Here is a 125,006-nt window from a genome sequence, read left to right as displayed (position 1 = left end):
CTGTAAAGACAAACTACTGACACCTTGAGTTAAGCTTCAGTCAAAGTTAGAATACCTTTGAATATCATGTAGAATATTAGCTATAATAAAATAGTTAATAGCAAGAGATCAAGCATCTGCACAATGAAAGGGATGGGTGATACTTGTCCATTTGGGATTTAAACCTGGGAATAAGGAAAGACAGTTTTATAAAGCAACTTTGTCAGAAATGGAGGAGTGAAAAACAGTGAAATGCTGTTTCATTTTTCAGGAGGTTATAACTAGTCGGTATGATTTCTTATTATCGGGAAAAGTATTTATATGCACAGGTCTGTGGGTATTCAGTCAAATATATTCAATGCTGCGATCATAGATGGTGATCAGGTGTCCAAATGAGCTTGGTCCAGGATTGGCCAGGTTCTTATGGATAAAGTAACAGCATCAAGGGAATGTATGAGTTATTATAGTTACTAATTGTACCTGTAGGTCCATCATCAAGGATCCCCACCATCCAGGCCATGCTCTCTCTTCACTACCACTATCTGGAAGGAAGTTCAGGAACAGTTATTACCCTGAACTTCACTCACAACTGCTGAGCTAGTTCCACAACCTATGGACTCACTTTCAAGGACTCTACAACTAATGTTTTCAGTATTGTTTATTGATTTACTATTTATTATTATTTATTTTTGTATTTGCACAGATTGACTTTTATACATTAGTTAATAGCCTTTATGTGTAGTTTGTATGTCTTTGTTCTACTGTGAATGCCTGCAAGAAGATGAATCTCAAGGTAGTATATGGTGACTTGTATGTAGTGTACTTTGATGATAAAATTAATTTGAATTGATCTTTAACTATTTAATCCATATGGCAAGGAAAAGATTAGTCGGGCATCAAGAGACAACTATCTATGATTGAATTCTGCCTAGTTTCTGGATAGACCTGAATGTTTTGTTACCATAGTACTGCAAAATGAAATGATATGTCTTCCAAAGAAATGGGCCTTTCTGGCCATAAATTTCCCCTTAAACCCTTCTTCCCCCTTTGGAGTTGAAGTGTTGTGCTACACTTTTGGCATACAGTATTTCTGAATTAAGTCTGACCACTAGGGGCCATAGTAGTGCCATAAAATTACGTGTACTTATTCTCTATAATGTAAATCTGGAAGATGTGAAAGGAAAAAAGGACCCACTGCTATAATGTGTTTTGTATCTCAAAATGCTCAACACACTTTACAGCCACTACACGTTTTTAAGTGCTGTCTATTTATACACAGCAATCTCCCAATTTAAGATTAGATGCATGAAGAGATGATTTCTGATTTCATATGTAGGACATTTCAACAAACTTATGATTCAGTATTTTTGTGTGAATACAAGACTTGTTTTCTGTTGCAGAATGAGTTGAGATATAATCTTGTTAATAACAAAACTGACCACTTCTGAGTTATGTAGTCACTCTCTGCCCTAGTAATAATAGTGCCACTGGAGGAATATGGGGATGTAATGGGGTCTTGCAGCTGTAAATGTGGGAGGGGATTCTGCTGGAGACCAGCACTGAGTGTAAGTTTGCCTTGCTCCACATGGAAGAGGTGATGATGCAGGCTCTTAAGATTGGTAATGATCGGTGGTGGTTAGAGTACTAGTCTGTACTGGATATATGAATCTGGAAATTTTGTGACCCAGTCCAATCCATTTACAAAAGCCTGAAAGTAGGGACCACCAGTCTCAAGGACAGCTTCTACTGTCTCAAGGATGGATTGCACTTCAACCTGATATGGACTAATATCACTGCTAGCAGGTTTGCTAGAGCTGCTGGGAAGGGTTTAAACTCATTTGGCAGGGGGATGGGACCCAGGAGTGATGGGGCAGTTGATATACAAATAGATGCAGTGTGCAGTGCAACTGTGAGGAGGGATAGGCAAATGAGAGGGAAAATTGTAGTGGGATGAGTTAGTGCAACGGGGCCAAAATTGAAAAGGGTGATGAATGCAGGACAGAAGGTGTAATAGTTGAATGCATGGTAGTGGGCAGGTGTGACTTTGTGAGCATCGCTGAGTCATAGCTGAAAGCTGACCATAGTTGAGAGCTAAACATCCAAGGATACACATCGTATCAAAAGAGGAAGGGGTGTGGTGGCTCAATTGGTTAAAAAAAATGAAATCAAATCCTTAGGAGGTGATATAGGATTGGAAGATGTAGAATCTTTGTGGGTAGAGTTAAGAAACAGCAAGGGTAAAAAGACTCGGTTTATACAGGCCTCTGAACAGTAACCAGGCTGTAGACGAGAAATTACAACAGGTGATAATAGAAAAGGTACGTCAGAAGGTCAACATTGTGATTGTCGTGGGGGATTTCAATATGCAGGTAGATTGGGAAATCAGGTTGGTACTGGAGCCCAAGAGAGGGAATTTGTAGAATGCCTGTGAGATAGATTTTGGCGCAATTTATTAAGCCCATTATGAGAATGGCATTTCTGGATTTTGTGCCACGTAAGGACTCAGATTTAACTAGGGAGTTTAAGAAAAAGGAACCCTTGGGAGGCACTGATCATAATACTGTTAGAATTCACCCTGCAGTTTGAGGAGAAGTTAAAATTGGATGTTTCGGTATTACAGTGGAGTAAAGGAAATTATAGAGGCACGAGGGAGGTGGTGGATGAAGTTGATTGGAAGGGAACACTAGCAGGAATGGTAGAAGAACAGCAATAGCTGGAATTTCTGGGAGAAATTCGAAAGGCATGGGGATCCCAAAGATGAACTATTCTAAAGAGGGAATAAAGCAACCAAGGCTGACAAGAATTGTCAAAAATGGCATAAAAGCAAGAGAAGGAATATAATAAAGCAAAAATTGGTGGGAAGATCAAGAATTGAGAAATTTTTTTAAAGAAAAAACAACAGAAGGCATCTGAAAAGCCATAAAGAGAAAAGATGAAATATGAAGGCAAGCTAGCCAAAAATGTAAAAGAGGATGCAAGATGTTTTTTTTCCCGGTTATATAAAGAGTAAAAGAGAAATGAGAGTGGATATCAGACCACTGGAATAATAGTAAAGGGGGACAACGAAATGCTTGAAGAACTTAATATATATTTTGCATCAGACTTCACTGGGTAAGACACTAGCAGAATGCCAGAAATGTGAGAGCAACAAGTTTTTCCACTGTATCTGTTCAAGTGACAATAATAAACTAAAAACAATACCCATAAGTTGAAAAGTCAAACCTTATTAATATTTATTTTCCTGAGCAAATATAGTGGCTCAGTAATAGCAACAATCTCAGTAATAAAAACCAAAATTTGGGGTAGGATTAATCAGCTCCACAGATTCTGATACAGGACAAATCCATCCAATTAGTTCCAATAGCAAAAATGATGGAATGGGTCATGAAATGATGATCTGACTGCTATAGTTTAATAGGACCAATCAACTCTAGCCCTCATTGGAGGTGAGGTGAGATGAGGATCACAGTCTTTAACATAAAAGCAACATTTTACCAATGTAGCAGTAAGAAGTCCTGCAAAAACTGAAAATAATGGACTTGAGGGGCAAACCCTCCCAGTAGTTAGAATCACATCTTGCACAAAACAAGGTGGTGTGGCTGATAGATTTTCCTTAGGGCAGCATCTCAGGTACAATCATTTTTGTCAATGTTTGTCCTTCCTTCTTTTTATCATATGATCTGAAGTGGAGAAGTTCATTAAAGATAACACTTCATTCAAATCCAATGAAGTAGATTTTGGGAAATGAAGTTGTCTGTGGTTGCGTGCAGCAAAATCTAGACAACATTCAGCAGGGTTTGGAAAGTGCTAAATAAAATCTGTGCCACAAAGATGGCCAGAATAACCATCCCCAATAGGGGAGAATTTCATCACCTACTTTTGATAGTCAATAGCATTACTGCCATTTGACAATTTGCCAGAAATCATAATTGACTAAAAGCTCTACTGGACCAGTCAAACACATTGTTCTTGCAAGGATGAGTAAGTTCATCATCCTGTGATCAGTGGCTGACTTTATGCCACAAGTTTCTACCGTCTACAAGGCACAAAACAGGAGGATGATCTATTTGCAGTTTACCTGGATGAATACAGCATCAATAATTTCTTTACAGTTTAATACCATCCAGATCAAACAGAGCTCAATTGGCATCCATCAGTCACACTGAATGTTCATTTTACTCCATCACTGGCAAACGGTGGCTGTAGAGCTCGCCATCTACGAAATGCACTGCAATTGCTCCAACTCTTCCTCCCTAACCCAAGTTCTCTGTCGTTAAAGGAAAAGAATGACAGGTAATATGGGAAAAACACCACCATTGCCTACAAATTCCCACCAACATCATCCTGCTTTGGAAGTACTCCTTCATCATTGCAGGGTCTAAACTCTGGGAATCTGCCCAGCAGCACAAGGTGTAACTTCACCAAAAGCATTGCAGCATTTCCAGAAAGCGGCTCACTGTGAACTCCTGAAAAGCAGTTAGGGACTTCAATAAATGCTGGCCTTATTAACAATGTCAGATCCTGAAAAATGAATATGTTTCTCTCCCTATATTGTTAACCTGTGTATGAATTTAATAATATTCTGGCATTTATTTAAAAAGCTCGAAGTCCTCAGCGTTAGAATGTTTTGGTTTTTCAAGGATGTTCCTGAAACTTCTGTTTGTTTCACAAAAACATTTGAGTGAGGAGTAGTACACCTGGGCTCATAAACCTGTCATTCAATGGCTGATCTATCTCCGGTCTTAATAAGTTCACTGTGCTATATCCCAAAATCTTTCATTCCTCTTTTTTTCAAATATGGATTTACATCCACTTAAATACTTGTAATGAGCTAGCCTCTGCAATTCTCTGTGTTAGAGAGTTCTATTGATTCACTGCCCTCATGAGAAGAAGTTTCTGTGTAGTTCATTTTTAGGTGACTAAACCCCTTACCTTGAAACCATGTCCCTCAGTTGAAACTCTGTTTTGTTTAAATAGTGGTCAAAGGAAAAAATATGTAAAGCCTGATTCTGCTTTTTCTACAGTTATTTAATTTGTCTCTGAAAGCAATAGTTAAAATTACAAGGCATCCTTCGGTATGTCTGTCCATTCTCCCAGGGACTACTTGAAGAGTAGAGATTCTGCAATTGAAATTTTGGTCTATTTTGATAAGTAAGGGGAAAACAGAGCATGAGGGTAATCTAACAGAGAAACGTAAAAATAGACTAATGACTTTTATGGTTATGGAAAAAAAAGAAAAACATTCACAATAATTTATGTGGCTACCTTCCAAAATGCCATTGAATACTTCTCATAGACTGGAAGGTAGCCAATGTAACCCCACAATTTAAGAGAGGCCATAAAGAGGATACAGGGAACTGTAGACTAGCCTAACATATGCTATAAAGAAAATACTGGAATTTGTATTAAGGAAGTAGTAACAAATTATAAAGAATATAACAAAATTTGGCGGGGTTAATATAGATTAAAACATTTTAGCTTATAGGAAATGTAAGGAGAGTAATATTCATGTGGATTGAAGACTAGTTAAGAGACAGAAAACAGTCGAGGAAGAATTAGATTATTTTTGGATTAAGTGACGAATGGGGTGGCATAGCAACTGATACTCGTAACTAGTTTTACAGCAATATATGACCAACTAATTCAGATGAGAGGATCCAGGTTTGGTGATGAGACAAACCTAGGTGGCAGTGTAGGCTAGAAAGAAATGTGGAGGGGCTGGGGAGGGATTTGCACAGGTTAAGTGAGTGGGCGAGGACATGGCAGATGGAATATAATGTGGAAAATTGTAATCTGATTTACATTGGTAAAATAGAACGTAAAATATTTTAAAAAGCCAAGTTTGGAAGTTTGGATCCCTTTGTATATGTTCATAGAGAAATGAATTGGGAAGGCAAACAGTGTATGCTGTTCTTAATTGTAAGAAGATTTGAATACAAGAATAGAGACAGTTTACTTCAATTACAGTATACAGATCCTAGCAGGACCACATCTGGAATAGTGCATACAGGTTGGTCTCCCTACCTAAGAAAGAACTAATGTGAGTGAGAGGGGTACAGTGTATTTGTCATACGAGAATCAATTAAGGGGATGGAACTTATACTAATAGAGCATAAAACGATGGAGCAGAATTAGGTTATCAGGTCTTCTTCGCCATTCCATTGTGGCTGATTTATTTCTACTTTCAACTACAACCTCCTGTCTTCTCTCCATCATCTTTGATGCCCTTAATAATAAAGTACCTATCAACTTCCACTTTAAATATATCCAGTGACTTGGTCTCAGCAGCTGTCTGTTGTTCAGCATCCTCTGACTAAAGAAATTCTTTCTCATCTTTGTTCTAAGGCTCTGTTCCAAGACTCTCCCACTACTGGAAACATTCTCTGCACATCTACTCTATCTAGGCCTTTCAATATTTGATAGATTTCAATAAAATTCCCCTCCCTCCACCCCTCCCCCTTCTAAACTCCAGTGAGTACAGCCCCAGAGCCATCAAAAGCTCCTTATTGGTTAAAACTTTAATTCTTGTGATCATCTTGTGAAATTCCTCTGGATCCTCTCTAATGCCAGTACATTATTTCGCAGATTAGGGGCCCATAACTCCTCACAATACTCAAAATGTGGCCTGGCCAATACAGTACCTTATAAAACATCACTATTGTATCCTTGCTTTTACATTCTAGTTCTCATGAAATGAATTCTAACATTGCATTTGCCTTCCTTAGTATCAACTCAACCTGCATGTCAACCTTCAGTGAATTCTGCTCTAGGACTCCCAAGTTACTCTAGCATATCCAATTTCTGAATTCTTCCCCATTTAGAAAATAATCTATGCCTTTATTCCATCTACTAAAGTCCATGACCATACACTTCCCTATACAGTATTCTATCTGCCACTTCCTTTGCCTATTCTCCCAATCTGTCCAAGTTCTTCTGCAGAGTTCTTACTTCAACACTACCTGTCCCTCTATCTATCTTTGTATCATCTGCAAACTTGGCCACAAAACAATTAATTCCGTCATCCAAATTATTAAAGTGAAAAGAAGTGATCCCAACACCAACCCCCGCAGAACACTTCTGGTCACCAGCAATCAGAAAAGGCCCCCTTTATTTCCACTCTTTGCCCTCTGCCAATATCCATCGACTCTCCTTTGACTATTCAATCTATCATTTCTTCATAGAATTCTAGCAGATTAGGGAGGAAACCATGTTGAATTTCACCTACTTTATCATGTGCCTCCAGGTATCCTGAAATCTCATCCTTAAAAATGGATTCTAACATATTGCCAACCACTGGTTGGGTAAACTGACCTACAATTTCATGTCTTTTTCCTCTCTCCCTTCTTAAAGAGTGGAGTGATATTTGTGATTTTCCAGTCCTCTGAAAAACTTGTCTAGTGAGGCTTTAGAATAAGGGTAATGATACAATTGTAATGGGGGACTTCAAAATGCAAGGATATTGGGAAAATCACATTGGTGTCAGATCGCAAGAGAAGGAATTTATTAAATGCCTACAAGATGGATTTTTAGAGCAGCTTGTTCTTGAGCCTACTCAGGAAAAGGTTATCTTAGACTGGGAATTGTGTAATAACCTAGTTCTTATTAGGGAGCTTAATGTAAAAGAACCCTTAGGAGACAATGATCATAAAATGGTTGAATTCATACTGCAATTTGAGTGGGAGAAGCATGTCACATGTATCAGTATCGCAATGGAATAAAGGGAATTGCAGAGGCATGAGAGAGGAGCTTGCCCAGGTGGATTGGAGGAGAATACTGGCGGGAATATTGGCAGAGCAGAGAAGGCTGAAGTTTCTGGGAATAGTTCACAAGGTGCAGGATAGATAGATACGTCCCACAGAAGAAGTTCTTCTCAAAGGCAGAGGTAGGCACAGTGGCTGACAAGGGAAGTTAAGGACTGGAGAAAAGCCAAGGCGAGGTAGCAAAAGTGAGTGGAAAGTTGGATGATTGCGAAGTTTTAAAAATCCAACAAAACGCAACTAAAAAAGCAATAAGAAGGGAACAGATGAAATATGAGGGCAAATTAACCAATAATATTAAGCAGGATACTAAAATTTTTTTCAGTTAGATAAAGAATTAAAGGGAGGTGAGAGTTGATGCTGAGCAGCGACTTTTAAAAACAGAGCAAGCATATGGGGTTGAGTGGGATCCAGAATCAGCCATGATGGAATGGCACAGCAGTCTCAATGGGCTGAATGGCCTAATTCTGCTCTTATGCCTTATGGTTTTATGGGTGGAAGTGAGGAATAAGAAAGGTATGACCATGTTAATGGGGCTGTGTTACAGATAACTTGACAGTCTGCAGGACTTAAGTTGAACAATCAGTTGGACATATCTGATAAATAGTTAGATTTACATAATATCAGTTGCATTGTGTAAGCAACATAAAAAATGGAATAGAAATGAATTATTAATAAAATAGTCTTTTTATTAGATTAGCAGATGTCAAACTATTGTTTCTATGGCACTGTATAAATTAGTTTAATAATGTGCCTTTTACTTAAAAGAAAATAAACCAAGCACTTCATATATGGGAGTAGAATAGAAAATCCCAAATTAGGAAAGGAAAAATAGCTGACTTTTTAATTTACAGAAAGATTTCTTCTAAATATGGAAGCTGTTGTGTCAATCTGTGGTCCAGAGGTTTATCTCATTTTATTTGGTGTAGCGTTGGCCATTGCCCATTACTCGTGTACAATATTGAGAAAAAATAAGCGGCAGCTCCTCATTCTATTTTATCTTTTGAAGCCATTGACAGGGTGTGCTTTTGTGGATATGGGGAAGAAAGAATGCATCTTAATATGCACTGAAAGACAGTTATTAATTCTATGGAACCTAAACCAGGGGACAATTTCGAGAACTAGACTAGGTAGAGCAGTGGATGTAGTGTATAGGGGAGGGGAGGAGAAGTTAGTGGCGCGACGCATCGCACGCGGCCGCTCCAAATTGATATTGTACTTGTTAAATAGGGGACGGGCACAATCCTGATTTGATGGAGACCGATGTGAGAAGCACGGAGGAACATCTGGAGAAGCTTCTGAAATGCCTCCTTCGCTGCTGCTGCTACTGTGCGATCGAGAATCTCCGGAGGGGAAGACCCCAAATCCTCAGCTTTGCCTATTGCCTGTTGCAGGGGTCGGGGTCAAAGCACTCGGCAGAGATGGTGCTCGGTGTCGGAGGGCCGGTTGGAGGCTCGAAGTTTTCGGATGGAGTCAGAGTAGGACTGTGGTCGGGTGCTTCCAGGGTGCTGCATCGGCAAGTTTGTGGCGCTGGAAGCTCATGGCAGGAAGAGCGTTTCTCTTCCTTCAACCGTCTGTGTGAGATGATGGGACTTTCGAGAGACCTTGAGACTTTTTTTTACCGTGCCCATGGTCTGTTCTTCATCAAATTACGGTATTGCTTTGCACTGTTGTAACTATATGTAATAATTGTGTGGTTTTTGTCGGTTTTTTTTTTAGTCTTGGTTTGTCTTGTGTTTCTGTGATATCATTCTGGAGGAACAAATTGTAACATTTCTTAACGCATGTATTACTAAATGACAATAAAATAGGACTGCGTGTCCTCATAATCTAATCTAATCTATATGGATTCCAGCAAGGCATTTGATAAGGTTCCCCATGCCAGGCTCATTCAGAAAGTAAGGAGGCATGGGATCCAAGGAGACCTTGCTTTGTGGATCCAGAACTGGCTTGCCCACAGAAGACAAAGGATGGTTGTAGATGGTTCATATTCTGCATGGAGGATGGTGACCAGCGGTGTTCCGAAAGAATCTGTTCTGGGACCCCTCCTCTTTGTGATTTTTTATAAATGACCTGATGAAGAAATAGAAGGATGAGTTAGTAAGTTTTCTGATGATACAAAGATTGGGGGTGTTGTGGATAGTCTGGAGGGGTGTCAGAGGTTACAGCGGGACATCGATAGGATGCAGAACTGGGCTGAGAAGTGGCAAATGGGTTTCAACCCAGATAAGTGTGAAGTGGTTCATTTTGGAAGGTCAAATTTGAAGGCAGAATATAATATTAATAGCAGAATATAAGACTCTTGGCAGTGTGGAGGATTAGAGAGATCTTGGGGTCCCTGTCCATAGGACACTCAAAGCTGCTGCGCGTGTTGACAGTGTTGTTAAGAAGGTGAATGGTGTATTGGCATTCATCAACCTTGGGATTGGGTTCAAGAGCTATGAAATAATGTTACAGTTTTGTAAGACCTTGGTTAGACCCCACAGGTACTGTGTTCAGTTCTAGTCTGGTCACCTCACTACAGGAAGGATGTGGATTCTATAGAAAGAGTGCAGAGGTGATTTACAAGAATGTTGCCTGGATTGGAGAGTGTGCTTTATGAAAATAGGTTGAGTGAACTTGGTCTTTTCTCCTTGGAGTGACAGAAGATGAGGGATAACTTGATAGAGGTGTATAAGATGATGAGAGGCATTGATTATGTGGATAACCGGAAGTTTTTTCCCCAAGGCTGAAATGGCTAACATGAGGGGACATAGCTTTCAGATGCTTGTAAGCAGGTACAGAGGGGATGTCAGAGGTAAGTTTTCTCACACAGAGTGCTGGGTGTGTGGAATGCACTGCTGGCAACAGTGGTGGAGGTGGATACAACTGGGTCTTTTAAGAGACTCTTAGATAGGCACATAGAGCTTAGAAAAACAGAGGGCTATGCGGTAGGGAAATTCGAGGCAGTTTCTAAAGTTGGTTACATGGCCGACCTGTAATGCACTCTAGATGTTTATGTTCTATATTTACTCCACTGTAATACTGATACATCTGATTTTTAGCTTCTCTATCTCAAACTGTAGGGTAAATTCTATCATTTATGATCACTGACTCCTGAGGTTCCTTTACCTTAAGCTCCCTAATTAAATCTAATTCATTACACAACACCAAATGCAGAATTGCCTTTTCTTTAGCGGGCTCAACCACAACTTGCTCTAAAATGCGATCTTTTAGCCACTCTACAAATACCTTCTCTTGAGATCCAGCACCAGCCTGATTTCCCCAATCTACCTGCATATTGAAATCCCCCATTACATTGCCCTTTTTACATGCTTTTTCTATCTCTCCTAATTTGTACTCAGAGGCAGAACGTTGTTTTGGAAGAGCAGAATTGAAACTAAGGGTATATTACTGCCATTGGAGCAGACAGTTACTCAAGTTATATGTATTGTTGAGTATCTGCCACAATGTTATAGAAGATGCCAGAGTGATAACCCAAACACTTCTGAGAGACAACCATGAGAAATGAGTTTAATTTTACATGTAAATAACCAGAAAGTGATATTTTTAGTTACATTTATCAAAGCACAAATGTAATAGCATGCTAAAAAATTTAATTTATTAGCAAGTAGTAAAAATTCACAGTTTCATAAAGTGAATTGAATTTTAATTATTAAAACAACTGATTTATCAGAGGAGGCTTTTGTGGGATTAATGTGATGTGTTGTGCTGCTTCCGGGAGTCCCTTTTGGGAATGTCAGGTTTTATTTTTGATGTTGCCAGTGACACTACTGCTTCCAAGGTTATTATATTTGACTGAATGCATATAAGGATTTGTTGAGGATTAGACAAGAGGTTGCATACTCACAAATGAGTATGCTGCCAAAACAAAAACTTCAAGCCAGCAGATTTTGTTCTGGTTTGTCATGAGGTGAGTCAGAGTTTTGCAGGGACGTAACATCAGGCCAAGTGTTTGGTTCCATTTCTCCTGGATTCATTGACAATGGGGACAATGAATAATTTTGGTCTCTACAAGAGCTTGACAGTCAGAATGGGGTTTAAATCAACACTGAGATCAAAACATTTTCTGGCAGACAGGGAGGTGAAAAAAATCCCTTACAGCATTCTATTACTTCTTTCCCCACTATTAATTTCCTGGGCGTTAAGGTTTATAACTAGACCAGCCACATATCTACCATACCTACAGGAACAGGTACAGTGGCTGGTTATCCTGCTGTAAGTGACTCACCTCCTGACACCCCAAAGACTTCTCACCATGCAAAAGGCACAAATCAAGAACACAATTTAATATTCTCCACTTGTCTGGATGAGTGCAGTACCAACATCTCTCAAAGCTCAGTACTATCCAGGTCCAAGCAACTTGCTTGATAGGCACTATCAAACATATTGAATATTAATTCCATCCAGCATTGACACACAATAGTTGTAGCATGCATGATCCATTTGCTTGCTTACATTATTCTGACAACAGTGCAAGAGGTGCAGCAGCCTTAAGTCCCACACCACTGGATTTGGGAAAGTTATTATCCTACAACCACCTGAACCAGTGGATAACTTGACTGAACTCAGCTGAGTGACGGAACACCTTATATTCCGTATGGGTAGCCTCCAACCTGATGGCATGAACATTGACTTCTCAAACTTCCGCTAATGCCCCACCTCCCCCTCGTACCTCATCTGTTACTTATTTTTATACACACATTCTTTTTCCCTCTCTCCTTTTTCTCCCTCTGTCCCCCTCACTATACCCCTTGCCCATCCTCTGGGTTTCCCCCCCCCCGCCGTCTTTCTCCCCGGGCCTCCTGTCCCATGATCCTCTCATATCCCTTTTGCCTATCACCTGTCCAGCTCTTGGCTCCATCCCTTCCCCTCCTATCATTTCCGATCTCCCCCTCCCCCTCCCACTTTCAAATCTCTTACTAACTCTTCCTTCAGTTAGTCCTGACGAAGGGTCTCGGCCCAAAACATCGACTGCACCTCTTCCTAGAGATGCTGCCTGGCCTGCTGTGTTCACCAGCAACTTTGATGTGTGTTGCCATAACCTATAGACTCATTTGCACATTGGTTTTTTAATAAGTTTTTATTTGTAGTTTTTAATAAATTCTATTTTATTTCTTTATTTTCCTGTAAATATCTGCATGAAAATGATCTCAAGGCTGTATATGGTGATGTACAGTATATGTACTTCAATAATAAATGTATTTTGAATTGACTTTTGACAAATTCTACCCTGCCGGTGAAGCCCAGATCCTGAAAGAGGAATGAACGATCAAAATCGTGCATATTTTCGGCAATGATTCTCCGCCTAGAACAAGGTCATTCATAAAATGCTGAAATATTTTGAAACTAGCATATATTGCAGGTGAGCTATCAAAATGCTTAATTAATGTTACGCTACTTAGCAATAGAGATTTTGCAGAAGCTTTTTGTTAATAAAATGTAAAATATTGTTCCCTGTTGAAGCAATGATCTTCAAATTTGATTCCCATGGCTGTTCAGACTGTGAAAATTACAATTTATCGGCTGAAAGATAAGTAAAAAGAACTTCACAGTCCTGATGTAAGCTCTCGGCCAGAAAGTTGACTGTTTATTTCCCTCCGTAGATGCTGCCTGAACTGCGGAGTTCCTCCAGCATCTTAGGTGTTGTTCTCGATTTCCAGCACCTGCTGAATCTCGTGTTCACATACTCCTCCTTGGCTACAGATGAACTGACCTACTAAATGCTTAGTCAGAGCTCAAATATCTTTACTTTCATATGGTACAACAGATACATTTTAAAGTCTGCAAAGGACTTATGGTACTGGCTTTGTATCCTAGACCATCAGCAGACATGGATTTGTCTATCAAATTCCCAAATAAACAGAACATTTCCGAGTGGAATGGAATATATTGGTTGGTCTTTTGATAGATTGGTCATCTTCAATTTTGACGTCATCGGTATGTCCTCCCTGTGGAATACATGGTTTTTTTCCCCAGGTCCTCCCACAGTACAAATACAACTGGTTAGTAGGTTAATTGGTCATTGTAAATTGTCCTATGATTAGGCTTGGGTTAAGTCATGGGTTGCTGGGCAGTGCAGATTGAAGGGTCAGAAGGGACTATTGCACACTGCATCTCTAAATAAAAATAAATAAAACAGGGAAACATAATGGAATATTAGTTCATTTCAAGCACTATCTGGGCAATCATTTAGAAGCACTGTACCTTAACCAACAGAAAGGTCTGCAAAGCAAGATCGTGGATTTTCCATGTGACGAGTATCAGTTAACTTAATAAAATTATATGGCCTTAACAATGTCAATTTCAAATGTGTTTAGAGGAAATTGATACTGAGTGGGGTGATGTAATTTATCATGCAGAAGTGAAATGGTTCATTAGAAGCAAACACTTGAAGACGGTGTAGCACTGGCGCCAAAGATCAAAGCTTTCTGATAGTTGAAGCCTGTGACCTACCTGGAGAATGATAGTTGGTTTTGATTCTCCCTCAAGTCTGTTGCCCTTGTCCTTTTTGGAGGTAGAAGTTGTGGATCTTACTGTATTGTAGGTGAGTAATTGCAGTGCATTTGCACACTGTAGCCACATTGGTGTTTGTGAATAAGGTACTAATCAAACCGTAGCTTCACTGCGGAAGACTCTTGAATTTCCTTAAGTTATATTCATTAGGCAAGTGGAGAGCATTTTATCACACTCCTGCCTTGTGCCGTGGAAAGACTTTGGGGTGTTAGGATATCAGGATCTTCGATTTATATTATTGGTCCTTTGCTTTCTCCTTCCATTCCATTCTCACTACTTGCTGGTCACTGTTCTTTTCTATCTGGCCAATAACTTCCGTCTATTCTTTACCCTTTTGAGCATAGATCCTTGGTCTGAAATGCTCCTTATTCCTCTCCATAGATACTGCCTAACCTGCTGAGTTCTTCCAGCATTTTGTGTGTTACACTGGATTTCCAAAATTTGCAGAATCTTTTGTGTTTCTGCTGCCTAACCTGCTGAGTTTCATTAGTTATATGAAAAAGTCTTCAGATGCTGGAAATCCAAAGCAACACACATAAAATGCTGGAGGAACTCAGCAGGCCAGGCAGCATCTATTGAAAAGAGTAAACAGTCGATGTTTTAGGCTGAGACCCTTCATCAGGACTGGAGAGAGATGGGAAGTAAGAGTAGGAACATGGGGGGAGGGGAGGAAGAAGTACAAGCTGGTAGGTGATAAGTTAAACTGGGAGGGGGGAAAGGGTGAAGTAAAGAGCTGGGAAGTTGATTGGTAAAAGGGATAAAGGGCTGGAGGAGGGTGAATCTGATAAGAGAGGACAGAAGACCATGGAAGGAAGGGAAGGGGGAGAAGAACCAGAGGGAGGTGATGGGCAGGTGAGGAGATGAGTTGAGAGAGTGAATCAGTAATGGGAATGGTGAAGGGGAAGGGGAATTTACCAGAAGTTCAAGAAATTGAAGTTCATGCTATCAGGTTGGAGGCTACCCAGGCGAAAAATCCTCCAACCTGAGTGTTGCCTTGTCACGGCAGTACAGGAGACCATGGACTGACATTTTGGAATGGGAATGGGAAGTGGAATTGAAATGGGTGGCCACCAGGAGATTCCACTTTTTCTGGTGGATGGAGCATAGGTGCTCAGAGAAGTGGCCTCCTAATCTACTTCGGGTCTCACCAATATACAGGAGGCCACACCGGGGACACTGGATACAGTAGATGACCCCAACAGATTCACAGGTGACCTGCTGCCTCACTTAGAAGGACTGTTTGGTGCCTTGAATGGTAGTAAGGGAGAAGGTGTAGGGTCAGCTGTGGCTTGCAAGGTTAAGTACCAGGAGGGAGATCAGTGGGGAGGAACGAGTGGACAAGGGAGTCACGTAGGGAGAAATCCCTGGAAAAAGCGGGAAGTGCGGGGGAAGTGAAAGATACCCTTGATGGTGGGATCCCATTGGAGATGGCAGAAGGTGTGGAGAATTATGTGTTGGACACAGTGAGATGGTAGGTGAGGACAAGAAAATTGCTGTCCCTGGTGTGGCGGCTGAGGATGGGGTGAGGGCAGATGTGCGCAAAATGGAAGAGATATAGGTGAGGGATTATGGTGGAGGAAGGAAAGCCCCTCTTGGAAGAAGGATTACATCTAATTAGTTTTGGAATGATAAGTCTCATCCTGAGAGCAGATGCAGCGGCGACAATAAACTGGACTGGTCAAAGAACACCGAGGCTGTCTACAAGAAGGGTCAGCGCTGTCTCTATTTCCTGAGGAGAATGAGGTCCTTTAACATCTGCTGGACGATGCTGAGGATGTTCTACGAGTCTGTGGTGGCCAGTGCTATCATGTTTGCTGTTGTGTGCTGGGGCAGCAGGCTGAGGGTAGCAGACACCAACAGAATCAACAAACTCATCCGTAAGGCCAGTGATGTTGTGGGGATGGAACTGGACTCTCTGACAGTGGTGTCTAAAAAGAGGGTGCTGTTTAAGTTGCATGCCATCTTGGCCAATGTTTCCCATCCACTACATAATGTACTGGGTGGGCACAGGAATACATTCAGCCAGAGACTCATTCCACCGAGATGCAGCACAGAGCATCATAGGAAGTCATTCCTGCCTGTGGCCATCAAACTTTACAACTCTTCCCTTGGAGGGTCAGACACCCTGAGCCAATAAGCTGGTCCTGGACTTATTTCATAATTTACTGGCATAATTTACATATTACTATTTAACTATTTATGGTTCTATTACTATTTATTATTTATTATTTATGGTGCAACTGTAACGAAAACCAATTTCCTCCGGGATCAATAAAGTATGATTATGACTATGACAGAAGAATTGAGAGAAAGGGATGGCACTTTTACAAGTGACAGGGTGTGAAGAGGCATAGTCCAGGTAGCTGAAAGAATCAGTGAGTTTATAAAAGCTACCAGCAGATTGACTGTCTCCAGAAATAGAGAGAGAAGAAATCAAGAAAGGGAGGGAAATGTTAGAAATGGACCAAGTAAATTTGAAGGTAGAGTGGAAGTTGGAGGCAAAGTTGATGAAGTCCACGAGCTCAGCACGGGTACAGGATGCAGCCCCAATGCAGTTGTCGATGTAGCGTTGGAAGATTTGGGGAACAATAACGGTGTAGGCTTGGAACATAGACTGTTCCATATAGCCAACAAAAAGGCAGCCATAGCTGGTGCACCTCTGGTTTGAAGGAAGTGGGAGGAGATGAAGGAGAAGTTATTGAGAGCGAGGACTTGTTCTGCCAGATGGAGGAGAGTGGTGGTGCAGGGGAACTTGTTGGGTCTGTAGTTCAGAAAGAAGTGGAGAGGTTTAAGGCTCTCCTGATGGGGGTTGGAGGTGTACAAGGACAGGACATCCATCGTAAAAAATAAGATGATCAAGACCAGGGAACTTAAAGTAATTGAAAGGATCAAGAGTGTGTGAAATGTCACGGATGTAGGTAGGAAGGGACTGAACCATGAGGGATAAAACAGAGTCGAGGTATGCAGATCCAAGTTTGGTGGGGCAAGAACAAGCAGAAGCAATGGGTCTACCCAGACAGGCAGGTTTGAGAATCTTGGGTAGAAGGTAGAAGCAGTAGGTGCGGGGTCAGGGAACTATGAAGTTGGTGGCAGTGGATGGGAGATCCCCAGAGTTAATAAAATGAATGATGATGATGGAGACAATGGCCTGATTCTCCTTTGTGGGGTCCTGTTCAAGAGGCAAGTAAGAGGTGTCTGAGAGTTGTGACCTGGCCTCAGCAAGGTAGTGGTCAGTTCACCAGACTACTACAGCACTCCCTCCCTCTTATCTGCGGGTTTGATGGTGAAGAGGTTGGGATTAGTGCGGAGAGAGTGGAGAGCAGTCCATTGGGAAGGAGTGAGGTTAGAATTGGAGAGAGGAGTGGTAAAGTCCAGATGGTTGATATCTCATTGGCAGTTAGCAATAAAAATATCCAGAGCAGGTAGAAGATCAGAGTGGGTTGTCCAGGAAGAGGAGGAGGTTTGAAGGTGGGAGAAGGGGTCATCAGCATGGGGAATGGGATCTTTGTCAAAGAAATGGGCTTGGAGATGGAGACGACAGAAGAAGGGCTTGACGTTGAACTCACAGAGGTGTGGGCAAAGAGGGACAAAAGTGAAGTCCTGACGACAGTGTTCTGCCTCAGAGAAGGGAAGGTTAGAGGGATTTATGAAGATCTGGCACGGATGAGAGTTGAATCAGAGGGGGAAGAGAGTTGGTAATGTCTGAGGACAGGGGAGGATTGGGGTGTTTAGGGAAGGTGGAAGATAGAGTTGCTGAGGGCCTGAGAGCTGACAGTAGGATCTGAGAGATACAGGAAAGACAGTATCACAAGTTCTCTTCTTTTGTTTCAGGCTTACAGGATCTGCAGTACTTGTATCAGAAGAAAGGTTAGTGGTGCAGTAAATAGGGTAAGGATGCAGGATGTGGTTCAAGGTCTGGTATATTATGCACTGCAGTTTGAAGTCTTTGTCATACCCCTACAGTATGTCATATCAGCTGATGCATGCTTCTTACCCATCTAGTCAGAGGAGAATTCCACTGGTTCTTGGGCTTGACCATGCAGTCTTCTCTCAGGATGTCAGCATCTTTCCTGCAAATCGTGCTTCACAGGCACTGCCTTGCCACAAACCTCTCAGATTGCTGTCTGAGAAAGCGGGCAATAATTCTGAAATCACCAGTTACCCCACCTCAGGCTAGATCTGTAGTCCATCCAACTGAAAGGGATCAGCCATGGTGGGGGGGGGGTGCGGGGGGTGGGGGGTGCAGGGAGAGGGTATTGAAAAGTGGTCAATCCTGCAAAGTCAGTTGGAAGATTATTAAATGGGAAGTATAAGGTGGTTAATTCAAACTATTCTTTTGCATTATACTCATTGAACATTTATATTAATACTCACTGAACATTTTTTTAAAAAAAACTTTCATAACTAATTTAATGCACTGATTGACACTTATCATCCTGAATTTGGAAAGATTATAAAGACAGTGGTGAGCATTTGTTTGTAAGTCTTCATTTCCTGCTCTTAGTGAGGTCAATGGCTTCCCCGTAAAGCACTAAAATTTTATCACCATGAATGATGTAGCAACACTGAATCGCACAAAGTGTCACTCCGCTAGTTTCCTATTTATGTGGTTTCCTTCAGCTTACGACTACACATAGATAGCAGAATTAGGCCATTTGGCCCATCGAGTCTGCTCCACTATTTCACCATGGCTGATCCACTTTTCCTCTCATCCCCATTCTTCTACCTCCCCCCACATACCTTCATGCCCTGACAAATCAAGAATCCGTCAACCTCTGCCTTAAACATACATAAAGACTTGGCCTCCACAGCTGCCTGTGGCAAAGAATTCCAGAGATTCACCACTCTCTGGCTATAAAAAAAATTCCTCTCACCTCTGTTCTAAAAGGACACCCCGCTATTCTGAGGCTGTATGGTCTAGTCTTATACTCTCATACTATACGAAAAACCCTCTCTACATCCACTCTGTCAAGGCCTTTCACTATTCGATAGGTTTCACTTAGGTCTTCGCTCATTCTTCTGAATTTTAGCAAATACAGGCCCAGAGCCAAATGTTTTTCATATGGCAAGCCATTCAATCCTGGAATCATTTTCAAGAGTCTCCTTTGAACCCTCTCCAATTTCAGCACATCCTTTCTAAGAGGCCCAAAATTGCTCACAATAATCCAAGTGAGGCCTCACCAGTGCTTTATAAATTCACAACATTACATCCTTTTTTTAAATTCTAGTCCTTTGAAATGAATGCTAACATCACATTTGCCTTCTGCACCACAGATTCAATCTCCAAATTAACCTTTTAGGGAATCCCAAATCCCTTTGTGCCTTATGTTTTTGTATTTTCTCTTCATTTAGAAAATAGTAACCCCTTTCATTTCTTCTACCAAAGTGCATGACCATACACTTCCCAACACTGCATTCCATCTGCCACTTCTTTGTCCATTCTCCTAATCTAAATCCTTCTGTAGTCTCTCTACTTCCTTAGAACTACCTGCCCTTCAACCCATCTTTAATTCATCTGAAAACCGTGCAACAAAGCCATCAATTCCATCATCCAAATCATTGACATATAACGTAAAAAGAATCTGTCCCAACACCAACCTCTGCGGAATGCCATTGGTCACTGGCAGGTCAACCAGAAAAGTCTCCCTTTACTTCCACACTCTTTGCCTCCTGCCAATCAGCCACTGGTTTATCTATGCTAGAATTTTTCCTGTAATACCATGGGCTCATAGCTTGTTAAGCAGCCTCATGTATGGCATCTTGTCAAAGGCCTTCTACAAATCCAAGTACATATCAACCAATTCTCCTTCATCTATCCTGCTTGTTATTTCTTCAAAGAATTCCAACGGATTTGTCAGGCAAGATTTTCCCTTGAGGAAATCATGCTAAGGCCCATTTTAATCATGTGCCACCGCCTTAACAATTGACTACTGAGATTATCATCAGGATGTCTCTTTCACCCTTCAGAAACATTTATCAGGAGCGCTGTGTACATAGAACCCTTAGTACTGTCGAGGATCCCTTCCATTTGTCTAACAATGTCTTTGACCCCTTACCATCAGGCAGCAGGTACCACAACATTAAGGCAAGAACTATTAGGATGGGAAACAGCTTCTTCCCCCAGGCCACAAGATTACTGAACTCCCTGCCATCACCCAGGTCTCATCACATGTAAAACTGCAGTAGTGTTATACTGTTTACTTTTTAAACTTGTATCATAAATGAATGTTAATTTAAAAATAATTTGTGGTAATATTACTTTGTGTTAAGTGTGAGTTATATGTACTGTGTTGTGCACTTTAATCCAGAGGAACATTGTTTTATTTGGTGCTATACGTGTATGCAGTTGAAAGACAATAAATTTGAACTTTCCACATTTGACCAATACTGAGACTGGCAATTGTGTGGATGGCATTTCTCCTGTGGTGTAGAGGAATTAGTCACTGCACTTCTCTGCAGGGAAACTGATTTGACTGAGCTGAGTAATTTCTCCATTATATCCTGATGCCCTCTTATGGAAACGTGCTTAAGTTAAAACTATTGTACAGAAGGTTTTAGCTCAATCTTCAGAAATAACTGGAATTTTCAGCTGAGGTTATCATTAGTTCTCTGTAGCTTTGTCACTAGCCCCTTTGCTTACTGGAAATGGAGGCTGAGGAGCAGTCAAAACCTCCGGACAATCAAATTGACCTCGACAGTCCAAGAGGGATCCTTTCACTGCCACCTGCTCAGACCTCCTCCACTGCCTATTCCACTTCCAGGTCTTGCTGGGATGAGGAAAGAAACCACAAAAACACCCGTCCCCTGGTCCTGTGGCTGTGTGTACGCAGCATTTGACAAGTCATCTGAAAAGCATTACACAATTCCTTTAGCATGGCAGGCAATTGGCTGTCTAAAAGTCATGTAAACTTTCAGACAAAATGTAATAACTGACAGTATTTCATTAAATGGTTGACTGCAAGTTGTATATTCATCTGATGGTCTGTAATTCAACTAAATCACAAGACTCAACAGCTGCATTGCCCTGCTATTAGACTTACAACCAGCATTCACTTCGAATGTCAGATTCCAAAGGGCAACGAAAACACAAGTGCACATGATCACTGGTCTGTTCTGGTGAAGGGTCACAGATGGAAACATACACATTTCCTCTGCCTGACTTTCTTTTTGGTGCTATCTGATCCTTTGAATTTTTCAACATTTTATGTATTTTTGATTTCTAGCATCTAAAGTTTATTGATTTTCAGTTCTGCAGGCCAGTAAGTTTGTTCAGTATTAAATTGCCCTGAATCTAAACAGGGAATGCAGCTGAGGTATGGGCTGCTTGGTTGTACTTCCAGCCTGAACCCCTTGTCTTAACAACATAATAGCTTCTAGTTACATTGCTGAGAACAAGACACAGATAGGAAGCTTTTGCCTGGAGGACAGGGTCTATAAATTTCTTCTTACTTCTCTTCTTATAAACTACTTCTGAAAGAGTTTTCTTACCCATGGGAACTCGTGCTAATCTTGGACATTGATGCTGCAACACACCCTACGCAGGTGCCGAAGCAGCAAAGGTAAAGCACAGGGCTAGGCTGGTCCGCAGCCCAGGGGCCCGAGCTGCAGAGGGGCCCAAAATAGGTAGCTATCATCATGGCGGACAAAAAAAAATACCAGTGGAGCACAGAAAAGAAAAAAGAAACAAGAAAGAGGACCGTGAGAAAGAAGCATTAAAAAAAAACATTGAAATTGACAGAATTTTTAAAAACCTGTTCGCGATGATGCAGCAGTACCATCGCTCGTCACAGACCGGTGGACAAATGGAGACTTATTCAACAGCTAGCGCTAGCACAAGACCACCGTCCTTGCCACAGTCAGCAGCTAATGTTGAAGAGGCAGCGAGCATGACTTTGGGATTCCCAACCACAGAGGCCTCCAAACAACCAAGTCAGGTCGCCATTAATGTTAACATTACCGCTACTGGGGATCCTTATGGCACTGATCCTGCTCGCTGGGGAAAGGAAACGTTAGATGATTCAGTCCGAGTGTACTGGGCTAAGAAAGGACCAGAATCCTGCCAGAATAAGGATGTGGATATCAAAGCTTCGGAACGTGTATACAAACAGCAGAGACGTTTTTTCTCCAAATTTCACTTCAAACGCAAGCTCGTAAATGGTGAGTACAATATCAAGGCAATGGCTCTTATATTCCCCTTCCACCGGCTGTGTGTTTTGTTTTGCATGCCGCAAATTCAGTGATGGTAACTGTCAGTCCATCTTCGAAACTGGCTTTGGCGACTGGAAATATGCTACTGAGCGCATAGGAGAGCATGAAAATAACGAACACCACAGGGAAACGATACTGACCTATATTACACTAGCATCTGACAGCGGAAGAATAGATACAGAACTGCAAAAACAGTTCGAGTCAGAGTGTGTCTACTGGACCAACGTATTGAAAAGAGTGTTGGTGGTTGTGAAGTTTTTGGTTGAGAGGGGACTGGCTATCCGAGGCTCCAGTGACATATTTGGCAGGCCTGATAATGGCAACTACATAGGCTCAGATCCACAATGGGACAGGACAGGCTGAGTCATCTTACTCTGATGCCACTTGAAAGTGATCTTGTTCGGAAACTGGATTTTAGTGATCTGATCAAGGACTTTGCTGCGAAGAAATCCAGAACTAGGTTTTAATTTTGAAAAACAAGCATCTGACTTTGTAAATATCTAGGCTTGTGTGTCAGTGCTGTTCCTGTTTTTGTGGCAGTAGGCTAATAGTCGACAGTTTACAAACTTAGTAAGTAAGAAGTGGTCTTTACTCTGCAAGCCACACAGTACAGCAATAGGTTAGTATGTGCTAGATCTCATTTTTCAAAAAGATTGCTGGAGTATTGTCAAGTTTCCTAGTTTGCCATAGTGCCATCTCTCTTGGCCTTTTTGTCTCTCATTTCCATTTTACTTTCTCAGAACACACGGTTGAGAAAAATACTGAGATAAAAATGCTTTGGCATTGTTTGAGAAATAAGGCCTATGGTAGGTGCAGCAATAGCTAAATGAAGACTTAAGATTGGGTACATCATACTTAGTCTCCCTCATAACTTTACTAAGCCAAGGTCAATTTTTGAATGCTTTAGATGCTGTCCTTCAAACTAAGAATCTGCATTACATTCTGTCCTCCCTCTTAAGGCCTGTAAGCTTATAGCCTATGTATCGTACTAAACCAATGTCTCAGTCCACAGCTTTGATATTTAGACCAGTATGACCTTTGCTCTTGTTTTTGCTTTTTTTTTGCTTGGTACAGCAGCATTTCACGGTGTTGGCAGGGGCCCCGGCCCCACTAAATCCAGCCCTGGTAAAGCAAATGAAGCAGCAGCATTTTACCCAAGGTTAGTGTGCCCTTATGGACACTTCGAACCACAAAGTCGCCATTGTGACCTTCAGCAGTCTGCAGAAGTGGTTTAGTATCCCATGAAATACTCAGTTGGATTAACTGAAGCACCATATAAATCCGCCTCTCAAAAAACCAGGTTTAAGTAAAAGGGCATAATTCAATTTCAGCTGCACAGTCGATGACACCGCATGCAAATTGCTGACATACACTGCCATGCATTACTGGAAGAGCACAAATTTATGTACCACACAATTCTTGCAGATTAAAAGTGTTTTTGTGATTTATTCCCAAAAATATTGAAATTGAAATCACAGTCCAGTACTTAAAAAAAATCGGTGCTACACAATCCAATATCTAGCCAACTTTGTTTTTATACCTATAAGCACAGTTATTGTCTTGTTTTAAGTTTACACTGTTTCTACATGCATTCTTCTTGCCTCTCACTGCAACTGTCCTCCAACTCCATGCCCAGAAATGGGGATGCAGTAGAACCATTTTGAGAAGAAATACACACAGACAATAGGAGACTGCAGTCTTTTGGATACAGCAACTCCACTGAAGCAGCATTTCAATACTGCAATGAAATGGCAACTCAGATAGTATAGTCAAATCTTTGGATTAGGGCCTGATTTCACAGCATGTAGACTCAAGAGGTGAGCCAAGTGAGCTATTGTCAATTTAATAAAACATAATGCACTTATTTCAGATCACAATCTATAGATAAGGAAAACTATTGAACAAACAAAGCTGGCATTATATTATCAGTTTTTTTTTTAAGTTGAGCATTCAGCAATATGATCTAAACACCAATATTCAGTGTGTTGGCAGCATCGTATTAGGCCTGCAATTATTCCAACAAACAAATCAAATAACGTCATTTTATGTATATTGTGAAGTACTTCAGAAGACAGTACATGAACAAATTAATCTTTTCAACTTATGGAATTTACAGAGCAAAAGTAACTTGTGGAATATATTCACTGTATATAGTATGGAAACTACATAAGAAACATTTTAGTTTCTCAATACAAAGTTGTCAATCACCCTACAATTCTACCATGAAACAGTCACAACATTTATTTAATTTATTGATGCAAAATAAGTGAAAGATAATGAGCACAAAGGTCGAAGGCTAAAAGAACTGCAACCAAATGAACCAGCCACTTGGTGTCAGCAGCTGAAATTCACAATAGGTCGATGTTGTATTACATACTGTAATATCATTACACGCAGAAAACTTTTGGCAAAAATGAGGTCAATCAGAACTTTAGTACATTACTTTCCCCACTGCTCAAAACAGACCAACTGAAGCTATTTCTAACATTTCAAAAATTTACTTTAAGTAAATTTATCGTTAAATTAATTCAAGAGTTAAGATTTGGGATATACAGTAACTGTGTAGCAATAATAACTTTCATGATAAAGCAGCATGACTAGAAAGATGCATATAGCAAGAGCAGTAAACTGCTCCAAATTACCTGTGTATGTGTAGGCCCATAAAGACATAAGCCACTTTTCATGGATTAGTTTCTAAGCCCTTCTAAGTATACAAGTTTTCTAAAATCTATATTACGACCATCTCTACTTTGGTTACCACAAAGGTATATAGCCAACACCTGTACAAAAATAATTAAATATTTTATTTCAAATTAAAACCCAATAGTGGTCATTCTTTTCAGAACAAAAGAGTCACTGTTGGCAGTTATCTATATTAAAAGTGTTTAAAACCAATCTATAGGCACCACACGGGGATCAGTTTGCTATAGCAAGCATACTTTTTCAACAAAAGGTTGTGCTTCAAACATAATGACGATTGTTTAAACACACATGGCCAATTATCCCAAGATAGCCTTTCTTTTAATACAGTAAACAAGAATTAAGACAAATACATTGTGTGTTGTTTTAAATCTAGCTAATAATGCACAGGATGTTCTGGTTAATTCCTAGAATTAGTTTCTAAGAGGTTTTAGGCAACAGCAGAATGGTGCCAGAAGCACCATCTGCGTTTTGAGTGATGCTTATGAAGGGCAACCTCATCTCTCTCCCGTTCCTTTTTCACTCGCTGGTAATGGTCTTCTTCTTTAAGGTACCACACAGGCGGCCAACGGTGCTTCTCAAAATACTCTTGGTTCTCTAGCAATGAAAATGATAAAATTACAAACCTAGTTACTTTGCAAATTAAGAACACATTCTGCAGATGCTGGAAATTCAGAGCAAAGCACGCAAAATGCTGGAGGAAATCAGCAGGTCAGGCAGTATCTCAGGAGGGGAATAAACAGATGGCATTTGGGCCGAGACCTTTCATTAGGACTCATGAAGAGTCTCAGCCCAAAATGGTGACTGTTATTCCTCTCCACAAATGCTGCCTGACCTGCTGAGTTCCTCCAGCATTGTGTGTGTGTTGCTCTGTAAATTAATAGTTTCCTTTGTTCTAGAATATTCCAACCAATTTAAAAGGAAATATAACCTCATTTCCAGAAGTTGCGATGTGAAAGCAAACTATAATTAACTACAAAATTGAAGTTTCAGTAATTCTGGACACGGTAATTATTGAAAGTTAAAGCAGCTTGTTAGTCAAAATGTCTGATTTTACTCCACTGGTGAAAGAGCTTGTTGACTTCTGCAATGAAGTTTACACAAAACAATTAAATTTTGTTAATATGACAAAACTGTAGTGTACATTGGATTGTTGATATAAATGCACGTGGACCAACAAGAGAGATCATTTCCAGGGCAACCAGTAAAAGATGCACAAAATAATCCTTTGCAGGTGTTCAACTTCCATGTAATTAAAACTTTCAGTCAAATAAACGAGTTCCGTAGAGAAAGCTACTGCTGCCAGCTTTCCACAAGTAACTTACTGTTTAACAGAAGAAAGTGTAAACAGTAAAAGTGACTCATGCTCTTGTACCACCAGGTTCAAAGATCATTAAACAAATGTTACACCAAGGTAGTAACTGTGCAATGGACTTAGTACATTTATCAGCTATTTGTTTTTAGTAATTTTGTACAACGTTGGAAATACATAGAATATAAATACCCTTATTTAAACAGAAATCTATCAAGCTGTATTTATGTAAACTATCCTTTGGCTGAGTCAGTATTTGGTGGACTAGCTTTAATCCTCCAAAAGTTACTATTAAACCAATAGATAATATAAGGTGCAAGGAAGAGTTCTATAATAACAATTATCATAGCACATGTACATAATTAAAGGACCAGGGGCTGCAGGAAAGGTGTTGAATATCATGAGAGGAAACAAGTCCAATGACGATGGCAATCAGGAGTTTGGAAGGCGGACATAGTGAATACTGTGGAGTATTATGTTGTTCTATGATATCCTGTCACTATACGGCCAATGCGATGTACATTGTACAGATGAGTTTATCTGATTTGCGAAGCTCTGATGCCCACAGTTTATTCATATTGGGGAATAGAAAGTTGATCCAAATTCTGGGGCTCCAAATCAGCACTTTATTTTTTTTTTAAGTAAGGTATAGCAAATACCAGATGCAGAGTAAAGCTCCCCTTGGCTTTGGGCTAACATTGTGCTAATCCAGCCTCAGAAGTTCCACAAGTGTAAATTATTGTCCTTGAATAGTAAGCAGACACCATCTTGGCTCTCATGGTAAGAATTTTGTGTTATAGGTTTTTTCAATTTAATTAATTTTCCAACCATTTTCATGTAAGACTTTTTTGACCATTTAAAACAAAATCCATTAATCTGGGTTGAATTCAAAACCAGGTTTCAGAGGCAGAAGGAAGGAATGCATCATTGTGTCTTTGAAATTTAATATGATACAAGAGTAAACCAGAGCAAATATTTAGTTTCTTACCAGGAGATATTGCCTTTATCTCTTTCCTGAACTTGCAGCAAACACTGTTGTAACTCGTACAGATGTGATGCAAACACCAAGCTGCCAGTTGATGTGCATTATGAAACTACAAGTATAGGGGGTGGAGAAAAAGAGTTTTTAAGATCTGCTATGTGTGTAATATATAGGATAGATACCTATATATAATAGTGTTTCATTAGGTTTGTTAAAAATTAGAAATGTGAAAGGCCTGTAAACTGTTACATACACGAGTTTCCCACGTAAAATGACTACCCTTATTCTGGAAATGTGGAATTAGAATGGTGAGTAGCACCAGCAAGCCCAGCAATTGCGAATGTTAGCAAGCCCGCTTGAAATTTAAAGCAACTCTCATCTCATTTTTCAAAAGGGAAATACAAGTACAATATTCAGGGACCATCTTAAATCTTTACATGCCAACTAATTTATATTTCACATTACTAATTATAGCATTCAATAACTTCATGATCAAGTCTACTTTTAATTGAAGCAACTGGAAGGGCTGTTGCATGATTAGGAAATACCCTAACCCCACACATGGTGTTAAGGTGGGAGGTTTACATGGACAGGTCATGGTGTTAAGAGCGAGAGGTTTACAGCAACACTTCTAGATCATGCCTATGACTAAAATGGAAGTTAAGATTGTGAAGTTGTATGTCTTACATTCTTAGAGGAAAATATTTAACGATGTACACTTAAGGGAACTGCTGTATCTTACTTCCACCGAGCTTTGTGAATTACTTCAACACTACAAAGATTTTGCAATTTAAATAAGAAATTTTGAGCTTATAGTCAAACATATTTCTAATGTTTATGTACATGTGATGCAATAGCCAAATACACTGCTCAAGAACTTGCAATGACATCTTCTACAAAATGTGGACAAACTTTCTAATGAAGCAGAAAATTGGGACTTCTATAAGTTCAATTTAACTCCAAAATAACATAATAGCTGCAAAGAAAACATGAATAATGTCTTCTTAGAGTTAGCACATACAGAATCTGTTCTACACATTTTAGGCATAGTTGTACTACAGACAGAATAAAAACAGGAGTACACCAATGCCAATGCTGTATAATATATAGGCCTTCTGCATGTGTAGAAAACCGCTACCTGCTCTTCTACTTGCTGACTGCTTTTAAAGATCATATACCCAAGAACTCTCATCAGTTACCTCATCATCTGAAGCAATGCAAGGCAAAATTTCACCCTGCACCATTATGGAGTCTCAAATCCAAAAAGTCAAAGTGTGTCCTGGAAAATTAGATAACCCTGACCTGTTAGCAGACAGGCCTTGATTTTCTTCAAAGCTTCCAGTGTGCTATTTTACATTACTCAAGGTAATCAATTGCTCCATAATAAACTGACTTTAGAAAAAACATTGCAGCCCTGCTCATACCTCATACACAGCAGGTCAAATGAATGGAAGTTTGGACGAACTGACAGGATTGTTGTTGACTGTATTTCAATAACACTTAGACTAAGGAAATGGGGAGTGGTGCTACAGTGAAGATTTGGAAAATCTTTCCCTCCACACATACAAGTTCTGCAACACCACAATTTTACAATTTAAATATAAGAAATTTGGATCTCATAGTCAATCATGATTCATGTGTTTATGTATACCTGTGATGTCATGTTTACAACAGTGTCCAAGTATTTTACAGGGGTTTCCCTTGCAAGAGACTGCAGAACTCCTTAAGGATTTCCAAGGCTGATGTCAAAGAAACATGCAATTATTAAAAGGTATTTCATTTATATAGTCTTCACCAACTTTCAGTATCAGAGAATTTTTAACCATTGAAATGTCTTTAAAGATTTGTCACAGTTCTATTATAGGCAACATAGCAGCTAATGTTATGTTCAATATATTCATTACCAAATCATCATCAGAGACATGGGTTGATGAATAAATATTGACTAGTTACCCATATGCCTCCAAATAGATCCAAGGCTCTTTTAACCTGAGGGGCTTTGTTAGAACATCTTACCCAAAAGTCAGAACCTCTAACACTAGAGTACTGTTAGTACTGTACTGCTCTCAATTTCAAATTAAGTTTTGTTTTACTTACATAGATATTTTTGTGTTATCAAATAGGCCTGGAGAGTATTGTTAGACATTTATCTTAAATATTTTCACAGGTTTACATATCACATTCATGAGACATTTTATGACAGCTGTCAGTATAAAGCTTATTAATGTACATCAATATGGAAATGACTTACCTGGGCAAGTTCCAGGTACATTAACACTTCTCCATCAATATCAACAGCTTCCTTTTCAGCTTTTAGCAAATCCTCCACAGCATATTGTTCTGCAAAGGAGGAAATGTGAAACTGTAACAGCAATGGATAATAAAGCACAAGATTGTTCCTAGTAAGACTAGAATGTAATACATTAAATTCATTGTATCAAATTATTCCGAAATGCTCCCATCCAGCACATGGCATTAAGAAAGTCATTTTGTTTTTAAATCTTTTGGGACAAACAGTGGAGGAGTAAAAACAAAATAGAAGCTACCTATAAAGTATGGAATTAAAAAAAAAATCACTGAAACCAGATTACAGCTTTGAATTCTTTCTTCTTCAAGACTGGTGGAAACATTTTAATGCAGCATTTTGAAGTGAAATATGTATTACATGTGTGGAACTAATAATTTTAGCTTGTTGAAAATGTGAAAATGGAAGATTGCCATTGTTTTTAAAAATTCATTACCAGAATTATTTCAATTACATACCAATTTCTTAATGATTCAAAAAGGATGAAACACTTATGAAAAGTCAGGTTTTGAGGCAAAAAATCTGCCTCTACCGACCATTAGACAAAACAGCACTCCAATTACCTACGTCAGTTAAGTAAACAACCCGTGCACACCAGGCAGAGAATTGAGGTATACAGACCATATACAGTCAGGTGTGCAGTTTAAATCAGCATCATGGGCCAAAGGGCCTGTTCTTGCATTGTTCTATTAAGTTGTCTGTTTATGTAAAATTTGGGAAAATAATTTAAACAGGATCGAGGCATCAAGGATTTCAAAGAACAGGCTCACAAATCATCAACTTCTACAGTGGCATGCAAAAGTTTGGGCACCCCAGTCAAAATTTCCGTTACTGTGAATAGCTAAGCGAGTAAAAGATGAACTGATTTCCAAAGGCATAAAGTTAAAGATGACACATTTCTTTAATATTTTTAGCAAGATTACTTTTTTATTTCCATCTTTTACAGTTTCAAAATAACAAAAAAGGAAAAAGGGCCCAAAGCAAAATTTTGGGTACCCTGCATGTACTTAGTAACACCCACTTTGGCAAGTATCACAGCTTGTAAACACTTTCTGTAGCCAGCTAAGAGTCTTTTCAATTCTTGTTTGGGGGATTTTCATCCATTCTTCCTTGCAAAAGGCTTCTAGTTCTGTGAGATTCTTGGGCCGACTTGCATGCACTTCTCTTTTGAGATCTATCCACAGATTTTCGATCGGGGGGACTGTGAGGGCCATAGCAAAACCTTCAGCTTGCTCCTCTTGAGGTAGTTCATTGTGGATTTTGAGGTGTGTTTAGGATCGTTATCCTGTTGTAGAAGCCATCCTCTTTTCATCTTCAGCTTTTTTATAGACGGTATGATGTTTGCTTCCAGACTTTGCTGGTATTTAACTGAATTCATTCTTCCCTCTACCAGTGAAATGTTCCCCATGCCACTGGCTGCAAGCCCAAAGCATGATCGATCCACCCCCGTGCTTAACAGTTGGAAAGGGGTTCTTTTCATGAAATTCTGCACCCTTTTTTTCTCCAAACATACCTTTGCTCATTGCGGCCAAAAAATTCTATTTTAACTTCCTCAGTCCACAGGACTTGTTTCCAAAATGCATCAGGCTTGTTTAGATGTTCCTTTGCAAACTTCTGACGCTGAAATTTGTGGTGAGGACGCAGGAAAAGTTTTCTTCTGATGACTCTTCCATGAAGATCATATTTGTGCAGGTGTCGCTGCACAGTAGAACAGTGCACCACCACTCCAGAGTCTGCTAAATCTTCTTGAAGGTCTTTTGCAGTCAAATGGGGGTTTTGATTTGCCTTTCTAGCAATCCTACGAGCAGCTCTCTCAGAAAGTTTTTTTGGTCTTCCAGACCTCAACTTGACCTCCACCGTTCCTGTTAACTGCCATTTCTTAATTACATTATGAACTGAGGAAACGGCTACCTGAAAACGCTTTGCTATCTTCTTATAGTCTTCTCCTGCTTTGTGGGCATCATTTATTTTAATTTCCAGAGTGCTTGGCAGCTGCTTAGAGGAGTCCATGGTTGCTGATTGTTGAGACAAGGTTTGAGCAGTCAGGGTATTTATAAAGCTTTGAAATTTGCATCACCTGGCCTTTCCTAACGATGACTGTGAACAAGTCATAGCCCTAACAAGCTAATTAAGGTCTGAGACCTTGGTAAAAGTTACCTGAGAGTTCAAATCTCTTGGGGTGCCCAAACTTTTGCTCCTTTCCTTTTTTCCACTCTAAAATTGTACAGAACAAAAATAATACACTAATCTTGCTTAAAATGTTGAAAAGAATGTTTCATCTTTAACTTTATGACTTTTGGAGATCAGTTCATCTTCTACTCACTGAACTATTCATAGTAACAGAAATTTTGACCAGGGGTGCGCAAACTTTTGCATGCCACTGTATTCACATACCTTTAATGTAGTAAATGCACACTGAGAAACTTGACAGGGGCAATATTAAATTAGTCTAAAAGTAACAAAATCATTGGAAAATTATGACCCAAACAAAATAATTCAATATAACAGAAGTTATATTTAACATATTGGATCTTGCTTGTATCATACTGCTACGCTCTGCATACTTGTCTTTACTATAAAGAATCAGGCACTGAAAAACAGAACCATAATAAAAATGTTTGCAAGCTATCAGGAAAGACAAAACAAGCTGAGGATCTTTTTTTTCCCCTTGAAAAAGGCCAAAGTGTCCTGATAAAAATCCTTGAAATAATAAAGGGGTTCAGGTAAGGTAGGTGTAAAGAACATGGTATATTCATGGATAATTTAATAGAGACCATAAATGTGAAAGTCACACAATTCCATGAAGAAACTTACGAGGATTATCTTCAGTGGAAGCACTTCAGATTTTGTTACTTGTGGCCATGGAGTTGTTAAGCAGAAAGTTAATCTTTTAGACAGGATAGAACAAGCATGGAAATGATATTATACTTCTTGTATCCATCGACTAATAGGCATCCGTTAGTCTCGTGAGACCATGGATTTGCACCTTGGAGGGTTTCCAGGGCGCAGGCCTGGGCAAGGTTGTATGGAAGACCGGCAGTTGCCCATGCTACAAGGCTCCCCTCTCCACACCACTGATGATGTCCAAGGGAAGGGCACTAGGGCCAATACAGCTTGGCACCGGTGTCGTCGCAGAGCAATGTGTGGTTAAGTGCCTTGCTCAAGGACACAACACGCTGCCTCAGCCGAAGCTCGAACTAGCGACCTTCAGATCACTAGACCAACGCCTTAACCATTTGGCCACGCGGCAACATCCACCAAGATCATTAATCTTTCAATTGATGGGTTAAATACAAAGTCCACAAGTGAACTTAGCAAGATTCCCAATAGTGCATGGCTGTTCTCAAGCAATGAGCAGACTATAGGTTGATTGTTTGCCTCTTGTTGTAATTCACATCTCAGGTGTTGGTTGCATAGCTATGTTTCAACCATATAGTCTGCTCAATCAACTTGAGTAATATAAATGTTTACAGCCTTTCTGGCACTATTCCTCTCCTGCCCCAGCACGATTTTGCTTATTACCCTAATGTTTGTGTTGACACCAGTGAATAGGTCTGTCCTTAACTTGTGCACGTTACAACTCCTTGTGGGTAATTGTAGCCATAGGTATTGTCATGACAAAATTTCTCTGCAGTAGTATGATCATGCATATTTCACGATACATTAAATGAAAAAGTTGGAGGAGACTAATATGAAGCACAGTTAACATGCCTGTACTACAAATTATGTAATTTGGAAGTATCTACTGACCAATTAGATTTGGCGAATTAGATGTACAGCTGTTGAAAATGGAGATGCAATTTAGAAGCAGTGGCAACACAACATACAAAATTTCAGACCACATAAATGCATCTGGAAAAACACAGTAGTAAGATGTTCTATCCTCCAGTGAACCACTTGCAAATGGAATAAGCTGAATTTAGATCTCTATTTGTTGCATCACTCACTATCAGGACCTGAGCATTTTTGTTGCAGCATTTTACTAAACAAGATAAATTGCTACTTACTTCCCTTTGGGAAAAATTATGTAAAATATGTGTTTTTCTGGTTTAGCGTCCCTTCTTTAATACTGACCTGTCAGAGCCACAAAACGTGGAAGGCACAGCCTGTTTGCCAGGGCAATTAACTCAATTGGATCAAGCTGTGAATTGAATGAGAATTGGCTGGTGTACAGGTACTCCAGAATTGCTTGCATACAAGCCTTGCTTGTACTGGGGAAGTAGACCTGCAAGTGAAGGCAATGTATTATCTTACAAGAACTTGTTCTCAAATGCTAAATGATCTATGTGATTAATAAGTATTATTAAATATTGATATAAATTTGCAGTGTCCAAAATTTGAATTTTATATCACTCCAAATCTGGATGGCTGTGACAGGATACTGTTGTAAATTCATTTTGATCATGAACATTTAGTACTTCATTACATTCACTAACTTTGTTTAATTTGATACAATTACAAAAAACCTGTAGTTGATATGTTTCATTCATGTGTGATAGATTTTGAATGCAGGTAATAAGTGACATTTTTCAGTTAATACAGCATGGAATACTTTGCACTGAGTAGCTCATGCTTGCTAAACACTCCAGAATAACCAAGACTTCTGTTGCAATCTCAGCAAGAAACCACAAAGATACCATTACTCCAACAAATAACCACAGTGGTTCCGAGGGTTAGCCAAACACTTCAAGCTTCCAAAACTTTGTGTGCATTCAGTCTGTAATAACGTTAGAGTAGAGTGTTCTAAACTTTTTGTTTTAACCTTAGTTCATTTAAAATTTATGGATGCTTATACAATTTCATGTTGATGTGATTGTGTCAGTGCACTGCAATTATTAGTATCATTTTGCTGTATTTTTGTTCTAGAGAGTGTCAAAATTTAAATTTAACATTTTTTAATAACATTATGGAATTAAAGATTCAATCTCCACCACCCCTGCCTTTTAAGTGGATTAAAAGCATTTGCAGATTGTTTTGACACTCTGGGAAATTTGACCACATAGTTTCAGGTGGAAGTCACTGATAATTTCCACATAAATTCATAGAATAATATATTACTTATATAATACTTCATCTGGCTTGTAACAGAGAAAAGCAGATCAAATGTATCTTTGGAACGCCTATTGCTGCTAAATCCCAAGATGTTAATGGCACATTGAGCCGAATCCTCCCACTCCTCTGTTGCTAGTCCTCTCCAGCAGATACCATGCTCCATGCCTTTCCACACAATAAACCCTCAGCTTTACTATCACAACTAGGCCTCAGCCATTTAGCCACTGGTCTTCCCAAATTACAACTCAATCCAACAGACCAGGTCTATCACTGGTTAGACCATAATCATTACCCATTCCTAATTGTGGCAAGTACATTTTGAATTACTACTGTTCTTTGGTCACAATTAAGGATGGGTAACAATGTTGGATAGGGAATTCCAGGATTTGGAACCAATGACAATTTAGGATGACAATTATGGCCAAGTCAGGAAACTTAGAGGGGAAAACATAGTTACCTTGAACCTTGTGTTTTTCTTGCTAATAAGCGTTATGGATTTGGTGGTGTTGTCCAGGTAAGAAATGTAACATTATGTAGATGATACACACTGAAGACATGGTGAGCCACTTGTGGAGTGAATGAACATTTTTGATGGTTGATGAGCATTGATTAACTGGGCTGCTTTGTTCTGAATGGTATCCAACTTCCTGAGTGCTGTTACTGTCGAATTTGTCCAGGCAAGCAGACAGCACTGCATTATTGTGATTTGTGAATGGTGGAAAGCTTTGGGGATACGCAGAATCAAGTCACTCACAGCAGAACATCTGCTCTACAGGTATGGTATTCATATGGTTGATCTAGTGAATGGTGAACCCCAAGATGTTAACAGTGTGAGATTCAGTGCCTATGAATACCAGAGAAGATATTTAATGTTTGCTTGTTGGAGATGCTCATGGCCTGGACATTACTTGCCATGTTTTATATTATGCAACACACACAAAATGCTGGAGGAACTCAGCAGGTCAGACAGCATCTATGGAAATGAATAAACTACCGACGTTTTAGGTGAAGACGCTTTAATTTCTGAAGAAGAATCTCAGCCTAGAATGTCAACTGTTTATTTCCATAGATGATGTCTGACCTGCTGAATTCCTCCAACATTTTTTTTTGAGAGTTGCTCTAGATTATCAGCATTGCAGGATCATGTGTATACATCTTATCTCATGCCCAAATGTCGATCTTGCTGGATGCAAGCATGAATTTATAGATTAGCTGAGGAGTTTTAAATAGACTTAAATACTGCCCAATCAAACTTCCCGACATTTAACCTTAAAAACTAAAATAAAATTAGAAAATGCTAGAAGTACTCAGCAGGGTAGGCAAATCTGTGGAAAGAGAATGATTTAATGTTTCATGTCAAAGGCACTTTGTCATGATTTTTTTTCTCCCACAGCCTGACCTGCAGTGAACTTACAGCATCTCTTTTTTTCCCCCCACTGCAGTAGCTGACAGTCCATGGGGCTAGGAGACTGGTGTTAGGAATTCAGGCTGTGAAGTCTAGGGGATTGACCTCCAACAAATTCTATCATTTTCATTTGATAGGGGAATGATTCCAACCATCTGAGTGTCTGCCTACTGGTGCGCATTGACTTCAATTTTACCAGGGTTCTCTGGTGCTACATGCTTTCAATTGTATTCACTCTTACCTCACTTCTGGAGTTCCATGTTTGGACCGTGGCTGCAATGAGATCTGGAGCTAACTTCTCTTGGCAAAACCTCATTAGTCCCCATGTGTGCCTATCTAATTATGACTAAGGTGCCAGATAATTCCACCTTCATTCTAATTCAGAAATATGAAGTCTTTCTACCTTGAGATTTTGAATAATATCCAGCAAGCTGCAGTGACTATGGCTGGGCTATCTGCAGGATCGCACAAGATTAATGAGACTTCAAAAGCCTTTGGCAAACTTTCTTGTAATTGATGTAGCTCCAGTCACTAATGAACCACTTTAACAAACAACTTTGAGGAATTAAGGACTGAAATATAATATTGTGATTAGCACACTGAGCCTATGCACAATCAGAAGCCGATTTGGATCTCTATTGAATGAAAAGCTTTACATATTTATGAAAGAAAATAGGTTGTTGCACTTAAATACTAGTGGAATATGTTACTTTAGATGCTTCTTACACTTAAAAATACTTCTCAAAACTGCCAAAATTGACTTTTTAAAGAATATAATTTATCAGTTTCCATGCGTGGTACTACTTGACAATGAGTATACCTATCTTCTTAACACAATGGTATTATTAGTTGCCCAAGTGTGCCTACAACAATTCAATGGCAAAGCAAAAATCAAAGCAATGGTTACTCTTCCTATAACTCCCAGAAATGGTTGCAATTATTTAAACAACTTATAATGGTCCAGAGGTGAAACTATCTAAAATAAGTCTTTCAGAGCTGCAAACCCCAAGTATAGCAATGGGCTAAAAGGATTTTAAAAGCTTCATTGGTCTTAGTGTAAGTACCTCTATTGTCATGTTCCTTTCCCCATTATCTCCTGAAACAGACAGATTCCAATTGAAGAATCTATTTCCCAAGGTCAGGAAATTACTTTCTCATGTACTTACAACTTGAGAAGAAAGAAGTACTACAGCAAGAATCAACAACTCACCAAGCTACAGGCTTCACTGAGGAAATAGAAAATGGCATTCATCTTACACACCCAGCTATGTCAGTGGTGGTAACAGTGGAAAGCAGCATGAGGCAATACCTAGCTGACAGCCTTGTGGGCATTATAACTGGACTTTATTCAGAAGTTTGATACAATTAGTTTAGGAAAATCAAGTAATGATCAGAAATACAGCCCTATCTCAGTTACTCTAGCACCTCAACACTTACCATACGTGATTTTGATGCAAGATTCATAGCTGACTGGACACAATAACCAAGTCTACATTTTATATCTGCAGCTTTGCTTAGAAAGAAGGGAACACCATAACAATCTGTTAAGAGATTATTAGTTTCTCTCCAGAAACACAGATTAATTGTAGACACATTCAGCACAGCGCAAACCACCCAACTCAGATAAGACCAAGACTTTCTTAAACTATATGGGTCAGATGCTCACAGTATTATTCAGGAAAGTGTTGAAACAATAGATTGTTTATTAAACTTTCTCAAAGAATAAGGTTATTGTATCAACCAACCTCTTTGGTGGAACTCTCCAGGAAAGATCCTCCAAACATAGCTGCCATCCATTCACAACTGGAAATTAGCAGAGACTTATGGCCATTTATACTCCCATCATCTAATTTAAGAGTTACATCTGCCATTGAAAGTCGAAAAGTGTTAATATTGCAACTGCAAAAATCTATTTGTAAAGCAGCATAATAATCAGACAATGGCTTTCTTCTTAGCAGCAATGACAAGAGATAATAGTGTTTTGTATTAGTGCATGCTATAAATGTTTCAGGTTGTCAGCAGTCAGACAACATGGCACCAAGAATAAACTTACTTAAACAAGTTACCCTCTCAGCATTCCATCATTATCATGACTGTCACCTGATTCCTCGATTAACAAGGAAGAAGTGGCATTTTTTTTAAATATACACAAGGGTGTTTTCTAAAACCTGAAGGGTTTATTTTTCTAAGGGATAATTGTACTGGCAGTTTGTTCAAGTTCACCAATGAACACAAAGTCATAAAATGCTCATTTTCAAGTAGACTCCGTGCCCAAAAGGCAAACATGCCAAAACATTTTTTTGAAAACCCCCAAGGCTATTTCCACTTTAGCTTCATGCATTAAGATTGGAGTCAAGACCCATTTTGCTTCAGAACACAGGAGGAAGGGCTCCTGCTCCATTTCACTATGGAGTCCACTCAAAGCTCCTATGCAGCAATACTAAGCTTGCAGTGTGAATGAATTATCTACAAGCAGAACCTTTATGGGAAATTCAGATGAAAAGTTTTCCAAAGAATAGTTATCAAAAAATATTGTGGAATGTACAGCAAACAAATGAAAGCTTTGTGTATTGTTTGTTGATCAGAGAACTATGAAGTTGGCAATAGGCTGTTTAAAAGGTTCCAACGTTAATCATAGTACTTTGTACCCCACTGCATAGAAACAGTTTACTCAAAAGGTTAAGAACTAGGATACACAAAAGCAACTGGTGTTGCTTAAAATTAAAATGGTCAGATTTTCCCCCAGAATTTTTGTTTGAAATTAAATAGATCATGTTTCTGCTGATTGTTTACCTGAGAAGATTAGATTCATATTACTGTAGCTATATTCAAAACTCTTGAAAAAGCTGCTAAAATGATTTTAAATTAACAGGAATAAAGAGTATAAATTAAAAATTTAAATTGAGAAAATTACCAGAAAAAGTTCCCTTCGCTAAGCATTCTTTTATTCGGTTTGCTTTCCTGACATGAAATGCTTTTGTGATCTCCTGATTCATAAAGGCTTCTTTATTTTGAATATTTTCAACCATCATACGCAAATCAAAAACTTCCAAAATCTCTGCTATTTGTGCAATTCTCATCAGGTCTTTCTCATTTTCATCCAACTCTCCTGTGTAAAGGAATCGTAATACAGCTTCATAGGGTCCTGGCTGGATTGATTGGTCCATCCTAACCACAGTAATAAGACCTGTCCTTTTTGTTACAGGGTTCTCCAAGACTTCCTCATGAATGTAAGTAAAGGCCTTGCTCCATGAAGATAACTGTTTTCCTGTCTGCATTTCCTTCACTGCAGTGGATTCATCTTCAGGCATGCTCACTTTCAAAATCCCATCACTCTTTGATGCTCTTAGAGTGCAATGCATTGAGCTAACACCAACTTCACCACCATCGTCATCTGTGTCAAGACTCAAAGTTCTCATCAAATGGTCCTGACCTGATTTCACTGGTTTCTCATCATTTGTTTGAGAGTCAACGGATAGGTCCAACAAAAAGAGATCATAAAATTTTGATGATGAGGTAGCCAGGTATACCTTGTGAGCATAGATTTTAATCTGGTTCTGAAGTACAAATATAACATCAGCACACAGTGGATTGTTGAGCAGATGACTTGGTCTAAAAGCACTCACAGGACTGTCTGGAATTTTCATAACTGGAGGTGGTGGTTTAGGTGGCAGGAATGGAGCCTGGAGTAAAGGCTTCTGCACCTTCTTCAGGTGAGATTTCCAGAACTGAAGGTGCCGCCTAGAAATCAGTGCACCTCTGACAGCATTATCGAATACATCCTTGATGCCAAATTGATCAAACACGCTGGTCTCGTAATATGGGATCCCAAGTTCTTTGGCTACCTCTCGGCCCTTCTCAGGAGGTAAAATGTCATTGGGTCTTATTGGTCTAGGAATAAATACAATGAAGTAAATGAATTGGCAAAACAATATCAATTCCACTTAAATTGAGACATTTCTAATCTGACAAGAATATAAAAAAGCAAACTTTTCTTTACTTACAGTGACTCAAACTTAACTGTAAAGGCAGCTACCTACTGCATCAATGAAAGTAATTTTCATAGCATGTTTGAGATATGAAGTTTTGGAATGTGAGCAGATCATTTCACTTCTGGCAAACTGATTGTGCTATATAGTACACAAACATTAAGTACTGACAACAACATTTGGATCTATTATAAGCAGAAATAATTTTACGTGCCTCAATCAAAGAATACCCATTATGAAACCTGACAGTTTCAGTGCCAAGCTCACTCTTATACAACCACCTTTTAGGATTTGTTTTCATCTGGAATTGCTTGGATGCACAATATTAGAATGTTGCCACAAGAACTCAATTAAAATTGCTGTGGAACTTAAAAAAAAATATCAGATTTTAATTACAGGCTCATGTTTTTAAATGTTTCTACAGCTTTAAAGTGCAAATTGGGCAATGAATTTGGTTTTACCTGACAATTTATCATTGTTACATTGTATTTAGAAAATTTCTTATTATTATGGAATTTATCAATTAAGCCAATTATTGGAGATTGGTTTAATTTTACTAAGAATCAGCTCGATGAGTACTATGCAGGAATTTTTAACCAAAGTATAATACATGTATAAAAATGACATAAAAAGCAAAGCAAAATTATATAGAAATTACCAGTCTAATCAGTCTATTGGTGTTCAGGCTCCAAGAAAAATGTAGTTTTAATCACACGTTCATCCTCTTCGAACTCCAAACCTTAAAACTACCTCAGCTTTAGACACTAACCAGTCAAACACACCCTAAAAGGAATTGTGTTTATCTTCTCTGGATAAGAACAACGAGTATGCAGTTTATTGCATTAACTGTTCAGATTAATTTCTTTATTGCACCTACAGCTAAATGATGCAGTTCATTGTATGTTTTGATGTACACATGATAAATTAATCACAGTTTAAATAGGTGGTGCAATAAACTATATTTTTAGCATGTTAAAGCAGCAAGTCTGTACTCCTAATATGAAGTATACATTGCATAAGAATTTGAACCTGACAGCAATGTGAGCATACAATACAATGGAAGGGGCATAGTTTATAAACTAAAAATGTATATTTGTTGTCCAAAATACAAATATAATACATTTTATATTAACATACAGGTAAAAGAAAAAATTCAAGACAAAAATCTTGCCAAGAGAAATTATTCGAGAATGTTGGCAGCATTTGGACAGTAATGCACAATCAGAAATAGGAAAAGAAAACAGCATCATGGGAAAAAAAATTAAATATAGACCAATGAAGCATTTAAGTAACATTACCCAGGGGATAAGCCTTAAGTTCAAATAAACCAATATTAACAGTAAAAACCAATGATCTCATAAACACATCTATTTATGAATGTGCAATATCATTCTATTGTAGTTGAAAAATACACCTACAGAAACGACTTAAAAGCCGAGTTGGAAACACTGAGATGAGTTAGAATGACAAAAATGCATAGCTAAAATACACATATTCCACAAAGTTTTAGGAAGATTTCTCAATGTTGATGCTCTCAGGTTATTATTAATACAAACCCATATATAATATCATCATTTTTATTAGTTAGTTTCAACTGTCATAAGGCATCTAAAGCAGTGGTCCCCAACTACCAGGCCGCAAAGCATGTGCTACCGGGCCACGAGGAAACAATACGAGTCAACTGCACTTTTCCTCATTCCCTGTCACTCCCACTGTTGAACTTGAACACACGCGAGGTCACTACCCACGTGAGGACATCAGTCAGTCATTAACCTACAACTACTCGATGAGTAAAAAACAAATGCCGCTTGAGAGTTTCTTTGGAAGAGATGGTACGGGACATAAAAGGCCTAACGATGATGATAATGCAGAGACAGCTGAGGCCGAGACCGCAAAAAAAAGGCTTCCTTCAACAGAAAATACAACGAGTCGTACATAAAATATGGCTTTAATGCGACCGGTGACTCGCACACTCTAAGCCCCATGTGTGTGATATGTGGAGACAAGCTGTAAGTCCAAGCACTCTGCACTTAAAGACAAACCCGTTGAGTTTTTTGAGCAGAAAAAACGTGTGCAAGTGGGACAGAAGCAAGTGCTGAGAGGAACCACCCCCACAAATACTGCTGCTCTGAGAGTGTTGTACTTAGTGGCTAGCCATATTGCTAAGGCTAAGAAACCTTTCACTGTTGGTGAAGAATTGATTCTGCCTGCTGCCAAGGACATGTGCCGTGAACTGTTGGGAGAAGCTGCAGCTAACAAAATGGCACAGGTTTCTCTTTCAGTTACCACAGTTTCAAGGAGAATCGATGACATAGCGGAGGACATCGAAGCACAGCTGTTGGAACGGTAACGAGTCTGGTTTCACTATCCGAGTCAAAGAAGTTGCTCCTGAATGCCAGTCTACACACTGTGTCACACACAGGGAAATGCTGGCTAGCCGAAAAATGTCACCTGATCTTAACAGCGTATTGAGTGACGTTGTTGAAGTTATCAATCACATCAAAGCAAAAGCCCTTAACTCACGTCTGTTTGAGCAGCTTTGCGAGGAAATGGATGCAGAGCACAAAAGCCTTCTTACACACTGAAGTCAGGTGGCTATCAAGGGGGAGAGCCCTGGCCAGGGTTTTTGAGTTAGGAGAGTAGCTACAGAGATTTCTTTCAGGAAATAAGTCACCACTGGCAGCACACTTCAGTGACGAGGAGTGGATAGCAAAACTCGTTTATCTGTGTGACATCTTCAACCTGCTCAATGAACTCAGTTTGTCACTTCAGGGGAGAATGACAACTGTCTTCAAGTTGGCAGATAAAGTGTCAGCTTTCACAGCCAAACTGGAACTTTGGGGACGGCGAGTGGACAGGGGCATATCTGACATGTTCCCAACATTAGCTGGGAATCTGGGAGAGACTGAGGCTCACAGCTGATGTGCGAACACCTATCTTCGCTGTCGACAGAATTCGAGCGTTACTTCCCAACCGCAAATGACCCAAGACGTGCAAAGGAATGGGTCCGTAACCCATTTGTGAATGTCCCCAGTGAATCATCCATGTCAGCGCTGGATGAAGATCAACTCCTCGAGCTTGCAAATGACGGTGGGCTGAAAAGTATGTTTGACATAACATCTCTGCCGGCATTCTGGATCAAGGTCAAGGCTGAATATCCTGAGATAGCCACGAAAGCACTGAAAACATTGCTTCCATTGCCAACATCATATCTCTGCAAAGCAGAGTTTTCTGCAATGAATGCAACAAAAACTAAATTGCGAATAGACTGGAAATAAGGAACCCCCTTATGACTTATAATTGACTTATCACTACATTCATGCAAGGAAAATATGCGCTGTGTGTTTAATATTAAATTAATTAGATAAACCCTTTTAGAAAAAAAATTGAGTGTATTAGCCACTGATAAGTGACTTATCACCTATAGTCCGGTCGTGATTAACACCCCCACCTTCCCGGTCGGCCGGTCCACAAGAATATTGTCAATATTAAACCAGTCTGCGGTGCAAAAAAGGTTGGGGACCCCTGATCTAAAATATATACTAAAATGTAGGAGTGAATTCTCACTCAAGACCTCATCACTAGAAAAACAGAACAGATTCTCCAAAGTAGAAATAAGAGGTAGAATTATACAACCATAATTGAGTTCCCTATCTGGTCTTGAAAAAGTTAACAATTGTGTTAAAATGTTCATCACTTCAGATTATCCATCCCATTAGAAAATTTGTGCCAATTATTCGAAAAGGCTCCATTCTATTTCCTCAGCAACATCGTGGCTTGTGCCTTCCAGCTCTTACAACAGAAATGAGAGTTAATATGATTCTCTTCAGGATCAATAAAATCTATCACAAACCTGATTCTTTGTACAGCCTTCAATGAACCCCTCAAGTTGCACCAATGATGTCATCACTCACTCTAAATGACTGCACAGAACTTGTGCAGCAAATAAAAATTATATTGTGTTCTTGATGTGTCCCAAGGCCAACTATCCATTGCAACTGCCTTAGTTCTATCATAAAATCAAAAGCAGATACAGGTCCTCCCCAGCAGGGAAACTGGCAGAATGGATTTGCCAGCTGCTAAAGGGCTGCAGGCAGTTTCTGCTATAGGGGGACTCAGTTTGTGGCCACGTTTCTGACTTGTGCTGTTCAGCTTAGGAACAGTTCACATGAACTAAATCCTGTGGAGACCTACATAGTTACTGATGATTGCACTCCATTTAATTCCACTCACACGGGTTCCCAACCTAGGGTCCACAGACCCCCTGCTTAATGGTATTGGTCAATGGCATAAAAAAGGTTGAGAACTCCTGTACAGCTTGAACAATCTACCATTCTGTATAGCAGGTATTCAGGTTTTGACTGATATGCGACGAGTAGTATTTATGCCAGAAAAGTCAGGCAATGAATATCTCCATAAAAGAATTTAACCACTACCTTTAATGCGCTACAGGATTAATTCAGTCAGAAGCATATACAGGAGTTATCCAGGGTCTGTATTGCTTTTTGTTGTATATTTAATGACTAAGCTTTACACGATTTAATTTCTAAATTTTCAGATCATAAAACATGAAAGAACAGAGGGGACCACAATAATGGTCTTCAATAAGATATAGATGGGATAGTGTAATAGGTAGCAGATGAAATTTAAGGCTGGGTAACAAGAATGATAAGTCATTACAAACAAGAGGGCATAATACTAAAAAGGTACAAAAACACATTTAAGGATGTGAGTATTCGTCATCAAAAGTACCAGGGCAGAGACTAAAAAGTGATTGAGAAGACATTGCATTTTTTATTAAAGGATTGGGTTGGCTATGACATGGGCATTGTGTCCATTTCCGAGTGTCACACTTTAGGAATGATGGTGACGCTTGAGAGTAGAGGTTTGAGGGAAGTGCAAGACATATATTCCAAATAAGAAGAAATTTTCAAAGGGAAAAAGGACACTACCGTGACTGACAACTGAAGCCAGAGCCAAAGTAAAAGCAAAAGAGAGGGCATACAAGGCAGGCAGAGCTAGTGGGAAGATAGAGGATAAGGAAGCTTTTAAAAACTTGCAGAAGTAAACTAAGAAGGTCATTTGGAAGGAAAAGATGAATTATGAGAGGAAGCTGGCGACTAATATCAAAGATGATACTAAAAGCTTTTATAAGTAAAGGGTAAAAGAGAGTCGAAGGTAGATATAGGACCACAAAAGGACGCTGGAAATATTGTAATGCGAGATGCAGAGATGGCAAAGGAACTGAATGCGTATTTTGCATCCGTTTTCCCTGTGGAAGATGTCTACAGTATACTGGACATTCAAGAGTGTCAGAGAAGTGAAGTTTGTGCAGTGAAAATTACCATTGAGAAGATACTTATTGGTCTGAGGGTGGATAAATCTCCTAGACATGATGGAATGCACCCTTGGGTTCAGAAGGAAGTAGCTGGGGAGATTATGGAGGTATTAGCGATGATCTTTCAAGAATTGATAGATTCTGGCATTGTACCAGATGACTGGAAAATTGCAAATGTTACTCCGTTATTTAAGAAGGGTGGAAGGCAGCAGAAAGAAAAATATAGATCTGTTAGCCTGACATTAGTGGTTGGGAAGTTGTTGGAATAGACTGTTAGGGATGAGATTACAGAGTACCTGGAGGCACATGACAAGATAGGCCAAAGCCAGCATGGTTTCCTGAAAAGAAAATCTTGCCTGACAAACCTACTGCAATTCTTTGAGGAAATTACAAGCAGGGTAGACAAAGGAGATGCAGTAGACATGGTGTACTTTCATTTTCAGAAGGTTTTTGACAAGGTGCCACATATGAGGCTGCTTAGCAAGATAAGAGCCCATGGAATTACAGGGAAGTTACTAACATGGGCGGAGCATTGGCTGGTCAGCAGAAAACAGAGAGTGGGAATAATCGTATCCTATTCTGGCTGGCTGCCGGTTACCAGTGGAGTTCCACAGGGGTCGGTGTTGGTACTGCTGCTTTTTACAATGTATGTCAATGATTTGGACTACAGTATTAGTGGAATTGTGGCTAAATTTGCTGATGATACAAAGGTAGGTGGAGGAGCAGGTCGTGTTGAGGAAACTGACAGCCTGCAGAGAAACTTAAGATAGTTTAAAGGGGAATAGGCAAAGAAGTGGTAAATGAAATACAATGTTGGAAAGTGTATGGTCATGCACTTTGGTGGAAGAAATAAACGGGCAGACTATTATTTAGATGGGGAGAGAATTCAAAATGTGGAGATGCAAAGAGACTTAGGAATCCTTGTGCAAGATACCCTAAAGTTTAACCTCCAGGATGAGTTGATTGTGAAGAAGGTGAATGCAATGTTGGCATTCATTTCTAGGGGTATAGAATATAAGATCAGGGATGTGATGTTGAGGCTCTATAAAGCACTCGTGAGACCTTACTTGGAGTATTGTGTGCAGTTTTGGGCTCCTTATTTTAGAAAAGATATACTAACATTGGAGAGGGTTTAGAGAAGATTCACAAGAATGATTCCAGGAATGAAAGGGTTATCATATGAGGAACATCTGGCAGCTTTTGGACTGTATTCCCTAGAGTTCAGGAGAATTGGGGGGCGCGGGGTAGTCTCATGGAAACATTCTGAATGTTAAAAGGCCTGAACAGATTAAATATGGCAAAGTTATTTCCCATGGTAGGAGAGTTTAGGACAAGAGGGCACGAATTCAGGACAGCCTTTAAGAACTGAGATGTGGAGAAATTACTTTAGTCAGAGGGTGGTAAATCTGGAATTTGTTGCCATGAGCGGCTGTGCAGGCCAAGTCGTTGGGTGTATTTAAGGCAGAGATAGATAGGTTCTTGATTAGCCAGAGCATCAAAGGGTATGCGGTGAAGGCAGGGGAGTGGGGATGACTGAAAGAATTGGATCAGCCTATGATTGAATAGCGGAGCAGACATGATTGGCCAAATGGCCTACTTCTGCTCCTATATCTTATGGTCTTATGGTTTACTAAAATGATTCTGGGATGGGAAACTTTAATTAGGTAGATAGAGTGGAGAAGTTGGAGGAATGGGTGCATGAGAATCTGAATCTGTATTAAAAATATGTAGGGAACAGAGTGGATTGAGAAATTGTATCCTTTAGCAGAAGAACCAAAAACGAGGGTACAACAAAAGAACCAAAATTTGACAGGAGGATTTAGTTCTTAAACAGTAAATGGTTAGAGTCTCGAATGCACTGCAGGGGTTATATTCAAAAGGGAACTGGATCAATATCCAAAAAGAAAGAAAGGAGTGAATGATGAAGTAGAACTAACATGATTGCTCCTGCATACAGCTAGTACAGATCTGACATTTCAAATGACCTCCTTTCGTCATGCCACTATTTCAAGATTCCAAACTCCCTACCATTATTGAGTCAGATTGTGTTTGATCTTGGCCCTTTATTATTCCTATGGCTGTGTTTACTTTTTTTTGTGTGGTGGAGCTGTCTTTTTAAAATGGTGCAATCTGTGAACAGCAACTCAAAATAAAGAATCAGCAACTCAGGATACAGCTGAGGAAATATTTCTTCAACAGAAAAAAGTGCATCTTTATATGTCCTTACTTAAGAGTGCTGTGGGGCTTCAGATGCTGAAAAAAAAGTGAAGACTACCTCAATACTTTTTTAAAAAATTTCTGTTTTTGCATTAATATATACATTTACTGCAATTGTTTTTTTCTTTACATTTATCAGAGGATAGTGGTCAAGCTCTATTAAACACCATTAAAAAAAAGTTCACCCTTACTTACAAACGATTTCCTAGTTTTGTCACTTCTGATCAAATTTCATTTCTAAAACCCTTTGTGTTCTGTGTTCCTCCAATTCTTGTCTTAAACAGTTTCATTATTCATCGCTACAATATCAGCAGCCTAGCCTTCTGAAATCCTCTCCATTTCCTTTACTATGCTTCTTCCTAAAATTTACCAGTTTAGCTCTTCAAGCTGATGGTTATGTAAGTTAATGTAGTATTTCTTTAATATAGTGGTTCTGTGAAGCACTTTTGGTTGTTTTGGAGTTCAGTGAATACAATCTCATTGTTATGGGACAGAAAACCAGTGAGAGAAGAGACAATAACCACCACTGCTATTTTGTAATCTTTTAGAAATGTTTGAGATTTAGCCAAATTCTAGTCACTCACCAAAAAGAGGAAATATTAGCTACGATGCTTTCAGGTTGTAAAAATCATTTTCAGAAACACTAATTTTATTTTTTCTTATTTGCAATGGTGACTACAAGTTTTAAAAAAAGAGTCCTGCTGCAGAATGCAATTATTTTGGACAGAAGAGCATAGATACTGTACATGACAGTGTGTAGACTGTAAATTGAAAAGGTTCATAGAAACACAGAAAACCTACAGCACAATACAGGCCCTTCGGTCCACAATGCTGTACTGAACATGTACTTACTTTAGAAATTACTTAGATTTTCTAAGCTCCATGTACCTATCCAGGAGTCTCTTAAAAGACCCCACCGTATCCGCCTCCACCACCGTTACCGGCAGCCCATTCTACGCACTCACCACTCTCTGCGTAAAAAAACTTACCCCTGACATCCTCTGTACCTACTTCCAAGTACCTTTAAAACTGTGCCCACTCATGTTATCCATTTCAGTCCTGGGAAAAAACCTCCGACTATCCACACGATAAATGCCTCTCATCATCTTAGGTTCCTAAATATTAGAAGGATGATCGCCAATTTTTAGCTTTTGTCTTCAAAGACAAATGCTGAATTTGTCACATATAGAAATGCAGTTGACTGTGATGCCAATAGTAATCTCAGATAAACGGCCATATCGCCTTGTTTGAGGGCTAAGAATAATTTCAAAACTCATGGGAGCAGATGAGAAGAAATCTTGGATTTTCAGAAATTGCCATGAGAAAAATTAATACAAATAGTTTATTTGAGTATTTTATAACTAGATTTTACTAAGACAATGTGCAAAGCAGTCAAGCAATCTTTTGGCTATTTGATACATGCACATGCATGTTCCTGTTGCCAGCACAGACAAAAAGACACCATTTTGCACATGTATCTTGCAAGCTAAAAAAAAAATCACACATGCTACAAACAGAAGTTACTTACCAGTTTTAAAATCTATTATGGATGGCAAATTTAGTGGACATTTTGGCTATTTCTGATCTTTCAAATTCCAGAGTATGCACATTGCGTATTTACCCAATAAATGCCAAACAGAAGATGGACAAAAAAGTGAGCAAGAAATACATGTCCATCTGAACTGATGAGCTATTCACCAATATAAATATAGCTACCAAGATCATAATACCAGTAACACAACTTATCTTGCTTTGTCTTTCCCCACCACTCACTGAAAAATCATGCAACAGGCAAATTCTTAAAAAAAAAATGTACTGGTATCTGATGCCAGATTGATGGGAAGCCTCTTAGTTATTTATTTTAAAAATAGACTCCAAGACATTCCTAGGATTTCAATACAGTCTTGTGGAGTATGAGGAGGAGGATCAGATGAACCAACAGTACTTGCCAGCTACTGTGAACTACAGTAGAAAACCTTTGTTGCTCCAGCTCTTATGAAGAACTCCATACCGCCTGCTAGTTCAGGGGTGGCGAACCTACAGCATGCATGCCCAATATGGGCCATGCAACATGCAGTGCTGCCCCTTAATTCTTTAAACCTCAACACGATAACATATTGATTATCTTTACTGCCAAATGAAACAGCGATTTTTTTTTAAACAACCTGAGAACAGCGAGATATTTTCACAGGAAACGTTCCACACTGGACGAATGCAAGAACACCTGATGTTGGATGGTACATTTAAAAATCATCACAGACCAGTATCTGGACAGTAAGCAGTTACAATAACAATATATTTGGAAATCATATTTTTTCATAAAAGGATATTAATAATGTTTGAATAGATTTTCCAAAAATACTTCATTTATTTCAAAGTTGCTGGTGAACGCAGCAGGCCAAGCAGCATCTATAGGAAGAGGCGCAGTCGACGTTTCAGGCCGAGACCCTTCGTCAGTCCTGAAGCTGCTTGGCCTGCTGCGTTCACCAGCAACTTTGATGTATGTTGCTTGAATTTCCAGCATCTGCAGAATTCCTGTTGTTTTCATTTATTTCAAACTGTCTTTGGTATACTTTTATTTATTAATATTAAAACAATGAATACATGCAAATAAGCAACAGGGCTCATCTATTATCCTTATTTAAAAGTCCATAATCATTCTTACTAATTCATTAATCAATGATAATCTCCACTCAAAATTACTGTGGCATTCAAGAGATTTTTTTCTTAAAAAGATTATTGCCAATTTGGGCACATGCTCTCAAAAAGGTTCACCACCTTCACGTTAGCTATTGAGTGACCAAAATTGCTCACCTTCCCTTTAATTCCCAAGCTCAGATCTACATAAAATCTGCTACGTCAGAGAAACGTTAAAGCCCGCTGTTGGAAATATTTGTTGTTGCTTGAAAGGACCCACTGTTTTAATGGGAGAAACTCCCATGGATTACAAACATGCTTCTTGGTTATAACTAAAATGATGGTACAATTGAATGCATCGAAGAATGGTAAAGGTATGTAATAAGAAAACAATGCTGCACATTAATCTGTGTGCAGAGAATTTAAGTAAAGGGCCATGCACATCCACCTCAGGAATTAATCTCTCTTCTTATTTCAATTCATATCCCACTTCAAATAAATAGCTTTTTCAAACTGATCCCCATTCTGTATATACAGCTAAAACAATATATCACATATTCAATGATAATCCAAATAAATTAGCAAGATCATTCAAAATTGATGGCCTTGTCGTATCTTGCATCAAATCTATAACCACCTGCATGCTTGCTGGTTAGTACTGAGAGTTGAATATTGAACTGGGGTTGAGGAGGAGAAAAAAAAGGATCAGCCATGATTGAATGGTGGAGCAGACTCGATGGGCCTGATAGCCTAATTCTGCTCCTATGTCTTATGGTCTTATAATGAAAAGAAAGACCCTTGCCAATAACAATGGAGGGGGGGGGTTGGAGGGTAGAGTTGAGGAGGAGAAAAATAGAAAACAGTAGGAGTGAAGTTAACCCGTGCAATTAGGTTACACAAAGAACCACACAATCTTAGACATTAATTTGAAAAAGGTAACATTTACACTCATTTGCCAAAACATGTCCTTGCTAGTCCCCTTCATCAATTCAGACAAGAAATGTTAGAGCAGTTGCTCCAACACATTCCAGAAGAAAGGGATGTCAATTCCAAACATTAGATTCAAAACAGACCTAAAACATGTCTGAAATAATTTCAATAGTTTATTTTGCACTGCTAACACTCAATTGAAAATCTCTCTTCTACAAATTTACCAGATTGTGATTAAACAGAACAGGATTTAGGTACTGTTATTGATTACAGAGTGATCAAATCAAGGAGGCCATTCGGCCTGCTGAGTTGTATTTGCTCCATACAAGAACGTTAGTTAATTGCACTCCTCTGCCTTTTACTCATTGCCCTACACCTATTCTTTCAGGTATTTATTCAGTTCCTCTTTAAATAGTACAAATTATTTTTTTTTCCCCCCCACTACCACCTCTAAGTTTGTAACCACTCTAAATAGAACAATTTTCCTCCTCAGCTTTAGAACTTGTACCTTCATTTTATAACCATTGGTTTTGGCCTTAGCCACCACCAATGGAATTTTTTTCTCTTTCTACTTGTCAATACACTTATTGATTTTGATCAGACTATACTAAATACCTCAAACAGATACCCTTACAACCTCCTCTATTCTCAAGAACAAATCCAGCTTCTTTAGTTTTTTTTCTTATAATTAAAAGTCTCTTAGCACAGAATCATTTTAGTCAACATCTTCTGCAAGCTTTAAAGCTTTGACTAAACAGTGGTATCCAGAAATGACACAATAAGCCTGAGGCTGCCAAATTAGTGTTTTGATAAACAAATAAATTGACTTTATTGGAGCTCATGTCCTTATTTAGATGACCCAAGATTCTCCAAACCATTTCAAACACCTTCTCCATCTGCTCTAACACTTTTGACAAAACTGCATATTTCAACATATCTTCCTGAGCTTGTACTATTTAGAAGAATGCCCTATAATTTAATTGCTTTTCATTCTTTCTGCCAAAATAAACATTTCACATTCTTCAGTATTAGATTTCATCTTTCACCTTTTCTGTAAATCAGCCTGTCTATGTATCCCTGAAGTCTATTACTATACTCCTCACCAGCATGCATCATCTGCAAATTTAGAAACTGCATTCGTACACCTGTCACTATTATGTACTTAAAAAAGCAATGGTTGTAGTACTGACCCCAGAAGAACTACAAGTACAATTCCTTCTGGTCTGTAAAAACAAATCTTTCACATTCTCCTGCTGGCCAATTTCTATCTATACTGCCACAAGCCCCTTTTATTCTACGGCTTTCAATCTTACTGATAAACCAATCTTGTGGCATTTTAATCAAACATCTTTGGAAATACATACATCAGCCCTCTCAAAATTCTTTACAAGTTAGGCATCGGCTTTAACAAATTCATTCTGGTTTTCTCTTATCAATCTATACTTATCCTGATTATTCTGTCCTCAATTAGCATTTCCAGACCTTGCCCTCGCCACTAAGGTTAAATTTGCCTGCACCATTCTTGTTTCGAACAGAGCCTCTGCAATGTTCTAACTTACTTGCCTTAATAACCCTGCTTGTAACTGTATCAGGTGATTGATCCAGGCAATTAAGTGCAGTTCACTTTTCTAGTAACTTAACTATCAATCTTCAGCTCACATAAAACCTCAAATATATCTTCCTTTGCTGACCCTTCAGCATCATCTTCCTTGATGAAGACTGATGTTTAGTCATTCTAACAATGCCCTCTTATCTACAAGAACAGTTTTGTGTCTTGGTCTCTGATCTACCCCAGCTCTCCTCCTACAAGCTATGATCTGGGTTCAGTCCTGAACCCCGATGCAGTTCTGTATGAAGCTTGCATGTTCTCTGTGTGGGTTTCCTTTGGATGCTCTGGTTCCCTCCCATGAACCAAAGATGTGAAGATTGGTAGGTAAACTGGTCACAGTAAACTCCCCCTACACGTAAGTGGAAGACAGAATATAGTGGAGGAATAGATGACAATGTGAAGAAAATGAAATAAGATAAATGTATGATTAATGCAAATTAGCAACTGGTGGTCATTGCAGAACTGGTTCACTAAAGGTTCTGTTTCTATTTTGTATCTTTCTTACCCTTATCTTGTTAACATGCCCACACAACCAGGCTGAGTACAGAAAATTCAGGCAGGAAATAGGAAATGATAGGCAAATACAGTGCCTGAAGGCGGCTGCCAAAAAAAGGAATGTAGTACTTGGGAGTGTATGGATGGTTGTAGTTTTGTACATACAGAAAGGTGGAGGGGGTTGTATGTGTGGAAAAAAGTGCATGATAATTGTGAGTTCCTTATCCAAATAAAAATAAAATTTAAAAAGAATATTCTTGCTCATAAATAACTAGGCATTCTATGGAATGCTGTGTTTCCTCCTTTTTTTCCCCCTACCCATTTGGTCATCTTTGGAAATCCCTGTCCTCCTCTCTCACAAGAATGCACTTAGACCCTAGGCAAAATATCTCCATGTTGTAGTTGAATAAGATCTTTAATTTTACCTTTTTAGTTCTGATTCCAATTTAGCAGGGCAGATCTAGTCTCATCCATTGAAAACAACTCTTCAATTATTTCCCAGGTGCTTTCCCACTAGTACTTGGTCTGGCTTATTTCTCAGAACCAAGTCCAATAATGTCATCTTCCTCAATGCACTAGTACAGTGATCAAAAAAGGAAGTTAGTTCTCTTGCGCATACTTCAGGAACACCTTGCCCTATGTTGTTGCAATACCCAACTATATTTGGATAGCTGAAATCTCACTTGAGCCTACTGTATAGCTTTTGTATTTGCACTGTTTCTCAACTCCAAACAGTGAAATTTTGTTCATTACAGTAATCCTCCATTTCAGTGCAATATTTTCCTTAATCAGTACAGTTATTATTTCTCCTAACTTTCCTGATGACTTCACATCCAAAATCCTTCAGGACTTTTTCCAAGCCAGTCTCTTTTCACCATGAAATTATAATCTCATATGGTTAAATGAACTTTGCTAGCCTTGTTTAATAGACCTCATGCTGTGGCATATGTGCATTTTCAACCAATGTTGAACTTACTTGTATTCTTAGTCTGGCTCTATTAAAAATCTCCACCAGCTGTCTACAGTGCCAGTTATTTTTCCCAAAAATTCCAACCCTCCCCCCCATATCTTTCCTCCTTTATAATGTTGGCTGCTTGTGTGCTTAGAGCTCCAGCCTTCCACAAAACTGGTATAATATTGCTGGATCTAAAATATTCCTGCACCATCACGAACAATGCGTTTATCTGAAATATCTTCCTTTTTTATACTTACTGGTTTCTGGCTTTGGGAATACGCTAGAAATTATGTTTGAAATTCTGTTTCTTGATCTTTTTCCTAATTCAGGTGTCCCCCGCTTTTCGAACGTTCGCTTTACGAAACCTCACTGTTATGAAAGACCTACATTAGTTACCAGTTTTCGCTAACAGAAGGTGTTTTCACTGTAACGAAAAAAAAAACAGCACGCGAAAAAAAGCAGCACGCGCCCCGAGCAGCCGCTCTCCCCCGGATTCGGAACTGTTTTCTAGCCGGCATTGCTTAAACACGTGCCTGTGAGCAGCTGTTAGCAAGGCTAGTTCTAAGGACTGGAAAAGCCTAAAAGAGCTCGTAAGGGTGTTACACTTAGTGTAAAGCTAGACATAATTAAGCGTTTCGATCGTGGTGAATGAAGTAAGGACAAAGTGAGTTTGGCTTGTGGCAGCTGATGAAGATGATGTTGAAGAGGTTTTGGCATCCCATGACCAAGAACTGATAGATGAAGAGCTGACACAATTGGAAGAAGAAAGGATAACAATCGAAACCGAATGCAGTAGCGAACGGACTGAAAGTGAAATCGTCCAGGAACTGAACATGAAGCAACTGCGTGAGATTTTCGCTGCAATGATAAAGTATGACTTTAATTTTGAAAGGGTACGTTGGATTAGGGCATATTTGCAGGATGGTTTGAGTGCTTACAAAGAACTGTATGATAGAAAAATGCACGAGGCTAGCAGTCAAGCATACTGTCGTTTCTCAAGCCTTCCACATCAGCCACAGCAGACGACCAACCTCGACCTTCGACATCGAGGCAGGCAGACATAGAAGAAGATGAGCTGCCTGCCCTCACGGAAACAGACGACGATGGAAACGACAGACACCTCAGTGTCCCACCACCCCAACCCCCCGGCCACAGACAGATACCGATTCGTGGAGAATGCAGCGGTAGCCGGGAGTCACCTAATTAATTAGCTTGTTTATTTCAGCTTTTTTCTTAAAGACGTGCTGGGTGCGTCCCGGCCACCACTGCACCCCTGCATGCTTCACCTCAGACGACTCAGCTTAACACACCTTCACCAGTATGCTCGGCGCTGTCTCCCTGATTCCAGCAAGTGATTCTACGCTGTACATACATTATTTCTACTTATATAGGCTGTGTATTTTTATGCATTATTTGGTATGATTTGGCAGCTTCTTAGCTTAAAGGTTACTGGAGAGAGTGTTTTTGCTGAGAGCGCTTGCGCCGTGTTTCTGCCAAGAGCGCTTGCATGAGATTTTCGCTACGGAGAACAGAGCGGCAATGATTGTAGAGAAGTATTTCTACTTTATATAGGCTGTGTATTCATCATATCATTCCTGCTTTTACTATATGTTATTGTTATTTTAGGTTTTATGTGTTATTTGGCATGATTTGGTAGGTTATTTTTGGGTCTGCGAACACTCACAGATTTTTCCCACATAAATAAATGGGTAATTGCTTCTTCGCTTTACGACATTCCAGCTTACGAACCGTTTCATAGGAAAGCTCCACCTTCAGATGGCGGGGGAAACCTGTTTCTTAAAATTAGTTGCAGTACTTCATCCCTTTCCTATCCTAGGACACTGGTACCAAGATAGACCACAACTTCTACCTGTTTACCCTCTGCTTCCCGAATGTTTGGCAGTAACTTGGAGACAAACTTAATCCTGGCACAAGGGCAGCAACATGCCATCCTGGAGTCATTCTCATCAACACTGAAACAGTGGCCTGACTTAACTTTATAATTCTCTACTACTATTATTGTCTTGCACTCTCTTCATTCCATGTACAGCTGAGGAACCCTTGACGCTATGGTCTTGGCTCTGGTTACACTACCTTTTTTCCAACCAGTACAGAACTGAATACTGGTTAGAGAATCAGATTCCCTCAGGCGTCTCCTGAATCTGTCTGCCTCCTTCACTTGGCAGTCCCCAGTCTTTCTCTGCCTGCATTTGAGCTCTGGAGTAACTTGCTGTTAAAATGTACAAAACAGAAAACACTCATCTCGGGATAGTCTTTGCTGATATCGTCTGCTGTTCAAGGTCAACAATGTGAGTTCTGCAGATCTGAGGCAGCTTGCTGAGCACTCTTAGCTTTCTTGTTTTTCTACTTAACTAGAAAAAAAATGTTAAACTCCCCTGCTTTGTTTAAACTCAGAAACCTTCTGCTTCCCATACCTTTTAAACTTACTACCAAGTCGGTGATAAAATTTCTATCTTCCCCACTAATTTTTCCATTGATGGTCTCTATACTCACCCAATACATTTGGCATTATTCGTGGGAATGAGACGCATAAGGTATCATTATATGCAGATGACCTGTTACTATATATCTCTAATCCAGAGAAATCCATCCCTGCAGTAATATTACTACTTGCTCAGTTTAGTAGTTTTTCTGGTTATAAATTGAATCTTAATAATAGTGAGCTTTTTCCATTAAATATGCAAGTTCCAATCTATAGACAACCACCATTTAGACTGGTTACTGATTATTTATTTCGGTGTTAAAATTGCTAAGAAGCATAAGGATCTATTTAAAGTTAACTTTTTACCCTTAATTGATCATGTTAAACAACTGCTTACTAAATGGTCCCCATTGTCCCTATCATTGATTGGTCGAATCAATGTCATTAAGGTGATTATTTTACCTAAATTTCTGTATCTGTTTCAGGCAGTACCAATCTTCATCTCTAAATCCTTTTTTGATATTATTCATTCTAAAATTTCTTCATATATATGGCAGAATAAAAATCCTACATTAAGTAAGAAATATTTACAGAATCCAAAAAAGGATGGTGGTTTGGCATTGCCGAACTTTAGATTCTATTATTGTGCAATTAATATTCGATACCTAACGTTCTGGACACAAGATTTGGATGAAATTCAATGTCCACGATGGGTGAACCTCGAGTGTGAGTCTGTTTAGGGGTTCTCATTGGCTTCTATTTTAGGGGCTTTGCTTCCCTTTGCATTTACTAAACTGAATAAACAAACGATTAATCCAATAATTAAACATACAATATGAATATGGTTTCAATTTTGTAAATATTTTGGATTGAATAAATCTATCCTATCAAGTCCTATTATATCCAATTTTTTCTTCCAACCATCCAGGACTGATCAAGCTTTTATTTTTTTTTTCCTTTTTTTATTTTTATTGAAGGAATGACACAATACAGAATATATAATGGATTACATTTTCCTCCATTTTGCTTTTATATCGTACCCCCAAACAAACCTCCCCCCACCCGCCCTCCCCGAACATATCATGGCAGCTAATATATTTACAACACAACAATTCACAAATACAAGTACGGACATTTCACAACCATACCCCCACACTACTTCAAGATGACGGCTCACACACATCTGCAACATGTCAGGTGATCCAAACTACACTCATATTTACAATTCATCAACCACCATGAGGTAAATTATAAACGTGTTAAATGGGAGGCAACTTCCCAAGTACAATCAAATGCCCTCAACTAGTAGGTAATTCCTTAAGACTCCCAAAATATGATAAGAAAGGTCCCCATTTCGAATAGAACTTTTTCACAGACCCCTTCAAAGTGAATTTAATCTTTTCTAATTTCAGAAAAAACATTACATCTTCTAACCAAGCAGCAGCAGTTGGGGGAGCGGCAGATTTCCAAACCGGCAAAATTCTCCTACGGGCCAATAGCGATGTAAATGCAATGATATCCAACTGGCTTGCATTTAAACCCAAATCATCATCTGCCACACCAAATACAGCTATAAGTGGGCAAGGTCTCAGTGTCACCCCCAAAACCTCACTGATAATTTTAAAAACCAGTGCCCAATAGTCATCAAGCCCAGGGCATGACCAAAATGCATGTACTAAACCAGCCGGAGAGAAGGAACACCTGTCACAGCCAGCGCCTGTCCCAGGGTATATGTCTGCAGGTCTGGCTTTACTTAAATGTACCCTGTGTAAAACTTTAAATTGTATGAGCCCCAGTCTAGCACATGATGATGAGAAATGAACCCTATTCAATACTTTTGCCCAATATTCCTCAGCCAGATCCATACTGAGGTCATCCTCCCACCTACTCTTAGTTTTGTTCAGATCTTGAACTCCCAAAGACATCAGCTGAGAGTATAGTTCAGAGATCAGCCCTTTATTGTTAAAGCTAAGAGTGAGTTTTTCCCCATAACATAGCAGGTGGTAGATCAGGAAAAGAGGGAAATTTTTCCTTGACAAAGTGGCAAATCTGCAGGTATTTAAAAAAATGATTATGCGGAAGGCCATACTTACCGCGCAGGTTATCAAAACTATCAAATATGTTATCAGTATACAAATCCTTAATGCGCATAACACCGTTCAAACCCCATTGTCTGAAAGCTGAATCGAATGTGGAGGGAGGAAATAAATGTTTTTTTTATGAATGGGACCCAAAACTGAAGCTGATATGAACTTATAGTGGCAGCAAAATTGATTAAAAATTTTGAGGGTGGAGAGCACGACCGGGTTAGATGTGAATTGAGAGGATTTCAATGGTAAGGAAGAATACACCAAAACTGGGAGAGACGAGGAGTGGCAAGACCATGACTCAAGCAGGCACCAGATTATATCTGGCTGGTGGAGCCAAAATAATACATTTTGAATGTTCGATACCCAGTAATAATGAATAAAGCTGGGAAGACCCATTCAACCTATGTCACGACCTCTTTGGAGAGTGTGCTTATTAACCCTTGGGACCTTATTTTCCCAAATAGAGGAGGTTATAGCTTGGTCGACTGATTTAAAAAATAACTTAGATAAGAAAACTGGCAAACACTGAAACAAATAAAGAAATCTAGGAAGTATAGTCATTTTCACTGATTGAATTCTCCCAGCTATAGTAAGGGGTAAACTGCACCATCTCTCGCAATCAGTCTTCATTTGGCTAACCTGAGGCCTGTAGTTAGCTTCAAACAGAGATGTAAAAGAGCGAGTAATATGTATTCCTAGGTATACAAAACCATCTTGAGATAAAGGAAAAGGCAAAGATTCCTGTCAGATCTGTAGGGCCAAGTTATTAATGGGAAAGCATTTGCTTTTTTGAAAGTTCAGTTTATAGCCAGAGAAGGCTCCAAATTGACCTAATAATGACACAATTGCAGGACTACTACCTACAGGGTCGCTAACATAAAGTAAGAGATCATCAGCATATAGGGATACATGGTGTTCCATGTCCCCTCTTCTAACACTTTGAAATAATGTAGTTGACTTAAGTGCAATAGAAAGAGGCTCAATTGCAAAAAGAAGAGGGGACAATGGGCAGCCTTGGCGAGTGCCACGTGTTAATGGGAAATAGTCAGATCAAAAATAACTTGTCTGTATACATGCTAAAGGCGAGTGGTACAATAGCTTAACCCAAGCTACAAATATTCTGCCAAGTCCAAACTTCTCCAAAACACTAAACAAGTATCAACAACTCTATCAAATGCCTTCTCCGCGTCCAAGGAGATAACAACCTCCGGACTTGGAGAATCACTGGGTGAATAAACCACATCAGCCAGTCGACGGATATTAAAAAAAGAATGGCAATTTTTAATAAAACCTGTTTGATCGTCTGAAATTATCTTGGGAAGGAGACGTTCTAAACGGCATGCAAGCACTTTAGCCAAAATTTTCACATCTACATTCAAAAGTGAGATGGGGGCGATATGATCCACATTGAGTCGGGTCCTTGTCGTTTTTAAGAAGTAGTGAAATAGCTGCCTGTGAAAGAGAAGGGGGTAAGGAGCCGTTCTCCAAAGATTCCTGAAACACTTCTAGAAGGACCGGTATGAGCTTATCCTTAAATTTCTTATAAAATTCTATTGGATAACCATCAGGATCTGGGGACTTGCCACTCTGCATAGCCATAATGACGTTATTAATCTCTTCCTGCCCAAGAGCCCGATCTAGGTTCTCCACCTCCTCTGGTTCAAGAGTTGGTATTTCCAAATTATCTAAAAAACGTTCCATATTTGTTTTATCTTAGGGGAACTCTGAGGCATACAGAGAGGAATAAAAAGTTGCAAAGATGTTATTAATCTCTTTTGGATTGCTTGTCAAGTTTTGGTGCGTGTCTCTTATCTGAGGAATAAGTCGTGATGCAGCTTGACGTTTCAACTGACGAGCCATAAGCCAGCTCACCTTGTCACCATATTCATAATAGAGGCCACGTGTCTTAAGAATTAATTGTTCTGATAGGTTTGTAGATAGAAGATTAAACTTCACTTACAAATCAACCCGGCTTTTATATAATTCCGCAGTGGGTGCCTCAGAGTATTTTCTATCCAGGTCCAAAATAGATTGCAATAACACTTGCATTTCCTTCCTATGCTCTTTATTGGCATGTGAAGTATAAGATATTATTTGACCCCTCAAGTAAGCTTTTAAAGTTTCTCAAAGAGTACGATACCGACTCAGTTTTGTTAGTCTCGAAGAATGAGTCAATGTTAGCTGATATATAACTACAAAATTTCTCAATAGAAAGCAAAAGGGGGTTAAGTCTCCACAGAGGCCGTTCTCTAGCGTTTAAAGGAAAACATAGGTCCAGTTTCACGGGCGAGTGATCAGATATAACTATAGCAGTGTATTCAATCAGTCTAATCATTAGTATCAAGGAGTTATCTATAAAGAATAGTCTAGCCTGGAATAGGAGTGGTGAACATGAGAAAAGAAAGAGAATTGCCTAACTGAAGGATTCAAAAATCTCCAAGGATCCATATAACCATTTTGTTGCATAAACATTGAGAAGGCCTTTGCCATACCAGAAAATGTTCCCCTAGGGCAAGACCTATCAAGCAGTGGGTCAATAGCACAGTTCAAATCTCCGTAAAAGATTAGCTTATGTGTATTCAGGTTAGGTATTAATGACAAAACCTTATTTGCAAATTGGACATCGTCCCAATTAGGGGCATAAACATTTACCAAAATAACAGGTATCTGAAAGAGAGAGCCAGAGACTATAATAAAGGGACCATTAGGGTCACTGATTACATCAGATGGTGTGAACTGCATTCTTGTGGTGATTAATATTGCCACCCCCCTGGACATACTATTAAATCTGGAATGAAAAAACTGACTATTCCATGCTTTACGAAGTCTATTATGGTCCTCTACTCTTAAATGTGTCTCTTGTAGAAATAGTATATCTGCTTTTAATTGTTTCAGATGAGAGAATACTTTAGCTCTTTTAACTGGACCACTGAGCCCCTTTACATTCCAAGAAATAAACCTCACAGGGTGGCCTCCATCAGCAGCACTCATGTTAATCATATCAAAAGACACACAGCGCCTACAATCCAAAACAGTGCAAGGGCATAAGTTGCACATAATAACGCACAATGAAAAGAAAGTCTGATCAATCCGTAAGACACAAAGGAATAAACTGCCATGATAATCCCCCAAAACACTCCCCCACCCCTTTACACAAACAACAAAAAAACCCAATTAACCCCCGAAACCTAGATCTACCTCCCCAATTGAGGATGATCGCAGGCAGTACCCAACAAAAAACTTCCAAGGCGTTCCCTATACAGCCCAATTTTCAATCTAATCTAGAGTGGCTCCTCTCCTTAAAATTTATCCCATCACTTATACTACCTTTAATATAACATATAAGCTAAAGATGACACAGGTCAAGCTAAGCATTAAAAACAAAAAAAAACACTAGGCAACTTAAACGCCCGAGATACAAATCCCAAATATTTACATTTTGCTGATTGAAAGTTTTTGTTAATCAGTTTCGGCAGCATAGCAGTTCTTCTTCTCCCCAGCGCGAATGGTAAAACTCTTTGGCCGTCTCTGGTGTATGGAAATAATGCTTTTTACCTTCATGCATGACCCGGAGCTGGGCAGGTTACAAGAGGCCAAACCTGACCCCTTTCCCGTAGAGCAGGGACTTCACCTCCTTGAAAGCTGCTTGTTTTTTTACCCAGCTCCGCACTAAAATCTTCATAAAAAAACACGCGGTGTCCACGGAAATACAGCTCCTGCTTCCGTCTATTGATGATGCGTTGCTCATCTTGAAAGGAGTGAAAGCAAACCAGGAACGTTCTTGGTCTCGTTTGCTTGGCTCCAGAGACACCGGATGGTTTACGTCCAACTCGGTGAGCACGCGAAAGCACGAGAGACCTTGGGAAAAAATTTGTCCCCAGCACATCGTCAAAAAACTCGGTCATAAATTTAACAGGGTCCGAACCTTCCAAATTTTCAGGAATGCCGGCCACTCTCAAATTGGATCTCCGCGACCAATTTTCGAGGTGATCTAGCTTTCCCTTCAGAAATGCGTTTTCGCTCTGCAGCGCTGCAGTGGTGGCTTCGGCGCTCACCAGTCAGTCACTGTAATCATTCAGGCCATCTTCAACCTCACGAATGCGTGCGTCGTGCGACTCGTAAGAAGACATAATTTGTTCCATGGTAGTATTCACTGGTGATAAAGCATCTTCAAGTTCTCTTTTTAGGGCAGAATGCACCGCTTGCGTAATGTCAGTAATAAGTACTAAACGAAGCCTCTCCAAGTCATCGGGTAGCGCAGGTCCGGATCCAGGTCCAGCAGCGTGCAATGGCGCCATTACTGTAACATCAGCCTTCTTGCTTCAGGCTTCACTATCTTTTTCCCCAGTTTTACTTCGGAGGTACATTCTACTTGCCATTTCAATGTCCAGCTATGTCCCGCGTTGTTCACAATGGCAAATATTCAGTTATCCCGAGCATACGGCAAAGATAAACAGGTAGATTTTCAATAAAAATCAGGAGCCACACTCACACGCACCGACTCACGCCATACTCAACCCCGGAAGTCAAGCTTTTATTTTATGGAAAACGAAGGGAATAATATGTTTTCATGATTTATTCATGGATATAATTGTCTCATGTCCTTTGAACAGTTGTCTAATAAATATAATTTGCCTAGGTCACATTTTTTCCAGATATTTACAGATTAGAAACTTTTTGAAAGCTATTTTACCTACTTTTCCGATATCACATTAAACTGAAATTACAGAAATTTTTTTAGGTTTAAACCCTTTCAGAAGAGTTTAATAGCAATTGTTTATGATTTAATTATGAAAATATGGTTAGGTATGTCTGATAAAATTAAGAATGAATGGGAAAGAGAACTTCAAGTATCTTTACCCATAGAGAAATGGGAGAAAATTCTCCAGCTAGTTAACACTTCTTCAATGTGTGCTAGACATGCTTTGATACAATTTAAGGTGGTTCATAGGGCCCATAGGTCTAAGGATGTTAGCTCGTTTTTATGGTCATATAAATCCTGTCTGTGACAGATGTAATTCTGAGGTAGCTTCCTTGACACATATGTTCTGGTCCTGCCCCCTTTTGGAAAAACATTGGAAAGACATTTTTGATATTATTTCAGTAATTTTGCGTATTGATTTACAACCTCATCCTATTACTGCAATTTTTGGATTACCAATGATAGACTTTAGTCATTTATCCTCTTCAGCTTGTCGTTTGATTGCATTTGTTACATTAATAGCCAGAAGATCCATTTTATTTAAATGGAAAGATTCTAATCCCCCTACTACATTTCAATGGTTTTCCCAAACTATAACATGTTTAAGTTTGGAAAAAATTAGGAGTGGTACCACTGATCCTTCGGTTAAATTTGAAGAAACTTGGAGGCCATTTATTCAACATTTTCATATGATGTAAATTGACCTTTTCCAAATCCTTTTTAATAACTTTTTGTTTGTGTATAGAGGAGTGGAGTTAATGACAAATAATGATCTTAACCGATGAAATATGGCAGCCCAGTCTTTGTTTTGTTTTGTTTTGTTTTAGTGTAGGGGGAAAAAACTTTCAAATCTTTTTCATGTTCAGTTATTAAGAGATTGGGAGGTTTAAATTAAATATGTTACTCGGAGTCTGTGTCTGTATATGTTAACCGTTATTAATGTAATCCCGATCTCTTTGTATCATTATCATTGTTATGTTTATCAATTTGAAACTCAATAAAAAAGATTGAAAAAGAAAGATGGTCTCTGGTGTTGTTGCCATAACAAGGATGACTATTCCTGCAAGAACAGAATATGTGCCTTTGTTACATTCACACCTTTGCCTTCTTACTTCTACTTCCCAATTCTCCCATCTTCACTTATTTCCATCTTGGAGGTCTTTTTTATTGCCTTATTTTACCAATCTCAATCTTTTCTTTTTTATTCCACTACTCAATCTTTGTATTACCAGCTTTTCTATTCTTTCTAGCTTTTCGTTAATGAAAAATTGCCTGTAGGCTATTATTAGATGCCAACCTGATAGTCTCCATTTATCATCATTTTATTGAGTTTTATAAAAGGTTCTCACTTCTTTTCTAGTTTTTAAAAATTGCGATGGTCTGTACCTGAAATTGAATCTAATTATTTTCTTACGCCGTTGGAACTTATATTGTCAGCAAATTTTGTTATTTTTTCCCATAAGACTTTGTATATTTCAGACTTAGTCAAATGTCCTGACCTGAATAATGGGTACCTAGAAAATGAATCTAGGGAATGGCAGTGGATTCTTAACAAAGAATCTTCTGACCTAGAACCAGCAACCTTACATGACAGGTTTATTAATCTCAGAACACCTTAGAAAATTCATGCTCAGAATGTGACCTCATTCAGATATACCAGTTAATGCCACATACATATATAGACATTCCTAACCAGGAATAATAGATTACAGTGAAAACAAACTGGTGAAAATATACACTGCTTTGGAGTCTTGCACTGAGTTCTGACATTGGCACAACGGAAAAATCTATGCCCTAGAGGAATGCAGAAACTTACCACTGGGGAGATGGCTGATATCTGTTGACAGTTAAGAAAGTCTCCAAAAGCTTGGAACTTTATCTTGCACCAAAAGGAGCCATAAATGAAAGTCATTTTATGGAGGTGTACCAAAAGTAGAAAAGGCAAAGTAAATCCAGAGAAATATTTCAGTTAATCTGTGACTACCAAATAGGAACATAGACTAACACTGGAGTGTGGTGGTTAGTGTGGATTCAAACAACTGATAGTCCTGACAAAGGGTCTCGGCCTGAAACGTCGACTGCACCTCTTCCTAGAGATGCTGCCTGGCCTGCTGCGTTCACCAGCGACTTTTATGTGTGTGGCCTGTTTCCATGCTGTATTTCTGATTAAAGATAAAGTTATAAACATTACCTTTATTTGTCACACGTACATTGAAACATACAGTGAATTGCGTTGTTTGTGTCAACAACTTACACAGCCTGAAGATGTGCTGGGGGCAGCCTGCAATGTCGCCATGCTTCCAGTGCCAACAAAGCATGGCCATAATGTTGTGCCAAAACAATTAAATTAGTAATCAAATGACAAATGGCCAACTAATCTTTTACCGAAACTATGTCCATACCTTTCCATTTTCCTCACATTCATGTGTACCTAAATTTCTCTTAAAAGTCCCTAATGTACTGTATCTGTCTCATCTACCACCCCAGGCAACACAATCAAAGCACCCATCACTCTAAAAACAAACTTGCCCCTCTCATCTCCTTTGAATTAACTCCTCTTATCTTAAATGTATGTCCTCTTGTATTACACATTTCAACCCTAGGCAAAGTGTTTACTCTTTCTATGCCTTTCATAATCAGAACTCCCCTCAGCTTCAAACATCCCAGAAAAAAACAACCCAAGTTTGTCCAACCTCTCATTTTCACACATGCACTCTAATCCAGGCAGCATACTGGTAAACTTCTCCTGCATCCTCTCCAAAGCCTCAACATCCTTCCTCTAATGGGGCGAACAAAACTGTATGCAATATTCCAAATGTGGCTTAACAGTTTTATGAAGCTGCGACATAACATCCTGACTTTTGAACTCAATGCCTCAACTAATAAAGGCAAACATGCCAAATGCCTTCTTAACCATCCTATCAACCTGTGTAGCCACTTTCAGTGAGCTATGAACTTGGAACCCAAGATCCCTCTGCTCATCAACATTATTAAGGGTCTTGCCCTTAACAGTACACTGTCTCTTTACTTTTGACCTACCAAGGTGCAACAGCTCACATTTGGCCAGGTTAAACTCCATCTGCCATTTCTCCACCCATATTTGCAACTGATCTATAGTCGATTTTATTGTCTGTCAATCTTCATACCATCTACAAACTTACTAACATACCCATCTACATTTTTATCCAAGTCATTTATATACATCACAAACAGCAGAGGTCCTAGTACAGTTTCCTGTGGAACACCATAAATCAGAAGTCCAGCTAGAAGTCTCTTGGACCACTAACCTCTGTCTAGGATGCCACAGTAGCGTAGTGGCTAGTGTGAAGCGTTCCGGAGTTTGGAGTTAGGTTAGGTCATGGCAAATTGTCCTGTGAATAGGTTAGGGTTAATTGGGATTGTGGGACAGCAATTGAAGGGCTGTAAGGACCTACCCCAAGCTATAACCACTAAATAAACAAATCTTCTCTGGGCAAGCTAATTCTGAATCCAAACAGTCACTTCACCACGGATCTCATGCATCTTAATCTTGTCAAATGCCTTATGACAATCCATATAAACAATGTCCACTGCTTTACCTGCAATCACCCTCAACACCTCATCAAAAAACTCAGGTCAAGGTGGTAAGACACGACTTGCCCTGCATGAAGTCATGCTGGCTCCCCCTAATTAGGCTGTGGTTTTCCAAATACTCAGAAATCCTATCCCTAAAAATTCTTTCCAGTAACTTCCCTACAACTGCCGAGACTCACTGGCCTTGCGAATAATGGAACAACAGCTGCATGCTAGTCCTCTAGAACTTCGCCTATGGCTAGAGAAAACACAAAGACACTGGTCAAGGCCTCAAGTATCTTTCTCTATAACTTGGGGTATATCCCATCAGGCCCTGGGGACTTATCCAACTTAATGCTCTTTAAGAGATGCAACAGTACCTACTTCTTTACCTTGAAATGCCCTGGCATATCAATATGCTCAGTACTGATTTCCCTAACTTCAATGTCTTTCATATTGGTAAATACTGATGTAAAGTATTGATTAAGGACTTCACCCACATCCTTTGCATTTAAGCAAATGTTACCCACCTGGACAGCCCCAACTCTTACGTCAGAATGCTGTTCATTGACTTTAGTTCGGCATTCAATACTATGATCCCCTCCAAGCTGATCGCCAAACTTCGCCAGCTTGGTATCAGCTCATCCCTCTGCAATTGGACCTTGGACTTTCTGACTAACAGACCCCAGTCAGTTAAGTTCCACAACCTCTCCTCCTCCACTCTCACCCTGAACACCAGCGTGCCTCAAGGCTGTGTGTTGAGCCCTCTTCTATACTCCCTTTTCACCTATGACTGCATTCCTGTACATGGTTCTAACTCCATAATCAAGTTCGCAGATGACACCACGGTGGTTGGTTGGCCTGATCAGAGGGGATGAGGTTCAGCACCTGGCCGCGTGGTCTGCCGACAACAACCTGGCCCTTAACACCCAGAAGACCAAGGAGATCATTGTGGACTTCAGGCATGCTAGGAGCCACACTCACGTCCCCATCTGCATCAACAGAGCTATAGTGGAGCGTGTATCAAGCTTCAAATTCCTTGGTGTCCACATTTCCGAGGATCTCACCTGGTCCCTGAACTCCTCCATCCTGGTCAAAAAGGCGCAACAGCACCTTTATTTCCTGTGGAGCATGAAGAAAGCTCACCTCTGTCCCAGGATACTGATGGACTTTTACCACTGTACCATTGAGAGTATACTCACCAACTGCATCTCAGTGTGGTATGGCAATTGTCCCATATCGGACCACAAAGCACTCCAGCGTGTGCTGAAAACTGCCCAGCGGATTATCGACACCCAATTGCCCATCATTGAGAACATCTACCACAAACTCTGCCTGGGCAGGGCGAAAGGCATTATCAAGGATGAATCTCACCCTAACCATGGACTTTTTACTCTCCTCCCATCCGGTAGGCGCTACAGGAGCCTCCGCTCCCGCACAAGCAGGCACAGGAAGAGCTTCTTCCCTGAGACTGTGACCCTGCTGAACCTCACATCACAGCGCTAAGCAGTATTGCACCCATATTGTACTGTCTCAGTACTTTTATATTTGTGTGCTGTAGCACTTACTTTTTATTCGTAGTTATTTTGCATTTCTGGTTGGATGCTAACTGCATTTCATTGCCTTTGTATCTGTACTTGGCACAATGACAACAAAGTTGAATCTAATCTAATCTAATGTTGCACCCTTTATTCTTGAGTGGTCCTACCCTCTCCCTAATTATCCTCTTGCTCTTGATATATGTATAAAATGCCTTGGGATTTTTTTAAATTCTACTTGCCAAGGACTTATAAGAACATAAGAAATAAGAGCAAGAGTAGGCCATCTGGCCTGTTGAGCTTGTCCACCATTCAATAAGATCATGGCTGCCCTGACATGGACTCATCTCTACCTACCTGCTTTTTCCCTTAATTCTCCTTCTATGCAAAAATTTATCCAACCTTGTCTTAAATATATTTGGTGAGGTAGTGTCCACTGCTTCATTGGGCGGAGAATTCCACCGATTCACCACTCTTTGTGAAAAGCAGTTCCTCCTCATCTCTGTCCTAAATTTATTCCCCCGAATCTTGAGGCCATGTCCCCTAGTTCTAGTCTCATCTACCAGTGCAAATGACTTTCCTGCCTCTATCTTATCTATCCCTTTCATGATTTTATATGTTTCTATAAGATCTCCTCTCATTTTTCTGAATTCCAGCGAATATAGTACCAGGCCCAATCTCTCCTCGTAGTCTAACCCCCTCATCTCTGGAATCAACCTGGTGAACCTCCTCTGCAACATCTCCAAAGCCAGTATATCCTTCCTTAAGTAAGGAGACCAGAATTGCATGCAGTACTCCAGGTGTATCCTTCACCAGTACCGTGTACAGTTGCAGCATAACCTCCCTGTTCTCAATTTCAATCCCTCCAGCAATGAAGGTCAATATTCCATTTGCCTTCTTGACAGCTGCTCTTGGCTTTCCTAATTCCCCCGAGTTCTCTTCTGGCTTCTTTATAATCCTCAAGGGCTGTATTTGATTTGAACTTCCAAAGGCTGTACAATATTCCTAAAATTAAAAAACACTTCGAACTATCCACCTTACTGAATTTATTACTTTACTCCACCTGTTTTTACTGGCCCTGATGTCTACCTTCCTCTTCATTCCTCCACTTTTTGCTCTGGTGCTCTGGTTCCCACCCCCCTGGCAAATGAGTTTAAACATTCCAGAGTAGCACTAGTGAACCTGCCACCCAGGATATTGGTTCTCCACCAGTTTAGCTGCAATCCTTCTCTGGTGTACAGGTCACCCTGCCGTAGAAGAAATTACAATGATCCAAGAACCTGAAACTCTGCCCCATGCACCACTTCCTCAGCTTGTACTATCAGCCTGGTATTATTCCAGTCTCATAAATTTCATTGATTAAATCAGTAAGCTTTTCAATTCCATAATCTTCAAGGGCGATAATTTGTTCTATTACTAATTCATCAGGACCTGCTGTCTTTCCTTTCTTCATCTTATTTATTGTATTACGAACTTCAGATTTTAAAATACTTGGACCTTCAATGTTCTTCTTAATTTCTGGTTTTTCACCTCCATCGTCTTCAAACAATTCCTGAATATACTCAGTCCATCTGTTCATAATCTCATCTTTTTCCATGAAAATGGTACCATCCTTTGCTTTCAAATATCCACCTGAAGAACAGAGGAGCTTTTCACCAGTGATATTCTTGATTTGTTGATGCAACCTTTTTGGATCAGTAATAGGGATTCTTTCCAGTTGCTCACATTCCTGGTTGAACCATTCTTCTTTGGCTTTTTGACATAAGCTTTTAACTTTTTTTATCCAAGGATTTATATTCTATAGGACTTGCTTTTTTCCTTCTCCTTTCTTCCATTAGGTTTTTGATTTCATCTGTCATCCTTGAAGATTATGGAATCGAAAAGCTTACTGATTTAATCAATGACATTTATGAGACTGGAATAATACCAGAAGAGATGAAAAAAATCAGTATTTATCACTCTTTCTAAGAAACCTGGAGCAATAGAATGTGAATTACATTCGACCATAAGTTTAATGAGTCATATCACCAAGATACTTCTAAGAATTTTGATGACAAGAGCTAAAAGTAAGATACAAGCTGAAATAAGTAAAGAACAATGTGGTTTTGTGAAAGACAAAGGTACAAGAAACGCAATACTGATGTTAAGGATACCATCAAAACAGGCTACTCAAGTGCAAAAAGATTTGTTTGTTTGTTTTATCAACTACACAAAAACATTTGATAAAGTGAAGCACAATAAGTTATTTGAAATATTACAGGAAACTCTAGATCTAGATTCAAAAGACCTCCGCCTAATCAGAAATCTGTACTGGGAACAAACTGCCGCTGTAAGAATAGATGGAGAAGTGAGTCAGTTTACGAAAATCAAGGGAGGCGTTAGACAAGGGTGTGTTTTCTCCCCGATTTGTTTAATGTATATGGTGAAACAATATTACAAAAATAAGAGAACATTTTGGGAATCAAAGTTGGCAGTGAAAACATCAATAATTTCAGAGATACGGATGACACTGTGTTAATTGCAAGTATGGAGGAACTACAAAACTTAATTAATATCATTGTTGAAGAAAGTGCAAAAATGGGTCTATCAATTGCAAAAAGACAGAATGTATGGTGATATCCAAAAAGGAGAATCCTATCTGCAGGCTGAGAATAAACGGGGAAGACGTAAAACAAGTACAGAACTTTTGCTACTTAGGAAGCTGGGTGACATCAGATGGCAGGTGCGACATGGACATCAAGAGAAGAATAGGGATGGCAAAAGACACCTTTACGAGAATGAAGAATATACTGACCAACACTAAACTAGACATGACAACCCACCTCAGAGTATTGAAATGTTACATTTATCCAGTTATGTTATATGGTTCAGAATGCTGGACAATATCTAGTAACATGAGGAAACAAATTGAAGCAGCAGAGATGTGATTTTTGAGGAGGACTCAAAGAATATCATGGACGAAATGACTATCTCATGAACAAACACAAAAAGAGAAATAATGTATGAGATCATGAAAAGGCAACGTGACTTCATTGGACATGTGATTAGGAAAGAGGAGTTAGAATGCATGATAATTATGGGAAAGATTGAAGGGAAGAAAGCAAGAGGAAGGCAAAGACAAATGATGATGGAGATAGCAGCCAGAGAACTGGAAATGAACACCAATGAATTGATCCACTTGACTCGAAACAGGAGTGTGTGGGCCATGGCAGTCAAAGTTCAAACTGGGCATGGCATCTGATGATGATGACTGTCAGCCCATTCTTGCCCTGACTAGCATGTGGTACTGAGAGTAATCCAGAGATTACTACCTTAGAGGCCCTGACTCCCTATACTCATTGTGCAAGACCTCTTCCCCCTTTCTACCCATGTCATTGGTGCCAATGTGCGTCATGACCTCTGGCTGCTAACCTTCCCTCTTGAGAATATTCTACAGCCGATCTGAGATATCCTGGACCCTAGTGCCTGAAAGGCATCACATGATCCTGGCATCTCTTTCATGGCCACAAAATCACCTCTCCATCTCCTATCATACAGTCTCCTATCACCACCACTCTGCCTAACTTTACTTTTCCCTATTGAGCGTCAGAACCAGCCATAGTCCCACTGGCCTGGCTGCTGCTGTTGTGCCCTGATACATCACCCTCCACAACCCCCCTCTCCTTTAAGCAGTATCTGAAGGGGTATACTTGTTGCTGGGGAGAATGGCCACAGGGGAATCCTGCATTAACTAACTCCCCTTTACTTTTCCTTGTGGTCACCAGTCTACCATCAGAAGCCTGCACTCTGGGTACGACCACCTCAGTAAAAGTTTCATCCATGAGTTTTTCAGCCTCCTAGATGGTCCCGAGTACATCCAGCTCCAGCTCCCTGACCTTGTCAGTCAGGAGTTGAAGTTGGGTGCACTTCCTGCAGATATAGTCCTCAGGTAGACTGTTAGGTACCCTGAAATCCTGTATCTTACAGGAGGAGAATTCCATTATTTTAACCACCATCCTGCCTACACTGAATTAAGGACTAAGGAGTTTCTTGCCCGTGCCTTCTCTCAGAAACCTTTGAGTTTTGCCCTCACCTAGGTCATTTACTCAGCCTCTTCTCGCCAAGTTTGTTATATCTTTGGCTCTATCTTCAAGGGCAAGTTCTACAAGTAAGTGAATGATTCCAAGCAACTCAACACCCTTTGCCTCTACTTGTTTTCACTGAACCCCATTGAGTCAAAGCTATCCACTCTAACCCTTGCCCACTCCAACAATGGTCGCTCCCATAACAGTCACTTCACTTCAACCCACCTTATTTTTTTTTATTGGCCCTTGCTAAATTACTAATAATCCAAGCAATCTCTCGCTCTGCGGACAAGTCCCGCTTGCTGTTCAAAACTGCCACGTTAAGTCCATGAGGAATTTTCTCCATTATTCTCCACAATTCCCCGCTCTGCTGACAAGTCCCGACAGTACCTGTTTCCTTACTAACCCTAACATATACATCTCCGGGTGGAGGAAACTGAGGCATCTGGAGGAAAACCACACAGCAATGGGAGGAACATATAAACTCCTTGCAGACAGTGGAGTGAATTGAACCCTGATCTTCCAGTATTGTAAAGTGTTAAGCTAACCTCTGCACCACCGTGCTGCTCCTGGACTATAGCAAAAGGAAAATCCAGAGCTTAAGTACTACGATGCAAGGATAATGAAATGACCTAATAGGTCTTCCCAAAGACAAAATACAGAACATTAAAGATACGGTTAAATACTTCTGGGACTGTATTGGGTCAATACAATCTGACAATGTAACTGTCTGGAGGTTGAACCACATGAGTTTCAGTACTTTTGGTTAACTTTGTGCAACAGTCTAAAGGGTAAACATATTATAAACAAGATATTTCAAGCTTTTATGGCAAAGGTAGTAACTGAGAAGAGGTACAGAAATTTTTCGTAAATCTTCTGTTTTGAATCCTCCCTTGGTTGCACAAGTGTTCTTGATCAAAATAATTGATATGCAGAAATATGAAAACAACATTTTTATTTGAAAATTACATGAAAATGAGAATTGTCTGTAACTAAATAACTAACAGTACCTAGTATCAGACATTATTCGGATGCATCTTATCCAATGGCTAATATAAAAATATGAGTTTCAATTCTATTAAATTGACACAAAATAATCTTATCAGAATGACAGGATGGATGCAATTGTTGGGAAACTTCATTTTAGGCCCCTTTAATAAAAATACCAAGTTGGATCTCTCAGCATCTGCTATGAAACCAATTTGGTCTACTGGCTGGCTACCTGCTGCATATACTTACCAAAATTTTGTGGGGATGAACTAACTATGGCTTTTTTTGGAGCTGTGTAATCAAGACTTTTAAATAAGTTTTATTAGTTTATCAATTGGAAGAAAACTGAGAAACCACTTATTGTCGAGGATAAATGTTTTCATTGAAACAGAATATCTACAAGTTAGTTAAGCCAATATTTTCCAATCTCCTTGGCAGCTTACATATGGATAGAAAAAAATCTTGTACACACCTAGATAGCTGTACAATAACCTTGCATAGTAGTTGCAAGAGATAAATTCCAAATTCACTAGCCAAAAAAAGCTTCTTCTCTTCAATATTTTCCAACAGCAATTTGGAAGATTAAAATTCAGAAATATAAACAATTAAAACAGGAGCTATAAAATATATGGTTGATGATGTAGATACACATTTACTTACTTGTGCTAGAATATTATATTTGGATTATAATTACATTGTGAGCACCTGTGCTGAGATACAATTTTTTTTTTTATTAAGCTTTGTACTGAATTGATGGCATAAAGTACCTTGCTAAAGGGCGTCGTGCACGATTTACAGCTTCAAGATCAGCATAACGCAAATCCAACTGACAGCCAACTAAGACAACTGGTGTTCGTGGACAAAAGTGCTTGATTTCAGGAAGCCACATTGTTCTTACATGGTTAAGGGAATTGGGGTTAGCAATTGAGAAGCATAGGACCACCACATCGGACCTGAAAAATTAAGATTGCAAGCAGTTATTTTAGATGATTGTGCACGGTTCTTCATTTCATTCTTTAGATCATCCACATTTTTCTTTGAGCAATGCACAACATTTCCTTCCATGCAAAATTGGTGGCATATCGCACATGAGCAGAAAATAATACTGAAACACAGTCATGCACTTCCTCCTGGCAGTACCAGAACTAACTTTGCTACATTACCTCATGTGCTATGTCCACAATGCTGGTATGAGTTAGTTTTCCGGAGGCAGTATTTACTTTGGGTCTCATTCTCTGTACAAACGTTAATAAAAACAAATGTTTTGATTATATTTTTTGGTTTGAAAGATGAATAGTTAATGTTCCATTATTTTTAGTTTGAAAAAATACTTTCTACATTAAGGTTATTTTGATATCTCTGGCTCCATTTGTGCCTCAATCTTCGACTAGCTTGAAAAGTTTTAGTTCAGTACTTTTCAGTGAAATAAAATAATAATTATGCTATAAGCCAATCAATCCTAATCAAATGTTATAAAATCGGATATAATGCCCAAAAGAAAATCTTTTAACTTTTAAAGGAATCTCTATCATTTCAATGCCTTAAAGAGATATTCAAGAACAGTTTGAACATTTGCTTTTTAAATCTGTACTTTCCATGTCAATTATCTTGAACATAAAGGCAAAAATGTATCGAACAACAACTTAATAGATTAACTATGACCAATGCTCAACACTTGCCTACACAGGTGCTGTAGGAACATTCCTGAAATTTGATGCTTAATTAAGGTGCAATTCATTTTCCAGTGATCAGGAAACCTCATAAAAAGACATTTTTCAACATAAAATTGTCAAACTTACTTAGAAAATTCACAGCACTGGAGAGTGAAGGAGATGGGAAAAAAAATTAGCGTTCAATAGCAAATGCTCACCTAAGGATCTGGCAAAGGATATATTTTGATAAGTATTGAACTAGGATGCTCTACAATACTGACTGCTGTGTGCTTGCTATTGTTACTGAAGGCTACTAAAGTGTACTGTTTTTACTCTGATTAATTGTGCTGAAAATTTCAGGTGTAAATAATCAAGTACTTCCCAATCCAACCAAGAATACAATCTCTTTAATATTGTTTTGAATGTTTCTTTTCCAAAACTCTAGAAAAGGCAAAGGCACGATGATTCATTAAATCTATGATTGCCATTAATATATGCCCATGAATTAGAAGAAACTATGACCAAAACTAAGGACAAAATGCTTGAAGATTGTTGACAAAATGACAGCCAGATAGCTTATAGTTTAGAATAAATTCATGCAATGTGTTAATTCTAAAAGATTTAATGGAGCTGGGAGGGTAATATTTAGAAACACCAATCTGAAAAATAATTCTAAGGAAAAACAAAGGAAAGAAAATATGTATACATCTTCTGCTGAATGTTGCCTGTGAAGTGAACAGTAAAGAGACCATAATCCAAAGTGAGCCTTCTAATTTCAGTGGTTAACCTATAATATGAAGCAACCCATTACCATGGAACTGCAGGCAACTGATAGAAATCTGTCAAAATTTTCCTCAGTAACCAGCGAATGTGATGGAGCAATGTGCACCGATGCCATTTTTGGTTATGACCATTCTGCTTCCCAATGCAGAACACTTGTTCAACATCACAACAGAGCTAGACCAGATCATTAAAGTCAGAGGTATGTAATACTTTTATTTTGTTAAACTGAACCATTTTCTGTGAATTTATCACAAAAGGAGTTACATTCAGAAGGTTCTAATTAAAATAAGAAACAGCACAATTTTAGAGAAACAGATTTTGCTTAGACATTGTCTGGATTATTGCAAGTTCCAAAGTATATTTCACATTGCTTACTTTGGGCTTGCTTAGATTCATGTTTTTTTTTAATCTCATTAATAAGTTGAGTGGACCCTTAATGCTGAAAAGTCCACGAGAAAATAAACAAACAGTAAAAACTTATCTTAAGCATCCAGTGAAAAATCAGTATCCTACATTTCCTGCTAAAAGTGGAATGGTCAACTGTAATTATCAACATTGAACATGAAAAACTTTCGAACTTTAAAGTCTGTATAAGAATGGAATCTCTACTAATTTCACTTTTCATTGACTGGAACTGACTTTTTAAAACATAACAATGACCTTCAGTACAGAGTTACATTTTTCTCTCCTTTATCATAACTTTTATCATCACACCTGAACAATGCACTTTCTTCACAATTGTAACCTCCTGGCAATAAGCTTTGAAGTTTTATATGAGTAATTAGTTCAGTCATTGGACAAGAAAAATGCTTATTTCTAGAAAATAAGAGAAAATGGGTATCATATGACATTGACTCATCTGAAACTTTAGTGTCCCCTGCAAGGTATGTTTACATTAACCTGAAATGGGTGATCAGAAAAATGAAATGTTGGTAGAGGCCGACTTTACACTATGTACTATAAATCTGTGCACTACTGTTTCTACAATACTACAATATTCAGACTCAATTGTTAGTAATATTAAAACACATAAAGAGGTTATGCTTATTATGTATATAGCTCAAGAAAATATCAGTCACCCATTACTAAATGCTCATGACAGAGCAATGATGAGCTGGTTTTAGCTTAGATAAATTTGATGCATTAAACAATCACTGGCAACTTTTAACCTCAGTTGCTTTCATCATTGACAATCTAAATGTATCTCAGTTTTTGCTTTAGGTTCATTTCCTGAGGATGTCAGTCACACACTTGGTTATCTGCAGCCAGGAAACAAATTCACTGTTGATATTTTTATCAACGATTTTGGGCTAGCATCCAAACTCCTTAAATCAGAGGCATATGACTGAATCCTCTTATTTCCATTTTGTGGACTGCAGATTGTATCCCAGCTTATTTATAGTAAGCAATTCAATTAAAAGCTTGCAGGCCAGTAGAAGTCAAGTGATATTCAAGGAAGCTGCACAAAAGGCTTCACAGCACCTTTTTGTATATGTAGCAATCAACTTGAAGGGAGGATTTGTGCCTGGCTTCACTCTGGCAGAAGAGAAGGCCAGAGGGCCATGGACAGATACATTGGTGTGAGGAATGAGAAAGGAAGCCGAATGGCATGCAACCTTAAGCTCAAGATGGTCACTGTAGACAAAACTGAGGTGCTCTGTAAACCAACTGCCTACCTTACCCTTGTTTTCACCAAAAAATCTGAGGTCATATTAGGAGCAGTGAATGCAGTAGCTTCAGTGGATGATGGAGGAAGTTCACATGAATCTTTGCCTCACCTGGAAGAACTGGTTATGCCCCTGGATGGTGACGAGGGAGGTGGTGTAGGAAAGAGTGTTGCACCTCCTTCAGTTGAGGGGAAAGTGCTAGGGATCAAAAAAGGGTTGAGAGGCATGAGCAGATCAGGAAGTCATGGAGTGAATGGCCCCCTATATGAGTTAGAAAGGTGTGGGGAGGAGAAGACTCGGCTGGTGATGGGATCCTGTTACAGATGGCAGTAATGAAGGATGATGATGTACCATCCCGAGCAACGCTTCAAATTCCACCTAGGTAGTCTACATAATTGAATTTTCCAGTTTCAGGAAACTTTTACCTACTGTAGTGCTCCCTTTCCTTCTGGTCCTCCCATGTTTTCTTCCTTTCCTATGCTCCCTAAATGACCATCACCCATCTGCATCACCATCTCCCACCCTGTCAGTCACATCCACCTACCAGCCACATACTTCAACCCACAGGATCTCCTCCCCCAGGTGGTTCCATCATCAACATAGCAGTTGGTGCATCGCTTTATAGCCCCAACTATGTAAGATTAGTATTTGTTTCCCACCGCTCTCTGCATCAAGTTCGTACATTCTCCCCATGACCACATGGGTTTCCTTCATGTGTTCTGGTTTCCACCCACATTCCAGAGACACATGGTTAGGGTTAGTGAGTTGTGTGGATACTACATTGGCGTTGGAAGCATGGCAACATATGCAGGCTGCCCAGCACAATCCTTGCTGATTTCATTTGTCACAAAACGATGTATTTCATTGTATGTTTTGATGTAAATGTGACAAATAAAGCTTTATCCCTCCATAAAAGTTCCCATTATCAAGTTCTTTACTTATCAGATTCCAGCACTGGTAGACTTTTGCAACCAACCTCTAGTCTCTGTCTCCACATTCACCCTTCCCCTCTTGGCTTCATTGATCTTATTTCCTCATTTTCTTTGTCTACTTGCTCATTTCACCCATCTGCCTCTGTAAGTCTCTGTCTCCCAAGTCACTCCTCCCCCATTGATGCTCCTTCTGCCCATTTTCATCAGTCCATTATTGGCCCAAAACTCACTCATCACACTCTCCTCTTTACACCAGTTATCTACCCTCTTCCACGCTCATTGATGCAAATTGTCGACAATTCCTTTCCCTAAAAGATCCTGTTTGGCCTGCTTACGTCATCCAGCAGTTTGTGGTTTCCTGAAAACAATTTAACTGCTTAGCTTAATACTATTCTAGGACTATGGCATGTCTCTTGATTCACTCTTTGCGATTGTGATTTAACTTCAGAAGCACTGCATTGGCTGCTAAGTGGGATCTAATGACACCCTGAAAGGGAAATTAAAATTGCACATTATTCCTCTTTCTTTGATGGTCATATTTGAGGTTTACATAATGGCCATAATATCCTTCTAAAATGGCTTAAAAGAGCTTTGTTATGTTTTACTAAACAAAAAAATAAGCCTCTCAGTGTACTATCCTTTCAGTACTGAACACAGGAACTCCCTTAGGTTGTAATTCGAGTCTAGTAGGTGTATCTTGACGCACCATGTTCTATTTAAATAAATATTCTACTACTAAACTGAGATCTACTGAATTTGGACCCATGTCAATCCACCACGTTTATCCCATATTATTGACAAGTATATTCACAACCTGTTCCATGCTGAAATTTGGTTTATGTTGATTAGGTTGAAAAAAACTACAATCTGTATCAGAAAGGAGTCAATGTCATAAGGAGAAGGAACTTTTAAAAAAAGGCAAAAATATGTTTTGTAACTTTATCTACTAAATGCCAATATGCTAAAAAGAGTGCAGTGGGGGGAGGGTGTAGAATTAGAACCCACGTACAGAGAGGGAAGAATTTTGCTGGTAACTTGGAGAGACGAGGACAGTTCCTTACATTTAGTGTTATTTGTCCAAATGAACTCATGGCATAGTCCATAAACAGTGGCAACAGTTTTAAGGAATGAATTGTTAAGAGATATGGCTCATAGTCTGGATCTCACATGGAACTCATTATCCAGTCTCCTGCATTCCCATGATTTTGAGAAATGGCATTCTGTAATAACCTATTCAGATAGGAATCTATATAAATTCTCGCTTACTTTAGTCACAGCACACAGAGTTGCAGTCTGCATACTTTTTTAAAAAAAACAAATTAATTCCAAATGGTTGACTGATCTTATTAAATTTAACCTCTCAACTATAAGTAAAAGTCACATTTTATTGAGATGTTAGAAAGCAAGTATAATGCAAGCAAAAGCCATCATGAAAACCCAGCTCTGAGAAACACAGCCCCTATCGGCTAGCAGCTGTTCCCAGCAGCTCTGCAGAAGTCACAGCCCAGATGGTTCCATCTTTAGTTTACAGGGGGAACTACATGGAAGCAGACTGACAACAGATGGACAGAAACAACTAACTAATAATATACACTTGTAGCCCCAGTTTAAAAAAAAACATTCAAGAGAAGAGAGGCCTCCATTTTTGATACTAATACATTTAATTAAATAATCATAAGCAACTTAAGAATTATTTCAGTTTTACAGATTGGCATCTAAATTAATTTATATGAACCACCACTGATCTGAAATACTAACTGCGTTCCTTCTGCAGCTTCTACTAGCTGTGTATTTCCAGCATTTGTTTTTAATAGCTATATAATTTTTTAAAATTTCATTCGTCATTCCCCTCCAACATCTCCAATCTTTTGAACCTCTCAGTGCTCTGTGCAGTGTTAACCTGGCAGAAGACTGTAGAGGTAATTTCCTGCAGCTCAAAAGGACTATTTCCATTTCATTAAATCACAGGTAGTCCTTACTTTTGCATTCTCCTGGTTTGATAAATTGAACTTTGGAACTTCAAATTTTAAGCCATTCTCAGATAGTTAGTATTTCACAAAGGTCCTTCCTATGTCAGTTCGTTTTCACTGCATAAGCAGATAACCCTAGCACACCAGCAAGCTTAACAATATTTATCTTGTAATCAGCAAATCTACCCTCGAATATTTCCTTAGTAAAGGCCTCGCCTACTTTAATCTGATGAAGGGATTCTAACCTAAACATTAAGCTTTTTACTCTTTTTCAGCTGTTGACTATTAAATATCTGCAAAAATGCAAACTAGGTCAATGTTTGGAGAACCGACAACATGTACTAAAATTCCAGCTGTACAAAATTCAGATTTAAAATATTGAATTATGTAACTGGTATTTCTTTTGCATTTGGTTCTGATTACACTTATAATACCTTTCTATTTTAACTGTAAAACATCCCCAATGAACTCATTTCAAAACATGATTATGTAATTAAGGGACACAAATAAAAGGAAATTATTGCTTTGCATTCCATGCACTAGCACTATTTACAAACTTACCTGACAAAAATGCTTACAACTATTATTGGATAATGCTGCCAGCAAAATAGGGTCTATAATGAAGAAACAAAGGATTCTGTCTGCCCCAATAAACAGCTACTGCATATAATGGTTGCATATACTATTACCAACCCTAAAATTTGTTAATAATTTTGTCCTGGTCTTGAAAAGGCCTTTTAGCTTTGGTATCAATAAACTATTCTACACTAATCACAAACTTTTTATGTTCAATCTGCAGCATCTAACTTAAGCCAACTTAAATATTGTTTCCAAAAAAACAACTATAAATCTGATTTCAGATTATGTAACATTGTTTATATCTCACTACCAAGCTTACCAAACTTGAATTCAGTGTAGGAATGTTGGTATTAGTATATCATGCTTAATTGTACAACACCCATCTTACTCATGTAGCAAAATCACTCCTAAAATGCAACACAATCTTTTTGATAAACCAACTGTGATTGAAGAATTTATTTCACGTATACAAGTACATGTTTTGTTTGTGGCTTTCTTCCCATTTTGTTCTTACCTGCCATATGCAAAACGCCTGTCCTTATGGTGGTCACCAAACGTGTCCCACAGTCTAAGTGATATACTAACTTCATCTACAACATCACGGGAACGTTCAAGGACCTAAACGATCAACATTTAGTATAATTGGACATTTAATTTTTCACTCTATTATGAGATTTGTCATCAAACTTAAGTATATTACATTTATGTCACTGGGACTAGCTAAAAATCATCTTACATTTCCATATAGACATGAAACACACTACACAAGCAAATAACATACTAATAATGTTAAAATATATTTCTCAGTTTGTATAATTTTAACAAAACAGTGCAACTTATTAATAAGAATGAGCAATGTTTAAAATGAAAATCTCAAGGTAGCTGGAAAGTTTTGGTTAAATCTCTTAAGTATTTTCAAATAATACATAAGAATTAAATTATCAAATCATTTTGCTGGAAGTTGCACTTTAAACAAGTTTTAAAATATTCATTAATGAAAATACAAAATGCTAGATCCAGTAGTCAGAAACAGAGCAAAACATTTCATTGCCTCTTCTAAACTTTCACCTGATAATTTCCAATTTCCATCATCTGCAATTTTTAACCTTTGCCCATAAAATAAACTCTTTAAACTACGTAATTTAAAAAACCCTTTATTTCAGGATTTCCAAAGGGTTCCTAAGGAGTCTAAATTTCATGTGGTTTTCCTAATTTGAATCCAAAGTTGAATTTATTTCACACAAAATTATTTGTGTGCTATTACAGAATACATTAGTTTTCATTAAAATTGTGTTGAGAAGAGCATTACTTTTAGAAACAAGTAAAGATATTTCCATGCTATTCTGTCCACCCTATTGTTCATATATTTTGCAGGAAAAAAAAGTCTTGTGGATTCTCTGGATTTGTAAAACTAATTGAAAGTAAATATTTATCATAGAGTATTTTTTTTTATTAAGAATACTTTTGATAAAACATTCTTACCTCCTGACAAACACGATACTGATCAATAGCCCATACAGTGGGGACATGTGTTGATAGTAGTTGGTACTGGGTTAAGGTGGTATTACATGCTCTTGCACAGATAAGTCGTGTCTTTCCTACAGCATTGTCTCCAACAACGACACATTTGATGGTTTCAACATTTGGCCGTTCATAATCCATAGCGGCATCCATTTACAGTAAGCTGTGATTAGAAAAAAAATGTTAAGTTCTTTTGCAATTACAGTTGAACAAAAGCCGCTTCATTCAGTGACATGACCCAAACAGTTCAAAATGCAACCCAATTCAAAAATGAGTAAAATCTCACTCCATTTATACTGTGGTCTGTATTAATCCATGCAATTGCCCCAAAATTTTCAGTACATACAAGACAAATCTTGTCAGATTTAACTAATATTTCTTAAAACAAGATTGCCATGCATAAACAAAAGTAGATATTAAACTTGGTTGGATTAGGTGGTGCTCTGGAAGTAGAAACAACCAGAACGGTACTGACAGAAACCTGTTTAAAATCAGTCTATACATGTTATAATTTTGTTTGGAGAATGGAAACAACAATTCTGAAGAGAAAACCTTGCCAGGCTGGTCTAACACTCAAGAGCTTACACATAAAAAGCCCACAATGTAGTAATCAAAATATTCACTTTAACTGTGACATAATAGGCTATAAGGTTAATTCTGTACATTACCCATTTCTGATAAGCTGAAGAAAAACTATTGAACCTGGAATAGTGGGAGCTCCTCTGCCTCACATGATGCAACTTCCATGCAAACGTCCAAAGAACCTCAGCAATGCTTCATTACACTTCAGGGTCACTTATGGTATCCCCGAAGAACTTTCCAGGTATAGCTGAGATTACTATACAAGTACCTGGAGCTCAGAAAGTGATGCAACAAACTTCAATAAAACACTGAAGACCACAAATAACAGGCCAAAATGTTTATTTCCCTCTAAGTGAAATACAGGAATACTACTGTGCTGTGGGTACATTTGCCAAAAAACACCCAGCCCACTGATAACTTAGACGGGACCTTGCCACTGAGTTTTCCCACCCCTTGTAGCCAAGGCTATCCTGCAACTAGCAAGCAGTAACCAGTTCCAGATATCACATCAGTGGGATGATAACATTGATAACACTGTTGAAACCCAATGTTGTACATGCCCAGTTCCACTCTAGGTATGAAGGATTGAACGGCGCCCATTCAGAACAGATGCGAAGAAATTTTTTTAGCCAGAGGGTTGTGAATCTGTGGAATTTGATGCCACAGGCAAGACTGGAGGTCAAGTTATTGGGTGTATTTAAGGCAGAGATTGATGGGTATCTGAGTAGCCAGGGCATCAAAGGTTATGGTGAGAAGGCGGAGGAGTGAGACTAGATGGGAGAATGGATCAGCTCCTGATAAAATGGCAGAGCAGACTCGATGGGCCAAATGGTCAACTTCTGCTCCTTTGTCTTATGGTCTTATAATGATGCTCAGAAATTGAAGAGATCCAAGTCATAAAACAGAAGGGTGCAAAAGTGGCAGAGACAATATTTAAAAGCATTTATAAAGAAACTTCAGTAGGCCGAGATTCAGTTATAATGCGAGCAAATAGCATTAGTGTAGCTGGGCAAAAAGGTTGGCATGTACTGGTGCTAGCCAAAGAACCTGCTTCCATACTATACTAGTACAAGACTCAGAGGAACGGAGAGTTCAAAGACAAGGCTTTAAAAGGCTGGAGTAAGACATAGTCAGGAAACGACCATGTAGATTAAAATTAAAAATATTAAAGAGAGACTTGAATCTAAATCTAATGTAAATTAAGGATGGGGTTAATGGATGATTAAGCTAATAGATGACATGATACAGGAGGTAGGTTTGAATGAACTGGTTTGTGAAAGGAGTTGATCAGAGGAAATGCCAATCAAAAGGACCTTGAGGAAATAAAAAAATACTCATTCATCAGAATAAGCACTAGATGTAGGGGCTGAATTAAAATCAGACTAGGTGGCCTTTGTAATGAAATGGCACAAGATGAGAACTTAACTCAGGATGAAGACACCAATCCAACCTCTTCAAATATTATTAAGATGTGGATCAGTTAGAATAGTTCTATAAATGACCATGGTCATCTTGTCATTTACTTACAGAAACATGATAAAGATGATAGATACGAGTTACAAATTCTAACTCTGAATGAATGCCAAAATGAATACAGAAATAATTTTTTTATATTTATTGTTTCTTGCCAAAACTACTGCCTCACAAAATCTTAATCTTTCTCGTCATGATACTCCTGAGCAAAAGCAAATTTACATCAGTTTTCCAAAAACCCTTCAAAATTGCATTATTGTCTAGTATTGCCAGTACTTCTAAAGATGGTGGGAGATTTAGAAAATAGAAAAGAGTTACCATACTTGCTAGTGATTATTGTGAATCATGAGAAAAAAATGAAGGCATTTTCGATACAAATGTGAGCTGACAGCTGGAGCTTTCTGTCCTGTTACATCTCTTCAGCTGAGGGTAATGGCTTTGGGAAACCATGCCCATTTCATTTTTCAATAAACAAGCCTCTGCTGAAATAAAATATGGATGACAATTTAAAAATAACACAAAATACTAGGTACATTTAATCATTGTCTAATGAAAGCACTCAATCTATAATCAGGAAAATCAGCTTCATGATATCCCTGTAAAGAGAAATGCAACACAATCTGGCCCTAAAGTTACGAGGCCAACTCTTCTAAAGGATAAAATATGACCAAAGAGTGTCTGGATTACATTGGTAAGTACTCAATTAAGAAATCATTTAGTTTGCCCATTTTCACTCATCTGATTGGACCACCCCAGAAAGGTTGTTTACTCAGATTCAAATGGAAAATGTGATCAACACTCACGTCTTGATGTGTACAAATATCCACCAACAAAATAATACAAGCAACAGTTGTGCATGTGGTATAAATAAAATACATATCATGAAACAGTGGTTTATCAGGATAGAAACTGAAGTTCAGTCCGTAATTTATCTGTGGTATAATATGGTAATAATTTTTTTGCACAATTTATTTCTCAGAAACATTAGTTCATATCAAATAACAGATACTAATTGTATGTCTAGTTTTAAGGTTTTGTTTAGTAAGCTATTGCTAGTCTCATTGCTGGAAAAAAATCAAAATACTTCCTATTAAAGTGCAATTGCAATGTCCTTTGTGGTAAGTAAGAGAAATCTATCGCTAACATTATTTGGGCAAGCTGCAATCAACAGCTTATATCTACAAGATTTTGAAGGCAAGTAGAGAAATGTTTAAAGACCTTTACTGTTAATTATTACTCATAGGAATGAATTCTACCAGGCTGCATTAAAGGCATATAACTATGGTGAATAAAAAGGATTTGACCACAAAGTCTTCATAATCTGCAGGAACATAATTGAGATGATCAAGGATTGCCAGTGGTAAATTTGTGTAAGAAAGAATTTGGAACTGTTGATTGTCAGTGTTTAATAATGAAAACTACAGAAACAGGCAGCTGAATAATATCTTCAAGTATAAGGGAAGATTTTTATTAGCATAGCCATTCTTAACTTGAAATTAATCTAATTGGTACTCAAAATATGACTGTTGATCTAAACAATATTAAAAGTCAGACGTTCATAACCAATGTACTATTTGATATCAGCATGACTGGCGTCCTAACTATTATTAATAAAAATAGTTTTTGTTGTTGTTCTGCTCCACCCTTCTACCAGCCTTCACATGATTTGAAGTTTATATTACTTTGAGTTAAAATTTCTGCATCAGCAGAGGAAGTTTCTCTAAATTTCTACTTATTTTGAAAGATCAATCATATGTCCCTTTAAATTTTCTATAGTATATTGTTTAATGTAATTTGATCAACTCTTATAAAATTGCAGCAAATTTATGTTGTACTTCAAAGTACATCATAAGCTAAGAAAATGCAGAACCTCACCATCGACTGTTACAGACTTTTACAGATGTATCCTTACCCAATGAATCAGAACACAGCAACTGCTCCATCCAAAGTCATCATATCTTAAAGCAATGTACCCAGTATATGAACTAAATTTACCTAGGACTTATCATAGCTCTAAAGAAAATGATCTCCCCTTATGGCTGTTTTCCCATTAGCTGCTTTGATTATTTTTTGTACTTTGTATTTCAATGAGTCCCCCCCCCAAACACATTTCTAAATCTTCAACATGGCAATTCCAAAAAAATCTAATCTCCAAACTCCTAAACCTAGGACTCTGCATCCCCATGTATAACTGGATCCTTGACTTTCTGAGAAACAGAATGCTATCAGTAAGGATGGGCAGTAACACCTCCATGATTATCCTCATCAATGGTGCATCTTAATAATTTACAATAAACCCAGTACTCTCCTTGTGTGGCTAAATTCTGATCTAACTCCATGTGCAAGTTTGCAGATGACACCACCAGTGGGGTGAACCTCAAATGACAAGATGGGAGTACAAAAATATGATAGAAAGCCCAGTGGCCTGGTGTCAAGATAATATTTTCTCATTTTCTCTTCCCCCCCCCCCCACCTCTCTTACTCAGCAAAATGAAGCAGGCTGGACATGCTTGTCGATATTAATGGTGTGAATGTGGATATGGTTGAGAGGTTCAATTTCCTATGTACAAGCATAACTAACAATTTGTCCTGATGCAGCCATGTTGATGCTACAACCAAGAAGGCATACCGGCACCTCTACTTCCCCAATAATTGTTACAGAATTATTTATTTTTTTCCAGATGCAACACAGAAAGCATCTTTACCCAGATGAATCAGTACAGAACAGGGCAACTGCTCTGCCTAAGACTGCAAGTAATTATAAAGATTTTGAATGTAACCCAGTCAATCTCACAGACTAGCCTCCCCTCCATTGATTATCAACTTTCTGCTACCTCAGGAAACTGGATAATACAATCAACAGTCATTCTCATCCTGGTCATTCCCCCTTCGTCCCTCTCTCATCAGGCAAAAGATATAGAAGTTCGAAGCACGTTGTCACCAGACTCAAAGACAACTACTATATCACTGTTATCAGATTCCTGTTCTCCTAACCTACCTTATAATGGTCCGTGCAATTTATTGTTTACCTACTGTCTTCATTTTACTACCTCAATGTACTTATGTATGGCATGATCTGCCTCGATGGCACACAAGCAAAAGCATTTTCCATTGTACCTAGTACTCATGACAATAATAAACCAACACCAGTGGATCTCCTTTGACTGCCATATCTTTCCTCCAACTAATACTGATCTCCCTTTTGGTCCAAAATAGAATAACTTGTTATTTAGCTGCATGAAATCTTCCAGCTTTCTTCCCACTAAGTATCTCTAAGTTTACACTTCTACTTATTCTCACAATTACAAGGTAATTGTAAAATTTGAATATGTGGGTCACTAATAAATTCACAGAATCAAAGTTACGTGTAATCATTCAGCCAATTGTTCATGTTGACTGCAAGAGAAATCCAGCCAAATCACACTTGGTTCTTGGCCTTCAGCCTGTAAGGTTACAGCACATCATGTTCATAAAATACTTTTCAACAATTTTTATCCCCATATCTGCTCCATTACTCAGTAAGGTGGCAGCATGCTCGACACAGCAGCCTCTCTGGGTCCAAGCAAAGGTGCAATTGTTTGTCCTTTGTCTTTTTTGGTGTGGCACATCTACCCTACCAGTGAGTTGCTGGATAGTAATGGAGCTAGAATTGTTGCACACTGGACTGCCACCTGCTTTAGCCACCCAGGCGATGCTCAATCCAACACATGGTGGAAATAATCGGCTTTGTCATTTTTCTTGTAATTACAAGAAAGACCCTGTTGGACATTGGTAATGTAGAGAACTGCGAGTCCGATTCACTGATTCATTGGTGAGACCGACAGCAAGAGAGCTGTATTGCCTCGGCTATTGTGCAGACAAGGCATCTTGCCTTGAGGTCACCAATGAAGGAGACACTGGAGCTGGCTGTGTGCCACTGTATTCTGTACTGGGTTGGGGGCTGGCACCTCCCCTCAGGGCTGCCCTCTAATGTTTGGTCCTGGGAAGACAGGCATCAATTTGCAAGCCATGACACTCAGAGACTTGGGCTATATATAATTTTTTTTGAAACTGTATGTTTTTCTGCTATTATAATTACAAGTGCTGTACATGACTGTTGGTACTATGTTTTGCACCATAGCACCAGAGGAACACCTTCGTTTCACTGAATTCCTGTGTATGGTTGAATGACAATTAAATTTGAACTTTTAACTCTTTGCCCTGTCTTACATCACACATTCCTCAATTTGCTTAATACTTAAAATTCTAACAATCTTGAATATCAAGACCCCTCATCAGGACTGGAGAGAAAAAAAAAAGTCAGAGTCAGAAGGTGGGATCCAACATGCATCTTCCCCTTGGAACCACTTCCTTTCGAGTATGTCATAAGATTTTGTCCAAAGCCTTGTTATTTTGAATTTCCCAGGAACCTCTCCAAAAACATTAACTAGTTAGACATACAGTAATCTTCTATGTAGACAAAAATTGAGTACTGTGCACTGTACTGAACAACTTCTTTTGTTTCGTCCTTTGAATTTGTTTCATTGAACAGCTAATTATTTAGTTAAACCCTTTCCCCTATTTTCAACAATGGTACTATTTTTCCTATTATAATTCCTATTAATGGACATGACCATTTTGTTTACTGTCTGTTTTCTATACACTGACAAATCTTACATTCAAAATATTTTTGTATACAAAAGAATTGGAAAACAGGATCAGGCATGCAAGTGTTAGACAGGATCAGACAAGATCTTGTTGAAAGGTAGAACAGGTTTAACATCTTAAAGTCTACATCAATAGATATTGCTTTATTATTGGAGTTACATTATCAAAAAAAATCAATTAAGTTCATTAGACATAACCTTCCCTTTACAAATTCATGTTGGCACTCTCTCATCAGCTCAAATTTAGATGTTCACTTTATAGTTTCCAATAACTTAGTGTAACAAAAAACAACATACATTCATACATATTTTCAGTGCATCTAGAACAGTACTTACAGCTACTTAAATACCATTCAAATGCAGTCACTTGTAATGCAGATAGACATATCAGTCAACTTGCACATACAAACCTCTCAAAAAGAACAGAGTAATACTGCCCAAGTAATCGGTATTGATAATGAAGACAAATGTTAAGTATGATGTCAGAAGGACTTTTCTGTTTCTTTATTTGCAGCCAAAAATTTAACATACCATGCAAATAAAAGCATCTGAATTCAGTAATCTCTGAGAAGAGAAACCCAAAGTGTAATCACTAAGCCAAGACAAATGCTACCATTTAGATTCGAAAATATTTTCTATCAGTTGTGTCGAGCATGCTGTAAGTTAGAGTAATAAGTCAGAGCAATTCATAACCCCCTCCTTTTCCACTGTAACAAAGAACTGGCAAATTCCTATCCCTGTGAAGAAACAATTTCAATTCCTGATTTCCTACCAACCCACTCCCAAGCTGCTGGTTGGGCATGGATCAAGGGGGCAAACTTGTTTTGAAAGAATATAATACATTTTCATGATTACCACGTTTAATTTACACTATTATCATGTTTACTACTTTCTTCTACTCAAATTCCACAAGAATTCCAAAGCCCAAATCACGGTAGGCATCTCATCTATTTTTAAAATATCCAGTTTAAGTGTGGACAGAAATATTACTTATAGTTCCAAAAAAAAATGCAGCTGGCAATGATGGTGTTACTAGGAGTCAGCAGTTCGGAGGGCAAACAAACCCCACATTCTGGCATCCTGTCAGCAGTAATCTCTGCACTCTGCTGGTTCAACCATGGAGGACAATGGGGGGGGGGAGGGGTGAGTGTGCATTATGTTATTTTCCACATCTAGATACCTCCCCCCAAGTATCTGCTGGAAATTACTAGTAAAAGGGCAGGATTCGGTTTGGCTGCCATGCCTCTAATTGTGGATCACTAGCTTGGTAACTCACTAACCTGGTAACTCAGAAATTCAATAGGGTTTGTAGTTCTCACAAAAAAATTGTAAACCTAAGTAAAATATTAACTTCAATAGAACAAGAAAAAAAATGGAAAGCAAAAAGCAAATAAATTATATAAATTATTTCCAGCAGTTGTTCTGAAAGGAAACTCCATCATATAACTCTGTGTTCTTTTAGGTGTCACACAATTAAAAATTGATTTAACCTCAATTCCACCTCATCCCCTACCCAAAGGATGAAAAACAATTGACCATTTTTCAAACAACAGGAATTCTGCAGATGCTCCAAATTCAAGCAACACACATAAAAGTTGCTGGTGAACGCAGCAGGCCAGGCAGCATCTCTACGAAGAGGTGCAGTCGACGTTTCAGGCCGAGACCCTTCGTCAGGACTAACTGAAGGAAGAGTGAGTAAGGGATTTGAAAGTTGGAGGGGGAGGGGGAGATCCAAAATGATAGGAGAAGACAGGAAGGGGAGGGATGGAGCCAAGAGCTGGACAGGTGATAGGCAAAAGGGATACGAGAGGATCATGGGACAGGAGGTCCGGGAAGAAAGACAAGGGGGGGGGAACCAGAGGATGGGCAAGGGGTATATTCAGAGGGACAAAAGGAGAGTGAGAGAAAGAATGTGTGTATAAAAATAAGTAACAGATGGGGTTCGAGGGTGAGGTGGGGCATCAGCGGGAGTTAGAGAAGTCGATGTTCATGCCATCAGGTTGGAGGCTACCCAGACGGAATATAAGGTGTTGTTCCTCCAACCTGAGTGTGGCTTCATCTTTACAGTACAGGAGGCCGTGGATAGACATGTCAGAATGGGAATGGGATGTGGAATTAAAATGTGTGGCCACTGGGAGATCCTGCTTTCTCTGGCGGACAGAGCGTAGATGTTCAGCAAAGCGGTCTCCCAGTCTGCGTCGGGTCTCGCCAATATATAAAAGGGCACATCGGGAGCACCGGACGCAGTATATCACCCCAGTCGACTCACAGGTGAAGTGTTGCCTCACCTGGAAGGACTGTTTCAGGCCCTGAATGGTGGTAAGGGAGGAAGTGTAAGGGCATGTGTAGCACTTGTTCCGCTTACACGGATAAGTGCCAGGAGGGAGATCAGTGGGGAGGGATGGGGGGGACGAATGGACAAGGGAGTTGCGTAGGGAGCGATCCCTACGGAATGCAGAGAGAGGGGGTGAGGGAAAGATCTGCTTAGTGGTGGGATCCCGTTGGAGGTGGCGGAAGTTACGGAGAATAATATGTTGGACCCGGAGGCTGGTGGGGTGGTAGGTGAGGACCAGGGGAACCCTATTCCTAGTGGGGTGGCGGGAGGATGGAGTGAGAGCAGATGTACGTGAAATGGGGGAGATGCGTTTAAGAGCAGAGTTGATAGTGGAGGAAGGGAAGCCCCTTTCTTTAAAAAAGGAAGACATCTCCCTCGTCCTAGAATGAAAAGCCTCATCCTGAGAGCAGATGTGGCGGAGACGGAGGAATTGCGAGAAGGGGATGGTGTTTTTGCAAGACATTTTTTCAGACATTTTGTGTCTTGTCCATAAATTTGGACAGGCATTTCTAGTGGCAAATTGCCACTTCAGCGAACCCTAGCGAAGCTATCCTCTCTGGTGTAAGTCCTTAATGAAGTATTATAGAGGAACTTGACCATAAGGTTTTGTGACTGAGCATCATTGGTCATTCCAAGCAAAATATAGTTTTTTCAATGCATATTTAGGTTAAATCCCATATCACTCTGTATTTATCTGATTCTTCACACTGGGCACCAATGACAGCCCCTGCTCCCCCTTACCTATGGCTTAATCCTAATCTCTATCCTGTCTAGATGACATGCATTTTATACTTCAAATTAACTCATCTTATAACTACTAATGCTTTGGCTCAATTTGAACCCATCCCATCCATGTTTATTTTCCTAAATCCTAAACCTCTTCCATAGATCCCAGACTCCAGGCACAGGTAGATTCCTCTCCCAACCACCAATCCTGTTTCCAGCATTTTCCCCACCCTCCTCATGTCACAAGCCAAGTCTCATTTCCCCACCAAACAATAAAGTGCATGTCTTAGCCTCCTTTTTCTCAGTGCTGACTCAACTACTGACCACATAGAAGCCTGATCCTCCTTTCCCCATTAACCACAGCACAGAACCAATTCATCTTTCCCACTAGCCTCCACTCACAACATTGGTCCTAATTAGGCCTACACTGGTCTTGCCAACTTCACTCCAAAGCACTAAGTTGACTCCCAGGTGGTACATATTGCTACCAAAATATTACAACTGAAATTTGCAGCATACTGCAAAATCCTTTAGGTGCACTGCAATTTCAAAGACTACACGTTTTCTCCAAATCTATAAGGATAAGGCTTTAGTTAATATCATTACGAATACCAAGCATATAAAAATAATTCTGCAAGATCCCAGAATTCATGATTTGCAAGTTAATTGAAAGTAGGTTCATTTTGTGTTTTACTGGGAATTGTCACTTTGTATATTAATTCTCAGGATTCGGGTGACATACATTTCCTTCCTAATTTTCTGTTTCAAGGTTAAAGCAAAATTTTTTTTTTGTTCTGTGGATGAATTCATGCAGAAAGATTTGGTCAATTTTAAAACAGACAAGACTGGATTCACTTTGCAATTTTAACCACTTCAAAGCAAAAATTAGTCATGGTATCTCATGAAAAGTTATACAAGTTGAGTACCCTATCCAAAATGTTTGGGACCAGAAGTGTTTCGGACTTTGGAATATATAATGAGATAGTTTGGGATTGCCATCATTTTGGACTCTAAACTTATGTGCCACTAGTAGCAGTCTTTGTCTTACACTTGTTCATCACACATATGTACTAATGTAGCCGTTCAGCCCATTAGATTTTCAACAGCAACAATCTCAGCAAATTCAATGAATTTCTCTGCTACTTTATGATTAGCCTATGTTTTATCACCACCAATCTTTAAAAAAGTTAATGCAGTGCCTTATCTTAAATTTCTGCAACCAACTGCTGAATATTCATTACCTTCAATTTTCAGTTCGTCGTGATAGATCTTTACTTCTTTCATGATCAACATGCCATTAAGCAGCATATGTTCACTCCAATACTGATAAATCCACTCTCTCAATACACGATTCAGATCTTCATGTTTCGCTTGTTGCTGCGTTTTTATTGTTCATTAACTTCTGTTCATTACATATGTGAGGTCATATCTCAGAACTGTTTGTGGAGCACAGAGACCTGCCCGGCGACTTGTAGAATTTTCCATTTTAAACATCATGCCAGTGCTCAAAAAATTTTTGAATTTCGGAGGCTTTCGGATTTTGGAATTTCAGATAAGGGGTATTTCAACCTGTACTAACCTTCGTTAAAATATTAAAAAGCTATCTTTGAAAGTAACATGCTTACTAGTTCTATAAATGTTCCTCTTTATATAATAGGACATTAGTGTAAATAATGCTGTCATCCTAACAAAACATTTTATCATCTTTCCCACTCTAAAGTGTCTAACACAATGTTATTATTTCAATATATTTAATAGATAATATTTAATGTAGATAATATAATTTCCCAGAATACTGCCACATCAATCTTATATTATGCATTATGTGAAATTGAACATTAGGATTAATAGTGCACAATATAGCCATTTGGAAGGCTGAGACAAGAACTTGAACAATTTAAATATGTTTGATCATATAAAATTGACCTCTATGCAAATATACTTACAAAGCAGCTTCTGGAATATTTAATCTGATGAAAGGTATCTCCATCTGGTTTATACAGCGCAATATCAGCATAACCTGCATTGTTAATAATTGACAGGTCATCTTTGAAAACTACTGTGGCTTAATATGATCATGTTACATGAAGTATAAACTATGGTCACAGATATTGTTACAAAATTACAGTACATAGAAATATCCAAGATTATAAACTGCACAATTGAGACCAAGTGCAGTGATCAGAATTCCAAAATTTATTTTAAAATATCTTTCACTCAAAAACACCTTCAATTTTCAATTTCAGACTTCATTAATAGTGCTAGAAATAGAGGAAATTTATATACTTCAGATAAATCAGTTCAAATCTCTGCTAAAATACCTGTGAAAGGAATCTCAAGTGCATTATCACATACTAATTTCTAGGCTATAGTTTTCTAAGAATAGACATGACTTGTTATGTGAGGAAGTATTTTAGGGTATATTCTCACTACAAGTTTAATGGTTTCATGCAGATGCTGAACTTGTGCAACACAAATCTGGTGTTAATGCCCAAGTTGAAAATGAAACAAAATAAAGCAAACAGGAGGTCTCAAACTGAGTTCATCCTGTCAAGAGTTGGCCCAAATCCAAATTCAGGTTGCAGGATACAACAGATATCCTGCATGAGGAATTTAAAATTATTTTAGACAGCTTTTTTTTAAATTTGCTGTAAATGCATTCCAGGGGATAAATAGAAATATATATATACATATCTTCAGACAAGCTATCCAGTGAAATAACTAGCATAATCATTGTCACAATCAACCGTGAAATGTAATCAGGAGCCATATAGTTACTACATAAATACCATGGCAGTCACTACTACAGAGGGCAGAATTTAATGCATGGAACACCAGACTCATTAGAAATATACTTCAAGTCCTGCTTGAAAGCACAGGGCAAGGAAGACTTTATGGGATGACTAGACAACCCAGTGACCCATTGGGGCACCCTTTGAGAGAAAGGTAGTGCAGTCTTGACCATAATGTCCCCCTTCTCTTTCCACGCGGCATAATTAGGCTGTCCATATTTTTGTTTACCCTAATGCTTGATAGAAGATACGAAGCAGTAACACCAAAGGATGCTGATTTTTCTTGATGATGTGGTTGGCACTCTCCTAAATGGACGTGGTAGCCCTGCCCTTTTGCTGCAGTTGGTGTCGCTGCTGTGAGCATCCTGAGGGTTGTGGCAAAGCTCTCTCTGGTCCACTCTGCAGTGTTGTCTGTCCATTTCTTCCTCTGTCTCCCCTTTTTCCTTTTCTCTGCACCATTCCCTGAAGAAAAGTCTTTTGAGAGTCTACTTGATCTTGTTACGTGACTATACCATCTCAGTTTCCTCTTCTTTACTGTGGACAGATCTTCATAGTGTCTCATATACTGGATGACGGTTGTTCTTCGTCATTTGAGACATGATCTGTATAGGAGATCCTGAGGAGCCTTCTGAAGCATCTCATTTCTACCACCTGGATCTTATTTGGACTTCTGTTATCAAAGTCCATAATTCACATGCATATGAGAAGATACAGAGCACCAGTGCATGCGGGAGTTTCAACTTGCATCTGAGAGTGATGTTATTGTGTCTCCAGATTAGTTTTAGTTTAGCCAGCATTGCTGTTGCTTGGGCTGTCCTTTCAAGGACTTCAGGCTTTGATCCTTCTTGGTTGGTGATAGCGCCAAGATACTTGAACTGTTTGACAGTCTCTAGTCCTTATCCACTGACTGATTTTTGGCGTGATTGGCTCCTCACTGTTGCTCATCAGCTTCTCTTGCTGACCTCCATGCCGTATCTGGTAGATGTATCATCCAGACGGTTCACAAGGCAGGCCAATTCATCCGCACTTCCTGCCAGCCCATCAATGTCATCGGCGAACCTGAGTTTTGTTATAATCTGTCCTCCAATGCTGACTGTGCCAATATGGTCTTCCAGGGCATCTGTCATTATTTGCTCCAGGAAAACGTTGAACATCATAAGTGAAAGAAGCCAGCCTCGTTGGACTCCAGATGATGTGTGGCACCACTCTCCAACCGTGCCTTGAACAAATACCACACTGCTAGCTTTGGTGTAAAGCTGCTCGATGGTTTGGATCAGCTTCTGGCCCACGTTGCATCCCTTTACTGTGGCCCACAGTGCATCATGCCTTCTTGAAGTCTATGAACCACAGGTTTAGTAAGTTATTATTTATTGAGATACAGCACAGAATGGGCCCTTCCAGCCCTTCAAGCTACACCAACCAGCAACCCTTGATAATAACCCTAGCCTGATCTTGGGACAATTTACAATCATCAAATAACCTACCGACCAATATGTATTTGGACTGTGGGAGGAAACCCATGCAGTCATGGACGGAATGTACAAACTCCATATAGACAACAGTGGGAAACAAATCCAGGTCACTGGTACTGTAATGCATTGCATTGTGCTAAAGGCATCAGTTAGTCTTGCGAGACCGTGGATCTGCGCCTGGAAGGTCTTCACTCTCCAGGGCGCAGGCCTGGGCAAGGTTATATGGAAGACCAGCAGTTGCCCATGCTGCAAGTCTCCCCTCTCCATGACACCAATGTTGTCCAAGGGAAGGGCATTAGGACCCATACAGCTTGGCACCAGCCTCGGCTGGGGCTCGAACTCACGACCTTCAGGTCGTTAGTCCAATGCCTTAACCACTTGGCCACGTGCCCACACATATTGTGCTAACCACTATGCTACTATGCCACCCCAGACATTTAATTCTGGCCAACTTAGAGGAAAGACAAAGCCTTAAAGAGGATGCAGAGATTTATGAGGATATCACCAGGAATGGAAAATTATAACAGAAATTGAATTAACTAAGCTCATTCTCTTTGTTTCAGAGCATACAAAATACTCTACTGAGGTGCATAAAGTCATGAGGGGTTTAGAGAGTTAATGTAAAAGATCTATTTTCCTTTGCAAAGTGGTTATAAAATCAGTTTAAAGTAATTAATAGAATGACCAACACAGAAATAAGGAAAAACATTTTCCTCACAGGGAGCGGTAGAATTAGACATCAGCACATTCAAAACAATACTGAGATGTACACCTCAAGAGCTGCAACCTGCAATGATCTTGAGATGAGGCTGGGTTGTTCCTTCCTAACTGACATGGGCACGATGTACTGTATGCTTCCTTAGGTTGTAATTTCCTGATTCTATGATTTCTCTATAAAGTATTTGATGCAATATACAAGAAGAGATAACCAATGGACAAAGGCATTATCTACTCTCTTCTATAAAGACAAGCCTCCAGAGCAAATCATTAGCACAACAGTAAACAAATAATATCATCAGGTATGCTTGGAGAAAAACAAAATGAACATTTTTCATCTTTTAATGTCAGGAGATGCTGAATAAGTTTCAGTCCAACTTGTAAAACTGAAACTATTTGCTCAGATCCCCCTTTCTAACACATGCTGATCAATACAAACCTCCTCTGCTAGAGGTCTGACATACAGCGTTTCACTGGTTTTTCAAACAGTCTGCTATGTAATTTCAGTGGTTTCATCTAAATAACCCATTTCCTGCTCTCTTGTGCTTCCTCCTAATTGAAAAAAATTATTATGCTCTAGGTGACAAGGTAAACATTCCTCCTTTCTCAGTTAATGCTCCCTTCCTGGACAATATCAAAGTCTTTGCAACTACCAACTCACTTTAAACCTCTTATTCCCCTTGTTACATTTCAAACTTATTCCCAATTCTTCTACAGGTCTATGTTTGAACTGCTCTAATCAGGCTTTCATACTGCCATACAAAATATCACAAAACATCCTTCATGACTCTGATTGATGTAGTTTCCTTCTTGCACTAAAACATTGCTTGCCATCCTATCTTCCTGTATTTCTACTCTGCTGTGCAACTCAGCAAGACTGTCCTGGCTTTACCTGCACAACTACATCAGCAATACTTTTATTTTCATCCCCATACCATAATCTCCAAAGTACCCCAATAACCCTTGAAATTCATTTGTAGTTTTCTTACTGCCCTATCGCTCTTTCATTCATTATGTATCTAAATGACTTCAATCTACATATAGATTGGGTGAACCAAATTGGTAAGGGTGCTGAGGAAGAGGATTTCTTGGAATATTTGCGGGATGGTTTTCTGAACCAACATGTCGAGGAACCAACTAGAGAGCAGGCCATTCTAGACTGGGTATTGAGTAATGAGGAAGGGTTAGTTAGCAATCTTGTCATGCGAGGCCCCTTGGGTAAGAGTGACCATAATACAGTAGAATTCTTCATTAAGATGGAGAGTGACATAGTTAATTCAGAAACAAGGATTCTGAAATTAAAGAAGGGTAACTTTGAAGGTATGAGATGTGAATTAGCTAAGATAGACTGGCAAATGATACTTAAAGGGTTGACGGTGGATATGCAATGGAAAGCATTTAAAGACCACATGGATGAACTATAACAATTGTTCACCCCAAGTTTGGCAAAAGAATAAACCAGGGAAGGTAGTGCATCCGTGGCTGACAAGGGAAATTAGGGATAGTATCAATTCCAAAGAAGAAACATACAAAAAGTGGCACACCTGAGGACTGGGGGAAATTCAGAGTCCAGCAGAGGAGGACAAAGGGCTTAATTAGGAAAGGGAAAAAAGATTATGAGAGAAAGCTGGCAGGGAACATAAAAACTGACTGTAAAAGCTTTTATAGATATGTGAAAAGAAAAAGATTGGTTAAAACAAATGTAGGACCCTTACAGTCAGAAACAGGCAAATTGATCATGGGGAACAAGGACATGGCAGACCAATTGAATAACTACTTTGGTTCTGTCTTCACTAAGGAGGACATAAATAATCTTCCGGAAATAGTAGGGGACAGAGGGTCTAGTGAGATGGAGGAACTGAGGGAAATACATGTTAGTAGGGAAGGGGTGTTAGGTAAATTGAAGGGATTAAAGGCAGATAAATCCCCAGGACCAGATAGTCTGCATCCCAGTGTGCTTAAGGAAGTAGCCCAAGAAATAGTGGATGCATTAGTGATTTTTCAAAACTCTTTAGATCCTGGATTAGTTCCTGAGAATTGGAGGGTGGCTAATGTAACCCCGCCTTTTAAAAAAGGAGTGAGAGAGAACCCGGGGAACTATAGACCGATTAGCCTGACATCGGTGGTGGGGAAAATGCTAGAGTCAGTTATCAAAGATGTGATAACAGCACATTTGGAAAGCGGTGAAATCATCGGACAAAGTCAGCATGGATTTCTGAAACGAAAATCATGTCTGACGAATCTCATAGAATTTTTTGAGTATGTAACTAGTAGAGTAGATAGGGGAGAACCAGTGGATGTGGTATATTTGGATTTTCAAAAGGCTTTTGACAATGTCCCACACAGGAGATTAGAATGCAAACTTAAAGCACATGGTACTGGGGGTATGGTATTGATGTGGATAGAGAATTGGTTGGCAGACAGGAAGCAAAGAGTGGGAATAAACGGGACCTTTTCAGAATGGCAGGCAGTGACTAATGGGGTACCGCAAGGCTCAGTGCTGGGACCCCAGTTGTTTACAATATCTATTAATGACTTAGACGAGGGAATTAAATGCAGCATCTCCAAGTTTGCGGATGACACGAAGCTGGGCGGCAGTGTTAGCTGTGAGGAAGATGCTAAGAGGATGCAGGGTGACTTGGATAGGTTAGATGAGTGGGCAAATTCATGGCAGATGCAATTTAATGTGGATAAATGTGAGGTTATCCACTTTGGTGGCAAGAACAGGAAAACAGATTATCTGAATGGTGGCCGATTAGGAAAAGGGGAGTTGCAACGAGACCTGGGTGTCATTGTACACCAGTCATTGAAAGTGGGAATGCAGGTACAGCAGGCGGTGAAAAAGGCGAAGGGTATGCTGGCATTCATAGCAAGAGGATTCAAGTACAGAAGCAGGGAGGTTCTACTGCAGTTGTATAAGGCCTTGGTGAGACCACACCTGGAGTATTGTGTGCAGTTCTGGCCCCCTAATCTGAGGAAAGACATTCTTGCCATAGAGGGATTACAAAGAAAGTTCACCAGATTGATTCCTGGGATGGCAGGACTTTCATATGATGAAAGACTGGATCGATTAGGCTTACACTCTCTGGAATTTAGAAGATTGAGGGGGGATCTTATTGAAATGTATAAAATTCTAAAGGGATTGAACAGGCTAGATGCAGGAAGATTGTTCCCGATGTTGGGGAAGTCCAGAACGAGGGGTCACAGTTTAAGGATAAAGGGGAAGTCTTTTAGGACCGAGATGAGGAAAAACTTCTTCACACAGAGAGTGGTGAATTTGTGGAATTCTCTGCCACAGGAAACAGTTGAGGCCAGTTCATTGGCTGTATTTAAGAGGGAGTTAGATATGGCCCTTGTGACTAAAGGGATCGGGGGTATGGAGAAAAGGCAGGTACAGGGTTCTGAGTTGGATGATCAGCCATGATCATACTGAATGGTGGTGCAGGCTCTAAGGGCCAAATGGCCTACTCCTGCACCTATTTTCTATGTTTCTATGTTTCTATGACACTCAGCTTTACATCTCCATTACTCAAACTATGTTGTCAAACAACTTCAAGGACATCCAAGCCTAAGGTAAGTTGCAATTTCCTGTGAATAAAACACTGGCACCAATGTCTTAACCTCCAAAAGAAACTCTGTACTCCCATTTCAGACTCTTCCACTGCTTGTACAGAAATAAACTGTTTGCAAACTACAGTACTGATAGACTCTAACCCAGAATCTACAGCTGTACTTCAATCTGTTCAATTCTCTTGTTACAGGAACCCAAGTTACTTAGCCCCTCAATACTATTCCACTACTTAATTAGGTCTGTAAATCTATAACTCAGTTTCATCTACCAACCCTTTTGCACTCAGTGAAAAGATTTGGGCAGCAATTAGAAAAACAGTTATAGTAATCTTTGAGTCCAATTCTTAAAGTCTCACACAGTACATATAAAATTATGCAGTACGCCCTGATGGAATGCTGCAGCATTTTTATACTACTGCTTTACTTCCACAATCAGATAACTTTCAGCTAGCAATTAATGTATTTGACATAAAAAATATTCAAGTTATATAGATTTTTCTTGGTTCTGATTTCTATTACCTGGTTACAGATGCAAGATTAAAATGACCTTAAAAAGTACTTTTTTTGACAAAGCTGTATCGTCACCTCAAAATGGCAAAATAACTCTCAAAGGAGAGCATCTCTAAATGGTCTGCATAAAACTGAACTTTTACTGTAATATTGTGAACATTACAAGATACCACATGAGCATGCTACATGGGCACATTTATCTGTCTTTCCATAACCCAGGCACCAATAGGAATCAAGCCCTAAATATCCAAGTCTATGGTCTTGTACTGTGACTATCCCAGCAGCAGTAGCCCTGCATTAAATATCAGCATGCCTGTGTTATGTTTAAATGTACCAGTTTTACTTAATACTAACTACGTATAGATTAGGACACCAAAATGAAGCCTCAGTTAGGCCAAGTGCCCTCTGAATTTTGCAACCAATTAACTTCCAGTATCATGCACCATGCAAAGCTATAGACATAGCACTTGCCAGCATTCATGGCCATTTCCTATTATTTAGCTTATTGCTCAAGAAGGTGGAAAGGACTATATCCCAGTGCAACATCACTTGCAAAAAGTACAAGAGTCATTTTTATCACACTGGATGGAATAAAACCATTATAGTACAGTTAAATATCATACTTAATATTCATATCAATATTTTTTAAACAATCATGCAAGAGTTTGGGATCATCTTTACTGAGTCCTGGGGTCAATACCGAAGATCGAATCACAAAAGTCTATCAGAAGTCGAGGCCCAATCACTGGAGCCCACTGAGGAAGTTGAAGGCCTGTTGTCTGCGAGTCTGAGTTTGTAGGAAGTTAGTAGCAAAAGATGGCCTGTCCTGGGGTTGGAGGACTGTCTGGCTGTTGGAGGGGCTTGTTTTGCTGTTGTTGTTACTGCCTGTGTTGTTCTATGGAATACTGTGGGCGTGCTACGGTGGTGCGAGAACATGTAGCGACACTTGCGGGCTGCCCCAATACATCCTTAGGTTATATTGATTGTTAATACAAATGATGCATTTTACTGTATGTTTCAATGTAGACGTGATAAATAAATGAATTAAACTGAATCCGAGCTGAAGGTAAATAGGAATGGGTGGCATTGGTGGTGGTTTTACATTGCAAATATGGATTGAAACTTGAAATAAGTAGATGCATGACAACCCTTGAAAGGCGCACTTTTCTTGCTCAACAGCTAATCCTCTGTTATTTTAATTTCTTGTTTTACCTCAGCTTTACCATCCAGTTCACTACCATGTAGAATTAGTCTTAGACAGGATAGTGTTATGCAGAAAGCATCAGATTCCATTCACAGGAAACATTGAATAGGTTATATTGTAAAATGGAGTATCTTGCTCAAGAGAATGTGAATGCCAACTTTAAAATTTCTTCAGTGTGTTCAAAGGTCAATCCATTCTGGTAATGTATACAGCTTACTTTGCCTTGATTTCACTTGTCTCTACAGGTGATATAAAACTGTTCTTAAGCCACTGCAGCAGCAAGTACTAAAAAGCTATTCTTCCCTCCAGCCTCACCCCCAAACGAGAATAACAGATGAAGAAAGGCTTTGAGAGAATTTACTGCAGGCATTTCTAGTGATAAAATGAAATCCTTTGCTGCTCACACAGGGCAACAATAACATGCAGATAACTGACGATCACCAGACCTGAGTAAGATATGTAAGAATGTATTTATCCTACTGTTGATGATAATGAGTTGGAGGCAATGCTGAACATTCTGTGGACAGCAAACTGACCAATGCTACAGATACCAATAGTGCTAGAAGACAAAAGCATTGACATCCACAGAATTTTTAATTGTGACTAGCAGGTTAATTTGATGTTTTTTCTTGCCCATGGGTGCAGAGAGACCTGTAATAGTCGCTGTCTGCTTCTGCATTGTGGCTCTGCTGTACCCCTAGGATCTATCTTTTCTCACTATACCCATTACTCATTTATAAGCTGCCATATGGTCCTACCCAGAAAGTGCTAGCTTATGCATCAATGTAGATAAAACCCAAATCTAAGACACTAATAGTTTTTTTTGTTGAAGTCTACCAAGGAAAAATACTGTTCCCTAGTCCTCGACTTCCCTAGTCCTCTTACTAGCAGGGGCCAAACTAAACCGCTTATGACCCAATATAGTTTTAAAATTCAAGGTAATCTTCATGAACAATGCCTAGTTACAATTCCACAATCAGCTGAATGCATCTTCCTCAATTTATCTGTTGCAGAAACACCCACGAATATATATTTTTTCTAAACTCCAATACCCTCCCTATATTTACGACATCTGTTCTTCATCTGTTGTGGCCTTAATTTCTGTAATTCCTTCTCCAAACAATACTAAAGGAAAACACCATTTTAGCAAATGTTTGATCATCTGTCCTAATATTCTCATATGGACTCTTAAGCAAATTTATTCATATCATTTTTTGACAATAAAAACTGCTCTAATTCTCATCCAGCTCTATTCACCCACCACCTGTATTTGATGGTTTTCAATGGTTCCTAGTCAAGGAACAGCTCCATTTAAAATTTCTCATTGCAATCTTCAAATCCTTCCCATCTCCTCCAGCCTATAAGCTACCTGCCCAGTCTTACTGAACATTCAAAATTATGATGGTCTTTTCACCTGATATGATAGAGGTGTATAAGATGATGAGAGGCACTGATCACGTGGATAGCTAGAGGCTTTTTCCCCCAGTGCTGAAATGGCTAACATGAGAGGGCATTGTTTTAAGGTGCTTGGAAGTAGGTACGGGGGGGGGGGGGGGATGTCAGAGCTAAGTTTTTCGCACTGAGAGTGGTGGATGTGTAGAATGCACTGCCAGCAATGGTGGTAGATGCGAATATAATAGGATCTTTTAAGACACTCTTGAGAGAGGTACAAGAAGCTTAGAAAAATAGAGGGCTGTGCGGTAGGGAAATTCTAGGCATATTCTAGAGTAGGTTACATGGTTGGCACAACACTGTGGGCCGAAGGGCCTGTAATGTGCTGTGGATTTCTATGTTCTATATGTCTCCAAATTCTGGTATTCTTTCTTGAATAAATAATAAATTATTTCAGTAAACTTTAGTCATCTGTCTTAATTACCACACCCCAAAACTCGGGTAATTTTGTTTGCCATCATTTAACAAAGGAAAAAAATGTTTTTTTTAATAAAGTAATATGTTCCAAAAGGTGGAGTCCTGCTAAATACCACAACTGCACCCAGTAAACTTAACTGAATAAACAAGCTGGCAGAAAACAAATGGGAAATGCATGGTACACAGCGGTTACAAATGTATTACTAACCCACCTATGGTGCAGGTGTCACACGTAAAAACAACAATCTCTTGTTGTTTGGCTTCCCAGTTTTCCATTAACTCCCAATAGTAATCTATATCAGACCTATACCAGCAAAAAAAATCTGCATTTCAAGTTTGGATATGTTTAAACGTGTATTTTTTGTACTGATATAACTGGATTAAAAAATGCACAATCGCCTTCAAATTACGGTGTGAACAAAAAATGCCAGAGGAACTCAGCAGGTTGGGGAACAACTGTGGAAATTATGCCTTTAAACTGTGCCAGAGGACAATGGGCGTAGACACAACACTCTTCTGCAATTCCTTTCTCAACTTTAGTGGTGCATTAACCCCTCGGAACAAATGGAATAATGCTCCAACTAAAATAGCAACAGAAATTTCAAATGCCCTAAATATTCACGCCCATCATCACCTAAATTCCAAAAATACAGTTAGATTCGAGTGCAGATACCCAGTCAATTCCAGTATCAATAGAAGGAAACGCTACGAAATTCAAATTGCATGTCCCGACATTAAAGATAAATTTGTTTTAAGTATATGCATTTGAATCTGATTTGCAGTTTTGGAATTTAGTGGATGGTGGGTGTGAATACATGCAGATAATTATGAACAGTAAGTTGTTGCCGATTCGAGAAACTTTACTACTTCAATAAATGTAATTAAGGCTCATTTAAAGACTAGCGTTCCAACTAAAAAACTTTTTTTTAAAGTATGCGGTGCGAATCCATGGGACAATTGCAGAGTTCGTCAACAACCCGGGAGTGAAAAGATGGGGGCCTTTAAAAAAGTACTACCTTGACCCAAGTGAAACCCCCTTGGGTTTTTTTTTGTTACAGGTCACGTCGGTCAACTTAAATTTGGCCGGTCGCACGCTTCCTCCGGGAATAAGCATCCCGATCTGGGAAGCGACGCTCCCGGACAACCCACATCCGATGTACGGGTTGGGATGGGAAGCCAGCCGCTGGCCCGGGCAGGGGTGTTAGGGTGTTACCACAGTAACGGACAACAGAGCGGGCGCAACTCCGGCCGCGGGGAAGGAGCCCACCCCTCGCACCTCACGAGTGTAGCGACAAGTTTTCCAGGAGCGGTGGGGGAACTGGCTCTTGGAAGGTTAGCACAAACTTTACTCAACCTTCCAGCCTGCGACCGTTTTATCACCCCCCCCCCCCCAATCTCCGAGTAGCCGAAACCTCCGCCGGCGGGTATCCCGCTTCGTCTCCCAGCCGCTCCCTACCTTACTCCCGCTTCCTCGCCGTCTCCTTTCTCTCTTTCTCTGCAGCGCGCTCTCTTTGTCCCCAGTTCGGACAACAACGGCGGGTGGGGTGGGTTTTTTTTATCGGTGTGCTCCTCTCATTCCGCCGATGGACTCGGTCTCCTTGGTTCGCTCTGTCTGTCTCCCGCCCACCCACTCCTCAGCCTCGTCAAGTGAGGAGCAGCCAACGGACGGACAGACGGGCGGCATTGACGAGCTGCTGTGTCTCGGGGGCAGGGGGAGGGGCGCGCCGCACCGCGCGCGTGTGGAGAGCCAGCGCTGAGCCGTCCTCCCCCCCACCCGCGCGACTGTGTGCGCGCCGGGAGCCAGCGAACCGCGCGGTTCTTGCTGACGTCGGCGCCTACCATCCTCCCGTGTATAATCCACTATGCAGAACCATTCATGAAAAGTGTGCGCGGCTGCTGGTCTGTTGTTGCAGCATGATGACATTCCCCTCCTTTCGGCTTTTCAGTACTACCTCAAAAAAAAATCTCCGTAATAAATTGCACAGTACTGTTAATCTGTAGGGTGTTGGACTTGATTTGGCAAAACCTTCACATCAGTACCTATTAACCAATAGTAATGCAATGAACTGTAATAGCAAACTAAAGTAATGATTAAATTTGTGTTTTTTTAAAATATCTTACCATGACTTATATTAGACATGGCGAGATATTACTCTGTTGTAACTGCTGTATGTGGAACTCGCAAAAGTGGAGCTTCTTTGAACTGGCGATTTCCCAAACAATACAGAATTAATACTTGGGAAGGCCGTTGCCTACACTTTTTTCGTCCGGTTTGACAGATTGTAGTAAACGACTGAAGTGATTTTACGTATGCAGAAATTATGTGGGGTTTCAGCATAATCTTTGCTATTTCACTCTCTGTTGATCATTTCTGACAGTCTGCCCCGTTTAAAATAAGTATTAATTTATTTCTACCAATTTCAGGAAGAAGAAAATCGAGGTATTTCCTGACAGATCGTCATTCGCGAGAGCAATTAGGCAGAATGCGGAGCGCAGAAAACAAATATCAGTTGTATCTGCCAAATGTCTACAACTACATTCCAACTGCAAATGCCCCTTCTCCGCAGTCGAGCGGTTGCACCAATGCCTCTACACTTTAAAATCCCAATTTCCGAGCCTCATTCTTATCACCAATGTAAGTAAATGCGAGTTTCATTATGAAGGTAAACTTCTGTATGCAGCCATAGGCTGGATCCACTGAAGCACGTCTGTCACCCACGGGCATTAAGAGATTAGTACTTCTTCAGCTAAATCTGATTCTGTACGACTAACCTGTAAAACGAGTGCTGGACTGGTTTCTTGAACTATGGTTTACCCATTTTAATGCTGATGTACTGCCTTCTTTTAATGGATTTTTTGGTCATAATATGAATTAATTTAGCAAAAGATTGTGCTTTGAATGTGTGACAGGTTTTTCCTATATATTTGTAACATACACCCAGAGGCCACTTTATTAGGTATCTCCTGTACCTAATAAAGTGGCCACTGAGTGTATGTTTGTGATCTCCTGCTGTTGTAGCCCACCCATCTCAAAGTTCCATGAACTGTGCATTCAGAGATGATATTCTGCTCACACCCTTCAGGCCAATCTTCTCTGACCTCTCTCATTAACAAGACATATTCGTCCAGAACTTGCCCATCCTCTGGGTTCCCCCCCCCCTTTCTCCCCGGGCCACCTGTCCCATGATCCTCTCATATCCTTTTTGCCAATCAACTGTCCAGCTCTTGGCTCCATCCCTCCCACTTATGTCTTCTCCTGTCATTTCGGATCTCCCCCTCCCCCTCCCACTTTCAAATCTCTTACTATCTCTTCTTTCAGGTAGTCCTGACGAAGGGTCTCTGCCCCAAATGTCGACTGTACCTTTTCCTATAGATGCTGCCTGGCCTGCTGCGTTCATCAGCACTTTTTGTGTTTTTTGTGTGTGTTGCTTGAATTTCCAGCATTTGCAGATTTCCTCTTGCTTGTGATAATAAACCTGATTCTGATTCTGAACTCTAGAGATTGTGGTATGTGAAAATCCCAGGAAGTTAGCAGCTTCTGAGACACCAAACCACCCCCCCCCCCCCGGGCACCAGTGATCAGTCCATGGTCAAAGTCACTTAGATCACATTTCATCCCCATTCTGATGTTTGGTCTGAATGATAACTGAACCTCTTGACCATGTCTGCAAGTTTTATGCTTTGAGTTGCTGCCACATAATTGGCTGATTTGGTATTTGCGTTAGCAAGCAGCTAGCCTAACAATGTGTCCACATAGTGTATGTTATATAGGGAACACCTAAACAGGTTTAACAGACCAGAATAAGAAATAAATCTTAATGTAATTATCAATTGGGATTGTCACGAAAACAAGTCAATAATCACAAATCCATTTTGTCGAACTCTGGTGATTTTCAGAATTTGCGTCACTATCTCATCACTATTCTTCAGATTATGTATGCATTTCATCAGTAAAATGCTGCAATACTTGAGGAGGGACTATTCAAAACCTTGAATTCAGCACAGCTCCACTGCCATATTCAAGTTTGCTGATGACACCACTCTTGTAAGCTAAATTAAAGCTAAATCAGCATTTAAGAAGGAGATTGAAAATCTGGCTGAGTGGCATAATAACAACAACCTCTAACTCAATGTCAGCAAGACCATGGAGCTGATTATAGACTTTGGAGAAGGAAACCAGAGGTCCATGAGCCAGTCCTCATCGGAGGATCAGAGGAGGAGAGGGTTAGCAACCTTAAATTCCAAGGTGTTAATATTTCAGAGGACCTGTCCTGGGCCCAGCATGTAGGTGCAATTATGAAGAAAGCATTGCAGCACCTCTACTTCTTTAGGAGTTTGTGATGATTTGGCATGGCTTCTAAGTCTTTGACAAACTTCTATAAATGTGTAGTGAAGAGTATATTGACTGGCTGCATCACAGCCTGGTATGGAAATACCAATGCCCTTGAATGGAAAATCCTGCAAAAGGTAGTGGATATGGCCCAGTCCATCACGGGTAAAGCCCTCCCCACCATTTAGCACATCTTTATGAAAAGCTGTTGCATGAAAGGAGCGTTTGTAATCAGGGACTGCCGCCTCCCAGGACATGCTTTCTTCTCATTTGCTGCCATCAGGAAGAAGGTACAAGAGCCTCAGGGCTCGCACCACCAAGTTCAGGAACAGTTACTATCCCTCAAGTATTAGGCTCTTGCATCAAAGGGGGATAACTTCACTCAACTTCACTTTCTCCATCATTGGAATATACTCTCCATGGTCAAAGTCACTTAGATCACATTTCATCCCCATTCTGATGTTTGGTCTGAACAATAACCGAACCTCTTGACCATGTCTGCAAGTTTTTATGCTTTGAGTTGTTGCCACAAAATTGGCTGATTAGATATTTGCGTTAGCAAGCAGGTAGCCTAATAAAGTGTCCACTTTGTGTATGTTATGTAGGAAACACCCAAAATCCACACCCGAACAGGTTTAGCATACCAGAATAAGAATTAATTTTTAATATAATTTTCAAATGACACTGTGACGAAGATGGATCAACAATCACAAATCCATTTTGTCAATCTCGTGTCACTGTCTAATCACTCATTCAATGCTTAAATACTTGAGGAGTGGCTATTCTAATCTTGAATTCAGCAAAATTCCAATGCCATATTCAAGTTTGCTGATGACACCACTCTTGTAAGCCAAATCAAAGGTGGTGATGATAATAAAATTTACTTTGAACTTTGATCTTGTATGTCATCAACGTGTGTTTCCCCTCATGGGGGCTGAGAGAGGACCCTAACTGCAGGCATTGTGGTCAGCCGGATTCACTGGCATACATACTGACAGGATGCAAAACAGCTTTAATGCAAGGATGGTTTAGGAAGCACCACAACAAGATCCTGCTGTCCCTTGCTGACACATTGGAGCGGGAGAGGCGTAAAAAGAGACCAACTGGTAGATTGGCATACAGGGCAGTTACTTTCATCAAGGAGAGCGTCACACCAGTAACATCAAAGAGGCCCAATTCCAATCTGCTGCAAACTGCCAAATCATGGGAGATGAGGACTGATGTGGGGAGGAAGCTTCAGTTCCCAGAGGTGGTGCAGACCACACTTCAACCAGCCATCGTACTGTGGTCCACTGAAGACAAGAGCTCACAGTACCATGGGAGAAAGGATGTGAGGAGGCTCACAAGAGGAAAGCCCTGAAGTACCAGTCCTTAGTCCAGGAGTGCCGGGACAAAAGATGGCAGATATGACTATTCCCCGTGGAGATCGGCTGTAGAGGGTTCCCAGCAAGGTCACTATGGATATTGCTGTCTGCGCTGGGCCTTGATGAAAAGAGCAAGAACCAAGCAGCTCGCAGGATGGAGGAGGGAGCAGAAAGAGCCTCTGGCTGAATATGGACAGGCGAGAGGAGTATGAGCTGGAAATCAGGAGCAGATGAAAAGTGACTTGGCCACCACTGCTGGCCCACTTAGTGGAGAGTGTAGAGGTTAAGGGTTGAAGTACCCTATGAAGGTTGGGCACCGCCCCCCCCCCGACAACCATCCACCCCTGGCCAAAGGCTCGGTTACCTCATCAGGTAACTGGAGAGAGTGCCCCAGCGTATGATGCAAGCTCTGCTTTCCTTCACATCTATAATGTTCACTGGCTGTAGTAATGCCAATTGATTGATAATTTATTACCAAAGTCTTCAGATTCTCATCACATGTATGGGTTCATCATAAAAGAAGATTCTTTTCCAGATCAGATTGTTTCATTTTAATATTTCAGGCAGCAGAAGCTGGAAGATTACACCCTGTTCCTCTCCAGAGGCATGCTCCAAGCCCAACAACCGAGGGTGATCCAAAATGAACAGATCTCAGCTCTTTTCAATGGTCTATCTGGTTATTAAAGTTGTTGGGAAATTAAGCAATTAATGGAAATAGGATGCTCTTTGAACATGTCTGTCCATGCTGAGGGCAGACTAGAGCCTGCCAAGCCAGCTCAAAAGACATGGAACCAGCTGTATCCAGAAGTACAAAGTGCATTAACAGACTTAATCTCTTTTTCAGATTTGCAGCATCACAGATGTAAATACTCACTAATTTGATTCACTCAGGAAATAGTTATGTGCATTGGCTGCAGCCACCTGGCACCAAATTGTCTGAAAGACCTGATCTCCAGAATTAGTTGCCTTTTTGGTCACCATCTTAAAGCATGGCTTTGAGTTTGGAATCAATCCAACAAAATATAAAATTTCACCCCATTTTCCCACATTTCCATCAGTCATACTGTCATAGAGCAGTACAATACAGGAACAGGCCCTTCAGCCCATCTCACAGCTTATGATACCGCTTACAAGATTGGGAGTCATTTTACCATCCAATTGATCACATTTTCTTGTTAAGAGATGAAACATTGGTAGATTGATGGCTAAAACAATAACAATGAAAGGTTGCTTGGTATAAAGGCTGAGGTATTTCCGTTGTGTTATAATGGATGGTGGTGAACAATGATTTTAAATATAAGGCAAGAGGGATAGAACAAGATAAAAAGTGCCAAAAAGTTCCATTTTAACTTTATTAGTCCACAGGACTTGTTTCCAAAATGCATCAGGCTTGTTTAGATGTTCCTTTGAACCTTTTGAATAGAACTTTTTGGCCGCAATGAGCAAAGGTATGTTTGGAGAAAAAAGGGTGCAGAATTTCATGAAAAGAACCCCTCTCCAACTGTTAAGCACGAGGGTGGATCGATCATGCTTTGGGCTTATGTTGCAGCCAGTGGCATGGGGAAGATTTCACTGGTAGAGGGTAGAATGAATTCAATTCAATACCAGCAAATTTTGGAAGCAAACTTCACACCGTCTGTAAAAAAGCCGAAGATGAAAAGAGGATGGCTTCTACAACAGGATAATGATCCTAAACGCACCTCAAAGTCCACAGGGGACTACCTCAAGAGGTTTTGCCATGGCCCTCACCGTCCCCTGACCTAAACATCATTGAGAATCTGTGGATAGACCTCAAAAGAGCAGTGCATGCAAGATGGCCCAAGAATCTCACAGAACTAGAAACCTTTTGCAAGGAAGAATGGGCGAAAATCCCCCAAACAAGAATTGACAGACTCTTAGCTGGCTACAGAAAGCGTTTACAAGCTGTGGTTCTTGCCAAAGTGGGAAGTACTGACCATGCAGGGTGCCCAAACTTTCGCTTCAGGCCCTTTTCCTTTTTTGTTATTTTGAAACTGTAAAAGATGAAAATAAAAAAGTAATCTTGCTTAAAATATTAAAGAAATGTATCATCTTTAACTTTATTCCTTTTGGAAATCAGTTCATCTTTTACTCGCTTAGCTATTCACAGTAACAGAAATTTTGATCAGGGTTGCCCAACCCTTTACATGCCATTGTATATTCTATGTTATGGAAGATACAAGCAGTATAGTGGAAAATGGTACACTCATCCAAGAGGGAATCACGTGGAATGGTTCTCACTTAGACAAGCCTGCCATGATGAAGATGAATGGTATCAAAGGGTTGGAATAGGGATTTGAGAAGCCATAGTATCAAGAGTGTAGAGCTGAAATGAGGAAGATAATAAAAAAGATGTAACTAGTAAATGCAGTGAGAAAAGTAGTTAAAAAGGGTGAAATAGTAAAAAGAGAAGTAATGATCTCAGGTAAAGAACAACAGCTTAAATACACAAGTGAATGGGAGCATTCGATTACTTCAGTGCGGCTATTTAAAAATGAATCAAAAGCAGAATCAGGTTTATTATCACCGACGTGTCATGAACCTTGATAAATGATTGTTACAAATATTTTAATAAGGAACAGAGAATATGCAGGATATGATAAGAAATAGACCAGAGTTAAAATCAGAGACTTGATTGTGGAATAAAGTTAGAACCACATAGAATAGAATTGACAAGAAGCGTCGTTAGTGAAAGTAGAAGATTGAAGGCAGGTTTAACAGGAAGGTTCTTATGTATTGGAGAACATACCAAAAAAGATATTCCAATGGCACTGAAGATTTAGGAAAATGGAAAACTTGGTGGCACAATAAAATGTGAGACTTGACTAGAGGTCATGAGTTAAGGGTGAAAGTTAAAATGTTTCAGGGGAACGTGAGGGGCAACTTCTTCATTCAGAGGGTGGTGCGAGTGTGGAACGAGCTGCCAGCAGAAGTGGTGGATGCGGGTTCAATTTCAGCATTTAAGAGAAACTTGGTTAAGTATATGGATGAGAGATTGATGGCTAAAGTCCAAGTACAGATCAATGAGACTAGGCAGAATAACAGTTTGACACAGACTATATGGGCCGAAGGGCTTTTTCCGTGCTGTACTGCTCTATGGCTTTGTGCAAGACAGTGAAGAAATATTATATGTTTCAGATATGTCCAGAATCCATAGTGGAAAAGTAATAGGACAATACACAGCACAAAGGAAGAGTTGGAAGCTGGTTAAAGTACTTTAATCATCAGTGCAGAAGTACAATGCTGCTCAATGTCTAGAAGCATAGTTTTGACATGCAAAGAATATTTATACAGAAAAAAAGACTGTCCAATGTCACACACTGGCCTGGAGAATGGAGTTGTACAGGCTGATCCAAATATCTCAATGATTGATTCTGCTGATGGAGACCTGAAAGAAAGTCATTATAGACAATCTACAAACTATAACAAAATGTGTGGAATAATTGGTTTATTATAAACTACCTGATTTTACTGAATAATCATTTTTATTTAATTAAAAGTGGAATTTCTGTCACGCAATTCATGCCATCGTAAGATAAACATTTCAGTGTCTTAAGCACCACCTTAATTTAGTATTAGTACTGTTTTGTTTGGATCACAAGATCATGGGTTTGATAATACATTCCAAGGTTGCAACAGATGACATAGATTGATGCTTCTCAGCAATACTGGGAGAATGTTATATTGTTTGTGCCAACCTCGGTTATGGACTCTGTTTCTGTGTGGAATTTGGATACATAATATTCAGAATCAACAGTGAGAATGCTACCAATAAATTTGATACAAAAAAAAACACATCTAGGTTAATTAAGGAAGTTAAAATTGAGCAGATTTTTATCTAAATAATTCAAAGAAAATCCTACAAACTCCAGTAAACTACAATAACTACATATCAGATCTCACAATATTTATTTTACGTGGGCAAGGCTTCCTCCAGCTTACTTATAGTTGCTTGCTGTGCATGTAGACCAATTGTACAGGCTGGTAGCTTGTTATATCAGCCTTGGGAAACTTTCCTCAATGCTTACTTTACTTAAATAGCTGATGGCTAGCTCCTTCTAATTTATCTGATTTCATTTGTTTATCAAACTTATCCCCTCGTACTATTTTAAAAGTCTCATTCAAGTCTTCCCAAAGCTTATCTTTTATTAGTATTTGTAATGGAAAACACATATAAATGCTTTTTATTTTAATATAAAGAACTAATGAATACAAACATGATGAGATCTCATGTTTGGAACTTAAGTCTGAATCTATTAACACCAATATGTTTTGTTATGTTCTTTAATAATTTTATAATTAATGTTTATTAGTAATCATTAGATCAACTCAGGCAAATTAACTTGAAAAATCTTTGGTAGAATAAAAAAAGCATTCTCACAAATGCTTTGACCCATCATGTCCCTGCTAACTATCATGTAATTATATACACTAATCTCCTTTATCAATACATCATCTTGCTATCTTATCAGTAAATCGGTGCTTACCTACAGTAGATGGATTTTAAGTGTATTCAAAGCACCTGCTCCATCACACTCTTAGACTATACATTTCAGATTACAAAGAGTTTCTGGGTGAAAAATAATCAAATCTTTTCTACCCCTTAACTTACCTTAAACCTGTGTCCTCCAGTTTTTGACACCTCTGCTACGGGGAGAAGTTTCTTATTACTTAGGTATACGCCTCATAACTTTGTATGCCTGTGGTAAGTATCCCCTCAGCATCCTCTCATCTATGGGAAACAAACCCAGCCTTTCCAATCTCTCCTCATAATTGAAATGCTCCATCCTAGGCAACTTTTTGATGAATCTCCACTGTATCCTCTCCTGTGCATTTTATATCCTTTCTGTACTATGTATGTAGTGCTCCAGCCGGGGCTTGACTGATATTCCGTTAAATTTTACCATAATCTATGTTCTGTACCCTGGTTACTGAAGGCATGTATCCCTTACGTCATCTTTCACCTTCATTGTCTTATATACAGAGGTTCATCTTTTCCTTAATCACTTCTTAAGATCCTGTTATTCACTGTGTATGTCCAACTCTCAAAGGGCATCACCCACACTTATCAGGACTAAATTACATCTGCCATTGCTCTGTCCATTTTGCTAACTGATCAATTTCATTTTGCAGCCTAAGATTATCATCCTCACTCTTAGTGACACCACCAATGTCTATGTTGTCCTGACTGGTTCCATGAACAGTGGGTTTGCCACATGAGGAAAGGCTGAGTATGCCAGCACTGTGTACTCTGAAGTTTAGAAGGATGAGACCAAAACTCATTGAAATTTACTTTTTTTTTAATGGCTCACAGGCTGGATACAGGAACGCAAGATACAGGAAGAATCTTTCTCCTGATAGAGCCAGAGCTTTCAGTCCTGGAATAAAGAAAAGGCCATTGAGGGCAGAAGTTTTTATGTTTTGTAACTCCAAAACATAAAACTAATTGAAAAGAAAACATGGAACGCGAGAGATGTGTGTCTTAGTTTCATTTTTACTTTAAGCAAGTATGGAGAAAGAGTGATGCATCTCTTGAGTTCTCTACCCCCAAAGGGCTTAGAAGCTTCAACCATTGAGTTCATTCAAAGCAGAGATTGATAGATTTCTGGATACTAGATGTATCAGAGGATGTTGGGAGAATGTATACAAATTGTATTTAGATAGAAGATCTCCCATGAACTTGATGAATGAGGGTTTAATCTTGAAGGGCCAAATGGCCACTTCTGTTCCTTTCTTCCCCCTTTTGTTCTTATGCAAGAGAGATGTCTGAATAGATGTGATCTATAATGTAGACAGTGAATAAATTCATTCATTATTAACCTGAAGTGTATGTTATCGTATACATTTTCAATAAAGTCAGTGCAAGTTTGACATTGCACCAGTTCAGAATTTATAGAGCAAGGCCAATCTATGTTGAATCAATTAATGCTATGGTTACTTGCCAGGAGCAATATGAGGTCATTTTCCAGCGATGAAGCCTTAACCAACTGTGAACAGTAGTATCTGGATCAAACCTAATATGTTTGATCCCCATCGGTGTTCCTAAAGGATGTTTACCTTCAGAAAATGCTGATTAACTTCTCATCTCCCTTCCAATGTTGAGAATTGTCAGCACGTGGTGAGGAAATGTGGACACATTTTCAAAAAGAATGCTTTAAGCACTATACAGAGAAATCATTGCCTCTGTGACACAATGAGAGGTGTCTGGTAGATGGTTGTCTCTTTGACCGGAGGCCTCTAACTACTGGCATGTACAGGGATCGATGCTGGGTCCATTGTTGTTCATCATCAATATCAACGACCTGGATGATAATGTGCTGAACTGAATCAGCAAATTTATGGATGACCCCAAGATTAGGAGTGTAGTGGATAGTGAACACTATCAAAGCTTGCAACGGGATCTGGACCACCTGGAAAAATGGGCTGAACAGTGCCAGATTGAATTTCATGCAGACAGGTGTGAGGTGTTGCACTTTGGAAGGATCAACAAGGGTAGGTCTTAGACAGTGAGCAGTAGGGTACAGAGGAGTGTGGTAGAACAGAGGGATCTGGGAATATACATCTATAATTCCTTGAAAGTCATATTACAGGTAGATATGGTCATAAAGAAAGCTTTTGGCACATTGGCCTTCATAAATCAATGTATTGAGTACAGGGATTGGGATGCTATGTTAAATTGTGTAAGATGTTGGTGAGGCCTAATTTGGAGTATTGTTTGAAGTTTTGGTCACCTACCAATAGCAAAGATGTGAATAAGACTGAAAGAGTGCAGAGAAAATTTACAAGAATATTGCCAGGACTTGAGGACCTGAGTTATAAGGAAAGGTTTGATAGGTTTAAAATTTTATTTCTGAGAACTGAGGAGATTGAGGGGAGATTTGATAGAGGACCTGTATTCAAAATTATGAGACATATACTGTAGATAGTGTACATGCCAGCAGTCTTTTTCCACTGATCTTGGGTGAGACTACAAGTAGATAAAGGATGAAAGGTAAAACATTTAAGGAGAACATGAGGGGGAACTCCTTTATTCAGAGGGTGGTGAGTGTGGAATGAGCTGCCAGCACAAGTGGTGGATGTGGATTCACTTTCAACATTTAAGTGAAGTTTGGACAGGTACTTGGAGGGCTATGGTCCAGGTGCAGGTCGATGGGATTAGGCAGATTAATGGTTCAGCACAGACTAGATGGGCCAAAGGGCCTGTTTCTGAGCTGTAGAGTTCTAAGACACTATGATGGTTCAAGAAAAATTGGGCAAAGCAAATGCAAATAAAGTCAATACAAGTTTCACATTGCACGAATTCAGAATTTATAGCACAAGCCCAATCTATGTCAAATCAATTAATGCCATGTTTGTTTGCCATTTCAGGAATGGTAATGGAGTCTTATTGAAACCTAAAATAGGCATGAAATCAGCGCGATGCTCTCTCAAAAGCTGAGGGGGCGGATTCCCTGCGCTCTGTGTAGTAAATTAGAAACAAGCTGAAGTCATTATAACGGAACTTCAGTCACCTCCACCTTTCGAGAAAGCGAGAAGCCACCCAATTCAGGCTCCCTGTTTGCATGGTAGTGTGGAAAATATCTGATCACTCTGCTACAATCAGATTTGACAAATATTTGGTCTAACCATATCTTGGAAGAAAGAGTTCCTGAGTGCCAGACTGACCGGCATGTGCAGTCTCCCAGAAAAGAGTCACCTAAAAAAAATCATACTTTTTCTCACTTGAAGGCCCATTTCTTGTGATCCTGGCAGAAGGGCATATTTCCATGCGTCCAATTGATGCCTGAATTATTTATGTGTGAATGGTGTTGGAAAGACAATATTCTTTTGCATTAATCTGATGCTAAGAAGTGTGAATCAAAAGTCTCAAAATTGCCCTAACAATTCAGTTTCAGACTGTATCCCCATGTACACAAATCTTTCAAAGAATGACTTGATTAATGTTCTTTTTAATGTTATTCCCAGAACATTTACTCTCCTGTGTAATACCACTTTTCAATATCTTTTCTACCAAGCACTTCACGAACAATAGAGTAAACTGCACTGAGATAGTTATCCAGCAATATAAATATGCTGGGATATAAATACACTGGGAACTGATCAATATGCAAGTGCACAGCACCTTGTGACAAGTTATCTCAATTCACCCTACTGCCAACGGAAATATTTACATCGCAGTGTAGATCAGAAATATATTTGTAGGCTATTTGCTCTGCCAGTTCCATCTTGCCATTTCTTCTTTACATGAAGCTGAGGGCATGAGTATGTGGTCTGGGACAACATCAGTTCCTCAGCTGACGTCAATAGCTAGTCCCTGCTGACTATAAAACAACCACCACTATTGAAGGTCTTTATTTTGCTCTTTTTCTTGCACAAATTGACACTGTCAGTTTCCTTTATTTCTGAACTTACATTATTGCGTTATTGTATCTGAAAAGTTAGTTATTCTGCATTGTCTATTATTCAGTCCTTTGCTGAAATCCACACATTCATAGTTGAAAGGTGGTGCCGCCTCTGCCTATCATTCGAATAAAAGTAAAGATTCTCTAGTGTGGCCATTTTGCCTCCATCTTGCTGCAGAACAGACATACTGTATATAGATCTCATCATCACTAGCTTTGGGTTAAAAGCAGATAGAAATCAATCCAGTTTCTGACTGTCAGCAATGTTGAGGTGCAGCCTTAATTTCTTTTTGGGTTAATTCCAAAACAGCTGTCGCAAAAAAAACTAATACCTGTTAGCTCATGATAATGTTGATTGGGTTGAAGAAAATATTGAAGTACTGATATGAAAACTCATTATACTGAGAATACTGGAATAGTAGGTTGGTTTAATTGGACTAAACTGTTGAAAAGAAAACATTTGACATGCTTAGTCTAGGCATCTGTCTGGCTAAGTTCTTTTCTTAGTACATTTTTCTTAGACGTATCTTGGACTTTCAGAAGTGATGTTAATGTAGCAGTGAGTTAGGACATAGCAGAGTTAGCATAACATAGCAAGTAGCATTAGCTAGGGAATAAAATGCAGGCCATTATGTGAACTGGTCATAGTTTAAAATTACAAACCAAAACACTGCAGGCTTTGGTTTCACTCTTGTACGACAGTAACAGACAGTTTAATAACTGAACATGATTCAGGAATAAGTCATAGAGGATCTGTTTATAATTAACACTGTGAATGTTGTTGTGCAACTGCAGATCAGCTGAGCCTTCTTTTTCATGAAACATATTATTCTTCCAGTTTAACATTAAGACAATAGATGTGCTCCATTAATCAGCAATGCTATCAGTAAATAGGATCTGTGAAACCTGATCACAACAATTTGCATTTATATGTTACTCTTAATGTGGAAAAGACAACATAATATGATTCAGAGAGGCATAAATATAACAGGAGGCTGCAATCTGAAGGATTTTTTTTGGAGCAGCTAAAGTTTGAGAGAGTGTTGGAGAGACGTAAGAAAAAAACCAGAGATAGGTCACTGAAAAGCAATGTGAGTCATATGATACTGGCATAGAATTGCTGGGAAACATAGAACTAAGCAAGCACATCCCCATTGAGAAGAACAACGAAAAGAAGTCAATGAAGGAGAACATAATTGAAACTGAATAGAGTAAGAAAAGAATATGAATGATCATTCCAACTATAGCAGTTATTATTTATTGACTTTAATTTGGGATGGTTTCAATCCCATGACAAGAGGTGGAAACCTGATTGGAGACTTCAGAATTCCATCTTCAACTTCATCAAGGGTATCTACGGCAACGGTGCTGACTAAAGTGAGGTAGTAAATTGGGTTAAGGGGTCAGTCAACCGAGAACTAGTCGCAAACATTTAAAGGGATCTTTCCAAATTCACAAAATAAATACATTCTCACAAAAAGAAAATTTCCAAGGAAAGGATTATCATGACTAAAACATTAAAGATAGTATCAATGTTGAAGCAAAACTATTTAATTTTGCAAAGCAAGCAGCAGGTTAGAAAAAGAAACAGACCCACAATCTAAAAGGTTAATAAGGAGAAAAAAAAAGAAAAGTTAATAAGGAGTGGTATGAGATTAAACTAGCCAAAATATAAAATCAGTTAAGACTTTCTATGGAAATTGAAAATAACTGGATTTACAAAGTAAGCGTTGGTTTTATAGAAAATAGCATCTTAGATATAGTTGAATAGTTGTAAATTGGGAACTGGAAGAGTTGGAGGAATTCAGCAAAACTACATTCACCAGGTTAGTGATCCTGAGCAAATTGCTTGGAAGTTCCTGGGTCCAGATGGACTCCATCCCAATGTGCTTGGTGTAATATATGAAGCCTTGGTTTTAATTTTCCTTAAATTCAGGGGAAGGATCCATTAGAATGGAAGATGGTAAATATTACTCCTTTATTCAGAAAGGGAAGGAGAAAATATTTCCAATGAAAGGATGTAAAAGAGATGAGTCAATTAAAAAGAAGTGAATCAGAATGTAGCTCTTGTGATTCTGAAGCAACTTCCATATTGAGACAGTAGATGATGCAAGGCCTCGGTTGCCAAACTCTCTGTGGACTGCCTTTCAAATGTTACAAATGGCTATTCTACTTCACTCTGTTCATTTATCTTATTATTCAATGTAGTCAGGTGACATAGCAGCTCAACGGATATTGCTGCTTCTTTGCTCCTGTGACATGGGTTCAATCATGATATCAGGTGCTGTCTATTTGCATTTTCTCTTTCTGACAAATTTCCTTTGGGAGCTTTGTTTTCATTCCACATTCCATTCTGTCAGTTTATTTTCCATTAGGTTGTTTTCTAATTATTGCAACAGCAACTAGGGATAACAATGACATAGTGAAAGAAAAATATTTCATTTACATGATACCTTGACAGCTAATGAAAAATAAGACCACAAGACCTTAGTGGATAGGAGCAGAATTAAGCCCATTGAGTCTGCTCAGCTGTTCCATCATGGCTGATTTATTATCCCTTTTAACCCCATTCTAGTTTGCTGATGACACTAAATTGAGTGGAAAAGCAAATTGTGCAGAGAATACAGAGAGGCTGTAGAGAGATATAGATAGGTTAAGTGAGTGGGCAAGGGTCTGGCAGATGGAGTACATTGTTGGTAAATACGGGGTCATCCACTTCGGAAGGAAAATGAAAAATCAGATTATTATTTAAATGGTAAAAGATTGCAGCATGCTGCTGTGCAGAAGGACTTGGAAATGCTTGTGCATGAATCGCAAATGGTTGTTTTGCAGGTGCAAGCAGGCTATCAAGAAGGCAAATGGAACATTGGCCATCATTGCTAGAGGGATTGAATTCAAGAACAGGGATGTTATACTGCAACTGTACAGGGTACTAGTGAGGCTGCATCTGGAGTACTGCATGCAGTTCTGGTCTCCTTACTTGAAAAAGGATATACTGGCTTTGGAGGTGGTGCAGAGGAGGTTCACCAGGTTGATTCCAGAGATGAGGGGGTTAGACTATGAGGAGAGATTGAGTCATCTGGGACTGTACTCTTTGGAATTCAGAAGAATGAGAGATCTTATAGAAACATATAAAATTATGAAAGGGGTAGATAAGATAGAGGCAGGAAAGTTGTTTGCACTGGTAGGTGAGACTAGAACTAGGGGACATAGCCTCAAGATTCAGGGGAGTAGATTTAGGATGGATATTAGGAGGAACTGCTTTTCCCAGAGAGTGGTGAATCTGTTGAGTTCTCTGCCAATGAAGCAATGGAGGCTACCTCAGTAAATATATTTAAGACGAGGTTGGATAGATCTTTGCATAGTAGGGGAATTAAGGGTTATGTGGAAAAGGCAGGTAGGTAGAGACAATTCCATGGTCAGATCAGCCATGATCTTATTGAATGTCAGAGCAGGCTTGAAGGGCCAGATGCCCTACTCCTGCACCTATTTCTTATGTTCTTATGTTCTGCCTTCTTCCCATAACCTTTGATGCCCTGACTAATCAAGAACCTATCAAACTCTGCTTTAAATATACCCTATGACTTGCCCTCCACAGCTGTCTAAGGGAATGAATTCCACAGATTCACCTTTCTCTGGCTAAAGAAATTACTTCTCATCACTGTTCTAAATAGATGTCCTTCTATTCTGGGGTTGTGCCTTCTGGTCCAGGTGACTTACCTACCTTCAGACCTTTCAACTTCCCATGCACCTTCTCCTTATTAATAGCAACACTACACTCACTTCTGCCCCTGATACTCTTAGATTTCTGGCATATTGCTAGTGTCTTCCACAGTGAAGAATGATGCAAAATGCTTATTAAGTTCAGCTATCAGTTCTTTGTACCACATTACTACCTCTCCTGTGTCATTTTCCAGCAGTCTGATATCTACTCTCACCTCTCTTTTAATCTTTACACATCTGAGAAAGAACTCTTTTATAGTATTGGTTAACTTACCTTCATTTTTCATCTTTTCTTTTATAATGGTCTTTTTTTTTTAAAAGCTTCCCAATCCTTTAACTTCCAGCTGATTTATGCTGCTTTTGACTTCCCTTGTCAGCCACATTTTCATCATCATCTCTTAAAAAAACAAATAATTCATAGGCAGTGTACACATTCCCTCTCTTGGGATCCAGCACCAATCTGATTTTCCCAGTCTACATGCATATCGTAACATTGCCCTTTCTTGCATGTATTTTCTATCTCCCGTTGTAATTTGAATCCCACATATTGCCTGATATTTAGAGGCCTGTACATAACTCCTATTAGGGTCTTTTTACCCTTGCAGTTTTTTAACTCTACCCAAAAGGACTCTGCATCTTCCAATCCTATGTCATCTCTTTCCAAGGATTCAATTTCATTTTTTTTTTTACCAACGTAGCAACTCCAACCCCTCTGTCTACCTATCTATCCTTTTGATACAATATGTATCCTTGGATGTTCAGCTTCAACTATGATCATCTTTAAGCTACGATTCAGTGATGCCCACAACATCATACCTGCCAATCTTTAACTGCACTACAAGCTTATCTACCTTATCCCATATACTGCATGCATTCAAATATAACACCTTCAGTCCTGTCTGCATTCATCACTCGTTTCAGTTTTGCCCATTGTTACACTTCAACCAATTTCACTGACTGCAATTTGCCCTATTCTTCCTTGCAGTTTCACTACTCACTGCCCCATCCTCATCCCTATCCAGTTTCCATTCATCTGCCAAATTAGTTTAAACTCTCCCCAACAGCTCTAGCAAACATGCCCATAAAGGTATTGGTTCCTCCCCTGGGTTCAGGTGTAACCCATCCTTTTTGTACAGATCATGCCTTCCCAAGAAGAGAATCCAATGATCCAGAAATCTGAAACCCTGCCCACTGCACTAATTCCTTAGCTACGCATTCATTGGCCAAATCATCCTTTTCTTATTCTCACTAGCACAGGCAGCAAACTAGAGATTACTACCCTTGAGGTCCCGCTTTTCAGCTTTCTAACTACCTCCCTATATTCTCTCTTCAGGACCTCATCCCTTTTCCTACCTTAGTACCAATATGTACCATGGTGCCATGACTTCTGGTTGTTCATCCTCCCCCTTTGGAATGCCGTGGACCCAATCTGAGGCAACCTGACCTTGGAAGCTGGGAGGCACCATACCATCTGGGTATCTCTTTCACATCCACAGTAACTCTTGGCTGCTCTTCGAACTTCGAAATCCTCTATCACTACCATACTACTTCCCCCTTCCCTTCTGAGCCACAGAGCCAGAGTCAGTGCCAGAGACCCGATTGCTGCAGTTTCCCCTTGTAGATGTATACCTATTATTGAGGGGAATGGGCACAGGGGCACTCTGCACTGGCTGCCTGTTTCCTTTCCCCTTCCTGACAGTCACCCAGCTACCTTCCTCCCCCAGCAGTGTATTCGTCACCATAGATGCTGCCTGACCTGCTGAGATCCTCCAACATTTTGTGTATGTTACTCTGGATTTCCAGCATCTGCAGAATCTCTTGTGTTAGAGGGAGATTTCTTCTTGTTTGTATGTGCTGTGTCACCACCTCTGGTGAGTTTGTCTTGCTAATGAGACAAGGTATATCCAGGGATTGCGATGGAGGAACCTGGCACATTTTCTGTAGGTTATAATTCTTTGAGTGAAAGTGTACTTCAGCTGTTGCTTGTCTGTTCCATGGGACACCCATCTCTAACTGCTTGTGGGGGCTTAACAATGTGGATGTGGCTGGGAGTGTCATTTGTTTAATTAACTTAAGTGCCTAGATTAATACCAGATGGCACAAGTGATTCTACAGATGCTGGAAATCTTGAGCAACACATAAAATGCTGGAGGAACTCAGCAGGTTAGGCAACATCAATGGTGAGAAATGAATAGTTGATGTTTTGGGCTGAGACCCTTCATTAAGTCTCAGATTGATGCCAGAGGGCTTGTTTAATTTTATTCTTTCTCTATTTAATGAAATGCTGGTGGTATAAATCAAGAGCCTTACAGGCTGCTTCTTAGGTCATCTAACTATATGGGTGGTGGGGAAAGGAGGGAGTGGTGGTGGCAATACAGATCAGATAAGAAAGGCTGATCACAAA

General features: G+C 39.4%; 1 protein-coding gene across 9 annotated transcripts; it reads right to left on the bottom strand.

The window, feature by feature from the left end:
- Positions 1-23,860: 23,860 nt before the first annotated feature.
- rhobtb1 (Rho related BTB domain containing 1) lies at positions 23,861-106,618 on the bottom strand. 9 transcript variants are annotated; one of them, XM_063071564.1, is made up of 13 exons: positions 106,222-106,616; positions 94,578-94,651; positions 85,248-85,406; positions 83,572-83,725; positions 82,831-83,032; positions 81,863-81,966; positions 74,533-74,718; positions 39,131-40,107; positions 37,962-38,080; positions 33,834-33,984; positions 29,706-29,794; positions 27,461-27,566; positions 23,861-25,757 (listed from the first exon to the last, which is right to left on the bottom strand). In XM_063071564.1, exons 5-13 carry the CDS (start codon positions 83,020-83,022, stop codon positions 25,591-25,593), a joined length of 2,091 nt encoding a protein of 696 aa, XP_062927634.1. In that variant the 5' UTR covers positions 83,023-83,032; positions 83,572-83,725; positions 85,248-85,406; positions 94,578-94,651; positions 106,222-106,616; the 3' UTR covers positions 23,861-25,590. The 9 variants fall into 9 exon arrangements, with proteins under 9 accessions (XP_062927634.1, XP_062927635.1, XP_062927633.1 ...); XM_063071565.1 differs by having other exon boundaries at positions 83,538-83,719; XM_063071563.1 differs by having other exon boundaries at positions 83,572-83,719.
- Positions 106,619-125,006: the final 18,388 nt, after the last annotated feature.

Source organism: Mobula hypostoma, chromosome 19 (genome assembly GCF_963921235.1).
Source record: "Mobula hypostoma chromosome 19, sMobHyp1.1, whole genome shotgun sequence".
Lineage (NCBI taxonomy): Eukaryota > Metazoa > Chordata > Chondrichthyes > Myliobatiformes > Myliobatidae > Mobula > Mobula hypostoma.
The sequence above is the reverse complement of the archived record's forward strand: the minus strand, read 5'-3'. Positions and strand labels throughout refer to the sequence as shown.

What these genes read in the sequence shown, in the direction of transcription:
- rhobtb1 (XM_063071564.1), bottom strand. Translation starts at nt 83,022, where the DNA reads ATGGATGCCGCTATGGATTATGAACGGCCAAATGTTGAAACCATCAAA. An exon ending in ACGTTTTGTGGCTCTGACAG is followed by an intron (nt 29,795 to 33,833) that starts GTCAGTATTAAA and finishes CCTCCTTTGCAG; the next exon opens with AACAATATGCTGTGGAGGAT. An exon ending in GATAAAGGCAATATCTCCTG is followed by an intron (nt 25,758 to 27,460) that starts GTAAGAAACTAA and finishes TTTCATTGCTAG; the next exon opens with AGAACCAAGAGTATTTTGAG.